General features: G+C 46.3%; 1 protein-coding gene across 1 annotated transcript; it reads left to right on the top strand.

The window, feature by feature from the left end:
• Positions 1-3,426: 3,426 nt before the first annotated feature.
• LOC143768306 (uncharacterized) lies at positions 3,427-63,997 on the top strand. Its single transcript, XM_077256997.1, has 10 exons — positions 3,427-3,496; positions 45,591-45,760; positions 45,844-45,967; positions 46,051-46,148; positions 46,484-46,633; positions 46,763-46,942; positions 47,026-47,149; positions 47,233-47,330; positions 47,529-47,619; positions 61,569-63,997. The coding sequence occupies exons 1-10, from the start codon at positions 3,427-3,429 to the stop codon at positions 63,266-63,268; spliced, it is 2,805 nt and encodes a 934-aa protein (XP_077113112.1). The 3' UTR covers positions 63,269-63,997.
• The last annotated feature ends 47,702 nt before the right edge of the window (positions 63,998-111,699 follow it).

Raw genomic sequence — 111,699 nt, forward strand, 5'->3', positions numbered from 1 at the left:
TACATTGTGTCTGCAAACTATTCTAGCTAGATCTGCATTCAAACAGCTTAATGGCGCTCCTTCCCTTCTGAACACTGCCATGTGCCCAGAGAGTAGTGTACAATCGTATGTAGGGTATTGTGAGAAGTTGGAAAATAATTTGTAAGATCCATTTGTTTGGGGCCTGATTAAGAACACAAAACTGGCTGCGGGAAGAGGATAAATCAGAGTATTCTGGACACTACTGTAATCAGAAACTGACTATAGACAATAACATCTACTGAAATACTCAAACTGAACAGTCTCCATCAGTAATAAATGAGGAGCTAGTGGTGAAACCTCTCTGGGGTAATTAGAGCACGGGGCTCAGTGACTTCACAATCTAAACTATCGGAAGCTCCAATATTTTCTGTCAGATGAGTTTCAAGAAGAAATATTACACATTTAAAGAGAACTGTGTATAATAGTGCAGAGCGGAGATGTCTTATAGGGAACCTGTCAGCAGGATTGTGCTCAGTGACTACAGACACTGTCAGGTCGGTGCCGTTATACTGATTACACCGATACCTGGTGATGAAATCCGTCTTGTGGTTGTTGTTTTATCTGTGTTTGTAGTTTTCAGCTAATGAGATTCTCGTGCTCTGGGGCGGGTCTTTACGTCGTGCGCTGATTACATATGCATCTGTATTGGCTTATGACAGGTCGATGGTGGCACCTGCACAGTCTATAAGAGATAGATGCTACTGGACAGGCGCCGCTGGTGTCATTTTGATGGATGTAATTTTTTTTTCTAAGCCTCCCAATAGCCACAATATTATAGGCATTATCAAGGCCTCAACAACCCTATCTGACTGCAAAGGTTGGCACCCTAGATCCTGCGCAATGGCGCCCCCGCTCCACGTCGACTGTCCCTTCTATCCCTTCTGATCCCACTTGGAGTGGGGTAGAAAAAAATCTTATTTAATTTCCAAATAGGGGATTTTGAAGGAGGGAGCAAGAATAATGAAAATCAAGATAAGGGGGCAATGATTGTACAAACCCTATCTCATCCCTGCCTGACAGCAGAGATTGGCACCCTAATTTGGAAGATGAACAACAATGGCGCCCCTGCTCCTCGACGGCTGTCCCAAACAAGAACCCTAATATGGTGATTGATGGCAGGGATGTTGAAAAACCTAAAGTGCTAAAATGCTCTGATGTAGCCTATTAAATAGTATAAACTATGGGCCAGCATGTACACTGCATGCAGAATTATTAGGCAAGTTGTATTTTGATCACATGATACCTTTTATACATGTTGTCCTACTCCAAGCTGTTCAGGCTTGAGAGCCAACTACCAATTCAGTAAATCAGGTGATGAGCATCTCTGTAATGAGGAGGGTGTTGTCTAATGACATCAGAACCCTATATAAGGTGTGCTTAATTATTAGGCAACCTCCTTTCCTTTGGCAAAATGGGCCAGAAGAGAGATTTGACGGGCTCTGAAAAGTCCAAAATTGTGAGATGTCTTGCAGAGGGATGCAGCAGTATTGAAATTGCCAAACTTTTTGAAGCGTGATCACCGAATAATCAAGCGTTTCATGGCAAATAGCCAACAGGGTCGCAAGAAGCGTGTTAGGCAAAAAGACGCAAAATAAATGCGCATGAATTGAGGAAAATCAAGCGTGAAGCTGCCAAGATGCCATTTGCCACCAGTTTTGCCATATTTCAGAGCTGTAACGTTACTGGAGTAACAAAAAGCACAAGGTGTGCGATACTCAGGGACATGGCCAAGGTAAGGAAGGCTGAAAAACAACCACCTTTGAACACGAAACATAAAATAAAATGTCAAGACTGAGATAAGAAATATCTTAAGACTGACTTTTCAAAGGTTTTATGGACTGATGAAATGAGAGTGACTCTTGATGGGCCAGATGGATGGGCCAGAGGCTGGATCAGTAAAGGGCAGAGAGCTCCACTCCGACTCAGACGCCAGCAAGGTGGAGGTGGGGGACTGGTATGGGCTGGAATCATCAAAGATGAACCTGTGGGACCTTTTCGGGTTGAGGATGGAGTGAAGCTCAACTCCCAGACCTACTGCCAGTTTCTGGAAGACCACTTCTTCGAGCAGTGGTACAGGAAGAAGTCGGTATCGTTCAAGAAAAACATGAATGTCATGCAGGACAATGCTCCATCACATGCCTCCAACTACTCCATAGCGTGACTGGCCAGTAAAGGTCTCAAAGAAGAAAAAATAATGACATGGCCTCCTTGTTCACCTGATCTGAACCCCATAGAGAACATGTGGTCCCTCATAAAATGTGAGATCTACAGGGAGGGAAAACAGTGCACCTCTCGGAGTGTCTGGAGGCTGTGGTGGCTGCTGCACGCAATGTTGATCGTAAACAGATCAAGCAACTGACAGAATCTATGGATGGAGGCTGCTGAGTGTCCTCATAAAGAAAGGGGGCTATATTGGGCACTAATTTTTGGGGGGTTTGTTTTTGCATGTCAGAAATGTTTATTTCTAATTTTTGTGCAGTGATATTGGTTTACCTGGTGAAAATAAACAAGTGAGATGGGAATATATTTGGTTTTTATTAAGTTGCCTAATAATTCTGCACAGTAATAGTTACCTGCACAAACAGATATCCTCCTAAGATAGCCAAATCTAAAAAATCCACTCCAACTTCCAAAAATATTAAGCTTTGATACTTATGAGTCTTTTGGGTTGATTGAGAACATAGTTGTTGATCAATAATAAAAATAATCCTCTAAAATACAACTTGCCTAATAATTCTGCACGCAGTGCATATAATGAAGGGGGATTCGGGGAGCTTAATTAGTGGCATCACATCAAAGTCATGCCAATACTTAGATATATAAGTTAATAACAGGGTATAAAGTTTCATCCTGAGTAGAGCCCACCCCCATAGGCTCCTCACAGTATCGCTCACCCAAATAGAACCTCTAAAGTTAGATATAGCAAATCATCTCCATCGTCCGCAAAATGGCATTGACCCATTACAGCATGTACATACAAGAACTCGACACGTTTTCCCTCTCAACATTAGGTTCATCAGGAGTATACATGTCAAAGAAAACAACTCAGCTTAGTTATCATCATGTGTCCATGGCGATACAGTCATCAGATCACAGGGCGAGTCCCCTCTCGACAAGGTGCCAAGTATGCCCCAAATATATATTCCATTGTTTAGTGGACCGAGAACATCTGTGTGGTCCGGCGTGCGTGTCACATACCGTAAGTTCTGGCGTCCCTGCCTGTGTTTGCACTCCATTCGATTGTGCTGATGCGGAACTATCTAATCTCCAACATTATGTGTTCTAAGGGGATCTATCCAGCAGACACGCAGAATATGCGGCATGTTTCACCGTGCGCAGGCGCAGACTCCCCCGAGCGTCAGAACGGAAGTGCGTAACAACACTTCTGGTTAACATGCGTCTCAAATGCGTTCCACCAACGAGTCCCTGTATTTCTGGTTCACATGCATCTTAGCTAATTCATCCGAGTATGCAGGTACGGGAGCATCTCGTTGGAACTATGTACATACAATCCCCACTTTATGTTACTAACTACAGACCTTTCTTAATGGCATCCAATAGATATATATGCGCCAGCACAAGATATTTAGTCTATATGAACTGAGTCACCACTCAGATTATGAACTTTCATATATTATTTGATCACTTGACATCATTAAACCATATATAACGTCAGGGTTTACCACCATGGCAAACAGCAGAGCCAAGAATTAAACCATTAAAGCCTTCGGACCCAGCAACAAGTCACATATTTAGGGCAGAAAGATTATATCAGGTATATATCCTGAAAAATAAATCAATACAAGTTCCCTCATAATTGGGGAATGTGATCATAAGCAAATGACCCTTTATGATCGATAGAGGCAGGCTTAAATGGGGTTCCAACATCCAGATTCGGCAGGGAGATCATAGAAGGCAACCAAAGTTCACTTGTTCATTCAGACCCACAGGAGACACAGTGTTCAACCTGTGGATCCACCTGAGTTCCTTTTGAAGAATCCTTTTATCCAAATTCCCACCCCTAATAGATGGAGAAATAACTTCAATAACTTTGAACAAAAAGGATTTGAGATCACCCCGATGCACCTCACGCACATTCCTAGAGATGAGGTCTCCCTGGCATGCCTGATGTACCCGATGTGATCCCCGATCCTCCTCCTTAGCTCCATAATTAAATGGACATGTGCAGGTGAAGAGATAAATCAGACCACTTATTAGGAAAACATACTCAGAAGGGAGGTAAGGACATTTCTAAAACAATTTCACAGCGAGGAAATTGGAACAAAACAAAATCCTCTAAACTCCATGCTCGCAAACGCCAGAAGCCTGACAAACAAGATGGAAGAACTAGAAGCAGAAATATCTACAGGTAACTATGACATAGTGGGAATAACCGAGACATGGTTAGATGAAAGCTATGACTGGGCAGTTACCTTACAGGGTTACAGTCTTAGAAAGGATCGTAAAAATCGGAGAGGAGGAGGGGTTTGTCTCTATGTAAAGTCTTGTCTAAAGTCCACTTTAAGGGAGGATATTAGCGAAGGGAATGAGGATGTCGAGTCCATATGGGTCGAAATTCATGGAGGGAAAAATGGTAACGAAATTCTCATTGGGGTCTGTTACAAACCCCCAAATATAACAGAAATCATGGAAAGTCTACTTCTAAAGCAGATAGATGAAGCTGCAACCCACTAGAGACTTATACAGGGGTGTAATGAGACCTCAGTGTACAGGGGAACACCGGGAACCAGGACTGAGGAGAACGGATTACTGTATATAAAAGAGCCGGACTGCCCATCACTGGATCACGTGACCCCTGACTCCTCCCCCCTGTGACCTCATCACAGGTCCTGTGCGCACAGAGCAGCCATATCTGTGGAGTCAGTGCGGCTCTGCAGGTGGAGGTATGTGGAGATTCCCCAGTACTGAGCGCAGCCGGGGACATTAACCCCTTCTGCACGGAGGAGACTCTTTATAAGAACCATAACGTTGTTGTTCTGTTTCCTGTAATAGATACATACGAGCCAACTATGGAGGACAGGAAGTGAGGAGCGGAGTGTTCTCCTAGTACAGGGCCCCTTTCTTGGCCCCACACAGTGTAATGCCCCCATTATGCCCTGTAAGCAGGTTCTGCCCCACACCCAGCTGCCTCGGGCACTTTACCAGGAGCTGGTACCTCAGATTCTTCCCCGCACCCCTTTCCTTTGTTTGGCGCCAAATCTGTTCTGCCTTTGGGGCTCCGGCCTTTATAATCTCAGTAACTGCGCCATCAAGGTCTCCTGACCAGGTGCACCCTCTAGACTCTTCTAGAGTCTTTTTTATGACTCTCCTTATTACACCCCTTATGTAATATATATGATGGCGCTCACACAGTATAATGTTCCCACAGTACTGGCATCTCTCGTAGAAAAGGTATTTTCACACTACCGCCATACCCCCACACACAGTATAATGTTCTCATAGTACCGCCATACCCCCACACACAGTATAATGTTCTCATAGTACCGCCATACCCCCACACAGTATAATATTCTCATAGTACCGCCATACCCCCACACAGTATAATGTTCTCATAGTACCGCCATACCCCCACACACAGTATAATGTTCTCATAGTACCGCCATACCCCCACACACAGTATAATGTTCTCATAGTATCACCATACTCCCACACACAGTATAATGTTCTCATAACACCGCTATACCCCCACACACAGTATAATGTTCTCATAGTACCGCCATACCCCCACACACAGTATAATGTTCTCATAGTATCACCATACTCCCCACACAGTATAATGTTCTCATAACACCGCTATACCCCCACACACAGTATAATGTTCTCATAGTACTGCCATCCCCCCACTTTCTAATGTTCCCACAGTACTGCCCCCTACATGCACAATATGGTACCATCCACCTCACTGACTACCTCCGACCACCGACAATTAATAAATACTCACTTATCCTCATTCTTGGTGCAAATACTAATGAACCCAGGATCTATGAGATATTTACCATACGATAGTTGGATAGGCAGGAGTGTATCATCCATAAAGGTAGCCCACTCGGTTGCTGTGATGCCTATGAAGTGACAGGGCTCGGTGGGGTGTGGTATTGGTCACCCTCTCCTTCCCATCATCACACTTTCAGCGATATCCACACTCCCATGACGGTGATACCGCTGAATAGATTAGTGAATCAGGGAGTGGAAAGCTCCTGATCCACCATTCAGCCTTCACTTCTGAGTCTGAGACTCCGTGCACTGCAGGCACAATGACGTCACTACATCACACCTGTAGTACGGAGCCTCAGTACTCACACCGCACAGACCAGAGCAGCGCTCCTCAGGAACCGGGCTGGCTGAGTAGTGTGTGGTTTTATATCAGGAATTGTGGGGGCATCATATTAAGAGAAGAGCTGTTGGGACTCTCATACTGAATGTGTGGCTGGTAGGGGCCATTATACTGCGGTTGTGGTGGACTGTAAATGTCTCCATACTGAGTGGGGGTTTTATTTTGTGTAGCAGGTTGTGGTGGCCATAATTAGAGATGAGCAAATATGTTTAGAAAACGATCGCCAAACATAAATTCGGCACAAATATGGTACATTCGGATTCATGATCGGTAACACGAGCATTTTTCTTAAGATCAGAAAAAGTCGGTAACATTCGGTAAAAGACATAATAGAAGCCGGCAATACATGTGCCGCGTTTAGTAAAATCACAGCCGCCAATGTGGGAGACTGGGGTTCAAATCCTGGCTCTGCCCTGTTGGACATAATATACCAGTAGTGGTCCATAACACTATTGTGCCTACCTCAATAACCATGAGAATGTCAGGAACAAAGAGAGTCATGCCGGCTCAGACGTCGCTTGGATTAACAAGGTTCACGTTAGATGTCGAGGAATCAGGACAATCTGATGATAAATGGGCTACTGGACCAAACCATACATGGACAAGATAAGAGAACCTGGATCTGATGAAATGCTACTATAACAGCAGACCAAATGAGAGAGGATATATGAAGCGTATGAGGAAACTCTGGATGGATACAAGACCTGCATGTCCACTAACTGAGAAACCACTAGTCACCCAACGTTTCAATATTATAAAGAGAAAGCTATTATCACAACTTGAGATCAAAGATCCTGATCCAACCCTGCAACTATAGAGCACTACAGCTGGTGTGAATAAGAAGATCTTAGATAAACTAAGTACCATCAATTCCAGAGATCGACTGCCAAGGCTCAGCAAAGAAAGACCACCAGACAGTATGCTAGTGGATGCCAATAGAGCACTTACATCAATACCTACTACCACCATAACTCAAACTAATAACCTGATCTATGCCACTGCCTTAGCAATCATGGAAATTCTTGGCTATACAACCAGCAAGTACAACAGAAGTACGTGCCCCCCTTGGAAAAGAAAACTGTAGACAAAGATCAAAGTGCCACGAAGGGAAGTCAGCCAACTATCAGAAATACAGAAGTGTGTAAAGATCAAGAATAAGACCAAGCTAGACAAATACAAAGGCCTGACCCCAACAGGAGAGACTGCAAACAAACAAAGGATCATAGCACTCACTGCAAAATAAGGGAGATACATTAGAGAAGCTGAGGCCAAGAAGATAAATGTCCTGTTTTCCAAAGAACCATCCAAAGTGGAAAAAACACAACACCAGTGCAATGTGGCTGCAATATTTGTGAATGAAACACAGCAACCACTTAGAGCAAGAACCAGTCACCATTACAGAAGCAGACATCCAACAGCGGTTCAAGAACATGAAGTTCTGGAAAGCAACTGGCCCAGACATGATCCTCACCTACTGGCTTAAGAAATTCACAGCGGTACATGAACGCATTATTATTATTATTATTATTTATTGTTATAGTGCCATTTATTCCATGGCGTATTGTCATGATTCCCAATGGCAAGGTAACAGGGAAAAAACGGACTAGCTCTAGGAAGATGGTAACTAAGGTAACCGCGATGCTGAACCTACCACGCAACTAATAGTAGCCAGGGGGTGTTCCTACGTTGGTTCTAGACACCTCGCGCCAGCCGGAGATCTAACTACCCCTATCAGAGGAATACACAGACCTGGCTTGCCTCCAGAGAAACCCCAAAAGTCATAGTAGCCCCCCACATATAATGACGGTTAGGTAAGAGGAAAACACAAACGCAGTATGAAATATACATTCAGCACAGTGAGGCCCTCTAACTAGATAGCAGAAAAATACAAAAGAGGACTTCACGGTTACCTAAAAACCCTAAGTAGCCATCCTGAAATTACCTTAACTCCGTTATCAACTCATGACACCGGAGTGGCAATTTCAGCTCACTAGAGCTTCCAGCAGCACAAGAAACATAAATGCATACTGGACAAAAAACAAACGTTCAAATGCCAAAGATTCAACTTAGCTGAATTGCAGACTTGGAGCAGGTAGCAAGCAACAGGGGAGCTCTGGTAACATTGACTACCGGCACTAGAATGACTCAGGGTGGATTGATTTAAATCACGCAGATTTAAATCATGATTTAAATCACGATTTAAATCAAAAGATTTTTTTCTATTTAAATCGGATCGATTTAAATCATGATTTTAATCATGATTTAAATCACTGATTTAAATCAAAAGGTTTTTTTTAATATAAATCACGATTAAAATGAGAAGTGAGAGCAGTGCGCATGTGCGCCCATAGTTACACGGACGAAACTAGGGGCAACGATCTAACGCCAGGGTGAGGGGGGGACCCCAAAGTAAGTAAAAATCTTTTTTGTTTTACTATATGGCAATAGGTAGGTGTTTAAAAGCAGCATGTCTTAATTGTATAAACTATTAATAGCCTCCACATTTTGTTCATACTGCCCCTTTAATTCCACACTTCTAGCTTGGTTTCACTTTTGGTTTAGTTTCTTTTTCCATTCAGTTGACATGCCCAAACTTGTTGGATAGTCAGCATCCTACAGAAACCTCTGGAAGAGCATGGCATTGTGAATGTTACACATATACAGCCTTTATTCTACTGAGTTAAACAACTCAGCTTTATCTCATGATGGAAGAACCTTTGGATGGTAAAATATTTTCCTCAAAAAGCAGTTTATTGAAAAAAATCCGATTTAAATCAAAAAAATCCGATTTAAATCAAAAAAATCCGATTTTTTTTATTTTTTTAAAAAAACATTGATTTTTATCCACCCTGGAATGACTGAGAAGCCAGCCTAAGTAGGAAACTCCCAATTGCCTGATGAAAACAGGTGCACTAGGAACCCAAGCCACAAGTCAGCAGTACCACAAGTAGCCACCAGAGGGAGCCCAAAAACAGAATTCACAACAGCGTATTACATGTGAGGAGGGGTATACATAATAAAAACAAGTACAATAATCTTGAACAATACAAGTCACAACTGGTACAGGAGGAGTGAGGACCCTGCCCGCGAAGGCTCACAATCTACAAGGGATGGGTGAGCATACAGTAGGTGAGGATAGAGCTGATCGTGCAGCGGTTGGTTGATCGGTGGTTACTGCAGGTTGTAGGCTTGTCGGAAGAGGTGGGTCTTCAGGCTCTTTTTGAAGGTTTCGATGGTAGGCGAGAGTCTGATGTGTTGTGGTAGAGGGTTCCAGAGTAGGGGTGATACGCGGGAGAAATCTTGTATACGATTGTGGGAAGAGGAGATAAGAGGGGAGTAGAGAAGGATGTCTTGTGAGGATCGGAGATTGCTTGTAGGTAAGTACCGGGAGACGAGGTCACAGATGTATGGAGGAGCCAGGTCGTGGATGGCTTTTTACGTCATGGTTAGGGTTTTGTACTGGAGTCTCTGGGCAATGGGGAGCCAGTGAAACGATTGACAGAGGGGAGAGGCCGGGGAATAGCGGGGGGATAGGTGGATTAGTCGGGCAGCAGAGTTTAGAATAGATTGGAGGGGTGCAAGAGTGTTCAAGGGGAGGCCACAGAGCAGGAGGTTGCAGTAGTCAAGGCGAAAGATGATGAGGGCATGGACTAGGGTTTTTGCAGATTCTTGGTTGAGGAATGAACGGATTCCTGAAATATTTTTGAGTTGAAGTCGGCAGGAAGTGGAAAGGGCTTGGATATGTGGTTTGTAGGAGAGATCAGTGTCAAGGATTACCGCGAGGCAGCGAGCATGTGGGACTGGGGAGAGTGGGCAGCCATTTACTATAATGGATAGGTTCGTTGGGGGGGGTCGCGTGAGATGGGGGAAAGATGATGAATTCTGTTTTGTCCATGTTAAGTTTGAGAAATCTAGTGGAGAAGAAGGATGAAATAGTGGACAAGATTGAGGGATTCTGGTTAGTAGGGAGGTGATATCTGGTCCAGAGATGTAGATCTGTGTGTCATCAGCATAGAGGTGATACTGAAAGCCATGAGATTCTATAAGCTGTCCCAGGCCAAAGGTGTAAATGGAGAAGAGCAGGGGTCCAAGGACTGAACCTTGTGGGACTCCGACAGATAGGGGGCGAGGTGAGGAGGTGGTGTGTGAGTGCGAGACGCTGAATGTCCGGTCTGTTAGGTATGATGAGATCCAGGATAGGGCCAAGTCTGTGATGCCAAGGGATGAGAGGGTCTGTAATAATAGGGAATGGTCCACTGTGTCAAAGGCAGCCAACAGGTCGAGGAGGCATTGCAAAGTAGATGAACCAACTGCTAGAAGCAGGCCACCACCCAGCTTGGCTAACACATGGAAGAACAGTGCTGATCATGAAGGATCCTCACAAAGGAACAGCCCCATCCAACTACCCCCCAATAACCTGCCTTACAGCAACATGGAAACTTCTGTCAGGCATCATATCCACCATGCTACCGAACCATATGAACCAGTGCATGAATCCAGCTCAGAAAGGCATTGGGACTGACACCAGAGGCTCTAAGCTCCAGCTCCTAGTAGATAGATCAGTCACCAAAGACTCACGATCCAGACAGACCAATCTCAGCACAGCCTGGATTGACTACAGGAAACTCTATGACTCAATGCGAGGACACATGGATCTGTGAATGCTTGGCTCTGCACAATGTCAACAGGAAATTAAGAACCTTCCTCAGAAACTCACTGGGGCTATGGAGAACAACATTGGAAGTCAACTCAAGACAACTAGCACAAGTCACCATCAAATGCGGCATATACCAAGGTGATACACTGTCCCCATTGCTGTTCTGCATAGGCTTGAACCCCTTAGGTCAAATAATTACAGAGTCTGACTATGGATGGAAGTTTAAGAGTGGAAGCTCCATCAGCCATCTCTTCTACATGGATGACATCAAGCTGTATGTGAAAAACGAGACATCAATTACTGATCCACTTGGCAAGGATATACAGTGAAGGGTCGGGATGTCCTTCAGACTGGAGAAGTGCGGCCGGTTGGTAATAAAGAGAGGCAAGGTAGTCAAGACTGATGGAGTGGAATTACCAGCAGTGCACATAGCAGATGTACAGACATGCTACAAGTACCTCAGCATCCCACAGGGATACGGTAACCATGATGAGGAGGCAAGGAAAGCAGCAACATCCTAATACCATCAAAAGGTAAGACAGGTCCTGAAGAGCCAGCTCAGTGGGAAGAATAAAATCCATGCCATCAATACATATGCCCTGCCAGTTATCAGATACCCTGCTGGCATAGTATGCTGGCCAAAAGAAGAGATGGAAGCTGCAGATGTGAAAACACGAAAGAACCTCACAATGCATGGAGGTCTCCACCCTAAGTCTAACACCCAAAGATTGTATACCAACAGAAAGGTCAAGGCTTGATAAGTATCCAAGCATCCAAGCCACCATCACGGATGAAACAAGGAGTATCCAGGAATACATCAGAAAAATGGCACCAAAAGATGAGATGCTGAGAGAAAGCCTAAGGCAGCAACAACAGATCTGGAAGGAAGAGCAGGAACATGAACCGCCATGGCAAGACAAGCCGCTGCATGGGATGTACCATCGACAGATAATGGAGGTGACTGACATGGAGAAATCCTACCAATGGCTGGAGAAAGCTGGACTCTGAGACAGCACAGAGGCACTAATCATAGCGGCACAAGAGCAAGTACTAAGTACCAGATCCATAGAAGCAGGAATCTACCACACAAGACAAGACCCAAGTTGCAGACTATGCAAAGATACCTCAGAAACCGTCCAACAGATAGTGGCAGAATGCCAAATGCAAGAACAGCGTATACCGAACGCGACAACCAAGTAACGGGAATTGTATACAGGAACATCTGCACAGCAAATGGGCTAAGTTCCCCTAAGTCCAGGTGGGAGACCCCAGAAAAAGTGGTGGAAAATGAAAGGGCTAAAATCCTGTGAGACTTCAAGATCCAGACGAATAAGCAGGTGTTGGCTAACCAACCAGACATTGTGATAGTAGACAAGGATCAGAAGACAGCAACGATAATAGATGAGGCAGTGCCAAGTGACAGCAACATCAGAAAGAAAGAATATGAGAAGCTGGAGAAATACCAGGGCCTCAAAGGAGAACTGGAGAAGATGTGGAAGGTGAAGGCAACAGTGATTCCAGTGGTGATAGGAGCACTTGGACAGTGACCCCTAAGTGGGAAGAATGGCTACAACAGATCCCAGGAGCAACATCTGAGCTCTCTGTCCAGAAAAGCACAATGCTGGGAACAACTAAGATCCTGCGCAAGAACCCTCAAACTCCCAGGTCTCTGGTAGAGGACCCCAGAATGAGAAAGGACAACAAAGACCACCCCCATCGGGGGTGAGAAGGAAGATTTTTTTTTTTTTAGATGTCAGTGACACAGTGTATATGTATGTATGTATGTGTGTGTGTATATGTGTATGTGTGTATATATATATATATATATATATATATTATATATATTATATATATATATATATATATATATATATATATATATATATATAATGCTACGTGGCTGGGCAATATACTACGTGGCTGGGCAATATACTATGTGGGCTGTGCATGGGCAATATACTACATGACTGGGCAATATACTATGTGGGCATACATATTCTAGAATACCCGATGCGTTAGAATCGGGCCACCATCTAATATATATATATATATATATATATATATATATATATATATATATATATATACACATATATACAGTACAGCCCAAAAGTTTGGACACACCTTCTCATATAAAGATTTTTCTGTATTTTCATGACTATGAAAATTGTACATTCACACTGAAGGCATCAACACTATGAATTACCACACGTGGAATTATATACTTAACAAAAAAGTGTGAAACAACTGAAATTATGTCTTATATTCTAGGTTCTTCAAAGTAGCCACCTTTTGCTTTGATGACTGTTTTGCACACTCTTGGCATTCTCTTGATGAGCTTCAAGAGGTAGTCACCGGGAATTTTTTTCAATTCACAGGTGTACCCTGTCAGGTTTAATAAGTGGGATTTCCTGCCTTATAAATGGGGTTGGGACCATCAGTTGTGTTGTGCAGAAGTCTGGTGGATACACAGCTGATAGTCCTATTGAATAGACTGCTAGAATTTGTATTATGGCAAGAAAAAAGCAGCTAAGTAAAGAAAAACGAGTGGCCACCATTACATTAAGAAATGAAGGTCAGTCAGTCCGAAAAATTGGGAAAACTTTGATAGTCTCCCCAAGTGCAGTGGCAAAAACCATCAAGAGCAACAAGGAAACTGGCTCACGAGGACCGCCCCAGGAAAGAAAGACCAAGAGTCACCTCTGCTTCTGAGGATAAGTTTATCCGAGTCACCAGCCTCAGAAATCGCAGGTTAACAGCAGCTCAGATTAGAGACCGTCAATGCCACACAGAATTCTAGCAGCAGACACATCTCTACAACAACTGTTAAGAGGAGACTTTGTGCAGCAGGCCTTCATGGTAAAATAGCTGCTAGGAACAGGCAACAAGCAGAAGAGACTTGTTTGGGCTAAATAAGACAAGGAATGGACATTAGACCAGTGGAAATCTGTGCTTTGGTCTGATGAGACCAAATTTGAGATCTTTGGTTCCAACCACCGTGTCTTTGTGCGACACAGAAAAGGTGAACAGATGGACTCTACATGCCTGGTTCCCACCATGAAGCATGGAGGAGGAGGTGTGATGGTGTGGGGGTGCTTTACTGGTGACACTGTTGGGGATTTATTCAAAATTGAAGACATACTGAACCAGCATGGCTACCACAGCATCTTGCAGCGACATGCTATTCCATCCAGTTTGCGTTTAGTTGGACCATTATTTATTTTTCAACAGGACAATGACCCCAAACACACCTCCAGGCTGTGTAAGGGCTATTTGACCAAGAAGGAGAGTGATGGGGCGCTGTTATGATCCTTAGTGGCTGAGGATCACAAATAGACCAGCAAGTGAATAAACTTAGGACTAGCTCTAGGGAGATGGTAACTGGACTGATCGCAAATCTGAACCTATCCAACACAACTAGAGGTAGCCGGTGAACGTGCCTAAAAAATTCCTAGACGTCTCGAGCCAGCCTGAGGAACTAGCTACCCCTAAAGAGAAAGACCTCGCTTGCCTCCAGAGAAATAATCCCCAAAGATATAGAAGCCCCCAACAAATATTAACGGTGAAGTAAGAGGAAGGCACATACATAGGGATGAAATCAGATTCAGCAAAAGAGGCCCACTAGTACTAGAAAGCAGAAAATAGAGCAGGGGTCTATGCGATCAATAAAAAACCCTTACAAAATATCCATCCTGAGATTTCAAGAACCCACGCACCGACTAACGGTGTGTGGGGAGAAACTCAGTCCACTAGAGCAACCAGCAAGCAAGGGAATCACATTTTAGCAAGCTGTACAAGAAAACATGATAAACACTGCTGATCAAAAATGAGTGCAGCGCCCCAGAGTCCTGGTCGTTGCAGTACTGTGGCCCTGCCACTAAGGGGAGCTATGGTACGTCTGATGGCACTGAAGGAGTTCATGTGATCAGGTATCACAGACACCAATACATTTCACCGCCGGGCCTCCAGGGGGAGCTAAGGGTTCTATTTACTAGGCCACTCTCCACACACAGGTAAAACTGGGGGTCAGGCAGGAAGTTAGACAGAAAGCTGACTGGAAGGGAACCAGGCAACACCTTGTGGCAGAGGGTGTTGCGGGAGAAGATTCAGTAGGGTCCCTGTCAGGGGTGGGATCCTGACAGGGGCTTGGCAACTTGAGCGAACGTAACGGGACCGTGCCTGCACAGTATAGCGGCGGTGCCCAAGAAGGGACTGGAAGCGAGATAGATTGTGCTGAGTGAGAAACGAGATCAAAGCAAGGAGGAGAATACCAGTAGGGGTCGTGCTGTAAGACCGAGGCAACATCCTACTGAGGCGCAAACAACCGGTGGCCGGAACGCCGAAGGAAGTATTTCTACAGACAGCTTCAGGCAATACTTCGAACCTACGGCAGGACAGTCAGTCTCAGGCGGGCTGTCTCACCTTAATCACCTATGCAGTCTTGGGGGGCAACTTGTGGAGAGGGGCGACTCTAGGGTCCCGGAAGAGCTCCGAGCCTACCCGTCAAACGGGTGCCGTCCTGACCGCAACATCAGGGAGGGACGGAGATTAGTAGAAGATCATCTAATCAAGTTGCGGAAGGACCCGGAGTTCTTGGGACCGGCAGTGGAGCTGAGCCTACCCATCCCGACCTCAGAGTCAGCGGAGGAGGAACCATGGTGGGCGGAGCCGCATCCGGGGATCGGATTGGAGGAGCCGCAGTCCGAGCTGCAGCCGACTCCAGTGTCCTCGTCAGTGGACCAGGTCGACATCGGTGGAATCACAGCAGGCGCAGGTACGGAAGACATCCCTGCCTCACCGCTCGATCCCGCTCCCGCGACCGACCCTCAACCCAATAGGAGCCGACTCCTCTCGGCGGAACTAGTGGTGTTACCTCCCGACGCCATGGAGAAGATGGTACCGCCGCTGCCGACTAGGATGGGAGAACCCATAGACGTGGGCCCAGATGGGGTGATCCTCCAATGGGACACCCCCCGGATTGGGCCAGACGGGGCTCGGGAGGAAGGGTTCACCCTTGCTTTGCTTACCTGGGAGCAATACAAACAATGCTTGATTCTACATTGGAAGAGACAAAAAGAGGTAGAACTGACTGGTCCGCCGAGAATACAACCACCTACGTGTGGTAAGGAGGACATGGTAAAGCGGGGAACTGTGTTGGCCTTCCTCCCGAAGAGGGGATGGGGTTCCATACAGGAGCCGGGGCTACCTACTGATGTCTTCGTTACCAGTTGCAATACCAGTTGCAACGTGAAAACTCCCTGCTGCGGCCAAGATGGTGACCCCTTGCAAAAGGGGGATCAGGTGACTTACACCCGTCATCGGAATGCGTACGGATGGTACGCCCGGAATGTTCGCCGCTGTGAACTTGGTGGAGTGGCATCTGTTGCTTCAACCATGATGGAACCGGGTGTGGCAGAGCTTACCAACATTGCCACCGTACGTCTTATTGCAGCAACTGTTGTGATTTTGGTTTTTGGGCTCCCCCGGTGGTCACTGGTGGTACTGGACTTGTGTGCTTTTCTTTCTCTGTTCACCTGTTTCCATCTGGATATGGGTGTATCCTATTTAGCCTTGCTGCTCAGTCATTCTGGCGCCGGCCATCAATGTAACCAGAGCCTTTCTGTTGCATGTACCTGCTCCAGTCTTCTGATCAGCTAAGTTGGACTATTTAGTCCTTGGTCTATTTTTGTATGTTTTGTCCAGCGTGCAGTTATGTGACTCTCTGCAGCTGGAAGCTCTTGTGGACTGAAATTACCACTCCGGTGTCATGAGTTGACACATGAGTTTAAGGTAATTTCAGGATGGTATTTTCTAGGGTTTTGTAGCTGACCGTTAAGTCCCCTTTTTGTATTTTTCTGCTATCTAGTTAAGTGGGCCTCGCTGTGCTAAATCTGCTTTCATACTACGTGTGTCTTTTCATCTGATTTCACCGTCATTATATGTGGGGGGCTGCTATCAACTTTTGGGGTATTCTCTGGAGGCAAGCCAGGTCTGTGTTTCTTCTTCCAGGGGTAGTTAGATCTCCGGCTGGCGCGAGGCGTCTAGAGAAAACGCAGGCACGCTCCCCGGCTACTTTTAGTTGCGTGAATAGGTTTAGTATCGCAGTCAGCTCCAGTTTCCATCACTCGAGAGCTTGTCCGTTTTTCTTATGCTCCTAAACGTTCCCCTGCCATTGGGAACCTGTTGTGAATTTGCTTTTTGCTCCCTCTAGTGGTTACTAGTTTTTTGACTCTGGTTTTTCTGTCATTCCTTTTATCCGCACCTGGGTCGTTAGTTAGGGGTGTTGCTATATAAGCTCCCTGGACCTTCAGTTCAATGCCTGGCAACGTAGTTATCAGAGCTAGTCTGCTGTGCTCTTGTCTACTGATCCTGGTTCCAGTTATATCAGCTAAGTCTGCCTTTTGCTTTTTGCTATTTGTTTTGGTTTTGTATTTGTGTCCAGCTTGTTCCAAATCTATATCCTGACCTTTGCTGGAAGCTCTAGGGGGCCTGGTGTTCTCCCCCCGGACCGTTAGACGGTTCGGGGGTTCTTGAATTTCCAGTGTGGATTTTGATAGGGTTTTTGTTGACCATATAAGTTACCTTTCTTTATTCTGCTATCAGTAAGCGGGCCTCTCTGTGCTAAACCTGGTTCATTTCTGTGTTTGTCATTTCCTCTTACCTAACCGTCATTATTTGTGGGGGGCTTCTATCCAGCTTTGGGGTCCCCTTCTCTGGAGGCAAGAAAGGTCTTTGTTTTCCTCTACTAGGGGTAGCTAGATTCTCCGGCTGGCGCGTGTCATCTAGAATCAACGTAGGAATGATCCCCGGCTACTTCTAGTGTTGGCGTTAGGAGTAGATATATGGTCAACCCAGTTACCACTGCCCTATGAGCTGGATTTTTGTACTCTGCAGACTTCCACGTTCCTCTGAGACCCTCGCCATTGGGGTCATAACAGTTTGCCAGGCCAGTATTAAATGTTTAATGCATTGCAGAAGAGGGATTATAAGAAAGAAGATTCTGAGTTTTTTTTTTTTTTTTTTTCTTTTTTTCTTCTTCCCCTTTACCTCAGAGTGGCTATGCTTGCTGCAGACATGAATGTCCAGACCTTGATTACAAGTGTGGACCAGCTGGCTACTCGTGTGCAGGGCATACAAGACTATGTTATCAGAAATCCTAGGTCTGAACCTAAAATACCGATTCCTGAACTGTTTTCCGGAGACAGGTTTAAGTTTAGGAATTTCGTGAATAATTGTAAATTGTTTTTGTCCCTGAGACCCTGTTCATCTGGAGATTCTGCTCAGCAAGTAAAAATTGTTATTTCGTTCTTACGGGGCGACCCTCAGGATTGGGCTTTTTCGCTGGCGCCAGGAGATCCGGCATTGGCTGATCTTGATGCGTTTTTTCTGGCGCTCGGTTTACTTTATGAGGAACCCAATCTTGAGATTCAGGCAGAAAAGGCCTTGCTGGCTATGTCTCAGGGGCAGGACGAGGCTGAAGTGTATTGCCAAAAATTCCGGAAATGGTCCGTGCTGACACATTGGAACGAGTGTGCACTGGCCGCTAATTTTAGAAATGGCCTTTCTGAAGCCATTAAGAATGTTATGGTGGGTTTTCCCATTCCCACAGGTCTGAATGATACTATGGCACTGGCTATTCAAATTGACCGGCGGTTGCGGGAGCGCAAAACCGCAAATTCCCTCATGGTGTTGTCTGAACAGACACCTAATTCGGTGCAATGTGATAGAAAAACCACAAATTCCCTCATGGTGTTGTCTGAACAGACACCTGATTTAATGCAATGTGATAGAATCCTGACTAGAAATGAGCGGAAAATTCATAGACGCCGGAATGGCTTGTGCTACTACTGTGGTGATTCTACACATGTTATCTCAGCATGCTCTAAACGTATAGCTAAGGTTGTTAGTCCTGTCACCGTTGGTAATTTGCAACCTAAATTTATTCTGTCTGTAACTTTGATTTGCTCACTGTCATCTTATCCTGTCATGGCGTTTGTAGATTCAGGTGCTGCCCTGAGTCTCATGGATCTCTCATTTGCTAAGCGCTGTGGTTTTACTCTTGAACCATTAGAAAATCCTATTCCTCTTAGGGGTATTGATGCTACACCATTGGCAGCAAATAAACCGCAGTATTGGACACAGGTTACCATGTGCATGACTCCTGAACACCGCGAGGTGATACGTTTCCTGGTTTTACATAAAATGCATGATTTGGTTGTTTTAGGGCTGCCATGGTTACAGACCCATAATCCAGTCCTGGACTGGAAGGCTATGTCAGTCTCAAGTTGGGGCTGTCGTGGTATTCATGGGGATTCCCTGCCTGTGTCTATTGCTTCTTCTACGCCTTCGGAAGTTCCGGAGTATTTGTCTGATTATCAGGATGTCTTCAGTGAGTCTGAGTCCAGTGCACTGCCTCCTCATAGGGACTGTGACTGTGCTATAGATTTGATCCCAGGCAGTAAATTTCCTAAGGGAAGACTGTTTAATCTGTCGGTACCTGAACATACCGCTATGCGTTCATATATCAAGGAGTCTCTGGAGAAAGGACATATTCGTCCGTCTTCTTCCCCTCTTGGTGCGGGATTCTTTTTTGTGGCAAAAAAGGACGGATCTTTGAGACCTTGTATTGATTATCGGCTTTTAAATAAGATCACTGTCAAATTTCAGTATCCTTTGCCGCTGTTGTCTGACTTGTTTGCCCGGATTAAGGGTGCCAAGTGGTTCACCAAGATAGACCTTCGTGGTGCGTACAACCTTGTGCGCATTAAGCAAGGTGATGAATGGAAAACCGCATTCAATACGCCCGAAGGTCATTTTGAGTACTTGGTGATGCCTTTTGGGCTCTCCAATGCGCCTTCAGTTTTTCAGTCCTTTATGCATGACATTTTCCGGAAGTATCTGGATAAATTTTTGATTGTTTATCTGGATGATATTTTGTTTTTTTCTGATAATTGGGATTCGCATGTGGAGCAGGTCAGGTTGGTCTTTAAAATTTTGCGTGAAAATTCTTTGTTTGTCAAGGGCTCAAAGTGTCTCTTTGGTGTACAGAAGGTTCCCTTTTTGGGGTTCATTTTTTCCCCTTCTGCTGTGGAGATGGACCCAGTCAAGGTCCGAGCTATTCTTGATTGGACTCAGCCCTCGTCATTTAAGAGTCTTCAGAAGTTCTTGGGCTTCGCTAACTTCTACCGTCGTTTTATCGCTAATTTTTCTAGCATTGTGAAACCTTTGACGGATATGACCAAGAAGGGCTCCGATGTAGCTAACTGGGCTCCTGCTGCCGTGGAGGCTTTCCAGGAGTTGAAACGCCGGTTTACTTCGGCGCCTGTTTTGTGCCAGCCTGACGTCTCACTTCCCTTTCAGGTTGAGGTGGATGCTTCGGAGATTGGGGCAGGGGCCGTTTTGTCGCAGAGAGGCCCTGGTTGCTCTGTTATGAAACCTTGTGCCTTTTTCTCTAGGAAGTTTTCGCCTGCCGAGCGAAATTATGATGTGGGCAATCGGGAGTTGTTGGCCATGAAATGGGCATTTGAGGAGTGGCGTCATTGGCTCGAGGGTGCTAAGCATCGTGTGGTGGTCTTGACTGATCACAAAAATCTGATGTATCTCGAGTCTGCTAAACGCCTTAATCCGAGACAGGCCCGCTGGTCATTGTTTTTCTCCCGCTTTGATTTTGTTGTCTCGTATTTACCAGGTTCAAAGAATGTGAAGGCCGATGCTCTTTCTAGGAGCTTTGTGCCTGATGCTCCTGGAGTCGCTGATCCTGTTGGTATTCTTAAAGATGGAGTTATCTTGTCAGCTATTTCTCCGGATCTGCGACGTGTGTTGCAGAGATTTCAGGCTGATAGGCCTGAGTCTTGTCCACCTGACAGACTGTTTGTCCCGGATAAGTGGACCAGCAGAGTCATTTCCGAGGTTCATTCCTCGGTGTTGGCAGGTCACCCGGGAATTTTTGGCACCAGAGATCTGGTGGCCAGGTCCTTTTGGTGGCCTTCCTTGTCAAGGGATGTGCGGTCATTTGTGCAGTCCTGTGGGACTTGTGCTCGAGCTAAGCCTTGCTGTTCTCGTGCCAGCGGTTTGCTCTTGCCCTTGCCTGTCCCGAAGAGACCTTGGACTCATATCTCCATGGATTTCATTTCTGATCTTCCGCTATCTCAGGGCATGTCCGTTATCTGGGTGATATGTGATCGCTTCTCCAAGATGGTCCATTTGGTTCCTTTGCCTAAGCTGCCTTCCTCTTCCGATCTGGTTCCTGTGTTTTTCCAGAACGTGGTTCGTTTGCACGGCATCCCTGAGAATATTGTGTCAGACAGAGGATCCCAGTTCGTTTCCAGGTTCTGGCGATCCTTTTGTAGTAGGATGGGCATTGATTTGTCGTTTTCGTCTGCTTTCCATCCTCAGACTAATGGACAGACAGAGCGAACCAATCAGACTTTGGAGGCTTATTTGAGGTGTTTTGTCTCTGCTGATCAGGACGATTGGGTGACATTCTTGCCGTTGGCTGAGTTTGCCCTTAATAATCGGGCTAGTTCCGCCACCTTGGTTTCGCCTTTTTTCTGCAACTCTGGTTTCCATCCTCGCTTTTCTTCGGGTCATGTGGAGCCTTCTGACTGTCCTGGGGTGGATTCTGTGGTGGATAGGTTGCAGCAGATCTGGAATCATGTGGTGGACAACTTGAAGTTGTCACAGGAGAAGGCTCAGCGCTTTGCCAACCGCCGCCGCGGTGTGGGTCCCCGACTACGCGTTGGGGATTTGGTATGGCTTTCTTCCCGCTTTGTTCCTATGAAGGTCTCCTCTCCCAAATTTAAACCTCGTTTTATTGGGCCTTACAAGATATTGGAAATCCTTAATCCTGTATCTTTTCGTCTGGATCTTCCTGTGTCGTTTGCTATTCACAATGTATTTCATAGGTCCTTGTTGCGGCGGTACATTGTGCCTGTAGTTCCTTCTGCTGAGCCTCCTGCTCCGGTGTTGGTTGAGGGCGAGTTGGAGTACGTGGTGGAGAAGATCTTGGATTCTCGCCTCTCCAGGCGGAGGCTTCAGTACCTGGTCAAGTGGAAGGGCTATGGTCAGGAGGATAATTCCTGGGTGGTCGCCTCTGATGTTCATGCGGCCGATTTAGTTCGTGCCTTTCATGCCGCTCATCCTGATCGCCCTGGTGGTCGTGGTGAGGGTTCAGTGACCCCTCACTAAGGGGGGGGTACTGTTGTGAATTTGCTTTTTGCTCCCTCTAGTGGTTACTAGTTTTTTGACTCTGGTTTTTCTGTCATTCCTTTTATCCGCACCTGGGTCGTTAGTTAGGGGTGTTGCTATATAAGCTCCCTGGACCTTCAGTTCAATGCCTGGCAACGTAGTTATCAGAGCTAGTCTGCTGTGCTCTTGTCTACTGATCCTGGTTCCAGTTATATCAGCTAAGTCTGCCTTTTGCTTTTTGCTATTTGTTTTGGTTTTGTATTTGTGTCCAGCTTGTTCCAAATCTATATCCTGACCTTTGCTGGAAGCTCTAGGGGGCCTGGTGTTCTCCCCCCGGACCGTTAGACGGTTCGGGGGTTCTTGAATTTCCAGTGTGGATTTTGATAGGGTTTTTGTTGACCATATAAGTTACCTTTCTTTATTCTGCTATCAGTAAGCGGGCCTCTCTGTGCTAAACCTGGTTCATTTCTGTGTTTGTCATTTCCTCTTACCTAACCGTCATTATTTGTGGGGGGCTTCTATCCAGCTTTGGGGTCCCCTTCTCTGGAGGCAAGAAAGGTCTTTGTTTTCCTCTACTAGGGGTAGCTAGATTCTCCGGCTGGCGCGTGTCATCTAGAATCAACGTAGGAATGATCCCCGGCTACTTCTAGTGTTGGCGTTAGGAGTAGATATATGGTCAACCCAGTTACCACTGCCCTATGAGCTGGATTTTTGTACTCTGCAGACTTCCACGTTCCTCTGAGACCCTCGCCATTGGGGTCATAACAGGAACCATGACAAGCAACTGAGCTGGCAGCTAGAATCCGCCTTCAGGTTCAGGCATCAGGTGGTCTGACTGCATCGGGAAGATCCACCAGTGACACTGGCGCGACATCAGCCATGGATCAAGGATTGAAGCCTGCACAGTCGGAAGGTGTCCACTTTCGGCTGATGTCTTGCAACCTACTATGAAGGATAAACCTCGAAACCCTGAAAATGTAAATAGTTCTTTGTTCGACTGTTTGTTTTCCTGATTCCTGCTGCTGAACCCGTTTAGGGTTAACTCTTTAACGGATCCCTTGTTGACCCGGGATCCCTACTGTTTTTGGTTGTTTTGCTATTTTTCCACTGTTATCAAGAACTGTCGCGATCATGAACAATGCACGATACAAACTTATTGTAAATAGTTTGCACCTTCTTAAAGGCGCTTCCTACTGGTTTTACTTAAAGAGAGACTCTTTGCGAAGATACCGCACCGGAGCCTTTGCTGAGTATGGACTGGTAGCCTGAGAAGATATACTACCTCATAAAGACTTGATCCCCTCTTAAAGGGGATGTTCATCTGTGTACTTATGAGAAATACTGCCTTAGAACAGTAAAGTGATAACGATGCTTTGAAAGAGAATGATAATGTTTACATGTAGAAGTTATGTGTATTGAACTGGTTAATTGTAAAAAGAAATGCTGATAATGTTCCTTAGAAGAAAGTGTGAAAACTAGAAGAAAGGTGCAGTAGGCCCGTTGGGGTAGGCAGAGTGTCCTGCACAGTTGTAAACAAGAAAGTACAGATAGAAGTTAATGTTCTAAGAAAATGTTTGATAGTGTTGATAGAAAATGGGGATAGAAGGTAAACCCTGAGTCCTCCTTAGAAAGCTAGTTTATTGTAAAGAAAGAGTTAATAATGTGTTACAGAGGACAGAAAAGTGAGCCCGTAGGGGTTAGTCAGTGAGTCCTCCTAGGAGCCATACGAAGATGTCTCAGTGGTCCTAAACTGAAAGTATGTTATGTTCTATACTATGTATAGTAGTTGAAAAGACAGAAGGCTCGGGCTGAAAGGAGCGGTCCTGTGAGAAAGGAGAGGCAGTAGGTCTGGCGCCGTTGCAGATTTAAAGAAGGAGAATGTAAAAGTTAAATTGCCTTATAATGTGATTATAAGAAGGTCTTTAGTGGATTTAGAGTGTACGTCCTTTAAAGGCAATGTTAAATTATTGTTCCAGAAATTGTACTAAGTAGAATACCCGGTTGGGTAAGAAAAGTTATTTATAGCATGTTGCTATGTCATTTAACCATGTTTGTAACGTTCAAGTGTCCTCACCTCCCATAAAGGGAAGCTCTGTTCAAGTATACTTGTTGTTATTTGCACTCAACTAAATGTATGTCTTTTTGCTAACTTGTATTGTTGTTTTCTTCCCAGTCCCGGAGTACTGGATTTAACCGGGGGGGAGTGCAGCGCCCCAGAGTCCTGGTCGTTGCAGTACTGTGGCCCCGCCACTAAGGGGAGCTATGGTACGTCTGATGGCACTGAAGGAGTTCATCTGATCAGGTATCACAGACACCAATACATTTCACCGCCGGGCCTCCAGGGGGAGCTAAGGGTTCTATTTACTAGGCCACTCTCCACACACAGGTAAAACTGTGGGGTCAGGCAGGAAGTTAGACAGAAAGCTGACTGGAAGGGAACCAGGCAACACCTTGTGGCAGAGGGTGTTGCGGGAGAAGATTCAGTAGGGTCCCTGTCAGGGGTGGGATCCTGACAGGGGCTTGGCAACTTGAGCGAACGTAACGGGACCGTGCCTGCACAGTATAGCGGCGGTGCCCAAGAAGGGACTGGAAGCGAGATAGATTGTGCTGAGTGAGAAACAAGATCAAAGCAAGAAGGAGAATACAAGTAGGGGTTGTGCTGTAAGACCGAGGCAACATCCTACTGAGGCGCAAACAACCGGTGGCCGGAACGCCGAAGGAAGTATTTCTACAGACAGCTTCAGGCAATACTTCGAACCTACGGCAGGACAGTCAGTCTCAGGCGGGCTGTCTCACCTTAATCACCTATGCAGTCTTGGGGGGCAACTTGTGGAGAGGGGCGACTCTAGGGTCCCGGAAGAGCTCCGAGCCTACCCGTCAAACGGGTGCCGTCCTGACCGCAACATCAGGGAGGGACGGAGATTAGTAGAAGATCATCTAATCAAGTTGTGAGGGAACTTAAGAAACAGACACAACAGTTGTGGGGACTTTCCGTAAGCACAGCAGGGAAGGACTACAACACATAGCGCTAGAAGGAAGGCACAGATTTCCACCTGTTAAGAGAACTCTGGAGGTGCCATTGGACCGGCCGGACTTGCGCAGCCTGGTGATCTGGATTCCGGACTGAGGACCCAGAGATCATCAGTAAAGAGGTAAAGAGACTGCAACATGGTGTCCTTGTTATTTACTGCACCGCACCACTACACCGTATCACTACAGCCTCACCACCGCTACCCCTAACTACTTCTATCATCTCTGACTGTGTGCCCCTCGGCAGGGTCACGGACCGGGTCTAGCCACCGTGACAACCTCAAAGCAGAAGCTCAGAGACCCGGTACCGGGTACCCCTCGGCCCTGCGGCAGAGTGGGGGCGCTACATGAGCAAACAAAACTTAGCTTGTCCTGGATGGACTGGGAGCAAGGTAGTCAGAAGGAATCTGAGTAGCACTGATTACATCGACAGCCGGCAACAAGTGGAAGTAAAACAGAGCTATATAGGAACCTCCCAGAGGATAACGAACCAGCTGATAGCCAGAGACCAGCAGGATAACAAACAAAGCCACCAGGGGGAGCCCAAAGCAAAAGTCACACCATACCACCAGTGACCACAAGAGGGAGCCTGAAAACAGAGTTCACAACAGTACCCCCCCCTTGAGGAGGGGTCACCGAACCCTCATGAAAACCCCCAGGGCGATCAGGATGAGCCACATGGAAGGCACGAACCAAATCGGCCGCATGAACATCAGAGGCGACAACCCAAGAATTATCCTCCTGACCATAGCCCTTCCACTTAACCAAATACTGGAGCCTCCGTCTAGAAATACGAGAATCCAAGATCTTCTCCACCACGTATTCCAATTCTCCCTCAACCAGCACCGGGGCAGGAGGCTCAACCGGAGGAACCACAGGCACCACATACCTCCGCAACAACGAGCGATGGAACACATTATAAATAGCAAATGATGCCGGGAGGTCCAGACGAAAAGACACAGGGCCAAGGACTTCCAGAATCTTATAAGGACCGATAAACCGAGGCTTGAACTTAGGAGAGGAGACCTTCATAGGAACAAAGCGAGAAGACAACCACACCAAGTCCCCAACGCGAAGTCGGGGACCCACACAGCGACGGCGGTTGGCAAAGAGCTGAGCCTTCTCTTGTGACAGCTTCAAATTGTCCACCACATGATTCCAAATCTGATACAACCTATCAACCACAACATCCACTCCAGGACAGTAAGAAGGTTCCACCTGACCCGAGGAAAAACGAGGATGAAACCCCGAATTACAAAAAAAAGGAGAAACCAAAGTAGCAGAACTAGCCCGATTATTAAGGGCAAACTCGGCCAACGGCAAAAAAGTAACCCAGTCGTCCTGATCAGCAGAAACAAAACATCTTAAATAAGTCTCCAAGGTCTGATTAGTTTGCTCAGTTTGGCCATTCGTCTGAGGATGGAAGGCCGACGAAAAAGACAAATCAATGCCCAATTTAGCACAAAAGGTCCGCCAAAATCTAGACACAAACTGGGATCCTCTGTCAGAAACAATGTTCTCAGGAATCCCGTGCAAACGAACCACATTTTGAAAAAACAGTGGAACCAACTCGGAGGAGGAAGGCAACTTAGGCAAGGGCACCAAATGGACCATCTTAGAAAAACGATCACACACCACCCAGATGACAGACATTCTCTGAGAGACAGGGAGATCTGAAATAAAATCCATGGAAATGTGCGTCCAAGGCCTCTTCGGGACAGGCAAAGGTAACAACAAGCCACTGGCACGAGAACAGCAAGGCTTAGCCCGAGCACAAATTCCACAAGACTGCACAAAGGAACGCACATCCCGCGACAAGGAAGGCCACCAGAAAGACCTGGCCACCAAGTCTCTGGTACCAAATATTCCAGGATGGCCTGCCAACACCGAAGAATGAACCTCGGAGATGACTCTGTTGGTCCATCTATCCGGGACAAACAGTCTCTCCGGTGGACAGCGGTCAGGTCTATCCGCCTGAAACTCTTGCAGCACACGTCGCAAATCTGGGGAGATGGCAGACAAAATCACCCCTTCTCTAAGGATACCAGCCGGCTCTGAATCTCCAGGAGAGTCAGGCACAAAACTCCTAGAAAGAGCATCAGCCTTCACATTCTTCGAACCAGGCAGGTACGAGACCACGAAATCAAAACGAGAGAAAAACAACGACCAACGAGCCTGTCTGGGATTCAGCCGTTTGGCCGACTCGAGATAAATCAAATTCTTGTGATCAGTCAAGACCACCATACGATGCTTAGCTCCCTCGAGCTAATGTCGCCACTCCTCAAATGCCCACTTCATAGCCAACAGCTCCCGATTACCGACATCATAATTCTGCTCGGCAGGCGAAAACTTTCTTGAAAAGAAAGCACATGGCTTCATCACAGAGCCATCGGAACTTCTCTGCGACAAAACAGCCCCCGCTCCAATCTCGGAAGCATCAACCTCCACCTGGAAGGGAAGTGAGACATCTGGCTGACATAAGACCGGAGCCGAAGAAAACCGACGCTTCAGCTCTCGAAAGGCCTCCACAGCCGCAGAGGACCAATTAGTCACATCAGAACCTTTCTTGGTCAAATCCGTCAAAGGCTTAACAACACCAGAAAAATTAGCTATGAAGCGACGGTAAAAATTAGCAAAACCCAAGAACTTCTGAAGGCTCTTAACAGATGTAGGCTGCGTCCAGTCATGAATAGCCTGAACCTTGACTGGGTCCATCTCAATAGTAGAAGGAGAAAAAATGAAACCCAAAAAAGAAATCTTCTGGACTCCAAAAAGACATTTTGAGCCCTTCACAAATAAAGCATTGTCACGCAGGACCTGAAAGACCGTCCTGACCTGCTTAACATGAGACTCCCAATCATCCGAAAAAAACAGAATATCATCCAGATACACAATCATAAACTTATCCAGATATTCACGGAAGATGTCATGCATAAAGGACTGAAAGACTGAAGGAGCATTAGAAAGTCCAAAAGGCATCACCAAGTACTCAAAATGGCCTTCAGGCGTATTAAATGCAGTTTTCCATTCATCACCCTGTTTTATACGCACAAGGTTATACGCACCACGAAGATCTATCTTGGTGAACCAACTGGACCCCTAATGCGAGCAAACAAATCAGTTAACAATGGCAAAGGATACTGAAATTTGACTGTGATCTTATTCAAAAGGGGATAATCAATACAAGGTCTCAGGGAACCATCCTTCTTAGCCACAAAAAAGAATCCTGCACCAAGAGGGGATGAGGACGGGCGAATATGTCCCTTCTCCAAAGACTCCTTTATATAACTCCGCATGGCAGCATGCTCCGGCACAGATAAATTGAAAAGTCGTCCCTTAGGAAACTTACTACCAGGAATCAAATCTATAGCACAATCACAGTCCCTATGAGGAGGTAGAGAATTGAGTTTGGGCTCCTCAAATACATCCTGGTAGTCTGATAAAAACGTAGGGACTTCAGAAGGAGTGGACGAAGCAATTGACACCACAGGAGCGTCACCATGAATTCCCTGACAACCCCAACTTGACACAGACATAGCTTTCCAATCCAGGACTGGATTATGAGTCTGCAACCATGGTAGACCCAACACGACAACATCATGCAAATTATGCAATACAAGAAAGCGAATCACCTCCTGATGAACAGGAGTCATGCACATGGTCACTTGTGTCCAGTACTGAGGTCTATTCGTAGCCAATGGTGTAGAATCAATTCCCCTTAGTGGAATAGGGAATTTTAAAGGCTCCAAATCAAAACCACAGCGCCTGGCAAATGACCAATCCATCAGACTCAGGGCAGCACCTGAATCTACAAAAGCATTAACCGGGTAAGATGACAGGGAACAAATCAGGGTAACAGACAAAATGAACTTAGGCTGTAAAGTACCATTGGTGACAGATTTATCAACCTTTTTTTTGCGCTTAGAGCATGCTGAGATAACATGAGCTGAGTCACCACAGTAAAAGCACAACCCATTTTGCCGTCTATAATTTTGCCGTTCACTTCTGGTCAGAATTCTGTCACATTGCATAGATTCAGGTGTCTGTTCAGAAGACACCGCCAAATGGTGCACAGGTTTGCGCTCCCGCAAACGCCGATCAATCTGAATGGCCAGAGTCATTGACTCATTCAGACCTGCAGGCGTAGGGAACCCCACCATGACATTCTTAATGGCTTCAGAAAGACCTTCTCTGAAATTTGCAGCCAGGACACACTCATTCCACTGAGTAAGCACCGACCATTTCCGAAATTTCTGGCAGTACACCTCTGCTTCATCTTGCCCCTGCGAGAGGGCCAATAACGCTTTTTCAGCCTGGTTCTCAAGATTAGGTTCCTCATAGAGCAATCCAAGGGCCAGAAAAAACACATCTACACTAAGCAATGCAGGATCCCCTGGTGCCAATGCGAAGGCCCAATCTTGAGGGTCACCACGCAAAAAGGAAATGATAATCTTAACTTGCTGAACGGCATCACCAGAGGAACGAGGTTTCAAAGAAAGAAACAACTTACAATTGTTCTTAAAATTCAGGAACCTAGATCTATCTCCATAAAACAACTCCGGAATAGGTATTCTAGGCTCAGACATAGGACTGTGAACAACAAAATCCTGAATACTTTGAACCCTAGCAGCAAGATGATCCAGACTGGAAGCCAAGCTCTGGACATCCATGTCAGCAGCTGAACTCAGAGCCACACCAAGATTAAGAGGAGGAGAGAAGCTAGCCAAGCAGCTAGACACACGGCAAAAAAAAATAAAAAATTTCAAGGCTTCTTTTCTCCTGCTTCTGCCATGCAATTAACACTTTGTGGGCCGGCTGTACTGTTATGATCCTTAGTGGCTGAGGATCACAAATAGACCAGCAAGTGAATAAACTTAGGACTAGCTCTAGGGAGATGGTAACTGGACTGATCGCAAATCTGAACCTATCCAACACAACTAGAGGTAGCCGGTGAACGTGCCTAAAAAATTCCTAGACGTCTCGAGCCAGCCTGAGGAACTAGCTACCCCTAAAGAGAAAGAAAGACCTCGCTTGCCTCCAGAGAAATAATCCCCAAAGATATAGAAGCCCCCAACAAATATTAACGGTGAAGTAAGAGGAAGGCACATACATAGGGATGAAATCAGATTCAGCAAAAGAGGCCCACTAGTACTAGAAAGCAGAAAATAGAGCAGGGGTCTATGCGATCAATAAAAAACCCTTACAAAATATCCATCCTGAGATTTCAAGAACCCACGCACCGACTAACGGTGTGTGGGGAGAAACTCAGTCCACTAGAGCAACCAGCAAGCGAGGGAATCACATTTTAGCAAGCTGGACAAGAAAACATGATAAACACTGCTGATCAAAAAATGAGCAAACAAAACTTAGCTTGTCCTGGATGGACTGGGAGCAAGGTAGTCAGAAGGAATCTGAGTAGCACTGATTACATCGACAGCCGGCAACAAGTGGAAGTAAAACAGAGCTATATAGGAACCTCCCAGAGGATAACGAACCAGCTGATAGCCAGAGACCAGCAGGATAACAAACAAAGCCACCAGGGGGAGCCCAAAGCAAAAGTCACACCATACCACCAGTGACCACAAGAGGGAGCCTGAAAACAGAGTTCACAACAGGGCGCTACGCCAGATGACCTGGCCTCCACAGTCACCAGACCTGAACCCAATTGAGATGGTTACACCAACCCCCCAACCATTACCCCACTTGCCACCGCTAAAGGGCAAGTGGGAAGAGACTGGCTATGTGCCAGAATTGGTGCATCTTAGAGCTGTGCCTTTTCTGTGGCGGCTGAGAGCTGATGGTTTTTAGCCTGGGGGGCAGTATCCATGGCCCCTTCCTAGGCTATTAATATCAATATGCAGCTGTCTGCATAGCCAATGCTGTCTATTAAATATAGGGGGACCATACGTCACTTTTTGGGGGGTCCCCCATTTTAATAGCCACTAAAAGCTAAATATACAGTTGTGAGCTGATATTAACAGCCTGGGAAGCTCCATGGGTATTACCCCCTTCCCAGGCTATAAACATCAGCCCCCAGCCATCGTTTTCCCTCTTCTGGTTGCAAAAATTGCACGGGAGCCAACGCCATTTTTTTCAGAAAAATAATCTTTAATTAAATACATGCACCATGTACAGTAAGCTGCAAACACTGTAATAATTGCATTTCTCACTGGCATCTATATATCTACCCATTCAATTTATATTTACTGTTGGCTCCTGCGGTGATTTTAATTTAATATATATATATATATAATATATATGTCCGTGACACTCACACACATCTATATATCTATGTATTCTATGTATATATACCTGTTCTATCTATTCTAACCTGTCACGCTGTGTTTTTACTGAACGCGGCACATGAATTGCCGGCTTTTGGGGAGACCACTCTATTCTTGATAACCAGCCTTGCTGAAGCTGACAGCTGAGGGTTGCAGCCTCCAGCTGTGAGTTTTGACTGGCTGGTTATCAAAAATACAGGGGAACCCACACAGTTTCTTTTTTTATTATTTATTTACAGCGCAGTAGCGTATGATGAATACACCCATCAGCTGCTCCGGCTCTCACTGTTATTAGTGGCTGTAGGTGTCGGATGATGGGAGCTGTAGTCTCATCAGCTGACACCAGTGACCGGAGGTAAACTTTATACCTCTGATCACAGATGAGCGGTCACACTATCTTCTGACAGAGTGGGAACCTCGGCTCTCTGACCGGTGGGGATGATTTTACCGCCGATCAGAAGCGCCACGCCGGTGTTTACAACACTGTCACACAGCTTGAGAAACATCGGCTTTTGTGCTGTGCATATTTGGCGATTTAATCAATGATTGTGAGCCGAAGAGAACATTGAAATATTAGCTCATCTCTAGCCATAATACTGTGTGAGGTGCTGTGGGGCCATCATACTGTGTGGGAGACCTCATACTGAGCTACATGGGCTCACATGAGAACAGTTTCCTTGTGATGCTGGAGATCATCACATATCCTGCCTTAAGAGTCCCAACTATAGGGGTCAAGTTTTTATGCACATAGTCTTCGATCGGTAATGATATCCAAATCCCCAGATACTTAAATTGTTCCACTACTTTAAGTCTGCCCTCTTCTACCTCACTATTCATTCCATCAACAGTTCCATCTATATTAAGCAAGTTTAACTTACTCTAGTTAATCGTCAACCCTGACAAAGAGCCAAAACCCTCAATAAACTGTATATAATTTCTCAAAGAGGTCTGTGGATCACTGAAGAATAACAAGATATCGTCTGCGTAAAGCGCTATTTTTTTCTTCTACCATCCCGTATTTAATCCCGAGATCTCCGCAGACTGTCATATGTTTGCGGCCAACGGTTCCACAGCCAAAGCAAACAAAAGAAGGGAGAGCGGGCACCCCTGCCTTGTTCCTCTATGCAATTCCATTGTTTGAGACAAAACCCAATTCACCCTAATTCTAGCCAACGGTTGTGCATATAGTAGTTGGACCCATGATATGAATTGCGGTCCAAATCCCACATAACGCAAAACCTGCCATAAATATCCCCATTCTACACTATCAAATGCCTTATGGGCACTAGACCTCCGGCCAGAGTTGTCAGCAAGTAACTGCATATTTATGAAAAGCCTTTTCAAATTGACAGCCGTTGATCTATCAGTCCTAAAGCCAGACTGATCCAGGTGTATTAATTTAGAAATGAAACCCGTCATGCGACCTGCCAACACCCTGGCCAGGAGTTTGACATCCGTTGTAAGCAAGTGAAATTGGTCTATATGACTCGGGCATTCGTAGATCTTTATCTTCCTTTGGTAATACCACTATTATGGCCTCTCTCATAGACGCTGGTAATCTCCCTCTATTCCTTGCCTCCTCCAGCACCATTCTGAGTTTGGGAATTAGCGCCTCCTCCATACCTTTAAAAGTTTCCACTGGTAGCCCATCCCCACCTGGCACCTTCCTCTTCGCCATAGACCCTAATACTCTACTTAACTCCTCATCCGTAATAGGTGCCTCCCAACTTTCCCTGTCATCATCCTCCAATCTGGGAAGTCTCACCCTCTCTAGAAATGCCACAATGTCCTCAACCGATGTTCCCGCCCAAGAGGTGTATAGATCATTATAGAATTCAGTAAAAATATTCAAGATGTCTGAATTATCCGACATCTTAGTGCCATCCCCAGAATTCAAAGAATGCACGTGAGAGTTACCCCTCTGGACCGTAGCCACCAGCGACCACATATGGTCCTGATAATAATCCAACTGCTGAAATTCCCTCTTCCTCTCTGCCTGTTCCAAAAGGATCTTATTCACATTCTGCTTGGCTTCTCTTTGTTTTCATTTTGCCTCTTGGGTGTTAAGTGTAACCATCTCTTCCTCAGCTTCCTTAACTTCTCCGCAGTTTCATTCTCTATCTTTTTCGTTCTCGACTTACATCTATTAATATCTCTAAATAGCAATCTTCTCAAGTATGCTTTCATAGAATCCCAAATTATAGATATGTCAGCACAAACTTCATTAATAACAAAGTATTCCTCCACTTCCTTTATTATATTCTCTAGATCCAAACTGTGTAGCCAAGCAGGGTGAAAATTCCATTCTCTCCTGTGCCCGGCTCGTGTCCCCGCTGACCTCCATTCTACCTCATTCAGACTATGGTCTGAAATAGCCCGAGACAGATATTTCACCTCCCTTACCATCGAGTCCAGCATCCCATTTCCAAGGGCCTTATCTATCCTGGACAAGGTGTCATGTGCTGGAGAATAGCACGAAAATCCCCTTTCCTCAACATGTCTTACCCTCCACATATCCACCAGCCCTATTTATTGAATGTATATACCAAAAGCACTGATATGGCTCTGAATCCTATTCTGAGCATTTTTGTTTTTATCCCAGAATTTGTCACAAATATTATTAAAATCTCCAATGATTAAAAGTGGAATACCCCCCTATGTCCGGACAGTTCCATCACTTCCCGTATCTTCCCACTAGAGTAAGGTGGCGGGATATACATGGCCACCACACACACGTCTCTTAGTACCGGTAAAACTCATCCGCTGCTTCTGGACTGCAGCAGAATAGTCCGGGTATATGGCAATCCTCTGACCATTAATTGTGAAGTCTTCTAGGTCCCTGGCTTTCCTCAGGATAATGTCCCGATCCCTATAATTAAGAATCTTTGCCATCATGGTAAGCGGATTAGTCCCAGTGGCAGGAGGCTGTGGTGGGACCCTATGAGCTCTTTCTACTGCAAAGACTTTTGTCAGCGGCGCATTTCCAAACTTCTCCCAGAGCCAGTTTTCAATAAACTCGGTGGGGTTCCTCCCCTCTGTTTTTTTCGGGTTTCAGGCTCCATCTCTTCCTGACCCCCGGCTGCAGCCTCCATGTTACCTGCTTCTGCTGTGTCTCCCCATCTGACATCACCTCCTCTTCTTCCTATGAATCGGAATCGGCATGGGAATCAGCAGCAGCTTGTCCCGTGCCCTCCTCACATGCATACTTCCTCACCTCGGCGGCTACCTCCAAGCAACGCTGGTACTCGGCGTTAGCTTTTGCCGCCTCTTCCCTAGCGGCCGTGCCTTCTTGGATGCTGCCTCCTTTGCCCGTGCCCACATTTCTGTGTCTCCTCCGCGGCATCTCTGCTCACTGTGAGCACAGGTCGGTGTCCACCGATGCCTGGACCCTACAGTCGTCCTCTGGAGCTTACCAGGGACAATTCCTGTGTGGCTGTGCAGGATTAATACAGATTGTCCCAGCAGGAGATGTCTCCTGTGTGTATACTCACATGGCCAGCTAGGACACTCCCCAGTTGTGTTGTTATGTAACCTGGCAGTGCGGCTCTGTGTGTGGCCGCTGATGATGCGATTTTCTACGCCGGTAACAATAGAGCGCGGCAGTAATAGAGGAGGGGGATTCATTTCTGTCATGTGCTCTCTGCTCCTTTCTGGGGGGCAGACAATGGCTGGAGCTTATGTTCCCAGGGATGCGAGATGTCTCCCACCTGGTCAGTGTCTGCTGAGGTGTTGTGGAGCGGGAAAACTGCTGCTCATAGCAACCAATCACAGCTCAGCTTCTTTTATACAGCTCTGGTGAAATGAAAGATGTTCAGTGATTGGTTGCTATGTGGAACGGGCGTGGCTTGACACACACACATGCATACATGCATACTGTACATACATCCATACACTCAGCTTTATCTATATATATAATTGTCTAAGGGTCACTTCTGTCTTTCTGTCTGTCTGTCTGTCCTTCTCTCACGGATATTCATTGGTCGCGGCCCCTGTCTGTCATGGAAATCCAAGTCGCTGAGGTGAGTATGTAACTATTTTTTATTTTAATTCTTTTTTTTAACAGGGATATGGTGCCCACACTGCTAAATACTGCGTGGGCTGCATTATATACTACATGGCTGCTATATACTACGTGGGCAGTACTATATATTATATGGCTGCTATATACTACATGGCTGCTATATACTACGTGGACAGTACTATATACTACATGGCTGCTATATACTACATGGACAGTACTATATACTACATGGCTGCTATATACTACATGGACAGTACTATATACTACATGGCTGCTATATACTACGTGGACAGTACTATATACTACATGGCTGCTATATACTACGTGGACAGTACTATATACTACATGGCTGCTATATACTATGTGGACAGTACTATATACTACATGGCTGCTATATACTACGTGGACAGTACTATATACTACATGGCTGCTATATACTACATGGTTGTTATATACTACATGAGCAGTACTATATACTACATGGCTGCTATATACTACGTGGACAGTACTATATACTACGTGGCTGCTATATACTACGTGGACAGTACTATATACTACACGGCTGCTATATACTACGTGGACAGTACTATATACTACATGGCTGCAATATACTACATGGCTGCTATATACTACGTGGGCAGTACTATATACTACATGGCTGCTATATACTACGTGGACAGTACTATATACTACATGGCTGCTATATACTACGTGGACAGTACTATATACTACATGGCTGCTATATACTACGTGGGCAGTACTATATACTACATGGCTGCTATATACTACGTGGACAGTACTATATACTACATGGCTGCTATATACTACATGGTTGTTATATACTACATGGGCAGTACTATATACTACATGGCTGCTATATACTACGTGGACAGTACTATATACTACGTGGCTGCTATATACTACGTGGACAGTACTATATACTACACGGCTGCTATATACTACGTGGACAGTACTATATACTACATGGCTGCAATATACTACATGGCTGCAATATACTACGTGGACAGTACTATATACTACATGGCTGCTATATACTACGTGGACAGTACTATATACTACATGGCTGCTATATACTACGTGGACAGTACTATATACTACATGGTTGCTATATACTATGTGGACAGTACTATATACTACATGGCTGCTTTATGCTACATGGCTGCTATATACTACGTGGGCAGTACTATATACTACATGGCTGCTATATACTACGTGGGCAGTACTATATACTACATGGCTGCTATATACTACGTGGGCAGTACTATATACTACATGGCTGTTATATACTACGTGGACAGTACTATATACTACATGGCTGCTATATACTACATGGCTGCTATATACTACATGGCTGATATATTCTACATGGGCAGTATTATATACTACATGGCTGCTATATACTACGTGGACAGTACTATATACTACATGGCTGCTATATACTACATGGCTGCTATATACTACATGGCTGCTATATACTACATGGACAGTACTATATACTACATGGCTGCTATATACTACGTGGACAGTACTATATACTACATGGCTGCTATATACTACATGGCTGTTATATACTACATGGACAGTACTATATACTACATGGCTGCTATATACTACGTGGCCTGTGTTAGATACTGTGTGGGATGCGTTATCTACTACATGGCTGCTATATACTACGTGGGCAGTGCTATATACTACATGGCTGCTATATACTACGTGGCCTGTGTTAGATACTGTGTGGGATGCGTTATCTACTACATGGCTGCTATATACTACGTGGGCAGTACTATATACTACATGGCTGCTATATACTACGTGGACAGTACTATATACTACATGGCTGCTATATACTACATGGTTGTTATATACTACATGGGCAGTACTATATACTACATGGCTGCTATATACTACGTGGACAGTACTATATACTACATGGCTGCAATATACTACATGGCTGCTATATACTACGTGGACAGTACTATATACTACATGGATGCTATATACTACATGGAGAGTACTATATACTACATGGCTGCTATATACTACGTGGACAGTACTATATACTACATGGTTGCTATATACTATGTGGACAGTACTATATACTACATGGCTGCTTTATGCTACATGGCTGCTATATACTACGTGGGCAGTACTATATACTACATGGCTGGTATATACTACGTGGGCAGTACTATATACTACATGGTTGCTATATACTATGTGGACAGTACTATATACTACATGGCTGCTTTATGCTACATGGCTGCTATATACTACGTGGGCAGTACTATATACTACATGGCTGGTATATACTACGTGGGCAGTACTATATACTACATGGCTGCTATATACTACGTGGGCAGTACTATATACTACATGGCTGCTATATACGTGGGCAGTACTATATACTACATGGCTGCTATATACTACATGGCTGTTATATACTACGTGGACAGTACTATATACTACATGGCTGCTATATACTACGTGGACAGTACTATATACTACATGGCTGCTATATACTACATGGCTGCTATATACTACATGGCTGCTATATACTACGTGGGCAGTGTTATATACTACATAGCTGCTATATACTACGTGGCCTGTGTTAGATACTGTGTGGGATGCGTTATCTACTACATGGCTGCTATATACTACGTGGGCAGTGCTATATACTACATGGCTGCTATATACTACGTGGCCAGTGTTACATACTTTGTGGCCTGTATTTTGTACTGCGTGGGCTGTGCTATATATTGCGTGGCCTGTGTTATATACTATGTCACCTGTGTTATATACTACGTGGCTGCTATATACTGCGTGGGCTGTGTTATATAGTACGTGGGCTGTTATATACTGTTTGGGCTGTGTTATATATTGCGTGGCCTGTATTAACGCATCAGGTATTCTACAATATGTACAGTATGTATGTATGTATGTAGCAGCCACATAGTATATAGCACAGGCAGGGCCGTATTTAGAGTTTCTGCTGCCCTAGGCACTTTTCGTGCTGCCTCCCCCACTGGTGAGTATGACTAATGCAGACACTGTCGGCAGTGACTTGGGCTACTTACAAATCAGCGATTTTTACCATTTGTGGCAGATCCGGCAGTTTTTCTGCATCTGCCACGTAACGCATCACTTACTGCAACACTGCGTTCAGTCTCATGCATTCCCTGTGGGACTTGCAGACATGTGCTGCACTTGCAGTTTTGCCGCGATCTGGTAAATGCGGTACTTGCAGCAACAGAAAAAAAACGCTGCTAGCAGTGTTTTTTTGTCTCATCGTAATTGTAAAACCACAAGTGCTGCACATGTTCGCAAGTCCCATAGGGAATCAGTAAGGGGTCCAAATCTATGTATATGCCCATGTAGCTCTTTCAAAGACAATTCCATCAATATTTTTACATGCTCAGTCCACTCATCTGAAATCGGTTTGCATACATATGCAAATGAGGGAGTAGATCTGTTACTCCAGCTCTATACCCCCTCAGTGCTGTATTATATAGTATATAACACAGCCACGTAGTATATAGCAGCCACGTAGTATATAGCACAGCCCACGCAGTATATAGCACAGCCCATGCAGTATATAACACAGCCCATGTAATATATAGCACAGCCCACGCAGTATATAACACAGCCCACGCAGTATATAACACAGCCCAGGCAGTATATAACACAGCCCAGGCAGTATATAACACAGCCCACGCAGTATATAACACAGCCCACGCAGTATATAACACAGCCCACGCAGTATATAACACAGCCCACGCAGTATATAACACAGCCCACGCAGTATATAACACAGCCCACGCAGTATATAACACAGCCCACGCAGTATATAACACAGCCCACGCAGTATATAACACAGCCCACGCAGTATATAACACAGCCCACGCAGTATATAACACAGCCCACGCAGTATATAACACAGCCCACGCAGTATATAACACAGCCCACGCAGTATATAACAGCCCACGCAGTATATAACACTGCCCACGTAGTATATAACACTGCCCACGTAGTATATAACACTGCCCACGTAATATAACACAGCCCACACAGTATATAACACAGCCCACGCAGTGTATAACACAGCCCACGCAGTGTATAACACAGCCCACGCAGTGTATAACAGCCCACGCAGTGTATAACAGCCCACGCAGTGTATAACAGCCCACGCAGTGTATAACAGCCCACGTAGTGTATAACACAGCCCACGTAGTGTATAACACAGCCCACGTAGTGTATAACACAGCCCACGTAGTGTATAACACAGCCCACGTAGTATATAACACAGCCAGGCAGTATATAACACAGCCCACACAGTATATAACACAGCCCACATAGTATATAACACAGCCCACGTAGAATATAACACAGCCCACGTAGAATATAACACAGCCCACGTAGAATATAACACAGCCCACGTAGAATATAACACAGCCCACGTAGAATATAACACAGCCCACGTAGAATATAACACAACCCACGTAATATATAGCAGTATGGGCACCATTTCCCTGTTAAAAAAAAGAATTAAAATAAAAAATAGTTATATACTCACCATCCGGCATCCACCGAAGCTGTCCCAATGCGCGCGATGCTGCCGCCAGCTTCCGTGCATCACTGGGAACGGAAGCTGGCGGCAGCATCGTGCGTATCAGTGGACGGCGGAAGGTGAGAATAGCACAATTTTTAATTTTTTTAACATTATATCTTTTTACTATTGATGCTGCATAGGCAGCATCAATAGTAAAAAGTTGGTCCGGGATGGGGCGACACACTGGCACTGACAGCTCCGCACACACATACAGCTCCACACACACACATACATACAGCTCCACACACATACAGCGCCGCACACACACATACAGCGCCACACACACAGCTCTGCACAAACACACATACAGCTCTGCACACACATACAGCACCGCAGACACACACATGCATACAGCTCCACGCACACAGACACACACACACATTAAGCTCCGCACACAAACACACACAGCTCCGCACACAAACACACACAGCTCCACACACAGCTCCACACACAGCTCCGCACAGACACACACATACAGCTCCGCTGCCCACGCACACACATACAGATCCGCCGCCCGCACACACACAGCCCCACACACATACAGCACCGCACAGACAACAAAAAACAGCTCCGCACAGACACACACATACATACAGCTCCGCTTCCCACACACACACATACAGCACCGCTGCCCGCACACACACATACAGCCCCACACACATACAGCTCCGCACACACACATACAGCACCGCACAGACACACACATACATACAGCTCCACACACAGAGCTCCGCACACACACACAGACACACGTACGAGCTGCACACACACACAGCTCCGCTGCCCGCACACACACACATACAGCCCCACACAGATATAGCTCCGCACACACAAACACATACAGCACCACAGAGACACACATTCATTCAGCTCCGCACACACACATACAGCACCACACAGACACACACATACATACAGCTCCGCACACAGAGGTCCGCACACACACAGACACACACATACAGCTCCGCACACACACACATACAGCTCTGCTGCCCGTGCACACATGCCCATACAGCTCCGCTACCCGCACACATGCACATACAGCACCACACAGACACACACATACATAAAGCTCCGCTCCGCAAAAACAGAGGTCCGCACACACACACACATACATACAGCTCCGCGCACACACACATACAGCTCCGCTGCCCGTGCACACATGCCCATACAGCTCCGCTGCCCGCACATACAGCACCACACAGACACACACCTACATACAGCTCCGCTCTGCATACAGAGGTCCGCACACACACAGACACACACATACAGCTCTGCACACACACACATACAGCTCTGCTGCCCGCACACATGCCCATACAGCTCCGCTGCCCGCACACACGCACATACAGCACCACACAGACATACAGCTCCGCTCCGCACACAGAGGTCCGCACACACACAGACACACACATACATACATACAGCTCCGCGCACACACACATACAGCTCCGCTGCCCGTGCACATATGCCCATACAGCTCCGCTGCCCGCACACACGCACATACAGCACCACACAGACACACACATACATACAGCTCCGCTCCGCACACACAGAGGTCCTCACACACAGACACACACATACAGCTCCGTACACACACACACAGTTCCGCTGCGCTGCCTGTGCACACATACATACAGCTCCGCTCTGCACACACAGAGGTCCTCACACACACACACACATACAGCTCCGCACACACACACATACAGCTCCGCTGCCTGTGCACACATGCCCATACAGCTCCGCTGCCCGCACACACATGCCCATACAGCCCCACACACATACAGCCAGCACCACACAGACACACACACACACAGCCAGCACCACACAGACACACACACACACACACACACAGATAGAGTGAGTGGGGGTGTATTATACCCCACCCCCACCACTCACTCTCTGGGTCCGTCTGCCGGGAGGAAAGATCGAACAGATATCATACATTCAAGGGCTTCTGTGTTTGCATGGCTCCTCCAGCCTCAGGCACTACAGGAAGAAACGAGGCTGAGGAATGTGAGGGAAGGGGTGAGGACCGTGAGGTGAGTCACAGACTGCCGTGCAGCAGGCAGCGCGCGGGCAGGAGCAAGGAGGCTGATCATTACAGACAGAGACAGTACACTACTCACCGTGTATGTACTGCTCTACTGCGATTCCTCCAGGCAGGCAATGTGAGTCCAGGACAGGACCCAGGGTCGGGACACAGGGCGCCGCCCCTCCACCTCAGCAGTCACTCACATTCCGGCCGGGCACCAGACTGTGAGCACTGAGCAGGGGGTCACTGTGTCTCAGCAGGGGGAGTAGGGAGAGTCGGCACCAGCACCACGTGTTCTGGCTGCCGCTCTGCCGCCCCCTGTCTTCAGGAAGGGACGCACAGAACTAGTATTTAAAAAAAAAAAAAAAAGAGAAAAAAAAAAACTTGCTCAGGTGCCGCCCCCCCGCATGTCCCCGCCCTAGGCACGTGCCCTCAAGTGCCTAGTGGCAAATACGGCCCTGAGCACAGGCCACGTACTGTTTGTATGCTATATACTACATGGCTTCTATATACTACGTGGCCTGTTCTACATACTATGTGGCTGCTATATACATACATATTCTAGAATACCCGATGCATTAGAATCGGGCCACCATCTAGAATATATATAGATTTTTTCTTTACGTTGGAGGGCCCAATTCCAGCTGTTGCTGTCGGACCTGTGATTTCTGTCTCCTCCACTGTGTACAGGATAATAGAGTATAATAAAGCAGTTATGGACGAGACGTAACTAACATTGTGCAGTGACTCTGCTTTCCATATAGTGATGGATATTTTTTGTTGGTGAAACTATGATGTTTTTTTCACTTTAACCCTTTGTTAAACCCCTCTGATCAGTGCGATCACACAACATACAAGCCTCTGATGGCTCCGGTGATGCCCTGTACTACTGTAGTGCCGTGTATCATCACCGCTGTCAGTGTAATACTAAAGCCCCCGTCTCACTAAGCGAGATCGCTAGCGAGATTGCTGCTGAGTCACAAGTTTCGTGACGCAACAGCGACCTCAGTAGCGATCTCGCTTTGTGTGACACGTAGCAGCAACCAGGCCCCTGCTGTGAGATCGCTGGTCGTGTCGGAATGGCCTGGACCTTTTTTTGATCGTTGAGGTCCCGCTGGGTAGCACACATCGCTGTGTTTGACACCTTACCAACGACCTCGTTGACGACTCAGACACTGAATCGTCATAATAGCTCCCATGTGAGATCGTTCTACAGGTCGCTACAGGTCGCTGGTGAGATGTCAAACAGTGAGATCGCAGCTGCGAACGGCCCCATACACATGAGATAAGAGTTGGCTGAACGGTCATTTGGCAGACGGCCGTCTCTCCCGACTCCCCCATACACACAAATATTCCAGCTTTCCTGGGGTCTGTATGAGAGAGTCGCCTCCAGACTCCTCTAGCGGAGGATTATCTACAGGAGGAACAAACGTATTATCCTCTGAAATTCAGGATGTCCGATCCTTCTCTGCCCTGACATCATCTGTCGGGAGGCCCCAAATACATTATATAGTCGCCCAAACCCCCGAAATCAGTGATTTCATGGAACTTTAGTCTAATGTGTATGGGGGCGGTATAAGGTAACTTATTGGACGCTGCCTCTGGCCTAATAGACCTTCATACATTGCAGCCCAGACCCCATTATTAGGCATGTAAGTACCGTAATAACTAGGCCGCCCCATACTATCCAGTACTTGGGGGCGGGGGGCATTCAGCCAAACTCTGTCACCTTCTTAGATGTCATGTTTGCTTTTCACAGCAGCAAGTGGTTAAACTGCCAGGGTTTTTGTTGAAGCCTCATCTGTGCCGTCCCTGCGGTGTATATCTATGTTCTGTGCACAAAAAGATTAATTTCTTTATAATAAATGTTTAACATGTTAAAAATTATAAAATGTGTCTTCTGCTTTTTCCATGTTTTTTTTCTTTTTACAAGAATTGTTGGAGCCAATTTTCTTTAGAAACATTTCAATATCTGCTTTTATTCTGCTGTTTTTCCTGTAATATCGGAAAGCCTAAGGGTACCGTCACACATTGAAATTTCCATCGCTACGACGTTACGATTCGTGCCGTTCTAGCGATATCGTTACAATATCGCTGTGTCTGACACGCTACTGCGATCAGACACCCTGCTGAGAATCGTACGTCGTAGCAGATCGTTTGGAACTTTGGTGCTGCGCTCTGCTCTCACTGTACGGCTGCACTCAGAGCAGGAAGCAGACGGCAAGGGACCTGAAGGACACCGACGGGTGAGTATGTACTGTTTGTTTTTTTACATTTACGCTGGTAACCAGGGTAAACATCGGGTTACTAAGCGCGGCCCTGCGCTTAGTTACCCGATGTTTACCCTGGTTACCCGGGGACTTCGGCATCGCTCCAGCGCCGTGATTGCAACGTGTGACCGCAGTCTACGACGCTGGAGCGATGATCATACGACGCTGCGACGTCACGAATCGTGCCGTCGCAGCGATGAAGATTTCAATGTGTGACGGTACCCTAAGGCCAGAAATAAACCCCATAAATCACTGTACATGGAGACTTTGGGATCAGATCATTTCTGTCCGCATTGATTGTGGAAACAAAAAATCTTTTCTAAAAGCCTCAAACTTCTGTGTGTGAATCAGAGCTGAGATCTAACGTGATAGAAGGTTACAGTGCGGGGAAGACGGGAAACCTTCATATAGACGGCCGGTGGTGATGGAGTCAGTGACCGACTCTGGCCACATATGTCTCTAGAGCCGTAGTAGAAGATGAAGATGTCGTCCTCATCATGAAGTAGTTATTTCTCATGTCGCGTGTAATGAATATCTCCTGCAGTATTGCTAATGCCGATTCCAGGGTCGGTAAATGAGACGAGAATTAGCGTTATGGAAGATGAGTCTATGAGGAACGTATTCAGCTGCCGACTCCGAGGAGGAAACTGCTTGTTGTCTGTGGCCTAAATATATAGGATTTATTAGTAGATGTAAAGAAGGAAACTAAATACTGTAAAATAATAAATCTCCTCATATGTTTCCCTTATTATCTCCAGTAACTGTATTATTACAGGATTCTTATGATGTTACATCGGCTCATCTTCTCATTCAGGTCTCTACAATATCGGATCCTCTCAGTGAAGATCTTCTACAAAAGAGAATTTTCCTGATTTACCCATCACAGATGGATCTGGACAGAGACAAGATGGCGGAGAGGATATTACACCTCACCCTAGAGATCCTCTTCCAGCTTACTGGAGAGGTGAGAGATTCTGATGACGTCACATTACATCATTCTTATCTATGGGAATAACAGATGGACAGAACTGGAGAGGTGAGGACTCTGGAAATGTCCGGAGTGAGATTTATTAATGTGTCTCTCCATTACCAGGATTACACAGTGGTGAAGAAGACCTCTAGTGATCGCTGTCAGGTCCCTGTGTCTGAGGGATGGGGAAGGCCCCTGAGCCCAATCACGGGGCCTCCACCTCACCTCCTGATCCATGAGGACATCAATGACCAGAAGATCCTAGAACTCATCTACAAGATGATTGAGCTGCTGACTGGAGAGGTGACCCTGCTGGGAATGCTGGGACATTATACAGTAACACTATGAAGGGATCGGGGGGATGACGGTATCATTGTATATGTCAGGTTCCTATAAGGTGTCAGGATGTCGCTGTCTATGTCTCCATGGAGGAGTGGGAGTATTTAGAAGGACACAGAGATCTGTACAATAACGTCATAATGGAGGTTCCCCAGCCCCTCACATCTCCAGGTAATAGACAGGACTAAATACACACGGCCTATAATTATCTGTATGTAAAGAATGAATTCAGTCCCTGTATGTGTTTCCTCCAGATCTATCCAGTAAGAGGACAACACCAGAGAGATGTCCCCGTCCTCTTCTTCCACAGGACTGTAACCAAGAAGATCCCAGTGCTCCTCAGGATCATCAGGTAGGTGGAGAGGTGTCAGGAGATCTCCCCTGTGTGCCCCCATATACTACTACTGGCTCCTGTGTGCCCACATATACTACTACTGGCCCCTGTATGCCCTAATATATTACTACTGGCCCCTGTGTGCCCGCATTTATCACTTTTTTCCCGTGTGCCCCCATATATTACTACTGGCCCCTGTGTGCCCCCATATATTAGTACTATCCTCCATGTGCCCCCATATATTAGTACTATCCCCCATGTGCCCCCATATACTGTATTAGTACTGGCTCCGTGTGCCCCCATATATTACACAGGATTCTTATGATGTTACATCGGCTCATCTTCTCATTCAGGTCTCTACAATATTGGATCCTCTCAGTGAAGATCTTCTACAGAAGAGAATTTTCCTGATTTACCCATCAAAGCTGGATATGGACAGAGACGAGATGGCGGAGAGGATATTACACCTCACCCTAGAGATCCTCTTCCGGCTCACTGGAGAGGTGAGAGATTCTGATGACGTCACATTACATCATTCTTATCTATGGGAATAACAGATGGACAGAACTGGAGAGGTGAGGACTCTGGAAATGTCTGTAGTGAGATTTATTAATGTGTCTCTCCATAACCAGGATTACACAGTGGTGAAGAAGACCTCTAGTGATCGCTGTCAGGACCCTGTGTCTGAGGGATGGGGAAGACCCCTGAGCCCAATCACGGGGCCTCCACCTCACCCCCTGATCCATGAGGACATCAATGACCAGAAGATCCTAGAACTCACCTACAAGATGATTGAGCTGCTGACTGGAGAGGTGACACTGCTGGGAATGCTGGGACATTATACAGTAACACTATGAAGGGATCGGGGGGATGACGGTATCATTGTATGTGTCAGGTTCCTATAAGGTGTCAGGATGTCGCTGTCTATTTCTCCATGGAGGAGTGGGAGTATTTAGAAGGACACAGAGATCTGTACAAGAACGTCATAATGGAGGTTCCCCAGCCCCTCACATCTCCAGGTAATAGACAGGACTAAATACACACGGCCTATAATTATCTGTATGTAAAGAATGAATTCACTCCCTGTATGTGTTTCCTCCAGATCTATCCAGTAGGAGGACAACACCAGAGAGATGTCCCCATCCTCTTCTTCCACAGGACTGTAACCAAGAAGATCCCAATGCTCCTCAGGATCATCAGGTAGATGGAGAGAAGGTGTCAGGAGATCTCCCCTATGATGTGTAGATGCCGGTGAAGGTCTTGTGCTCAGTCTTGTTTTATCCACCAGTATTATATGTTTTATATTTGTGTGATGAGAACGGTGGAGATGGCAGGATTAGAGCTGATCATTGATGTGACTTCTCCATCTGTCGGTGACTTTTATAATATTTGTTTCAGGGTGAAGATCTGACCCATATTAATACTCCAGAGACATATGTGAAGGGGGATGAGTGGTGTAACGAGGAGATTCCCACATATGACTACCCAGGTGAGTAGTAACCACTAAATGCAGAGAAGTCAGATTCTTCTCATCACCGGCTGTGGCTGCTTTATCGGTGGTGTAGTCCGGCCGTATTACCATGATTAGCATGGATTCTGGCTGGTGAATTGGGATGCATATATATTTGTTTGTAGGACAATATGCTCTAGCAAGCTATTTGTCAGAAACAAATTTAAAAAACTGGTCCAAAATTTTCCACCTCCACATTTATACCAGGAATGGCATTAAAATTAGGGATGAATGGAGTAGCCGAATCCGAAGCCTCCCATCTGGGAAATGCTACATCAAGAGGCAAAGCCCCTTGGACATTGGTGTGCCCAATTCACGAGCACTAGGGACAGCGCTAGTACTGAGCATTGTTCCCTGAGTTGGAGACATTTCTCCAGAGGCGCTATTTGTCCTTCTTGTTGTACTGGCCCTTGTGTGTGAGGATGGACCAGAATCACTGCTCATATCTGAACTATCATTGTCACTGCTACTAAAGGCCTCGAAATCCACATCGCCATCTGACACTGCACTTTCTTCACTGTCAGAACATAAAAGTGCATAAGCCTCCTCTGCACAATATTACTGATGGGCCATTTTATTGTTTTTTTTTCCGGAAATAGAAAATGTGACGTGATTGATGTGACCAAATTATTGGGGAGACAATTGAGAAAAGCCTAATTCTTTAGCCTAACCCTAACTTTAGAATAAATTCTAACCCTAACTTTAGCCTAACAGTAACCCAGCTTTAGCCCCAACACTAACCCTAACTATAACACTAACCCTAACCTGCCAGCACTTGTAACACTGTTTCTCCTCTAATCTGTCACTGGTAAGAGATCAGAGGAGAAATAGCGTTTCTATGAGGCAGATCGCCCAGGAAAGTTCGTTGCTACAACAAACTTTCCTAGTGATTTGTCTCATTGGCTGGTGTGACGCTGACATCATCAGGACCTGAACCAATCAGGTCTCAATGAGGTCGGGGTCACAGGAAGCGTTGTGCGCCAGAATCCCATCGTTATAAGGTATGTGGAGGTCCCAGTGAGCACAAAACTGCCGACCGTAGACAGATAGTAGATAAACCGTTATCTACTGTTGATGGTCACGAAGATGTTAAGTTAAGGGTACCATCATTTCTGTCCAGGCCTATTTCTTGAGTTTTATTTTATTTTTTTATTCTATGGAAGCATGGTTGAAAAGCAATGTTTGACTTTCATTTGTTCATTTTCATAGATTTTTGATTTATTACTTTTGTCAGATTCAAGTTAATTCTGTGACCATTGTGGGTTTTTCTGTCATTAAACGAGGGGTACCAACAATTTTGACCATGTGTGTAGGAGGAGTGAATATGTTGACTCCACAGCCACTTTCTGGAAATTAGCACGAAGTGGATGTGAAAATTACACATTTCCTATTTTATTACCCAGCACATAGTGCGCAGATTGTGCTCCAGGAGACACACACCGCAAATTAAGTGGATTCTTCTCACTATAATATTGCTAAATACAGGGATCCTAAATGTTGTTTGAGCACACTGCAAGACTCAGAAGTGAGAGCGGATTTTGCTGGATTGGTTTATAGAAATGCTGTTACTTTTCAACAGCCTTTGAGCCACTAGTAGTGTGGGAACCTCTGTTTTTCCACTGACAGATGATGGACCTGAGTGGGGACTTGTTTTTTTGTGAGATGAGAATTGATATTATTTGTGCCTACATAACATTGATTGGTTTCTTTTTATTCGATATTTGGGAGGCAGAATGAACAAACTGTTGAACACCACACACTACTGGTTCATCAAACATGGTTTTCTATTAGACTGTGAACTGTCATTGTCTTGGTAAATAAATTAAAGTTTTTTACTTACAACCCCTGGCAAAAATTATGGAATCACCGGCCTTGGAGGATGTTCATTCAGTTGTTTAATTTTGTAGAAAAAAAAGGAGATCACAGACATAGCACAAAACTACAGTCATTTCAAATGGCAACTTTCTGGCTTTAAGAAACACTAAAAGAAATCAAGAACAAAAAATGTGGTACTCAGTAATGGTTACTTTTTTAACCAAGCATAGGGGAAAAATTATGGAATCACTCAATTCTGAGGAAAAAATTATGGAATCATAAAAAACAAGCAAAAAAACACTCCAAAACATCACCAGTGTTACAGAACTGCACCACAGAACTAGGATAGAAGGGTGAAAACGGACCCTGCACTGAGACTAGGCTGATACCCTAAGACTGAGTGGGCGACATATTCCTTGCGAATAGACCCACCGACGATCCTAGGTTAATCTCAGCAAAGACCTATAGATAGGGGAAGGAGGTCCCTGAAAGATCTAAGGGCTGGATATAAAAACAGGTCACCTCCTAATAGAAAACACAGAGACAGCTGCAGAAACCAACTGAAAACAGAAACTAAAGATAGCAGAACCGGGAGTCCCAGAACTGCACAATATCAAACACAGAAAGCTATCAAAGCACCTGGCCAGAACTCTAGCGGATTAACACTGTTGTCCAGCAAGGAATGGGAGGCAGGTACTGGGTAAAAAAGGGTGATACAAGGGTGATACAATCACCTGACCTAAGGCAACCCAGCACCAGGGGAAAAAACAGGAGCCAGAAAACCACAACAAGATGGCGGATGGTCAAAAGCAAAACAGATGCTAACAACTAGTATTTTATTGCACCACCTCTGGCTTTTCTAACAGCTTGTAGTCTCTGAGGTCTGGACTTAATGAGTGTCACTCAGGACTCTTCATCAATGTGGCTCCAACTTTCTCTGATTGCTGTTGCCAGATCAGCTTTGCAGCTTGGAGCCTTGTCATGGACCATTTTCTTCAAATTCCACCAAAGATTTTCAATTGGATTGAGATCCGGACTATTTGCAGGCCATGACATTGACCTTGTGTGTCTATTTTCAAGGAATGTTTGCACAGTTTTTGCTCTATGGCAGGATGCATTATCATCTTGAAAAATGATTTCATCATCCCCAAACATCCTTTCAATTGATGGGATAAGAAAAGTGTCCAAAATATCAACATAAACTTGTGCATTTATTGAAGATGTAATGATGGCTGTCTCCCCAGTGCCTTTACCTGACATGCAGCCCCATATCATCAATGACTGTGGAAATTTGCATGTTCTCTTCAGGCAGTCATCTTTATAAATCTCATCGGAACGGCACCAAACAAAAGTTCCAGCATCATCACCTTCCCAATGCAGATTCGCGATTCATCACTGAATATGACTTTCATCCAGTCATCCACAGTGCACGATTGCTTTTCCTTAGCCCATTGTAACCTTGTTTTTTCTGTTTAGGTGTTAATGATGGCTTTTGTTTAGCTTTTCTGTATGTAAATCCTATTTCCTTTAGGCGGTTTCTTACAGTTCGGTCACAGACGTTGACTCCAGTTTCCTCCCATTCGTTCCTCATTTGTTTTGTTTTTTGTTGTGCATTTCCTGTTTTGGAGACATATTGCTTGAAGTTTCTGGTCTTGACTCTTTGATGTTTTCCTTGGTCTACCAGTATGTTTGCCTTGAACAACCGTCCCATTTGTTTGCATTTGATCCAGATTTTAGACACAGCTGACTGTGAACAACCAACATCTTTTGCAACATTGTGTGATGATTTACCCCCTTTTAAGAGTTTGATAATCCTCTCCTTTGTTTCAATTGACATCTCTCGTGTTGGAGCCATGATTCATGTCAGTCCACTTGGTGCAACAGCTCTCCAAGGTGTGATCACTCCTTTTTAGAGGCAGACTAACGAGCAGATCTAATTTGATGTAGGTGTTGTTTTTGGGTATGAAAATTTTACAGGGTGATTCCATAATTTTTTCCTGAGAATTGAGTGATTCCATAATTTTTTCCCCTATGCTAATGTAGGGGACAGGGACCTGGTGAGCTGTGCAGACGGGTGGAACCATTGTTGCCGGGAGTCGGGGTTCCGGGGGACGGATTTGAGGGGTGCATGGGAAGCCAGGCTCATGTGACAGGAGGCAGAGTGACGCAGGGAGAGGAGAGGATAAAAAGCAAAACGCGCGAAAGCAGGGGCAGAGAAGCGCGGGAAATCTCTGAGGAGAGGAAACTGCAGCGCAGTTGCTGTGAGTGTGCAGGCCGCAGTGAGACTTGCAGGAAGCAGGGGGAAAACGTGCAACAGACACTGCGGGCAATTACTGGAGCCCCCAAAAAGAGACGCATTCGTCGTCAGCGACCCCCCAGGCAGAGGGGTAGTGCTGACCAGCTCAGGGACAGTATTACCGCGCTCCCTGAGAACACCTTGCCAGAGAGTGCTACAGACTCGCATGGTTTCGTCTCAGCTGTGACTGATACTGATTATTCTCCTAATCCTCCTCAAAAAGACTCTTCTCTGGACTGGGAGGCTGTTACCTCGGATCAACGTCCGCCTGCAGGAGGGAACGCAGCACCGCAAAAGACATTCTGGACTCGACTCTACGCCTGGGCCCGTCGCCAGAAGACACCTCCTTCCTCCGCCATCAGGACTACGGCGTTGTCGGAGCCTCCCCGTCAGGACTACATCGCTGAACCAGCACTGATAAGTGACCGTTGTTGACTTTATCTTAGTAGGGAGTCACTAGTGAGGCGCTGCCGCGTTCTACGGGTGTAGTTCAGGGCGGCCATATAATAATTGGGATTTACTGCGAGATTGTGTTCTTGTATATAAGTTCCCTGCGTGGAAAACGTTTGTTATCTTTTTGGTTGGAAGTTAAAAAAAAAGTTAAAAACGCTATTTGCTTTCTGGCTCCTATTTGTCCCTGCATCCTTCTTTACCTGCGGTCTCTACATTTGGCGTAGTCGGCAGGATGCAGGATCCAAAGAAGGAGCCAGAAGATACGGAGGATGGGGCTGGGCCTAGAGCTTCTCTCTCATTGGGGGCCATGTTAAACAATTTGCCCAAGTTTAATGGGAGCAACATGTTGTTGTGGAGCTGGACTGAGAGGATGAGGGGGCTGTTGAGAATGCATCCTATGACCCCGGCCCTGGAAGCTGAGGTAGCCATTATGGCATTAGACGGAGAGGCCCGAGATTCAGTGATGTTGAGACCCCCCACAGAGCGGAATACTTTTACCGGGGTGTTACATGTGTTAGAGGGGACGCACGGGGATCCCACCGACGTGGGAGAGCTGCGGGCCCGGTTGTTTGGACGGCGACAAAAAGAGGGCGAGACTGTCACTCAGTACATGAATGCTCTGCAAGAGCTAAACATTGCAATCGTGCGGAAAGATGGTATGGGGATGGGACATGTCGACGTGACCCTGCGCGACCAACTGGTGACGGGACTGCGGGATGAGTTGACCAAACAGGCTCTACGTGAACGAGTGCGGGTCGACCCGCGCCTGACTTTCTCCGACATAGGCAATGAGGCCCGCACCCGGGAGCAAGAGAGGGGGGTGACAGTCCTGACAGGAGAGGCTCGGGTTATCCAGACCGCTGCACCAGGAGGGGGTGAGCCGTCGTGGGTTCAGGAGATGCGGCAGGAGCTCAAACAAATCCGAGACGAACTGGCCGAAGTAAAAAAAAATGCGCGAAGCCCAAGGGAGCTACCCCGGGGGCAAGGGTCTGGGAGTCCAGCTCGTGGCGCTCGTTCAGGATATTATCCGGTCTCCGGTGCTTGCTATGGTTGCGGGGAGGCAGGACATTTCGCACGAGAGTGCCCCCGGAGAGGGAGGGCCTCGTCACGGCGGGCGTTAAACTAGAGGACTCCGAGCTAAGGGGACGACGCTCGGAGTCAGAATCCCCGCGGATGGGTGGTGAAAGTCCCGAAAATTTGGTTGCCAGCTGCCCCCTGGTTTGGGCAGAGTTTGAAGGGCGGGCTGTACGTTGTCTGGTGGACACCGGATCTCAAGTCACGACTATGCCCGAGGCCTATTTTAGAAAACACTTCCCTGTGTCAGTCAGACCCCAATGGGGCCCCGTAATCCGGTTGCAGGCCGCCAATCAGCTGCCCATCCCAGTGGAAGGGGTCACCTGGATGCAAATATCTTTATGTGGGAAAGACCTGGGCCGCCGGGGGGTTGTGTTGACACGGGGGGATCCCAGCCCACAACATATCGTGACTTTGGGGATGAATGTATTGAAGGACTTTGGCAGTTTGCTGTTAGGGGAGACCACACAAGAGACACTCAATCAGTGGGGGACCAGTACACCTCAAGGCTCCGTGTTCAGACAGTTAGTGAGGGAAGTCCGTGTGCAAGAGACCTTTCAGGAGGGAGACATACTAGGGAAAGTAATCACCTCCCCGACAGCAGAAGTGACGTTTCCCCCAGGACAGACTGTTATATCCCTGCCCATCCGAGCTCGCATCCCTCTGGAAGGAGTGCAAGTGCAGGTTGAGCCCACCTTTACGTCCCCTTTGCCCACAGGACTGCTGGTGGCCCGATCTCTGGCTACTGTTAAAAATGGGGCCGTACCAGTGCGATGTGTGAATGTGGACGAACACGATGTCGTGCTACGGGTCCGAAGTGAGATGGCCAAAGTGTTACGACCGTTAGAAGTGATGCCTCCTCCAGATACTTTACAGTTAAAGGTGGATTCCCCTGATCCCTGGATGGTCAGTGTCCGGTCTACACAGGATCCTGAGCTGATAGCGTTACGAAAAGGTCAAACTATTCTGGAACATATGCGAGCAGAATTACCGGGTCTGGATCCATCACAAGTCTCGCGAGTGCAGCGGCTCCTTGGACACTATGCTGAAGTGTTTGCGCAACATGAAGATGATTTTGGCTGTACCACGGCCATCGAACATGGAATTCCGACCGGAGATACAGTGCCCATCAGGGAGCGGTACAGACAGATTCCCCCGCAGATGTACCAGGAAGTAAAGACGTTGTTAGGCCAGATGCTACAAAAGGGAGTGATCCGCGAGAGTCAGAGCCCGTGGGCTGCCCCGATCGTGCTGGTGCGGAAAAAGGACGGCACGCTCCGGTTCTGTGTGGACTATCGTAAGCTAAATGCATGCACCGTCCGAGACTCTTATCCACTTCCCCGTATCGAGGAGTCTCTCTCCGTGCTGGGTCGGGCCAAATATTTTTCCACCTTAGACCTAGCCAGCGGATACTGGCAGGTCCCGATGACAGAAGCAGATCGTCCTAAGACAGCGTTCATCCTTCCCATGGGACTATTTGAGTTCAATCGAATGCCGTTTGGGCTGGCCAACGCTCCAGGCACCTTCCAACGATTAATGGAGCGGTGTCTGGGGGATTTGAACTTCGAGGCCACTCTCATTTATCTGGATGACATCATCATCTATGCCCCAACATTCGAGGAACATCTGTGCCGACTGGAACAGGTACTAGACCGGTTGCTGAAATACGGGCTTAAGGTGAAGCCCCAGAAGTGTCACTTGTTCCGGGAACAGATCGAGTACCTGGGGCATGTGGTGTCCGCCGAAGGAGTCCGGCCATCGCAGGAGAAGATTGCTGCAATCTAGGAGTGGCCCACACCGGAGACCGCTAAAGATGTACGGGCGTTCTTGGGCCTCGCTGGGTACTACCGGCGCTTCGTGAAGAATTTTGCTCGCCGTTCTCACAATCTACAAGTCCTGCTGAAAGGAAGCTCCCCCAAGGAACGGGGAAAGAAGATACAATGGCAGGAGCCACAAGAAGCAGCGTTCCGGGACTTGAAGACAGCTCTCATGGAGCCGCCGGTGTTGGCTTATGCGGACTTTTCGCAACCGTTCATCCTACACACCGACGGCAGCTCTCAGGGATTGGGGGCTGTGTTGTCTCAGGTTCAGGATGGGCGGGAGAGAGTGATCGCCTATGCGAGTCGGTCTCTTCATGACTCTGAGTTGAACCCATACAATTACAGTTCTTTCAAGGTGGAGCTGCTGGCCGTGGTGTGGGCTATGACGGAGCGGTTCGCTGAGTACCTGGCCGGTTCCGAGGTGCTGATACGCACGGATAACAACCCATTGGCACATCTGGAAAATGCGAAATTGGGTGCCCTAGAACAGCGCTGGGTAGCCCGGATGGCCAAGTACAGATACCGTATCCTTTACAAGCGAGGAGCGGAGAATGTTCATGCTGACGCATTATCTCGTCTGCGGAAAAATCCCCCAAGAACTAACCGAGATGAGGAGCTGGAGGGAGAAGAAATCCCCTACGCCATCGGGGGCGCTGCTCAGACGGCTGTGAGCCGGGAACAGACCGGGAACGGAACGGCTGCAGGACTGTTGGTTCAGAGTCGGGACGAATGGATACGGCTACAACAGGAAGACCAGGAACTAGCTCCATTGCGACAGTGGATAACGAATGGTCTATTGCCCGTGAGAACCCCTGGACAAATTCTCCCGTCAGATCTGAACCTTCTTCTGCGGCAGTGGGAGCGCCTAACTCTTCAGGACGGGCTCTTATGCCACTTAACCATGGCTCTGGCAGATTCTGAGCCGACCTGGCAGATGGTCTTACCAGGGCCTGTGGTGGCCGCAGTTGCTAAAGAAGCTCATGAGTCCGGGGCACACTTCGGAGTGAAGAGGACGTTTAAGTGGCTGCAAACTCGGTTCTATCATCCTCGGCTGCTTGCGGAAGTACAAACTGCCTGTAGACAATGTCGACAATGTGAGCTAACCAAGTCACCGGAGGAAAGGGCGCCTGTGCAGAGCATCACGACGTCTGCCCCTTTTGAAGTATTAATGATAGACTACATTACCATTGGAGCAGCGCATCAAGGCTACGAACACTGCCTCGTTATGGTAGATCATTTTTCAAAATTCGCGGTAGTCATCCCTACCCGTGATCAGACAGCTGAGTCGGCGGCGAGCGCTATCTGTAAGAACTTTATTCAAGTTTACGGCTGTCCGAGGCGAATACATTCGGATCAAGGCGCCTGTTTCTTGGGCAAGGTCATGGAAGAGCTGCATCGCCTCTACGGCATTGATAAGTCACGCACCACACCGTATCATCCCCAGGGAAATGGGGCTTGTGAGCGGTTTAACCGGACTTTGCTTCAAATGCTGCGTGCGCTAGAACAAGATCAGAAGGCCCGCTGGCCGGAGTACGTGTCTGACCTAGTGTGGGTCTACAACAATAGAGTTCATCAAGTCACCGGACGCACCCCGTATGAAGTGGTCTTTGGGCGCCCAGGAAAAGGCATGACAGATCTGGAACTGTCTTCGGAGGAAGAAGGCCCCCGAACAGGGATGGCTTCGTGGGTGCGTGATCATCGGCATCGGCTGCAGACCTTACACCGACTGGTACACACTCGAATTCGGGAAGTGGAGCATCGGAGCACCCCTACAGCAAAACCCCCAGAGTTCCGGCCAGGTGATCGAGTACTCGTTCGAGAGCAAAGACCGCAAAACAAGTTAGACCATCGTTGGGAAAAAACACCCTATCGGGTGCTTCGCCGTATAGACCCGCATGGACCTGTATATGAAGTGCAGTCTGAGGCCCTCGGAAGTACAGGTACTCGCATTCTTCATCGCAACATGCTCCGGTTGTGTCGCTCTGTTGACTCGGACACCCCGGAATCCGCAATCAGGGAAGAGCCACCTACGACTGAGTCCCCCAACAACCATTGGTGGGATGAAGAAGATGATGAAGAAGAAGAACGGCGTCAAAATACTCCCCCTATCTCGACTACTACACTACCCCTGACCAGTCACCCTTCCGCTGACGACATTCCCCCAACACCCCCTACACAAGGACCCGAGCCACGACGTTCTGAACGTTCTACTGCCGGTAGACCCCCAACTCGCTACAGTCCTGACTTACACACTAGACAGACCCAAGTGTGGAACAATCCGTCAGGTGGGCGACCTGTCAGTGCGAAGGCCTCGCCCAGGGACTGGCGAGCATACAGGGTGGGGGAATGTAGGGGACAGGGACCTGGTGAGCTGTGCAGACGGGTGGAACCATTGTTGCCGGGAGTCGGGGTTCCGGGGGACGGATTTGAGGGGTGCATGGGAAGCCAGGCTCATGTGACAGGAGGCAGAGTGACGCAGGGAGAGGAGAGGATAAAAAGCAAAACGCGCGAAAGCAGGGGCAGAGAAGCGCGGGAAATCTCTGAGGAGAGGAAACTGCAGCGCAGTTGCTGTGAGTGTGCAGGCCGCAGTGAGACTTGCAGGAAGCAGGGGGAAAACGTGCAACAGACACTGCGGGCAATTACTGGAGCCCCCAAAAAGAGACGCATTCGTCGTCAGCGACCCCCCAGGCAGAGGGGTAGTGCTGACCAGCTCAGGGACAGTATTACCGCGCTCCCTGAGAACACCTTGCCAGAGAGTGCTACAGACTCGCATGGTTTCGTCTCAGCTGTGACTGATACTGATTATTCTCCTAATCCTCCTCAAAAAGACTCTTCTCTGGACTGGGAGGCTGTTACCTCGGATCAACGTCCGCCTGCAGGAGGGAACGCAGCACCGCAAAAGACATTCTGGACTCGACTCTACGCCTGGGCCCGTCGCCAGAAGACACCTCCTTCCTCCGCCATCAGGACTACGGCGTTGTCGGAGCCTCCCCGTCAGGACTACATCGCTGAACCAGCACTGATAAGTGACCGTTGTTGACTTTATCTTAGTAGGGAGTCACTAGTGAGGCGCTGCCGCGTTCTACGGGTGTAGTTCAGGGCGGCCATATAATAATTGGGATTTACTGCGAGATTGTGTTCTTGTATATAAGTTCCCTGCGTGGAAAACGTTTGTTATCTTTTTGGTTGGAAGTTAAAAAAAAAGTTAAAAACGCTATTTGCTTTCTGGCTCCTATTTGTCCCTGCATCCTTCTTTACCTGCGGTCTCTACATTTGGCGTAGTCGGCAGGATGCAGGATCCAAAGAAGGAGCCAGAAGATACGGAGGATGGGGCTGGGCCTAGAGCTTCTCTCTCATTGGGGGCCATGTTAAACAATTTGCCCAAGTTTAATGGGAGCAACATGTTGTTGTGGAGCTGGACTGAGAGGATGAGGGGGCTGTTGAGAATGCATCCTATGACCCCGGCCCTGGAAGCTGAGGTAGCCATTATGGCATTAGACGGAGAGGCCCGAGATTCAGTGATGTTGAGACCCCCCACAGAGCGGAATACTTTTACCGGGGTGTTACATGTGTTAGAGGGGACGCACGGGGATCCCACCGACGTGGGAGAGCTGCGGGCCCGGTTGTTTGGACGGCGACAAAAAGAGGGCGAGACTGTCACTCAGTACATGAATGCTCTGCAAGAGCTAAACATTGCAATCGTGCGGAAAGATGGTATGGGGATGGGACATGTCGACGTGACCCTGCGCGACCAACTGGTGACGGGACTGCGGGATGAGTTGACCAAACAGGCTCTACGTGAACGAGTGCGGGTCGACCCGCGCCTGACTTTCTCCGACATAGGCAATGAGGCCCGCACCCGGGAGCAAGAGAGGGGGGTGACGGTCCTGACAGGAGAGGCTCGGGTTATCCAGACCGCTGCACCAGGAGGGGGTGAGCCGTCGTGGGTTCAGGAGATGCGGCAGGAGCTCAAACAAATCCGAGACGAACTGGCCGAAGTAAAAAAAAATGCGCGAAGCCCAAGGGAGCTACCCCGGGGGCAAGGGTCTGGGAGTCCAGCTCGTGGCGCTCGTTCAGGATATTATCCGGTCTCCGGTGCTTGCTATGGTTGCGGGGAGGCAGGACATTTCGCACGAGAGTGCCCCCGGAGAGGGAGGGCCTCGTCACGGCGGGCGTTAAACTAGAGGACTCCGAGCTAAGGGGACGACGCTCGGAGTCAGAATCCCCGCGGATGGGTGGTGAAAGTCCCGAAAATTTGGTTGCCAGCTGCCCCCTGGTTTGGGCAGAGTTTGAAGGGCGGGCTGTACGTTGTCTGGTGGACACCGGATCTCAAGTCACGACTATGCCCGAGGCCTATTTTAGAAAACACTTCCCTGTGTCAGTCAGACCCCAATGGGGCCCCGTAATCCGGTTGCAGGCCGCCAATCAGCTGCCCATCCCAGTGGAAGGGGTCACCTGGATGCAAATATCTTTATGTGGGAAAGACCTGGGCCGCCGGGGGGTTGTGTTGACACGGGGGGATCCCAGCCCACAACATATCGTGACTTTGGGGATGAATGTATTGAAGGACTTTGGCAGTTTGCTGTTAGGGGAGACCACACAAGAGACACTCAATCAGTGGGGGACCAGTACACCTCAAGGCTCCGTGTTCAGACAGTTAGTGAGGGAAGTCCGTGTGCAAGAGACCTTTCAGGAGGGAGACATACTAGGGAAAGTAATCACCTCCCCGACAGCAGAAGTGACGTTTCCCCCAGGACAGACTGTTATATCCCTGCCCATCCGAGCTCGCATCCCTCTGGAAGGAGTGCAAGTGCAGGTTGAGCCCACCTTTACGTCCCCTTTGCCCACAGGACTGCTGGTGGCCCGATTTCTGGCTACTGTTAAAAATGGGGCCGTACCAGTGCGATGTGTGAATGTGGACGAACACGATGTCGTGCTACGGGTCCGAAGTGAGATGGCCAAAAAACGTAACCAATACTGACTACCACATTTTCTGTTCTTGATTTCTTTTATTGTTTCTTAAAGCCAGAATGTTGAGTTTTTTCTACAAAATTAACCCCTTCATGACGTGGGATTTTCCGTTTTTCCGTGTTCGTATTTCACTCCCCTCCTCCCCAGAGCCATACCTTTTTTATTTTTCCGTCAATTTGGCCATGTGAGGGCTTATTTTTTGTGAATCGAGTTGTATTTTTGAACGACATCATTGGTTTTACCATGTTGTGTACTAGAAAACAAGAAAAAAATTCCAAGTGCAGTGAAATTGCAAAAAAAGTGCAGTCCCACACTTGTTTTTTGTTTGGCTTTTTTGCTAGGTTCACTAAATGCTAAGACTGACCAGCCATTATGATTCTCCAGGTCAGTACGAGTTCATAGACATCTAACATGACTGGAATTTTTTTTCACCACTTAGATAAAAAATAACCTAAACTTTGCTAAAAAAAAAAAAAAGAATTGCGCCATTTTCTGATACTCATAGCGTCTCCATTTTTCATGATCTGGGGTCGGTTGAGGGCTTATTTTTTGCGTGCCGAGCTGGCGTTTTTAATGATACCATTTCGGTGCAGTTACGTTCTTTTGATTGCCCGTCATTGCATTTTAATGCAATGTCGCGGTGACCAAAAAAACGTAATTCTGGCATTTCGATTTTTTTTCTCGCTACACCGTTGAGCAGTCAGGTTAATGCTTTTTTTTATTGATAGATCGGGCGATTCTGAATGCGGCGATGCCAAATATGTGTAGATTTGAATTTTTTTTTCTTGATTTATTTTTATTTTGATTGGGGCGAAAGGGGGGTGATTTAAACTTTTATATATTTTTTTTATTTTTTTACTTTTGCCATGCTTCTATAGCCTCCATGGGAGGCTAGAAGCTGGCACAACGCGATCGGCTCTGCTACATAGCAGCGATCTGATGTTCGCTGCTATGTAGCAGAAATGCAGGTGTGCTGTGAGCGCTGACCACAGGGTGGCGCTCACAGCTACCGTGGATCAGTAACCATAGAGGCCTCAATGACCTCTATGGTTACAATGTAGAAGCATCACCGACCTCCGATCATGTGATGGGGGTCGGCAATGCGCTCATTTCCGGCCGCCCGGAAGCGCCGGTTAAATGCCGCTGTCTGCGTTTGACAGCGGCATTTAACTAGTTAATAGGCGCGGGCAGATTGCGATTCTGCCCGCGCCTATTACGGGCACATGTCAGCTGTTCAAAACAGCTGACATGTCCCGGCTTTGATGCGGGCTCACCGCCTGAGCCCTCATCAAAGCGGGCTTCTGACCTCGGACGTACTATCCCGTCCGAGGTCAGAAAGGGGTTAAACAACTGAATGAATATCCTCCAAGGCCGGTGATTCCATAATTTTTGCCAGGGGTTGTAGCTTGCCATTTTTATTGACAATTTAAGTAGAAATGTTCAACAATATAAAATTCAAGGATATTGTATTAAACAAAATTTGTTTTTTCTCTTAGCAGATGGCTGTACCAGGAGATCAGAGGGACAGATGGCATCTTCAGTTTTTAAATCTGATGATCTTGAGATCCTACAAGATACAACTGAAGTGAATGCTGTTACTCCAGATATATCATCATCCATTCACAGCAAAGATCTGTCATCTGATCCTATGAAACAGGTCCCATCTTCTGATTCATTACTGACTACTAAGGAAAATGAAAGTCACAAAAGAGGCATTAAAAAACAAACTGCTCCTAAAGCAAAGAAGTCATTTTCCTGTTCAGAATGTGAGGAATCTTTTAACCAGAAATATCATCTTGTTAGGCATCAGAGCAGTCACAAAGAGGAGATGCCTTTTTCCTGTTCAGAATGTGGTAAATGTTTTATCCAGCAATCAGATTTGGTTAGGCACCTCAGAACTCACACAGGGGAGAAGCCTTTTTCCTGTTCAGAATGTGAGAAATCTTTTAACCAGAAATATCATCTTGTTAGGCATCAGAGCAGTCACAAAGAGGAGAAGCCTTTTTCCTGTTCAGAATGTGGTAAATGTTTTATCCAGCAATCAGATTTGGTTAGGCACCTCAGAACTCACACAGGAGTGAAGCCTTTTTCCTGTTCAGAATGTGGGAAATGTTTTAACCAGAAATGTCATCTTGTTAGTCACCAGAGAACTCACACAGGGCAGAAGCCTTTTTCCTGTTCAGAATGTGGGAAATGTTTTAAATGTAAAATAGATTTGGTTAATCACCATAGAAGTCACACGGGGGAGAAGCCTTTTTCCTGTTCAGAATGTGGGAAATGTTTTTACAAGAAACGGCTTCTTGTTAGACATCAGAGCAGTCACAAAGAGGAGAACCCTTTTTCCTGTTCAGAATGTGGTAAATGTTTTAACCAGAAATATCATCTTGTTAGGCATCAGAGCAGTCACAAAGAGGAGAAGCCTTTTTCCTGTTCAGAATGTGGGAAATGTTTTAACCAGAAATATCATCTTGTTAGGCATCAGAGCAGTCACAAAGAGGAGAAGCCTTTTTCCTGTTCAGAATGTGGGAAATGTTTTAACCAGAAATGTCATCTTGTTAGTCACCATAGAACTCACACAGGGGAGAAGCCTTTTTCCTGTTCAGAATGTGGGAAATCTTTTAACCAGAAATATCATCTTGTTAGTCACCATAGAACTCACACAGGGGAGAAGCCTTTTTCCTGTTCAGAATGTGGGAAATCTTTTAACCAGAAATATCATCTTGTTAGGCATCAGAGCCGTCACAAAGAGGAGAAGCCTTTTTCCTGTTCAGAATGTGGGAACTGTTTTAACCTGAAATGTCATCTTGTTAGTCACCAGAGAAACCACACAGGAGAGAAGCCCTTTTCATGTTCAGAATGTGGGAAATGTTTTAAATGGAAAGTAGATTTGGTTAATCACCATAGAATTCACACGGGGGAGAAGCCTTTTTCCTGTTCAGAATGTGGGAAATGTTTTAACAAGAAACGGCTTCTTGTTAGACATCAGAGCAGTCACAAACAGGAGAAGCCTTTTTCCTGTTCAGAATGTGGTAAATGTTTTATCCACAAATCAGATTTGGTCAGGCACCATAGAACTCACACAGGGGAGAATCCTTTTTCCTGTTCAGAATCTCCCAATACATCAAAATATCCAAGATGTTCAAATACAGCGACTGAAATCAAGACATCCACCCATCCGAACCACAATTACCCTGTATGAACATGATTTCAATTTAGGAGAGTAATGGTGTGAACTTTGTGTCAGTGCAGTAGACGGTGAGCCGCAAACGTTTCCTCACTTTCAAAATCCACCACCAGGCTTCAATCTGCCAAGGAAAACCTGGGTCACTTTGAATCGTATCAGAACAAACTTTGGTGTCTGTGCAGATCTTATGCATAAGTGGGGAAAATCTGACTCTCCTGCCTGTGACTGTGGAGCTGACCATCAAACAGTTCAGCACATTGTCGAGGAATGTCCCCTCAGATCTTATACTGGTGACAAGAATGATTTCTATTCTGGAAATGACAATGTTATTGCATACATAGAAAATCTCGATATCCGACTCTGATTTCTGCTCCTTTGTTCTTTTCAATCACTGTTTATCATTTATGTATTCTTATATGATGTTTAAATATATGTTCATTTGATTAAATAAATGTTCAGAATGTGGGAAATGTTTTATCCAGAAATCAGACTTGGTTAGTCACCAGAGAACTCACACAGGGGAGAAGCCTTGTTCCTGTTCATAATGTGGGAAATGTTTAAATGGAAAGCACTTCTTGTTAGACATCAGAGCAGTCACACAGAGGAGAAGCCTTTTTCATTTTCTTAATGTGGGAAATATTTTACTTGGAAATCAACTGTTAATAAACATCAGAGACGTCACATAGCGGAGAAGCCTTTTTTATGTTCATAATATGGAATAGTTTTAACCAAAATTGAATCTTCTTAAATGGGTTGTGTCTTGTCATTCCTCATTTCTGCTGACGAAAGGATAAAACTAAACTTATTAATTTCAAATATAAAGCTATACCCATAATTCACCCCCTGAAGGTTATCAGAAGGTGACTAATAGAAAAGAACATGTACCCCACAGTTCAGTATATAGGGTGAGGTGACGTATACACACTCACTCTCCAAGCCTCTCATTTCTACGGGTTTCATCGTCCTCCATAAAGGCGACTCATCAGGAGACTATTTAATATTGACCTATATTCAAGTGAGACTAGACAAAAAAAACTAAAATCATGTATCATGTTTTCAGAAACAGTCAGAAAACCAGCCACATATTGGCAGATCCCAGACCTCAAACTATATACTTTGTAAGTTTATACACCACTCCAGTGTCAGGAATATATAGTATGTGACAATACAGTATAATTCTTGTGTTTTCCTCCTATAGGGACTGCCCTAGTTTGGTAATGTAACAGCTGTTAATTAGTAGTGCAGACAAATTGTCCTGGACTAAACTCCGTTTTCAGACGGCCCAATATGTACCACTCAGGGAAAACTTACCTGCTCCAAAGATCAATAGCAGCTTCTAACTAATGGCCATGCTGCGGTCTGTCAAGGAATGAGTGCAATATCGTTATAAAGACTAGGGATGTGTGCAATCATAATGTCTGGAAGATCTGTGCCATTATTTAGTATGAATATGGAGATTATCTCTGGAAATTAAGTGTTCCCTGAGCGGTATATACTGTATTGTCACATACTATCTATTCCTGACACTGGAGTGGTGTATAAACTTATGAAGTATATAGTTTGAGGTCTGGGATCTGCCAATATGTGGCTGGTTTTCTGACTGTTTCCGATAACATGATACATGATTTTAGAGTTTTCTTTGTCTATTACCTCTTGAATATAGTTTAATAGTAAATCGTCTCCTGATGAATGAATCCAATGAATATTCATTTCTCTTAAGTAGCGGCACACGTGACCGCCGGCAGCAGCAGGAAGCCGGTGTCTGACACTGCGCTACTGAAGAGCAATGAGTACACACCGCTCTCTGCGCACAGTCCTGGCGAGTACTCCGGCAGCTGTGCTCTGCTTGTGACTTCCCTGCCATGTGCTGCTTACAAGCATAAAGCAGCTGCTGGCATCAGAGCAGGACACTGCGAGGGAGCACCAGGTAGGTAAGTGTAATTTTTTTTTTTAATGTTTTCTGATGGGGCCATGCATACCAGAATAGGGATGGGGCATGCATACTAGTAAAGGGATGAGGGTGATCATTCCTGCTAGGATAGGGATGAGGGGGCCATGTGTATCAGGAATACCAGGATAGGGGATATTAAGAACAGAGTTGACAGCATCTCTTGCTTCATTTTTTTCCCTAATTTCCTCCTCTAAAACCTAGGTGCGTCTTGTAGTCCAAAATACGGTATATATAATTTTTTTTTTTTTTTCTCAGTGAACTCATTCCTCATGTTTGGCCTCATTAAAATAAAAACACTCATACTCCTCTGGCGGCCGGCTCCACTTCAGCGGTGTCGAGATTCACTGTCCCGGGGCTTATGTGAGGTTGTTACATCACACGAGCCCTGCACCCGATCAGCGGCAGCTTCACTGTTCCTTCCTTCGTACGTATTGACCATGAACAGGAAGCCAGGGCCGCGGCTGCTCTCTGACTGCTTCATGATGATTGATTTGTCCAAAGGTGGAGACAGTGACATCAGGGCTGATTGGGCACAGGGATCACATGACGTAAAAAGCTCAAAAGATCCAAGAACACAAGCGCCAACATCAGTGAAACGGCGCCACCATGGGAGGTTTGTATGAGGATTTTTATTTTAACAGGACCGAACATGAGGAATGAGAAGGGCTTGTCCAACTAGTTGTCAACCTTTATAAACAGCAAAATCCCACACAGGGAAAAGCCATTATTATACCTAGAGGGTGAGAAATGAATTACAGGAAAATCGTATTTTGTTGACCTTCAAAAATAACTCAGACGGGAAGAACCTGTATATATTATTGACAAATTGTAGAAAAACATGATGCGTGCAGCGTGCGTTCAAGGTGAGAATATTATATGGGAGTTTTATAGGATAAACCAAAAACCAACAGAAAATAAACGACCCAAAGCAAACATTTATCAGTAAAAATAACTCATCTTTATTAGGTATAAAAGAATTGCGCCATTTTCCAATACCTGTCGCATCTCCATTTTTCATGATCTCAGGTTGAGAGGTTTATTTTTTGTGTGCCGAGCTGAGGTTTTCAATGATACCATTTATGATCGCCCGTTATTACATTTTAATGCAATGTTACGGCGACCAAAAAAATGTAATTCCAGCATTTTGACTTTTTTTTTCGTTACACTATTTGTTTTCTTTTTTTACTTCTTTTTTTATATTGATCAATCAATCGATTCTGAACGCGGCAATATCAAATATGTGTATATTTGAATTTTTTTATTGGTTTATTTTGAATGGGGCAAAAGGGGGTGATTTGAACTTTTATTTTTTTATATTTTTACAAACATTTTTTTTTACTTTTGGCATTGTGGAGACTTACAGTATTGTATCTTAATTAACCAGGCGACTATTTTTAGCAAGCCAAGAATAATAGAATGTTATCAATATGTTGCCTTTCAAATTTAAGTGTTGATTTCTGGTTGGTGAAGAAAACAGACTTTTTGTTTACGTAAACTGGTAATATTGACTTTTATTGTGGCTTATCCTTGATCACTAGTGATGTTATCTGATATGCTAATTATGCATTGTGTTATTGAGCCAGTTTGTTGACTTCTAAAGCAGAGAGGGAAAAAATATAGAAATAGTTTAAATCAAGTAATGCTACTTGATCTAATCTCTATTCTTACCCTTTATGTAAAAAGTGAATGAGGGACACTTGTTAATTCTAAACATAGGTTACATGCCTCTGTATAAAGAGACAGAGAGAGAAACAGCCAGAGAGATTCTGCCAAGACATCCATAGATCTCAAAAGGACCAGAGACAGGACAGCAGCCATTTTACTTCATGGCTCCATTACGAGGAACACGGAGGTATTATTCTACAGGAAACAACCTAGGGGTTTTCAGCCTCGGTTGGAAGAATACATATCTGCTCCATTCGCCATCGCTGATCCATGGATACATTTGAAGAACCCAGGTTGTGATCCTCAGATCAACTGGCCTTGTATTGTCTGGCATCTTCCTACGCTAGTCATTGCCTCCATTTTGTATGCGTGCCACAAGTGGGGTAGCAACCCTGGAAGATCTGAAGTCACAGCTGCCATTATCCAGGCGAGTCAGCGAAAGGGCAAGACTCTGTAATGTGCACCATCTTGGGTATTTTGCTGGGACTGTTCTATGTGTTATCTGCCTGTTTTGGTTCAATAAATCATTGCTGCGCCGTTTTACCCTCACCCTGTGTTGTCTGAGTAGCGTTTTGCCCACATTAAAAGGATAGCAGGCATGTGGCGGGACGATCCCTGGTCCATGCAGTTTCAGCTAGGCTAGCGGATCGGGACACCCCCGACCCTCCCCCCCATGTCTCCACAGACATACTTCAATAGTCTCCATGGAAGACTATAAGCTGTCATAACCCGATCGGCTCTGCTACATACAGGCAATGATCAGAGTGCCTGTATGTAGGCACAAAAACCCCAATAGCAAAATATGCATGTGCAAAGGACAGCAAGACACAAAAAGACCCGCTCAAAAAATAGCTATGATTGTCAGGAGGAAAGTGAGCAAACAGGTATACTAAAAATATAAAAGTTTATTATTGTAAATCACCAAAATGCACTAAACAATTAATCACAAACAATTTTTGCAGGAAAAACGACACCAAAGGCGCCACGGTATCTCAGTATTTGATTACTTATTGCTGAAAACAGATATATTTCTCAAATAAGGTGCAAAGTGCAATATCAGCATTATATGTATACGGCTGTTATGACCCCAATGGCAGAGGGTCTCAGGAATAATTGCTAAGTCTGCAAACACAGAAAAGCAGCTCATAGGGCAGTGGTAACTGGGCTGACCATATATCTAATCCTAGCACCACAAATAACAGCAGCCGGGGAACGTGCCTACGTTGATTCTAGACGTCTCACGCCAGCCGGGGAACTAACTAACCCTAGAAGGGAAAAGAAAGACCTTTCTTGCCTCCAGAGAAAAGACCCCAAAAAGTTGGATACAAGCCCCCAACAAATAATAACGGTGAGGTAAGAGGAAAAGACAAACATAAGAATGAGCTAGGTATTTAGCAAAGATAGGCCCACTAGCTAATAGCAGAATATAGAAAGATAACTTATATGGTCAGCAAAAACCCTATCAAAAATATCCACACTGGAAATTCAAGAACCCCCGAACCGTCTAACGGCCCGGGGGGAAAACACCAGCCCCCTAGAGCTTCCAGCAAGGTCAGGAATCACATTTAGTACAAGCTGGACAAAAATGAAAGCAAGCAAATAACCCAAAAAACAAAGAAGCAGGACTTAGCTTAATTTTGCACGAACCAGGACCAGCAGTTAGGAGCAAACAGAATGTGTCTGATAACAACGATGCCAGGCACTGGACTAAGGATCCAGGAGGTTTATATAGCAACACCCCTGAACAAACAATTCTCTGATACCAAAAATTCCAGGATGGCCAGCCAACACAGAACAATGAACCTCAGAGATCACTTTACTAGTCCATCTATCAGGAACAAACAGTTTCCCCACAGGACAGCGGTCAGGTTTATCAGCCTGAAATTCCTGAAGAACCCGTCGCAAATCAAGGGAGATGGCAGAAAGAATCACCCCCTCCTTCAGAATGCCGACCGGTCAATGACCCCAGGAGAATCAGGCAAAAAGCTTCTAGAGAGGGCATCAGCCTTAACATTCTTAGAACCCGGAAGATACGAGACCACAAAATCAAAACGGGAGAAAAATAGGGACCATCGAGCCTGTCTAGGGTTCAGCCGCTTGGCAGACTCGAGATAAATCAAATTCTTCTGATTGGTCAATATCACAATACGGTGCTTGGCCCCCTCAAGCCAATGTCGTCACTCTTCAAATGCCCACTTCATAGCCAGCAACTCCCGATTGCCGACATCATAATTGCATTCCGCAGGCGAAAACTTTCGAGAAAGAAGGCACACGGTTTCATCAAGGAACCATCAGAATTCCTCTGCGACAAAACGGCCCCTGCCCCAATCTCAGAAGCGTCAACCTCAACCTGAAATGGAAGAGAAACATCCGGCTGACGCAACACAGGGGCAGAAGTAAATCGGCGCTTAAGCTCCTGAAAGGCTGAAACAGCCGCAGGGGTCCAATTCTCCACATCCGCGCCTTTCTTCGTCAAATCGGTCAGGGATTTCACCACACTGGAGAAATTGGCAATGAAACGGCGATAAAAATTAGCAAAGCCAAAAAATTTCTGAAGGCTCTTCACGGATGTGGGCTGAGTCCAGTCATGAATGGCCTGAACCTTAACCGGATGCATTTCTATAGATGAGGGAGAAAAAATGAAGCCCAAAAAAGAAACCTTCTGCACTCCAAAGAGGCACTTAGACCCCTTCACAAACAAAGCATTATCACGAAGGATTTGAAACACCATCCTGACCTGTTTCACATGAGACTCCCAATCATCGGAAAAAATCAAAATATCATCCAAATATACAATCATGAATTTATCAAGATAATTCCGAAAGATATCATGCATGAAGGACTGAAACACAGATGGAGCATTAGAGAGCCCGAAAGGCATCACAAGGTACTCAAAATGGCCTTCGGGCGTATTAAACGCAGTTTTCCATTCGTCACCCTGCTTAATACGAACAAGATTATATGCTCCTCGAAAGTCTATCTTAGTAAACCAACTAGCCCCCTTAATCCTAGCAAACAAATCAGAAAGCAAAGGCAAAGGGTATTGAAATTTGACAGTGATCTTGTTCAAGAGGCGATAATCAATACAGGGTCTCAAGGAGCGATCCTTCTTGGCAACAAAAAAAAAACCTGCTCCCAATGGTGAAGAAGATGGCCGAATATGCCCCTTCTCCAAAGACTCCTTAACATAACTCCGCATGGCGGCATGTTCTGGCACAGACAGATTAAAAAGTCGTCCCTTAGGGAACTTACAGCCTGGAATCAAATCAATAGCACAATCACAGTCCCTATGCGGTGGAAGGGAACTGGACTTGGGCTCATCGAATACATCCTGGAATAGGGTTCTGCAAAGGCTGCAAGGGGAAACCACAACGTCTGGCAAATTCTAAGTCCATGAGGTTCAAAGCGGCGCCTGAATCCACAAATGCCATGACAAAAAATGACAATAATGAGCAGATCAGGGTCACAGATAACAGAAATTTAGGTTGTACAGTACTGATGGTAACGGAACTAGCGATTCTCTTTGTACGCTTAGAGCAATCAGAAATAACATGAGCAGAATTGCCGCAGTAAAAACACCACCTATTCTGACGTCTGAATCCTTGTCGTTCGGCTCTAGACAAAATCCTATCACACTGCATAGGCTCAGTACTCCGCTCGGAAGACAACGCCATATTGCGCACAACTCTGCGCTCACGCAAGCGCCGATCAATCTGAATGGCCAGAGACATAGAATCATTCAGACCAGCAGGCGTGGGGAACCCCACCATAACATCTTTAACGGATTCAGAAAGACCCTTTCTGAAAATAGCCACCAAGGCATCCTCATTCCATTTAGTCAGCACAGACCATTTTCTAAATTGCTGGCAATATAATTCTGCCGCTTCTTGACCCTGACACAGGGCCAACAAGGTCTTCTCTGCATGACCACAGAGTTAGGTTCATCATACAATAACCCCAGAGCCTGAAAAAACTTTGACCAAGTTTCATGTGCCTTTGCAGCTCACACATCTGTTATGACCTGGTGGTTAAGGAGCAACACTGATATGACCTGGTGGTTAAAATGAAACATGGGACAAGCTCTGAGGAGGTGGTAACTTTACTGACCGCAATCCCTAATCCTAACACCAACACTAGAAATAGCCGTGGGACGTTCCTGTCACTCCCTAGACGCCTCGTCACAGCCTGAGAACTAACTACCCCTAAAGATGGAAACAGAAAACTCTCGCCTCAGAGAAATTCCCAAAAAGGAAAGATAGCCCCCCACAAATATTGACTATGAGGAGAGAGGGAAATGACATACACAGAAATGAAAACAGATTTTAGCAAAGGAGGCCAATTCTAATCTAGATAGACAAAAATAGGAAAGGTCACTGTGCGGTCAGTTTTAAAACTAAAAATCCACGCAGAGTTTACAAAAATGATCTCCACACCGACTCACGGTGTGGAGGGGCAAATCTGCTTTCCCAGAGCTTCCAGCTAGCCTGAATATGTCATAATGACAAGCTGGACAAAAAGAAACATAACATGAGCTGAGCAATAAAGTCCAAAGCAAATGGACAACAAGAACCAGCAAGAACTTATCTTTTGCTGAAATGAGCAGGCCACCAGAGAAATTCAAGGAGAGATCTGAATCCAACCCAGAAAACATTGACAGCTGGCATGAACTGAAGACCAGAGCCAAGTTAAATAGCAAGGCCAGGAGAGATGATAAGTGAACGCAGCTGCTACAGCAGAACTCAAAGAGCAGCAGTTCCACTCAAAACCACCAGAGGGTTCCCAAGGGAAGAACTCTCAAAAGTACCATTCACAACCACAGGAGGGAGCCCAAGAACGGAATTCACAACAGTACCCCCACTTGAGGAGGGGTCACCGAACCCTCACCAGAGCCCCCAGGCCGATCAGGACGAGCCAAGTGAAAAGCACGAACCAAATCGGCAGCATGGACATCGGAGGCAACAACCCAAGAATTATCCTCCTGGCCATAACCCTTCCACTTAACCAGATACTGAAGCTTCCGCCTTGAAAAACGATAAAACGAGAATCCAAAATCTTCTTCACCACATACTCCAACTCCCCCTCAACCAACACCGGAGCAGGAGGATCAACGGAGGGAACCATGGGCGCCACATATCTCCGCAACAAAGATCTATGGAACACATTATGAATGGAAAAAGAAGCTGGAAGGGCTAAACGAAAAGACACCGGATTGATAATTTCAGAAATCTTATAAGGACCAATAAAGCGAGGCTTGAACTTAGGGGAAGAAACCTTCATAGGCACATGACGAGAAGACAACCAGACCAAATCCCCAACACGAAGACGGGGACCAACACACCGACGACGGTTAGCAAAACGTTGAGCCTTTTCTTGAGACAACATTAAATTGTCCACCACATGAGTCCAAATCTGCTGTAACCTGTCCACCACAGAATCCACACCAGGACAGTCAGAAGGCTCAACCTGCCCTGACGAAAAACGAGGATGAAAACCAAAGTTACAAAAGAAAGGCGAAACCAAGGTAGCCGAACTAGCCCGATTATTAAGGGCAAACTCGGCCAACGGCAAGAAGGTCACCCAATCATCCTGATCAGCAGACACGAAGCATCTCAAATAGGTTTCCAAGGTCTGATTGGTTCGCTCCGTTTGGCCATTTGTCTGAGGATGAAATGCTGAAGAAAAAGACAAATCAATGCCCATTCTAGCACAAAAGGACCGCCAAAACCTGGAAACAAACTGGGACCCTCTGTCTGACACAATGTTCTCCGGAATACCATGCAAACGAACCACATTCTGAAAAAATAGTGGAACCAAATCAGAGGAGGAAGGTAATTTAGGCAAGGGTACCAAATGGACCATCTTAGAAAAGCGATCACAAACCACCCAGATGACAGACATCCTCTGAGAGACCGGAAGATCCGAAATAAAATCCATGGAAATATGCATCCAGGGCCTCACTGGGATAGGCAAAGGCAAAAGCAATCCACTGGCACGAGAACAGCAAGGCTTGGCCCGAGCACAAATCCCACAGGACTGCACAAAAGAACGCACATCCCGCAACAAGGAAGGCCACCAAAAGGACCTAGCCACCAGATCTCTGGTACCAAAAATCCCAGGATGACCAGCCAACACTGAACAATGAACCTCGGAAATAACTCTACTGGTCCATCTATCGGGGACAAACAGTCTCTCCGGTGGACAACGGTCAGGTCTATCGGCCTGAAACTCCTGCAGCACCCGCCGCAAATCAGGGGAGATGGCAGACAGAATCACCCCCTCTCTGAGGATACCAGCCGGTTCAGGGACTCCCAGAGAGTCAGGCACAAAACTCCTAGAAAGGGCATCAGGGCATCCGGGCTCTAAGAATGTGAATTCTTAGAGCCCGGAAGGTAAGAAACCACAAAATCGAAACGGGAGAAAAACAGCGACCATCGAGCCTGTCTAGGATTTAACTGCTTGGCAGATTCGAGATAAATCAAATTCTTGTGATCCGTCAAGACCACCACGCGATGTTTGGCTCCCTCAAGCCAATGTCGCCACTCCTCAAATGCCCATTTCATTGCCAACAACTCCTGATTGCCGACATCATAATTACGCTCGGCAGGCGAAAACTTTCTAGAAAAGAAGGCACATGGCTTCATCACAGAGCCATCAGAGCTTCTTTGAGACAAAACAGCCCCTGCTCCAAACTCAGAAGCATCAACCTCAACCTGAAAAGGGAGCGAAACATCCGGCTGATGCAAGACAGGAGCCGAAGAAAACCGAAGTTTCAGCTCCTGAAAGGCCTCAACGGCCGCAGAAGACCAATTCGTCACATCAGCACCCTTTTTGGTCAGATCAGTCAAAGGCTTAACCACACTAGAAAAATTAGCGATGAAGCGATGGTAAAAATTAGCAAAGCCCAGGAATTTCTGAAGACTCTTCACAGATGTAGATTGAGTCCAATCATAAAAGGCCTGAACTTTAACAGGGTCCATCTCGATAGTAGAAGGGGAAAAAATGAAGCCCAAAAAGGAAACCTTCTGAACTCCGAAGAGACATTTAGAACCCTTCACAAAACAAGGCATTAACACGCAGGACCTGGAATACCATCCTGACCTGCTTCACATGAGATTCCCAATCATCAGAAAAGACCAAAATATCATCCAGGTATACAATCATGAATCTATCCAGATACTCTCGGAAGATGTCGTGCATAAAGGACTGAAACACAGAAGGGGCATTAGAAAGCCCAAATGGCATCACAAGGTACTCAAAATGGCCTTCGGGCGTATTAAATGCTGTTTTCCATTCATCGCCCTGTTTTATACGCACAAGATTATACGCTCCTCAAAGATCTATCTTGGTGAACCAACTAGCCCCCTTAATCCGAGCAAACAGATCAGACAGCAGAGGCAAAGGGTACTGAAATTTGACCGTGATTTTATTAAGAAGGCGGTAATCTATACAGGGTCTCAGAGAACCATCCTTCTTGGCCACAAAAAAGAACCCTGCTCCCAACGGTGACTAGGACGGGCGAATATGCCCTTTCTCCAAGGACTCCTTTATATAACTCCGCATAGCGGCATGTTCTGGCACAGATAAGTTGAAAAGTCGACCCTTAGGGAACTTACTACCAGGGATCAAATTTATAGCACAATCACAATCCCTATGAGGAGGTAGGGCACTGGATTTGGGCTCATCAAATACATCCTGGTAATCCGACAAAAATTCAGGGACTTCAGAAGGAGTGGAAGAAGCAATTGACATCAAAGGAACATCGCCATGTACCCCTTGACAACCCCAACTAGACACAGACATTGATTTCCAATCCAATACTGGATTATGAACTTGCAGCCATGGCAAACCCAATACGACAACATCATGCAAATTATGTAACACCAGAAAGCGAATATCCTCCCGATGAGCAGGAGTCATGCACATGGTCAATTGAGTCCAGTACTGAGGCTTATTCTTGGCCAATGGCGTAGCATCAATTCCCCTTAGTGGAATAGGGAACTGCAAAGGCTCCAAGAAAAAACCACAGCGCCTGGCAAATTCCAAATCCATCAAATTCAGGGCAGCGCCCGAATCCACAAAAGCCATAACAGAGTAGGACGACAGAGAGCAAATCAAAGTAACAGACAAGAGAAATTTAGGCTGTACAGTACCAATGGTGACAGACTTAGCGAACCTCTTAGTACGTTTAGGACAATCAGAGATAGCATGAGTGGAGTCACCACAGTAAAAACACAGCCCATTCTGACGTCTGTAATTTTGCCGTTCAATTCTGGTCAGAATCCTATCACATTGCATAGACTCCGGCTTCTGCTCAGAGGACACCGCCAGATGGTGCACAGGTTTGCGCTCCCGCAAACGCCGATCAATCTGAATGGCCAAAGACATTGATTCATTCAGACCAACAGGCGTGGGGAACCCCATCATAACATCTTTAAGGGCTTCAGAAAGACCCTTTCTGAAAATCGCTGCCACGGCACACTCATTCCATTGAGTGAGCACAGACCACTTTCTAAACCTCTGGCAGTAAACCTCAGCTTCATCCTGACCCTGAGACAGAGCCAGCAAGATTTTTTCTGCCTGGTCCACTGAATTAGGTATAAAGCAATCCAAGCGCCAGAAAAAACGCATCTACATTTAGCAATGCAGGATCTCCTGGTGCCAGGGAGAATGCCCAATCTTGAGGGTCGCCATGTAAGAAAGAAATAATAATTTTAACTTGCTGAATAGGGTCACCAGAGGAGCGGGGTTTCAGAGCAAGAAACAATTTGCAATTATTTTTGAAATTCAGAAACTTAGATCTATCTCCAGAAAACAAATCAGGAACTGGAATTCTAGGCTCTAACATAGGATTCTGAACTACATAATCTTGAATGCCTTGTACCCTTGCAGTGAGCTGATCCAGACAAGAGGACAGACCTTGAATATCCATATCTGCAGCTGAGTCCTGAACCACCCAGAGATTAAGGGGAGGAGAAAGACAAAACACACTGCAGAGAAAAAAAAATGAGCTCAGAACTTCTCTTATCCCTCTTTTGAGATGCATTAACACTTTAGGGCCAGCTGTACTGTTATGGACCTGGTGGTTAGGATCACCCGGAATGACTTGATAGGTAAACCTGAAATATAGGACAAGCTCTGGGGAAGTGGGAACTTTACTGACCGCAACCCTGATCCTATCACACACTATAGGCAGCCGTGGAGCGTACCTAACTCTCCCTAGACGCCTCTTCACAGCCTAAGAGCTAGCTACCCCTAAAGAGAAACAAAGCCTCACCTTGCCTCAGAGAAATTCCCCAAAGTAAAGGCAGCCCCCCACAAATAATGACGGTGAGTTAAGAGGAAAATACAAACATAGGAATGAAACAGGTTTTAGCAAAGGAGGCTGTTGTGAACTATAGTTATTGGCTCCCTCTTGTGGTCATTAGCGGTATGGCACTTGGAGTGTCTTTCCCCAGGTTGGCACTCACCTGCTTCGTTTGGGCCTGGGTGTGCCTATATAAACTTCCTGGAGACTCTGTATTGTGCCTGGATTCGTTGTTATCAGACCTTGTCTGTTTTCTCCTGTCTCCTGGTCTCCTGATTTTGCAAGATAAGCTAAGTCCTGCTTTCTTATTTTTGTGCATTTGAATTTCCCTTATTTTGTTCCAGCTTTGTTTATAATGTGATTCCTGATTTTGCTGGAAGCTCAAGGGGGGCTGTTATCCTCCCCCACACCGTTAGTCGGTGCGGGGGTTCTTGGATATTCAGCGTGGATATTTTGTAGGGTTTTTTGCTGACCGTATAAGTCATCTTTCTATTTTCTGCTATTAGTCAGTGGGCCTCTCTTTGCTAAATCTAGTTCATTCTTACGTTTGTCATTTCTTCTTACCTCACTGTTATTATTTGTTGGGGGCTTGTATTATAACTTTGGGGTCCTTTCTCTTGAGGCAAGAGAGGTCTTATTTTCTCTGAAAGGGTTAGTTAGTTCTCCGGCTGGCGCGAGACGTCTAGAACCAACGTAGGTACGTTCCCCGGCTGCTGCTAGTTGTTTGTGCTAGGATCAGGTATACGGTCAGTCAAGTTACCACTTCCCTATGAGCTGATTTTTTGTGTTTGCAGACTTAGCTGGTACTCCTGAGATCCTCTGCCATTAGGATCATAACAGTAATCCAGGCCAAGAAGTGCATTGCTGAAGAGGGACTATAAGAAAAGAAGTCTGAGTTTTTTTGGTTTTTTTTTCTTCCTCCCCTTTATCTCTGAGTGGCTTGAAGCTCTGCTGCAGACATGAATGTTCAGACTCTGATTACTAGTGTGGATCAGCTTGCTGCACGTGTGCAGGGCATTCAGGATTTTGTTATTAGCAGTCCTATGTCAGAACCTAAGATACCTATTCCTGAGCTGTTCTCTGGAGATCGATTTAAATTTGGGAATTTTAGGAATAATTGTAAATTGTTTCTATCTTTGAGACCTCGTTCGTCTGGAGACTCAGCTCAACAAGTTAAAATTGTTATCTCCTTCTTGCGTGGCGACCCTCAGGATTGGGCTTTCTCATTGGCGCCAGGAGATCCGGCATTGGCAAATATTGATGCGTTTTTTCTGGCGCTCGGATTGCTTTATGAGGAGCCCAATCTTGAAATACAGGCAGAAAAAGCATTGCTGGCTATCTCTCAGGGCCAGGATGAAACTGAGGTGTACTGCCAAAAATTTCGGAAATGGTCCGTGCTTACTCAATGGAATGAGTGTGCTCTGGCCGCAAATTTCAGAAATGGCCTTTCTGAAGCCATTAAGAATGTGATGGTGGGTTTTCCCATTCCTACAAGTCTGAATGATTCTATGGCTCTGGCCATCCAGGTTGATCGGCGTTTGCGGGAGCGCAAAACTGCTAATCCTTTGGTAGTGTTGTCTGAACGGACACCTGACCCAATGCAATGTGATAGAATCCTGACTAGAACCGAACGGCAAAATCATAGGCGTCAGAATGGGTTGTGTTTTTACTGTGGTGATTCTATACATGTTATCTCGGCATGCTCTAAACGGCCATCAAAGGTTGTTAGTCCTGTCGCCATTGGTAATTTGCAGCCTAAGTTCATTTTGTCTGTGACTTTGATTTGCTCATTGTCTTCCTACCCTGTTATGGCATTTGTGGATTCAGGTGCTGCCCTGAGTCTTATGGATTTATCATTTGCCAAGCGCTGTGGTTTTGTCCTAGAGCCTTTAGAAAATCCTATTCCTCTTAGAGGAATTGATGCTTCCCCTCTTGGTGCGGGATTCTTTTTTGTGGCCAAGAAAGACGGCTCTTTGAGACCGTGTATAGACTATCGGCTTTTGAATAAAATCACTGTCAAATTTCAGTATCCTTTGCCACTATTGTCGGACTTGTTTGCCCGGATTAAGTATGCCAAGTGGTTCACCAAGATAGATCTTCATGGTGCGTACAACCTTGTGTGCATTAAGCAGGGAGATGAATGGAAAACTGCGTTCAATACGCCCGAAGGTCATTTTGAGTACTTGGTGATGCCTTTTGGGCTTTCTAATGCCCCCTCAGTGTTTCAGTCCTTTATGCATGACATTTTCCGGAAGTATCTGGATAAATTTATGATTGTTTATCTGGATGATATTCTGGTTTTCTCTGATGATTGGGATTCTCATGTAAAGCAGGTCAGGATGGTGTTTCAGGTTTTGCGTGATAATGCTTTGTTTGTGAAGGGCTCAAAGTGTCTCTTTGGAGTGCAGAAGGTTTCCTTTTTGGGTTTTATTTTCGCCCCTTCTACTGTGGAGATGGACCCAGTCAAGGTCCGAGCTATTCATGATTGGACTCAACCCACGTCCGTTAAGAGTCTTCAGAAGTTCTTAGGTTTTGCTAATTTCTACCGTCGTTTTATTGCTAATTTTTCTAGCATTGTAAAACCTTTGATGGATATGACCAAGAAAGGTTCTGATGTTGCTAATTGGGCTCCTGCGGCCGTGGAGGCTTTCCGGGAGCTGAAGCGCCGGTTTACTTCGGCGCCTGTTTTGTGCCAGCCTGATGTCTCACTTCCCTTTCAGGTTGAAGTAGACGCTTCTGAGATCGGTGCAGGGGCTGTTTTGTCGCAGAAAGGCTCTGGTTGCTCTGTGATGAGACCATGTGCTTTTTTTTCTAGGAAGTTTTCGCCTGCTGAGCGGAACTATGATGTTGGTAATCGGGAGTTGTTGGCTATGAAGTGGGCATTTGAGGAGTGGCGTCATTGGCTCGAGGGAGCTAAGCATCGTGTGGTGGTCTTGACTGATCATAAAAATCTGATGTACCTCGAGTCCGCTAAACGCCTGAATCCTAATCAGGCTCGTTGGTCATTGTTTTTCTCCCGTTTTGACTTTGTGGTCTCGTACCTGCCTGGTTCAAAGAATGTGAAGGCTGATGCTCTTTCTAGGAGTTTTGTGCCTGACTCTCCTGGAGTCGCAGAGCCAGTGAGTATTCTTAAAGAGGCAGTAATCTTGTCGGCCATTTCTCCTGATTTGCGACGTGTGTTGCAGAGATTTCAGGCTGGTAGACCTGACTCTTGCCCACCTGACAGACTGTTTGTTCCTGATAAATGGACCAGTAGAGTTATTTCCGAGGTTCATTCCTCAGTGTTGGCAGGGCATCCTGGGATTTTTGGTACCAGAGATTTGGTGGCTAGGTCCTTTTGGTGGCCGTTCCTGTCGCGGGATGTGCGATCTTTTGTGCAGTCCTGTGGGATTTGTGCTCGGGCTAAGCCTTGCTGTTCTCGTGCCAGCGGGTTACTTTTGCCCTTGCCCGTCCCGAAGAGGCCTTGGACGCACATTTCCATGGATTTCATTTCAGATCTTCCGGTGTCTCAAGGAATGTCTGTCATCTGGGTGGTCTGTGATCGTTTTTCCAAGATGGTCCATTTGGTGCCCTTGCCTAAGTTGCCTTCCTCTTCCGATTTGGTTCCTTTGTTCTTTCAGAATGTGGTTCGTTTGCACGGCATTCCTGAGAATATCGTGTCTGACAGAGGATCCCAGTTTGTGTCCAGATTCTGGCGATCCTTTTGTGCTAGGATGGGCATCGATTTGTCATTTTCATCTGCCTTTCATCCTCAGACTAATGGCCAAACGGAGCGAACTAATCAGACGCTGGAGGCTTATTTGAGATGTTTTGTTTCTGCGGATCAGGATGATTGGGTGACTTTCTTGCCTCTGGCTGAGTTTGCCCTTAATAATCGGGCAAGTTCCGCTACTTTGGTTTCGCCATTTTTCTGCAACTCTGGTTTTCATCCGCGGTTTTCCTCGGGTCATGTTGAACCTTCTGACTGTCCTGGGGTGGATTCCGTGGTGGATAGGTTGCAGCGGATTTGGAATCTTGTGGTGGACAACTTGAAGTTGTCACAGGAGAAGGCTCAGCGCTTTGCCAACCGCCGCCGCGGTGTGGGTCCCCGACTTCGTGTTGGGGATTTGGTTTGGTTGTCTTCTCGGTATGTCCCTCTGAAGGTTTCCTCTCCTAAGTTTAAGCCTCGCTTTATTGGTCCTTATAAAATTTTGGAAGTCCTTAATCCGGTGTCGTTTCGTTTGGATTTTCCGGTGTCGTTTGCCATTCACAATGTGTTCCATAGGTCTTTGTTACGGCAGTACGTGGTGCCAATGGTTTCTGCTGTTGAGCCTCCTGCTCCGGTGTTGGTTGAGGGCGAGTTGAAGTATGTGGTGGAGAAGATCTTGGACTCTCGTCTCTCTAGACGGAGGCTTCAGTATCTGGTCAAATGGAAGGGCTATGGTCAGGAGGACAATTCCTGGGTGGTCACCTCTGATGTTCATGCGGCCGATTTGGTTCGTGCCTTTCACGCTGCTCATCCTGATCGCCCTGGTGGTCTTAGTGAGGGTTCGGTGACCCTCCTTAAAGGGGGGGTACTGTTGTGAACTATAGTTCTTGGCTCCCTCTTGTGGTCATTAGCGGTATGGCACTTGGAGTGTCTTTCCCCAGGTTGGCACTCACCTGCTTCGTTTGGGCCTGGGTGTGCCTATATAAACTTCCTGGAGACTCTGTATTGTGCCTGGATTCGTTGTTATCAGACCTTGTCTGTTTTCTCCTGTCTCCTGGTCTCCTGATTTTGCAAGATAAGCTAAGTCCTGCTTTCTTATTTTTGTGTATTTGAATTTCCCTTATTTTGTTCAAGCTTTGTTTATAATGTGATTCCTGATTTTGCTGGAAGCTCAAGGGGGGCTGTTATCCTCCCCCCACACCATTAGTTGGTGCGGGGGTTCTTGGATATTCAGCGTGGATATTTTGTAGGGTTTTTTGCTGACCGTATAAGTCATCTTTCTATTTTCTGCTATTAGTCAGTGGGCCTCTCTTTGCTAAATCTAGTTCATTCTTACGTTTGTCATTTCTTCTTACCTCACCGTTATTATTTGTTGGGGGCTTGTATTATAACTTTGGGGTCCTTTCTCTTGAGGCAAGAGAGGTCTTATTTTCTCTGAAAGGGTTAGTTAGTTCTCCGGCTGGCGCGAGACGTCTAGAACCAACGTAGGTACGTTCCCCGGCTGCTGCTAGTTGTTTGTGCTAGGATCAGGTATACGGTCAGTCAAGTTACCACTTCCCTATGAGCTGGTTTTTTGTGTTTGCAGACTTAGCTGGTACTCCTGAGATCCTCTGCCATTAGGATCATAACAGGAGGCCAACTAATACTAAATAGTGAGAGGATAGCAAGGGAACTGTGCGGTCAGTATAAAAATACTACAAAAATTCCACGCAGAGTATGCAAAAAGACCCTCACACCGACTCACGGTGTGAGGGTGCAACTCTGCACCCCAGAGCTTCCAGCTAGCAAGAAAATAGCATATAAGCAAGCTGGACTGAACTTATCAAATACTGAGAAACATTTTCCAAAAAGCAATGAGCAAAAATGAACTAGCATGGACTTAGCTTCTGCTGGAGGAGACAAGTAACAAGAGAAGTCCCAGAGAGATCTGAACCAATACTGAATACATTGACAGCTGGCAACAAGTAAAGATCTGAGTGGAGTTAAATAGGGTAGCCAGCATAGCAGTAAACGAGGCAGCTGAGGAGCCCAGCTAAAGACCAGCAGTTTTACTCAAAGCCACCAGAGGGAGTTCACGGACAGAATTCACCAAAGTACCATTCATGACCACAGGAGGGAGCCCGAGAACGGAATTCACAACACCGCAGCCGCCAGATGTTACAGTATAGAAGAGGGGATTTCAAGAAATTCCATCTCTACTATGCATGCACTGACACCGGCACCTCACCTGCGGAGACCGACATGGGGCGCGTCTCTCCAGACTGCAGCATGTCAATTTATATGGCGTAGACGCGAGTCTCCACAAGAGAAATCTCACCCCTGCAATGTATAGGACGCAGGGATTCCGCACAGATCAATGAACACACGCGGGATCACCTGTGTTCAAAAGATGGCAGCACTTTAGACACCGCACATGTCCACTGCATCCAAAGGGCTGCCATTTACGGATCTTCTGCACATACCCTAAAAAATGGGTGTTTTGAAAGCAGTGTTTTTACTGCCAAGTGAGCAATATTGCCTTGTGCAGGCGTGTACTATGGAGGACAGAGAATGAACTTCAATCCAATATTGCGGCCAGCATGCAGCCAGTGGGTAAGGAAAGGGTGAATCAAACACCCGAAAACCCCACCCATATGACCCAAAACTGGTCCCGCCAAATTCAGGTGACAGGTTCCCTTTAAAGGCTATCGATTTTTTTCTGAGATCCAGGGGTGTTCAGTTTATGGAACATAATCGGTTCCTAAATCAACTCATTCATTTCATATTGACCCACAATTATTTTTTATTTGCCAGGAGATTCTACCACCAGCTCCGGGGCACAGCCATGGGCAGTCTTTGTGCCCCTACCTACGCTAATTTGCTCCATTAGTATTCCTTTACTGTGAATTTTTTATAGTCACTATCAACATTAGTATCAATGCTATTATATGCATTATGTAAAAATGGGGAACAGGTCAGTGAGGGATCAGTGACCTGTCATTAGCCAATAGCGATGAATATGTAATCAGAGCAGCACATAAAGCCCTGCCCACAGCCACCCACAGATCTTGTGAGGATCGGAGGTTGCGTGTAGGTAAGTACCGGGAGACGAGGTCACAGATGTATGGAGGAGACAGGTTGTGGATGGCTTTGTACGTCATGATTAGGGTTTTGTACTGGAGTCTCTGGGTAATGGGGAGCCAGTGAAGGGATTGACAGAGGGGAGAGGCCGGGGACAGGTGGATTAGTCGGGCAGCAGAGTTTAGAATAGATTGGAGGGGTGCGAGAGTGTTCGAGGGGAGGCCACAAAGCAGGAGGTTGCAGTAGTCAAGGCGAGAGATGATGAGGGCATGGACTAGGGTTTTTGCAGATTCTTGGTTGAGGAATGAACGGATTCGTGAAATATTTTTAAGCTGAAGTCGGCAGGAAGTGGAAAGGGCTTGGATATGTGGTTTGAAGGAGAGATCAGCGTCAAGGATTACCCCGAGGCAGCAAGCTTGTGGGACTGGGGAGAGTGGGCAGCCATTTACTGTAATGGATAGGTTTGTTGGAGGGTCGCGTGAGATGCGGGAAAGATGATGAATTCTGTTTTGTCCATGTTAAGTTTCAGAAATCTAGCGGAGAAGAAGGATGAAATAGTGGACAACATTGAGGGATTCTGGTTAGTAGGGTGGTGATATCTGGTCGAGATATGTAGATCTGTGTGTCATCAGCATAGAGGTGATACTAGAAGCCATGAGATTCTATGAGCTGTCCCAGGCCAAAGGTGTAAATGGAGAAGAGCAGGGGCCCAAGGACTGAACCTTGCGGGACTACGACAGATAGGGGGCGAGGTGAGGAGGTGGTGTGTGAGTGGGAGACACTGAATGTCTGGTCTGTCAGGTATGATGAGATCCAGGATAGGGCCAAGTCTGTGATGCCAAGGGATGAGAGTATCTGTAATAATAGGGAATGGTCCACTGTGTCAAAGGCAGCCGACAGGTCGAGGAGGACAGAGTAGTGTCGCTTGCTCTTGGCGGTTAAGAGGTCATTGGTGACCTTAGTTAGGGCAGTTTCAGTGGAATGGTGTGACTGGAAGCCAGATTGTAAGCGGTCAAAGAGGGAGCAAGAAGAGAGATGGGAGGACAGTTCAAGGTAGACGTGTTGTTTCAGTAGTTTGGAGGCATAAGGGAGAAGTGATATAGGGCGATAGCTAGATACAGAGTATGGGTCAAAGAGAGGGCTTTTTGAGGATAGGTGTGATGGAGGCATGTTTAAAGCTTGAGGGGCAAACACCAGTTGTTAGTGATAGATTGAAGAGATGGGTTAGGGTTGGAATGAAGACTGTGGTGAGGTTTGGGATGAAGTGGGATGGGAGCAGGTCAAGTGCACAGGTGGTGAGATGCGATCTTGAGAGTAGAGTGGAGAGTTGATCTTCAATGGTGGAGAAGTTGGTTTTGGAGGTGGAGGGCTGGGAAGTCGGGAGGAAGGGCTCTGGGGGTTGTTGACCAAAACTGTATCTGATGTTATCAATCTTCTGCTTGAAAAATGAGGCAAAGTCTTCAGCTGAGATAAGTGGGGAGGGAGGAGGTGCTGGAGTGCTGGAGGTGTATATGCCACACACAACCTCCATATACCAGCTCACCCGGTATATGCCACGCACAAACTCCATATTCCAGCTCACCCTGTATATGCCAATCACAACCTCCATATGCCAGCTCCCCATGTATATGCCACGCACAACCTCCATATGCCAGCTCACCCTGTATATGCCATGCACAACCTCCATATGCCATTTCCCCCTGTATATGCCACGCACAACCTCCATATGTCAGCTACCCCTGTTTATGCCATGCACAACCTCTATATGACATTTCCCCCTGTATATGCCACGCACAACCTCCATATGCCAGCTCACCCTGTATATGCCATGCACAACCTCCATATGTCATTTCCCCTGTATATGCCATGCACAACCTCCATATACCAGCTCCCCCTGTATATGCCACGCACAACCTCCATATGTCAGCTCCCCCTGTATATGCCACGCACAACGTTCATATACCAGCTCCCACTGTATATGCCATGCACAACCTCCATATGCCAGCTCACCCCTGTATATGCCACGCACAACCTCCATGCCAGCTCACCTGTATATGCCATGCACAACCTCCATATGCCAGCTCCCCCTGTATATGCCACGCACAACCTCCATATGTCAGCTCCCCCTGTATATGCCACGCACAACCTCCATATGTCAGCTCACTGTCATGATTCTCAATGGCGAGAGAACATAGCCCAGCATATATGAGAACTAGCTCTTGGAAGATGGAAACTATACTGACCATGAACTAAACCTGCCGCACAACTAGAAGTGGCCGGGTAGCATGCCTACGTTTTTTAACCCTAGATGCCCAGCGCCAGCCGGAGAACTACCTAATCCTAGCAGAGGAAAAGACAGTCCTGGCTCACCTCTAGAGAAATTTTCCCAAAAGGCAGACAGAGGCCCCCACATATATTGGCGGTGATTTTAGATGAAATGACAAACGTAGTATGAAAATAGGTTTAGCAAAATCGAGGTCCGCTTTCTAGATAGCAGGAAGACAGAAAGGACACTTTCATGGTCAGCAGAAAACCCTATCAAAACACCATCCAGAAATTCCTTTAAGACTCTAGCATTAACTCATAACACCAGAGTGGCAATTTCCGATCACAAGAGCTTTCCAGACACAGTAACGAAACAGCAGCTGTGAACAGGAACAAAATGCAAAAACACACAAGGACAAAAGTCCAACTTAGCTGGGAGTTGTCTAGTAGCAGGAACAAGCACAGAAGGCTTCTGATTACATTGTTGACCGGCAAGAAACTGACAGAGGAGCAAGGTTATATAGCGACTCCCACATCCTGATAGGAGCAGGTGAACAGAGGGGATGATGCACACAAGTTCAATTCCACAAGTGGCCACCGGGGGAGCCCAGAATCCAATTTCACAACAGTACCCCCCCCTCAAGGAGGGGGCACCGAACCCTCACCAGAACCACCAGGGCGATCAGGATGAGCCCTATGAAAGGCACGGACAAGATCGGAGGCATGAACATCAGAGGCAGTGACCCAAGAATTATCCTCCTGACCGTATCCCTTCCATTTGACCAGATACTGGAGTCTCAGTCTGGAAACACGAGAGTCTAAGATCTTTTCCACAACGTACTCCAACTCACCCTCAACCAACACCGGAGCAGGAGGCTCAACGGAAGGCACAACCGGTACCTCATACCTGCGCAACAATGACCGATGAAAAACATTATGAATCGAAAAGGATGCAGGGAGGTCCAAACGGAAGGACACAGGGTTAAGAATCTCCAATATCTTGTACGGGCCGATGAACCGAGGCTTAAACTTAGGAGAAGAAACCCTCATAGGGACAAAACGAGAAGACAACCACACCAAGTCCCCAACACAAAGCCGAGGACCAACACGACGACGGCGGTTGGCAAAAAGCTGAGTCTTCTCCTGGGACAACTTCAAATTGTCCACCACCTGCCCCCAAATCTGATGCAACCTCTCCACCACAGCATCCACTCCAGGACAATCCGAAGATTCCACTTGACCGGAGGAAAATCGAGGATGAAACCCCAAATTACAGAAAAACGGGGACACCAAGGTGGCAGAGCTGGCCCGATTATTGAGGGCGAACTCCGCCAAAGGCAAAAAAGCAACCCAATCATCCTGATCCGCAGACACAAAACACCTCAAATATGTCTCCAAGGTCTGATTAGTCCGCTCGGTCTGGCCATTAGTCTGAGGATGGAAAGCAGACGAAAAAGACAAATCTATGCCCATCCTAGCACAGAATGCCCGCCAAAATCTAGACACGAATTGGGTCCCTCTGTCAGAAACGATATTCTCAGGAATACCATGCAAACGAACAACATTTTGAAAAAACAGAGGAACCAACTCGGAAGAAGAAGGCAACTTAGGCAAGGGAACCAGATGGACCATCTTAGAGAAACGGTCACACACCACCCAGATGACAGACATCTTCTGAGAAACAGGCAGATCCGAAATAAAATCCATCGAGATGTGCGTCCAAGGCCTCTTCGGGATAGGCAAGGGCAACAACAATCCACTAGCCCGAGAACAACAAGGCTTGGCCCGAGCACAAACGTCACAAGACTGCACAAAGCCTCGCACATCTCGTGACAGGGAAGGCCACCAGAAGGACCTTGCCACCAAATCCCTGGTACCAAAGATTCCAGGATGACCTGCCAACGCAGAAGAATGAACCTCAGAGATGACTCTACTGGTCCAATCATCAGGAACAAACAGTCTACCAGGTGGGCAACGATCAGGTCTATCCGCCTGAAACTCCTGCAAGGCCCGCCGCAGGTCTGGAGAAACGGCAGACAATATCACTCCATCTTTAAGGATACCTGTGGGCTCAGAATTACCAGGGGAGTCAGGCTCAAAACTCCTAGAAAGGGCATCCGCCTTAACATTCTTAGAACCCGGTAGGTACGACACCACAAAATTAAACCGAGAGAAAAACAACGACCAGCGCGCCTGTCTAGGATTCAGGCGCCTGGCAGACTCAAGGTAAATTAAATTTTTGTGGTCAGTCAATACCACCACCTGATGTCTGGCCCCCTCAAGCCAGTGACGCCACTCCTCAAAAGCCCACTTCATGGCCAAAAGCTCCCGATTCCCAATATCATAATTCCGCTCGGCGGGCGAAAATTTACGGGAAAAAAAAGCACAAGGTCTCATCACGGAGCAGTCGGAACTTCTCTGCGACAACACCGCCCCAGCTCCGATTTCAGAAGCGTCGACCTCAACCTGAAAAGGAAGAGCAACATCAGGCTGACGCAACACTGGGGCGGAAGAAAAGCGGCGCTTGAGCTCCCGAAAGGCCTCCACAGCATCAGGGGACCAATCAGCAACATCAGCACCCTTCTTAGTCAAATCAGTCAATGGTCTCACAACATCAGAAAAACCAGCAATAAATCGACGATAAAAGTTAGCAAAGCCCAAAAATTTCTGAAGACTCTTAAGAGAAGAGGGTTGCGTCCAATCACCAATAGCCTGAACCTTGACAGGATCCATCTCGATGGAAGAGGGGGAAAAAATGTATCCCAAGAAAGAAATCTTTTGAACCCCAAAAACACACTTAGAACCCTTCACACACAAGGAATTAGACCGCAAAACCTGAAAAACCCTCCTGACCTGCTGGACATGAGAGTCCCAGTCATCCGAAAAAATCAGAATATCATCCAGATACACAATCATAAATTTATCCAAATAATCGCGGAAAATGTCATGCATAAAGGACTGGAAGACTGAAGGGGCATTTGAAAGACCAAAAGGCATCACCAAATACTCAAAATGGCCCTCGGGCGTATTAAATGCGGTTTTCCACTCATCCCCCTGCTTGATTCGCACCAAATTATACGCCCCACGGAGATCAATCTTAGAGAACCACTTGGCCCCCTTTATACGAGCAAACAAATCAGTAAGCAGTGGTAACGGATATTGATATTTAACCGTGATTTTATTCAAAAGTCGATAATCAATACACGGCCTCAAAGAGCCGTCTTTCTTAGACACAAAGAAAAAACCGGCTCCTAAGGGAGATGACGAAGGACGAATATGTCCCTTTTCCAAGGACTCCTTTATATATTCTCGCATAGCAGCGTGTTCAGGCACAGACAGATTAAATAAACGACCCTTAGGGTATTTACTACCCGGAATCAAGTCTATGGCACAATCGCACTCCCGGTGCGGAGGTAGTGAACCAACCTTGGGTTCTTCAAAAACGTCACGAAAGTCAGACAAGAATTCAGGAATCTCAGAGGGAATAGATGATGAAATGGAAACCAAAGGTACGTCCCCATGAGTTCCTTTACATCCCCAGCTTAACACAGACATAGCTCTCCAGTCGAGGACTGGGTTATGAGATTGCAGCCATGGCAATCCCAGCACCAAAACATCATGTAGATTATACAGCACCAGAAAGCGAATAACCTCCTGGTGATCCGGATTAACACGCATAGTCACTTGTGTCCAGTATTGTGGTTTATTACTAGCCAATGGGGTGGAGTCAATCCCTTTCAGAGGTATCGGAGCCTCCAGTGGCTCCAAATCATACCCACAGCGTTTGGCAAAGGACCAATCCATAAGACTCAAAGCAGCGCCAGAGTCGACATAGGCGTCCGCGGTAATAGATGACAAAGAACAAATCAGGGTCACAGATAGAATAAACTTAGACTGTAAAGTGCTAATTGAAACAGACTTGTCAGGCTTCTTAGTACGCTTAAAGCATGCTGATATAACATGAGTTGAATCACCACAATAGAAGCACAACCCATTTTTTCGTCTAAAATTCTGCCGCTCGCTTCTGGACAGAATTCTATCACATTGCATATTTTCTGGCGTTTTCTCAGTAGACACCGCCAAATGGTGCACAGGTTTGCGCTCCCGCAGACGCCTATCGATCTGAATAGCCATCGTCATGGACTCATTCAGACTCGCAGGCACAGGGAACCCCACCATAACATCCTTAATGGCATCAGAGAGACCTTCTCTGAAAATCGCGGGCCAGGGCGCACTCATTCCACTGAGTAAGCACAGACCATTTGCGGAATTTTTGGCAGTATATTTCAGCTTCATCTTGCCCCTGAGACAAGGACATCAAGGCCTTTTCCGCCTGAAGCTCTAAATGAGGTTCCTCATAAAGCAACCCCAAGGCCAGAAAAAACGCATCCACATTGAGCAACGCAGGATCCCCTGGTGCCAATGCAAAAGCCCAGTCTTGAGGGTCGCCCCGGAGCAAGGAAATTACAATCCTGACCTGCTGTGCAGGGTCTCCGGCAGAGCGAGACTTCAGGGACAAAAACAATTTGCAATTATTTTTAAAATTTTGAAAGTGAGATCTATTCCCCGAGAAGAATTCAGGCAAAGGAATTCTAGGCTCAGACATAGGTGCATGAACAACAAAATCTTGCAAATTTTGTACCTTTGTGGCGAGATTATTCAAACCTGTAGCTACACTCTGAAGATCCATTTGAAACAGGTGAACACAGAGCCATTCAAGGATTAGAAGGAGAGAAAGAGAGGAAGGCTGCAGTATAGGCAGACTAGCAAGTGATTCAATTAAGAGCACACTCAGAACTAGAGGAGAAAAAAAAAAAAAATTGTAGCAGACTTCTTTTTTCTCTCCTTTCTCAGCCAGTAATTTAACCCTTTTTTGGGCCGGTCAAACTGTCATGATTCTCAATGGCGAGAGAACATAGCCCAGCATATATGAGAACTAGCTCTTGGAAGATGGAAACTATACTGACCATGAACTAAACCTGCCGCACAACTAGAAGTGGCCGGGTAGCATGCCTACGTTTTTTAACCCTAGATGCCCAGCGCCAGCCGGAGAACTACCTAATCCTAGCAGAGGAAAAGACAGTCCTGGCTCACCTCTAGGGAAATTTTCCCAAAAGGCAGACAGAGGCCCCCACATATATTGGCGGTGATTTTAGATGAAATGACAAACGTAGTATGAAAATAGGTTTAGCAAAATCGAGGTCCGCTTTCTAGATAGCAGGAAGACAGAAAGGACACTTTCATGGTCAGCAGAAAACCCTATCAAAACACCATCCAGAAATTCCTTTAAGACTCTAGCATTAACTCATAACACCAGAGTGGCAATTTCCGATCACAAGAGCTTTCCAGACACAGTAACGAAACAGCAGCTGTGAACAGGAACAAAATGCAAAAACACACAAGGACAAAAGTCCAACTTAGCTGGGAGTTGTCTAGTAGCAGGAACAAGCACAGAAGGCTTCTGATTACATTGTTGACCGGCAAGAAACTGACAGAGGAGCAAGGTTATATAGCGACTCCCACATCCTGATAGGAGCAGGTGAACAGAGGGGATGATGCACACAAGTTCAATTCCACAAGTGGCCACCGGGGGAGCCCAGAATCCAATTTCACAACAGCTCACCCTGTATATGCCACACACAACCTCCATATGCCAGCTCACCCCTGTATATGCCACGCACAACCTCCATATGCCAGCTCATTCCTGTATATGCCACGCACAACCTCCATGTGCCAGCGCCCCCTGTATATGCCACGCACAACCTCCATGTCAGCTCATTCCTGTATATGCCACGCACAACCTCCATGTGCCAGCTCACCCCTGTATATGCCACGCACAACCTCCATATGCCAGCTCACCCCTGTATATGCCACGCACAACCTCCATATCTCAGCTCCCCCTGTATATGCCACGCACAACGTCCATATATCAGCTCACTCTGTATATGCCACACACAATCTCCATATACCAGCTCCCCCTGTATATGCCACACACAACCTCCATATGCCAGCTCATTCCTGTATATGCCACGCACAACCTCCATGTGCCAGCTCCCCCTGTATATGCCACACACAACCTCCATATGCCAGCTCCACCTGTATATGCCACACACAACCTCCATATGTCAGCTCCACCTGTATATGCCACGCACAACCTCCATATGTCAGCTTCCCCTGTATATGCCACGCACAACTTCCATATGTCATCTCACCCTGTATATGCCACGCACAACCTCCATATGCCAGCTCACCCCTGTATAGGTCATGCACAACCTCCATGTCAGCTCCACCTGTATATGCCACGCACAACCTCCATATGCCAGCTCACCCCTGTATATGCCACACACAACCTCCATATGCCAGCTCACCCTGTATATGCCACGCACAACCTCCATGTCAGCTCCCCCTGTATATGCCACGCACAACCTCCATATGCCAGCTCCCCCTGTATATGCCACGCACAACCTCCGTATGTCAGCTCCCCCTGTATATGCCACACACAACCTCCATATACCAGCTCACCCCTGTATATGCCACGCACAACCTCCATATGCCAGCTCCCCCTGTATATGCCACGCACAACCTCCATGTCAGCTCCCCCTGTATATGCCACGCACAACCTCCATATGTCAGCTCTCCCTGTATATGCCATGCACAACCTCCATATGCCAGCTCCCCCTGTATATGCCATGCACAACCTCCATATGCCAGCTCTCCCTGTATATGCCACGCGCAACCTCCATATGCCAGCTCCCCCTGTATATGCCACGCACAACCTCCATATGCCAGCTCCCCCTGTATATGCCACACACAACCTCCATATGCCAGCTCACCCCTGTATATGCCACGCACAACCTCCATATGCCAGCTCATTCCTGTATATGCCACGCACAACCTCCATGTGCCAGCGCCCCCTGTATATGCCACGCACAACCTCCATATGTCAGCTCCCCCTGTATATGCCACGCACAACCTCCATATGTCAGCTCCCCCTGTATATGCCATGCAAAACCTCCATGTCAGCTACCCATGTATATGCCATGCACAACCTCCATATGTCAGCTCCCCCTGTATATGCCACGCACAACCTCCATATGTCAGCTCCCCCTGTATATGCCACGCACAACCTCCATATGTCAGCTCCACCTGTATATGCCACGCACAACCTCCATATGTCAGCTTCCCCTGTATATGCCACGCACAACTTCCATATGTCATCTCACCCTGTATATGCCACGCACAACCTCCATATGCCAGCTCACCCCTGTATAGGTCATGCACAACCTCCATGTCAGCTCCACCTGTATATGCCACGCACAACCTCCATATGCCAGCTCACCCCTGTATATGCCACACACAACCTCCATATGCCAGCTCACCCTGTATATGCCACGCACAACCTCCATGTCAGCTCCCCCTGCATATGCCACGCACAACCTCCATATGCCAGCTCCCCCTGTATATGCCACGCACAACCTCCGTATGTCAGCTCCCCCTGTATATGCCACACACAACCTCCATATACCAGCTCACCCCTGTATATGCCACGCACAACCTCCATATGCCAGCTCCCCCTGTATATGCCACGCACAACCTCCATGTCAGCTCCCCCTGTATATGCCACGCACAACCTCCATATGTCAGCTCTCCCTGTATATGCCATGCACAACCTCCATATGCCAGCTCCCCCTGTATATGCCATGCACAACCTCCATATGCCAGCTCTCCCTGTATATGCCACGCGCAACCTCCATATGCCAGCTCCCCCTGTATATGCCACGCACAACCTCCATATGCCAGCTCCCCCTGTATATGCCACACACAACCTCCATATGCCAGCTCACCCCTGTATATGCCACGCACAACCTCCATATGCCAGCTCATTCCTGTATATGCCACGCACAACCTCCATGTGCCAGCGCCCCCTGTATATGCCACGCACAACCTCCATATGTCAGCTCCCCCTGTATATGCCACGCACAACCTCCATATGTCAGCTCCCCCTGTATATGCCATGCAAAACCTCCATGTCAGCTACCCATGTATATGCCATGCACAACCTCCATATGTCAGCTCCCCCTGTATATGCCACGCACAACCTCCATATGTCAGCTCCCCCTGTATATGCCACGCACAACCTCCATATGCCAGCTCCCCCTGTATATGCCACGCACAACCTCCATATGTCAGCTCCCCCTGTATATGCCACGCACAACCTCCATATGTCAGCTCCCCCTGTATATGCCACGCACAACCTCCATATGCCAGCTCCCCCTGTATATGCCATGCAAAACCTCCATATGTCAGCTCCCCCTGTATATGCCACGCACAACCTCCATATGCCAGCTCCCCCTGTATATGCCACGCACAACCTTCATATACCAGCTCCCACTATATATGCCATGCACAACCTCCATATGCCAGCTCACCCCTGTATATGCCACGCACAACCTCCATGCCAGCTCACCTGTACATGCCATGCACAACCTCCATATGCCAGCTCCCCCTGTATATGCCACGCACAACCTCCATATGTCAGCTCCCCCTGTATATGCCACGCACAACCTACATATGTCAGCTCCCCCTGTATATGCCACGCACAACCTCCATGTCAGCTCCCCCTGTATATGCCACGCACAACCTCCATATGTCAGCTCCCCCTGTATATGCCACGCACAACCTCCATATGTCAGCTCACCCTGTATATATTGGGCACCAGTGCTCAGGAAGGATATAATGGAACTAGAGAGATTACAAATGAGGGCAACAAAATTAATAAAGGGGATGGGGGAACTACTATAGCCAGAGAGTAGGATATTTAGTCTAGAAAAAAGACGACTGAGGGGCGATCTAATAACCATGTATAAGTATATAAGGGGACAATACAAATATCTCGCTGAGGATCTGTTTATACCAAGGAAGGTGACGGGCACAAGGGGGCATTCTTTGTGTCTGGAGGAGAGAAGGTTTTTCCACCAACATAGAAGAGGATTCTTTACTGTTAGGGCAGTGAGAATCTGGAATTGCTTGCCTGAGGAGGTGGTGATGGCAAACTCAGTCGAGGGGTTCAAGAGAGGCCTGGATGTCTTCCGGGAGCAGAACAATATTGTATCATACAGTTATTAGGTTCTTTAGAAGGACGTAGATCTGGGGATTTACTTTGAAGGAATATAGGCCAGAAGTGAACAGTACGGCATCCGACATAACAGGGCTTGCTATAAGAGTGTAAATGGAGCTCAGCGGATAGCGCTGGCCTCTAATAAAATGGCACCTGGCCACACCTACAGCTGTGAATTGAGCAGTCCACAGAGGCATGCCCAGTTCACAGATGATGCGGCTGCAATGTTAGAGATAGGGTCGGCATCCGACCGCTGTCTTCAATGCCCAGGGACCGTGGTATTTGAGGACGGAATGTGTCGTCCAGCAGCCGTTACAGACCTGTAAGGTAAAATGGCAGCCCCCAGTGGCTGCATTAACCCTCCGTCACATACAACTGATCTGACAGGCGCTTCTCTTTTACTTTCATTTCTCCTTCCTCACCAGATTGTGAGGAAAGCCCCTCCCTCCAGGTAGTCTCCTGTCTCTTGAAGGTCTGTGAAACCTGATATCACAGTTGGATTTCAGAGCTTCAGGGGAGAGGATATAGCTGCACAGATCACTCAGGCTCATTGTATGTGAATACGTCACATTCAGTAAAGTTGGTATTTTATGTTTTTATTCATCACAATAGTTTATTTAGCTTGTTTTATGAATGTATAGCACAAAATGTGAGGATATTTCATAGAAATAAGGGAGATTTTATAAAAGAAAGTGTGCTGCTCAGGCATATACAGTAGTTCCCTAACATATTCCTTCTCTTGATTCAGATTATATGCTGAAATGGAGAGGAAAATGTACAATTTATCCAAACAACTTGATGTTGAGGAAGTAACAAACATGCTGTTAGATGATAGAGACCTCACACTGAATGAGGATTTAGGAGAGGAAAGTGAGATTGATTCTCATGATGAGGTGGAAGAATGTGTCCTGGATTCTGAAACAGAGCAAGATGGTGACAGTGGTGAGGATGAAGAAGTTGGATCATATTATATTGGAAAAGATAAAAATACTAAATGGAACAAGAAGCCATTCCAGAAAAAACGTAGGGAACCTTTAAACATTATTACTCACCTTCCTGCAGTAATAGGAACTGCACGTAATGCAAAAACTGCAGTTGAATGCTGGAACAGTATATTTACAGATGACATTCTGGACTCTATTGTCACATATACCAACCAATATATAGACATTATAAAGGACAAGTACATCTGCAACAGAACCATCAAGCCCACAGATGAAATAGAACTGCGTGCTTTTTTTTGATTACTGTACCTTGCAGGAGCTTATAGGGCAAATAGACAAAGTTTGGAGGAACTTTGGGGTAAAGATGGGGATGGAGTTGAAAAATTTAGCCTTGTTATGTCCATAAACAGATTCAAGATTCTAATTCGTTGCCTTCGGTTTGACGACAGAACTACCCGAACCGAACGCAAAACACATGACCGACTTGCTCCAATTCGTGATATATTTCAAAGATTTGTTGTAAACTGTAAACAAAGTTATTACCCTGGAGAGAATCTCACTATTGACGAAATGCTCCCTGGTTTTCGTGGTAGATGTGCCTTTCGTCAATATATTCCATCAAAGCCAAACAAATATGGAATAAAAATGTATGCCCTTGTTGATGCCAGTAAGACCTACACTTACAACCTGGAAGTTTATGCAGGAAAACAACCAGAAGGTCCTTACTGTGTGAGCAACAAACCCATTGATGTTGTAAAAAGACTGGCTGAACCCTTATTTGGATCGGGTCGCAATATTACAGCTGACAATTGGTTTACAAGTTGTGATCTGATTGATTATCTGAAAATTCAGAAGCTGTCATATGTGGGAACTGTAAGAAAAAACAAAAGGGAATTGCCGCCACAGTTTGTAAGTGTGAAAGAGAGACAACAGTACAGCAGTTATGTTTGCATTCCATAATGGAAAGGCTTTAGTTTCCTATGTACCACATGCCAAAAAAATCGTACTTCTTCTATCAACACTTCATGATGATGCTGCCATCGATCCTGGGACTGGGGCAGAAAAAAACCCGGAGATAATTATGGTGCTTGAACCTCCTAGGTTCAAGCAACATATTGTAATCCGATTTCTTATATTTATAGTGCTTTGGAACAAAGCACTATACTGTTATTCCACCGTGGATAACTTCTTCTTATTATAGTGCTTTGGAACAAAGCACTATACGGTTATTCCACCGTGGTAAACTTCTTATTATTATAGTGCTTTGGAACAAAGCACTATACTGTTATTCCACCGTGGATAACTTCTTCTTATTATAGTGCTTTGGAACAAAGCACTATACTGTTATTCCACCGTGGTAAACTTCTTATTATAGTGCTTTGGAACAAAGCACTATACTGTTATTCCATCGTGGATAACTTCTTCTTATTATTATAGTGCTTTGGAACAAAGCACTATACTGTTATTCCACCGTGGTAAACTTCTTATTATAGTGCTTTGGAACAAAGCACTATACTGTTATTCCACCGTGGTAAACTTCTTCTTATTCTTATTATTCAGTCCGCACGTAATGCGGCCCGAACCGCTAAACTCACAGACTCCAGTGAGGTGTCATTTCGAAGCCAGCGTCCCCAAGAGGTGTGCTAAGTATTTTTCGTGCCGATCGGATTTGTAGTTTTTGCGCAATTTGTGTTTGAAAAAAGTCTTTCAATGCGTTTCAATGGAGAAATTTTCCTATACGTTTATAATGGGCCTGATTTCTGAGGCAATTTCTAAAAATAACTGCCACCTGGCTGATTAGCTCATTGATATGCGCAGTCAGACACAGTTACTATGCCAACGCCTATGAAATCTACATCAGCTCACCAGGTCACAAGTTTTGTCAGATAATATCAGCTCTTAAAGTGACAGTACAGCACAATTCCAAACCACTATCTGTAGTCTTATGATTATTAGACTGTGGCCCGATTCTAACTCATCGGGTATTCTAGAATATGCATGTCCACGTAGTATATTGCACAGCCCCGCAGTATACAGCGCAGAGCCGTGCAGTACACAGTGCAGAGCCGCGCAGTACACAGCGCAGAGCCGCGCAGTATACAGCGCAGAGCCGCGCAGTATACAGCGCAGACACGCGCAGTACACAGCACGGACACGCGCAGTACACAGCGCAGAGCCGCGCAGTACACAGTGCAGAGCCGCGTAGTATACAGCGAAGAGCCACGCAGTATATAGCGCAGAGCCACGCAGTATATAGCGCAGAGCTGCACAGTACAAAGCGCAGAGCCGTGCAGTATACAGCGCAGAGCCGCGCAGTATACAGCGCAGAACGCGCAGTACACAGCGCAGAGCCGCGCAGTACACAGCGCAGAGCCGCGCAGTACACAGCGCAGAGCCGCGCAGTACACAGCGCAGAGCCGCGCAGTACACAGCGCAGAGCCACGCAGTACACAGCGCAGAGCTGCGCAGTATACAGCGCAGAGCCACGTAGTATACAGCGCAGAGCCGCGTAGTATACAGCGCAGAGCCACGCAGTATACAGCGCAGAGTCACGCAGTATACAGCGCAGAGCCACGTAGTTATACTGCCCAGTCACGTAGTATATTGTCCAGTCACATAGTATTCTGCATATCCCTGTTAAAAAAAAAAAAAAAGAATTAAAATAAAAAAGTTACATACTCACCTCCTGGAGCGGCCGGTATCTGATGGTTGTTGCACCTCCTAGAGCGGCCGGTACACGATGCTTGTTGCACCTGGAGTGGCCGGTACCCGATGCTTGTTGCGCGCTCCGGTCCCAAGAGTGCATTGCGGTCTCACGAGATGATGACGTAGCGGTGTTGTGAGACAGAAAGACGGAAGTGCCCTTAGACAATTAGATAGTAGATTACCCCGCTCACCAATTCGGAACCCGAGAGGCCCGGCCCACCAAATCGGACCCCGAGGGGCCCGGCCCACCAAATCGGACCCAGAGTGACCCCGCCCCCTAAATCAGACCCAGAGTGACCCCGCCCACCAAATCGGACCCAGAGTGGCTCCGCCCACCAAATCGGACCCAGAGTGACCCCTTCCACCAAATCAGACCCAGAGTGACCCCTTCCACCAAATCGGACCCAGAGTGACCCCTTCCACCAAATCGGGCCCAGAGTGACCCCGCCCACCAAATCGGACCCAGAGTGACCCCACCCACCAAATCGGACCCTGAGGTGCCCAGCCCACCAAATCAGACCCTGAGGTGCCCAGCCCACCAAATCGGACCGAGTGACCCCACCCACCAAATTGGTCCCTAAGGTGCCCCGCCCACCAAATCGGACCCAGAGTGGCTCCGCCCACCGAATCGGACCCAGAGTGGCCGCGCCCACAGAATCGGACCAAAAGTGACCCCGCCCACCGAATCGGATTTAGATTTACCCCGCCCACAAAATCAGACCCAGATTGACCCAACCCACCAAATCGGACCGCCTGAGGGGCACCCAAGTGTCAAAGTCTTGCAGGGGCAGCCCGGGCACCATTCCAAAGCACTATCTGTAGTTCCTTCAGGAAATACCCATCTAGTTATGGTGCTTGAACCTCCTAGGTTCAAGCAACATATTGTAATCCGATTTCTTATATTTTATTATTCTTCTTCTTCTCCGCGTTTTCTGCAATTAATGCGGCCCGAACCGCTCGGCGCAGAGACCCCGTTCAGGCGGCGTTTCGAAGGCCTCGGTGGGGACAGGTGTGCTATGACTTTTATAGTCGATCCGATATGTAGATTTTATTTAAATCGCATTTAAAAAAAAAAAATTCCCATAGGAAATAATGGCGAACTTTCCATTACCCGAACTTGACCTTCCAAAGATGGCAGCTATGCAAATGTACGGTGTCCATTTTAGGACATGATCATTTATCAAAGTCAAACATCAGAATAAAGTGACTATGACACCCTCCCGTCCCGTGTGTGAAAAGTAAGTGCCCCCCGGCCCCGTGTGTGAAAAGTAAGTGCCCCCCCCGGCCCCGTGTGTGAAAAGTAAGTGCCCCCCCCGGCCCCGTGTGCAAAAGTAAGTGCGCCCCCGGCCCCGTGTGCAAAAGTAAGTGCGCCCCCGGCCCCGTGTGCAAAAGTAAGTGCGCCCCCGGCCCCGTGTGCAAAAGTAAGTGCGCCCCCGGCCCCGTGTGCAAAAGTAAGTGCGCCCCCGGCCCCGTGTGCAAAAGTAAGTGCGCCCCCGGCCCCGTGTGCAAAAGTAAGTGCGCCCCCGGCCCCGTGTGCGAAAAGTAAGTGCGCCCCCGGCCCCGTGTGTGAAAAGTAAGTGCCCCCCCCGGCCCCGTGTGTGAAAAGTAAGTGCCCCCCGGCCCCGTGTGTGAAAAGTAAGTGACCCACAACTCTGACCTGTATATAGGAGTCTGTATATAGGTGGATGTCTGTATATAGGAGTGGTGTCTGTATTTAGAGGGATGTCTGTATATAGGAGTGGTGTCTGTATATAGGGGGATGTCTGTGTATTGGAGTGGTGTCTGTATATAGGGGGATGTCTGTATATAGGAGTGGTGTCTGTATATAGAGGGATTTCTGTATATAGGAGTGGTGTCTGTATATAGGGGGATGTCTGTATATAGGAGTGATGTCTCTATATTGGGGGATGTCTGAATATAGGAGAGATGTCTGTATATAGAGGGATGTCTGTATATAGGAGTGGTGTCTGTATATAAGGGGATGTCTGAATATAGGAAAGATGTCTGTATATAGAGGGATGTCTGTATATAGGAGTGGTGTCTGTATATAGGGGGATGTCTGTATATAGGAGTGGTGTCTGTATATAGAGGGAAGTCTGTATATAGGAGTGGTGTCTGTATACAGATGGATGTCTGTATATAGGAGTGGTGTCTGTATATAGGGGGATGTCTGTATATAGGGGGATGTCTGTATATAGGAGTGGTGTCTGTATATAGGGGGATGTCTGTATATAGGAGTGGTGTCTGTATAAAGGGGATGTCTGTATATAGGAGTGGTGTCTGTATATAGAGGGATGTCTGTATATAGGAGTGGTGTCTGTATATAGAGGGATGTCTGTATATAGGAGTGGTGTCTGTATATAGGGGGATGTCTGTATATAGGAGTGGTGTCTGTATATAGGGGAATGTCTGTATATAGGAGAGGTGTCTCTATATAGGGGGATGTCTGAATATAGGAGAGATGTTTGTATATAGAGGGATGTCTGTATATAGGAGTGGTGTCTGTATATAGGGGGATGTCTGTATATAGGAGTGGTGTCTGTATATAGGGGGATGTCTGTATATGAGTGGTGTCTCTATATAGGGGGATGTCTGAATATATGAGATATGTCTATATACAGAGGGATGTCTCTATATAGGAGTGGTGTCTGTATATAGAGGGATGTCTGTATATAGGAGAGATGTCTGTATATAGAGGGATGTCTGTATATAGGAGTGGTGTCTATATAGGGGGATGTCTGTATATAGGAGTGGTGTCTGTATATAGGGGGATGTCTGTATATAGGAGTGGTGTCTGTATATAGAGGGATGTCTGTATATAGGAGTGGTGTCTGTATATAGAGGGATGTCTGTATATAGGAGTGGTGTCTGTATATAGAGGGATGTCTGTATATAGGAGTGGTGTCTGTATATAGGGGGATGTCTGTATATAGGAGTGGTGTCTGTATATAGAGGGATGTCTGTATATAGGAGTGGTGTCTGTATATAGAGGGATGTCTGTATATAGGAGTGATGTCTGTATATAGGGGGATGTCTGTATATAGGAGTGGTGTCTGTATATAGGAGTGGTGTCTCTATATAGGGGGATGTCTGAATATAGGAGAGATGTCTGTATATAGAGGGATGTCTGTATATAGGAGTGGTGTCTGTATATAGGGGGATGTCTGTATATAGGAGTGGTGTCTGTATATAGAGGGATTTCTGTAGATAGCAGTTGTGTCTGTATATAGGGGGATGTCTGTATATAGGAGTGGTGTCTGTATATAGGGGGATTTCTGTATATAGGAGTGGTGTCTCTATATAGGGGGATGTCTGAATATAGGAGTGGTGTCTGTATATAGAGGGATGTCTGTATATAGGAGTGGTGTCTGTATATAGAGGGATGTCTGTATATAGGAGTGATGTCTGTATATAGGGGGATGTCTGTATATAGGAGTGGTGTCTGTATATAGAGGGATGTCTGTATATAGGAGTGGTGTCTGTATACAGAGGGATGTCTGTATATAGGAGTGGTGTCTTTATATAGGGGGATGTCTGTATATAGGAGTGGTGTCTGTATATAGAGGGATGTCTGTATATAGGAGTGGTGTCTGTATATAGAGGGATGTCTGTATATAGGAGTGGTGTCTGTATATAGAGGGATGTCTGTATATAGGAGTGGTGTCTGTATATAGAGGGATGTCTGTATATAGGAGTGGTGTCTGTATATAGGGGATGTCTGTATATAGGAGTGGTGTCTGTATATAGGAGTGGTGTCTGTATATAGAGGGATGTCTGTATATAGGAGTGGTGTCTGTATATAGAGGGATGTCTGTATATAGGAGTGGTGTCTGTATATAGGGGATGTCTGTATATAGGAGTGGTGTCTGTATATAGAGGGATGTCTGTATATAGGAGTGGTGTCTCTATATCGGGGGATGTCTGAATATAGGAGATATGTTTGTATATAGAGGGATGTCTGTATATAGGAGTGGTGTCTGTATATAGAGGGATGTCTGTATATGGTAGTGGTGTCTGTATATAGAGGTATGTCTGTATGTAGGAGTGGTGTCTGTATATAGGAGTGGTGTCTGTATATAGGAGTGATGTCTGTATATAAGAGGATGTGGCCAAAGTGGCTACCAAGGATTCCTGCATACCAAAATGGCTACCAAGGGGCCAAAGTTGCTAACAAGGGGCCCCGCACATCAAAGTGGCTACCAAGGGGCCAAATTGGATACCCAGGGTCAGGGCCCTGCATGCCAGACTTGCTCCTGAGGTTCATTGGCATCTGGCAGCGCTGTTCAAGCACCATGTATTTCCTTCAGGAAATGCCCATCTAGTTTATTATTATTATTCTTCTCCGCATTTTCCGCAATTAATGCGGCCCGAACCGCTCGGCGCAGAGACCCCGTTCAGGCGGCGTTTCGAAGGCGTCGGTGGGGACAGGTGTGCTATGACTTTTATAGTCGATCCGATATGTAGATTTTATTTAAATCGCATTTGAAAAAAAAAATTTCCCATAGGAAATAATGGCGAACTTTCCATTACCCCCAACTTGACCTTCCAAAGATGGCAGCTATGCAAATGTACGGTGTCCATTTTAGGACATGATCATTTATCAAAGTCAAACATCAGAATAAAGTGACTATGACACCCTCTCGTCCCGTGTGTGAAAAGTAAGTGCACCCCCAGACCCGTGTGTGAAAAGTAAGTGCACCCCCGGTCCCCTGTGTGAAAAGTAAGTGCCCCCCCCCGGCCCCGTGTGTGAAAAGTAAGTGCCCCCCGGCCCCGTGTGTGAAAAGTAAGTGCCCCCCGGCACCGTGTGTGAAAAGTAAGTGCCCCCCGGCCCCGTGTGTGAAAAGTAAGTGCCCCCCGGCCCCGTGTGTGAAAAGTAAGTGCACCCCCGGCCCCGTGTGTGAAAAGTAAGTGCACCCCCGGCCCCGTGTGTGAAAAGTAAGTGCACCCCCGGCCCCGTGTGAAAAGTGCACCCCCGGTCCCCTGTGTGAAAAGTAAGTGCACCTTCGGTCCCCTGTGTGAAAAGCAAGTGCCCCCCGGCCCCGTGTGTGAAAAGTAAGTGCACCCCCGGCCCCATGTGAAAAGTAAGTGCACCCCCGGTCCCCTGTGTGAAAAGTAAGTGCCCCCCCGGTCCCCTGTGTGAAAAGTAAGTGCCCCCCCGGCCCCGTGTGTGAAAAGTAAGTGCCCCCCGGCCCCGTGTGTGAAAAGTAAGTGCCCCCCCGGCCCCGTGTGTGAAAAGTAAGTGCACCCCCGATCCCCTGTGTGAAAAGTAAGTGCCCCTCGGCCCCGTGTGTGAAAAGTAAGTGCACCCCCGGTCCCGTGGGTGAAAAGTAAGTGCACCCCCGATCCCCTGTGTGAAAAGTAAGTGCCCCCCGGCCCCGTGTGTGAAAAGTAAGTGCACCCCCTGTCCCGTGGGTGAAAAGTAAGTGCACCCCCGGTCCCCTGTGTGAAAAGTAAGTGCCCCCCCGGCCCCGTATGTGAAAAGTAAGTGCCCCCCCGGCCCCGTGTGTGAAAAGTAAGTGCCCCCCCGGCCCCATGTGTGAAAAGTAAGTGCCCCCCGGCCCCGTGTGTGAAAAGTAAGTGCCCCCCCGTCCCCGTGTGTGAAAAGTAAGTGCACCCCCGGTCCCATGTGTGAAAAGTAAGTGCCCCCTGGCCCCGTGTGTGAAAAGTAAGTGCCCCCCGGTCCCATGTGTGAAAAGTAAGTGCCCCCCGGTCCCCTGTGTGAAAAGTAAGTGCCCCCCGGTCCCCTGTGTGAAAAGTAAGTGCACCCTCGGTCCCCTGTGTGAAAAGTAAGTGCACCCCCGGCCCCGTGTGTGCAAAAGTAAGTGCACCCCCATCCTGTGTGTGATAAGTAATGGGGGGATGTCTGTATATAGGGGGATGTCTGTATATAAGAAGGATATCTGTATATAGGGGGGATGTCTGTATATAAGGAAGATGTCTGTATATAAGGGGGATGTCTGTATATAAAGTGATGTCTGTGTATAAGGGGGATGTCTGTATATAGGGGGATGTCTGTATATAAGGGGGTGTCTGTTTATAGGGGGATGTCTGTATATAGGGGGATGTCTGTATACAAGGGGGATGTCTGTATATAGAGGGATGTCTGTATATAAGGGGGTGTCTGTTTATAGGGGGATGTCTGTAAATAGGGGGATGTCTGTATATAAGGGGGATATCTGTAAATAGGAGGATGTCTGTATATAGGGGGATGTCTGTATATAAGGGGGATGTCTGTATATAAGGGGGATGTCTGTATATAAGAGGGATGTCTGTATATAAGAGGGATGTCTGTATATAGAGGGATGTTTGTATATAAGGGGGATGCCTGTATATAAGGGGATGTCTGTATATAGGGGGATGTCTGTATATAGGGGGATGTCTGTATATAGGGGGATGTCTGTATATAGGGGGATGTCTGTATATAGGGGGATGTCTGTATATAAGGGGATGTCTGTATATAGGGGGATGTCTGTATATAGGGGGATGTCTGTATATAGGGGGATGTCTGTATATAGGGGGATGTCTATAAATATGGGGGATGTCTGTATATGAGGGGGATGTCTGTATATAGGGAATGTCTGTAAATAAGGGGGTGTCTGTATATGAGGGGGATGTCTGTATATAGGAGATGTCTGTATATAGGGGGATATATGTATATAGGGGGATGTCTGTATATAAGGGGATGTCTGTATATAAGGGGATGTCTGTATATAAGGGAGATGTCTGTATATAAGGGGGATGTCTGTATATAGAGGGATGTCTGTATATAAGGGGGACGTCTGTATATAAGGGGGATGTCTGTATATAGGGGGATGTCTATAAATATGGGGGATGTCTGTATATGAGGGGGATGTCTGTATATGAGGGGGATGTCTGTATATGAGGGGGATGTCTGTATATGAGGGGGATGTCTGTAAATAAGGGGGATGTCTGTAAATAAGGGGGATGTCTGTATATAGGGGGATGTCTGTATATAGGGGGATGTCTGTATATAGGGGGATGTCTGTATATAAGGGGGATGTATGTATATAAGGGGGATGTCTGTATATAAGGGAGATGATTGTATATAAGGGGATGTCTATATATAAGGGAGATGTCTGTATATAGGGGGATGTCTGTATATAAGGGGGAGGTCTGTATATAGGGGGAGGTCTGTATATAGGGGGATGTCTGTATATAAGGGGGATGTCTATATATGAGGGAGATGACTGTATATAAGGGGATGTCTATATATAAGGGAGATGTCTGTATATAGGGGGATGTCTGTATATAAGGGGAATGTCTGTATATAAGGGGGATGTCTGAATATAAGGGGGATGTCTGAATATAAGGGGATATCTGTATATATGAGTGGTGTTTGTATATGGGGGGATGTGGCCAAAGTGGCTACCGAGAAGCTGTGTGCGCCAAAGTGGCTACCAAGGATTCCTGCATGCCAAAATGGCTACCCTGGGGCAGGACCCTGCATGCCAGAAATGCTCCTGAGGTTCATTGGTAGCTGGCAGCGCTGTTCAAGCACCATGTATTTCCTTCAGGAAATGCCCATCTAGTTACATTTTACAATGCCACCAAAGGGGGTGTGGATACAGCAGATCAGATGTGCTCCACTTTCAACGTCAGCAGAAACATCAAACGCTGGCCAATGGTCATATTTTTTGCTATGTTGAATTTGGGTGGTATAAATTCACAAGTGATTTATCTTGAAAACAAGCTTGAACCACTCCGTAGACGATTGTATCTGAAAAAATTGGCCCATGAACTAGTACTTGGAGAGCTACGCAGGAGAAGCGTGAAAACAATCGGTATCCCCTCTCGCCTTCAAGTTCAGCTCAAAAGGTTCCGCCCAGAAGATGATGGTGAAAAGTCACCATCTGCACCACCTCATAAAAGAAGGAGATGCACCACCTGCCAAATGGAAAGCGGAACCAGAAGGCTTTCAAATTATGAATGTCTCAAATGTCATAAAGCAATTTGCCTGACACATGCAAAAATGGTGTGTAATTCTTGCTATTTGCTCTGCAAGTGTGACTTTTCTGGGGAAACCTCAGCATCTACTTCTGATTGAATATGTTTTTAATAGTACTTAAGGTACCTTAAAATTAAGTTTGTGTTCAAAAATTTTCTTTGTACATTTTTTTGAGAGAGTCGAACTGGGGACTATTTGGCGGGAGTTTTGAAAAGTTTGTATTTCATAGTTATTAGTTTTATGTTAAGTAAATGTTTTTTTTTTGCAACTGATTATGTGTAGTCTCTTTTATTACATCCCTATGAAGGTCACTGATCACTTTTAGAGCACTGAAATTGCAAACATTAGATATTATAGGTATTTTTCCAGCAGGCGCCTGACAGGCACATTGTATGTGAACTCGTTAGTCCGAATATTGTATGTGACGGAGGGTTAAAACAGTAAAAAATAAAACATAAACATTACAGAGTCAAGCTTAGGTGCAAACATCTTTTTAGATAATTTTGATTTTTACAATAAGTTATCAAAAATCACGCACCTTCCCTTAAATCTCACTTCAACCTTGATAGTGACGCTCTCTTAGGCTACTTTCACACTAGCGTCGTATGACGAATTGCGTCATTGCGACGTACCGACGCAAGCAATGAAAGCGCCGCGCCAACGGGTGCAGCAGATGCTGTTTTTCAATGCATCCGCTGCCCCATTGTGAGGTGCAGGGAGGAGGGGGCGGAGTTCCAGCCGCACATGCGCAGTCAGAAATGGCGGACACAACACACCAAAAAACGTTCCATGCAACGGTTTTTGGTGGCGACGGTCCGACGCAACCGTCGCACCACGGTTGCGACGTGTGGCAATGCGTCGCTAATGCAAGTCTATGGAGAAAAACGCATCCTGCAAGCACTTTTGCAGGATGCGTTTTTTCTACAAAACGACGCATAGCGACGTGCAGTGCACGACCCTAGTGTGAAAGTAGCCTTAGGATACATTTTACTGTATGATGGCACTTTTACACACAGCCACTAGATGGAGCTGCATTTCACATTTCCCTGAATTTTTACAGTTATATGAAAAAGTTTGGGCACCCCTATTAATCTTAAGCTTAATGTTTTATAAAAATTGTTTTTTTTGCAGCAGCTATTTCAGTTTCATATATCTAATAACTGTTGGACACAGTAATGTTTCTGCCTTGAAATTAGGTTTATTGCACTAACAGAAAATGTGCAATCTGCATTCAAACTAAATTTGACAGGTGCATAAGTATGGGCACTCGTATCATTTTCTTGTTTTAAATACTCGTACCTACTTTTTACTGACTTACTAAAGCACTTTTTTTGGTTTTGTAACCTCATTGAGCTTTGAACTTCATAGCCAGGTGTATGCAATCATGAGAAAAGCTACTTAAAGTGGCCACTTGCAAGTTGTTCTCCTGTTTGAATCTCCTCTGAAGAGTGGCATCATGGGCTCCTCAAAACAACTGTCAAATGATCTGAAAACAAAGATTATTCAACATAGTTGTTCAGGGGAAGGATACAAAAAGCTGTCTCAGAGATTTAACTGTCAATTTCCACTGTGAGGAACATAGTAAGGAAATGGAACACAGGTACAGTTCTTGTTAAGGCCAGAAGTGGCAGGCCAAGAAAAACATCAGAAAGGCAGAGAAGAAGAATGGTGAGATCAGTCAAGGACAATCCTCAGACCACCTCCAGAGAGCTGCAGCATCAACTTGCTGCAGATGGTGTCACTGTGCATCGGTCAACTATACAACGCACTTTGCACAAGGAGAAGCTGTATGGGAGAGTGATGCGAAAGAAGCCGTTTCTGCAAGCACGCCACAAACAGAGTCGGCTGAGGTATGCAAAAGCACATTTCGAGAAGCCAATTTCTTTTTGGAAGAAGGTCCTGTGGACTGATGAAACCAAGATTGAGTTGTTTGGTCATACAAAAAGGCGTTATGCATGGTGGCAAAAAAACACAGCATTCCAAGAAAAACACTTGCTACCCACAGTAAAATTTGGTGGAGGTTCCATCATGCTTTGGGGTTGTGTGGCCAATGCCGGCACCGGGAATCTTGTTAAAGTTGAGGGACGCATGGATTCCTCTCAGTATCAGCAGATTCTTGACAATAATGTTCATGAATCAGTGACAAAGTTGAAGTTACGCAGGGGATGGATCTTTCAGCAAGACAATGATCCAAAACATCGCTCCAAAGCTACTCAGGCATTCATGCAGAGGAACAATTACACTGTTCTGGAATGGCCATCCCAGTCCCCAGACCTGAATATCATTGAACATCTGTGGGATCATTTGAAGAGGGCTGTCCATGCTCGGCGACCATCAAACTTAACTGAACTGGAATTGTTTTGTAAAGAGGAATGGTCAAAAATACCTTCATCCAGGAACTCATTAAAAGCTACAGGAAGCGACTAGAGGCTGTTATTTTTTGCAAAAGGAGGATCTACTAAATATTAATGTCACTTTTCTGGTGAGGTGCCCATACTTATGCACCTGTCAAATTTTGTTTGAATGCAGATTGCACATTTTCTGTTACTACAATAAACCTAATTTCAAGGCAGAAACATTACTGTGTCCAACAGTTATTAGATATACAGTCATGGCCAAAAGTATTGACACCCCTGCAATTCTGTCAGAAAATACTCAGTTTCTTCCTGAAAATGATTGCAAACACAAATTCTTTGGTATTATTATCTTCATTTAATTTGTCTTAAATGAAAAACAGAAAAGAGAATGAAGCAAAAAGTAAAACATTGATCATTTCACACAAAACTCCAAAAATGAGCCAGACAAAAGTATTGGCACCCTCAGCCTGATACTTGGTTGCACAACCTTTAGCCAAAATAACTGCGACCAACCGCTTCCGGTAACCATCACTGAGTTTCTTACAATGCTCTGCTGGAATTTTAGACCATTCTTCTTTGGCAAACTGCTCCAGGACCCTCATATTTGAAGGGTGCCTTCTCCAAACTGCCATTTTTAGATCTCTCCACAGGTGTTCTATGGGATTCAGGTCTGGACTCATTGCTGGCCACCTTAGAAGTCTCCAGTGCTGCCTCTCAAACCATTTTCTAGTGCTTTTTGAAGTGTTTTGGGTCATTGTCCTGCTGGAAGACCCATGACCTCTGAGGGAGACCCAGCTTTCTCACACTGGGCCCTACATTATGCTGCAAAATTTGTTGGTAGTCTTCAGACTTCATAATGCCATGCACACGGTCAAGCTGTCCAGTGCCAGAGGCAGCAAAGCAACCCCAAAACATCAGGGAACCTCTGCCATGTTTGACTGTAGGGACCGTGTTCTTTTCTTTCAATGCCTCTTTTTTTCTCATGTAAACTCTCTGTTGATGCCTTTGCCCAAAAAGCTCTAATTTTGTCTCATCTGACCAGAGAACATTCTTCCAAAACGTTTTAGGCTTTTTCAGGTCAGTTTTGGCAAACTCCAGCCTGGCTTTTTTATGTCTCAGGGTAAGAAGTGGGGTCTTCCTGGGTCTCCTACCATACAGTCCCTTTTCATTCAGACGCTGATGGATAGTACGGGTTGACACTGTTATACCCTCTGACTGCAGGGGCAGCTTGAACTTGTTTGGATGTTAGTGGAGGTTCTTTATCCAACATCCGTACAATCTTGCGTTGAAATCTCTTGTCAATTTTTCTTTTCCGTCCACATCTAGGGAGGTTAGCCACAGTGCCATGGGCTTTAAACTTCTTGGTGACACTGCGCACGGTAGACACAGGAACATTCAGGTCTTTGGAGATGGACTTGTAGCCATGAGATTGCTCATGCTTCCTCACAATTTGGTTTCTTAAGTCCTCAGACAGTTCTTTGGTCTTCTTTCTTTTCTCCATGCTCAATGTGGTGCACACAAGGACACAGGACAGAGGTTGAGTCAACTTTAATCAATGTCAACTGGCTGCAAGTGTGAGTTAGTTATTGCCAACACCTGTTAGGTGCCACAGGTAAGTTACAGGGGCTGTTAATTACACTAATTAGAGAAGCATCACAGGATTTTACCAACAGTGCCAATACTTTTGTCCACCCCCTTTTTTATGTTTGGTGTGTAATTATATCCAGTTTGGCTTTAGGACAATTCTTTTTGTGTTTTTTCATTTAAGACAAATTAAATGAAGATAATAATACCAAAGAATTTGTGTTTGCAATCATTTTCAGGAAGAAACTGAGTATTATCTGACAGAATTGCAGGGGTGTTAATACTTTTGGCCATGACTGTATGAAACTGAAATAGCTGTTGCAAAAATAACAATTTTTATAAAACATTAAGCTTAAGATTAATAGGGGTGCCCAAACTTTTTCATATAACTGTATATCTACATATGGTTTACACAAATAATATTTTCTTCTCTTAACTACATACTATTTATCATTAGAAGCTGTGCGTTTTTATAATTATTTGTATGTATACATGATTGATTACCTCTTCTGTCTCTGTAAAAACAATCCCCTTTAACCCCTATCCGACATCAGCCGTAAATGTACACTGATGTCGGACTCCCTCCCTTTGATGTGAGCTCCAGCGCTGAGCCCACATCTTTTCTGGCACATGTCAGCGAGCGTGCCGGAAATCCCGTCCATCAGTGACCCCATCACATGATTGCGGCTCACCAATGAGTTGGCATGACAACCAGAGTTCTCCAGCAGAAGTCCATGGTTGTCACTGCCGGATTGCTATGAGTTCCGCCGGCTAGCCGAAAATGCATGGATCAGGAATTGACCTGCCGAACTCCCACTCTCCTTTTAATATGGGCAAAATGCTACTCAGGCAAAACAGAATGAGCGTAAAACAGTGTGGCAAAGCTTTATTGAGCCACAAAACAGGCAGATAACACATAGAATAGTCCCAGCACAGTACCCAAGATGGTGCACATTACAGAGTCTCACCCTTCCGCTGACTCGCCGGGATAATAGCAGCCATGACTACAGATCTTCCAGGGTCGCTACCCCTGGCACGCACAGAGAGGAGGTAATGACAAGCATAGAAAGGTGCCAGTCCATACAAGGCCAGTTGATCTGAGGATCACAACCTGGCTTCATATTCCAGGGTCAGTTACTCTACCTGTGGCACACACACAGAGATGAGGTAACAACAAGCGTAGAAAGATGACAGTCCATACAAGGTATAAGGTCAAGTGATCTGAGGATCACAACCTGGCTTCTCCAATTGTATCCATGGTATAGCGATTGTCAATGGAGCAGACCTGTATTCCAGCCGAGGCCGAAAACCCATAGGTTGTTTCCTATAGAATGATAGATCCGTGTCCCTCATAATGGAGCCAAGATGTAAAATGGCTGCTGTCCTGTCTCTCGTCCTTTTGAGATGTATGGATGTCTTGGCAGAATCTCTCTGGCTGTTTCTCTCTCTCAGTCTCTTTACACAGAGGCATGTAACCTATCTTTAGACTTAACAAGTATCCCTCATTCAGTATTTACATAAAGGGTAAAAATGGAGACGAGATCAAGTAGCATTACTTGGTTATTTAAACTATTTGCATAGTTTTATCCTCTCTGCTCGAGAGACCGCTACGTCATCACAGGTCATTTTTGCAAGGCATTACTGGAAACGAGAGCATCGTGAGGAGCGAGAAGACTGCGGGGGACGCCGGAAGGTGAGAATATCACGATTTTTTATTTTAATTCTTTTCTTTAACAATGATATGGTTCCCAGGGCCTGGAGAAGAATCTCCTCTCCTCCACCCTTGGAACCAACTGCACATGATCAGCTTATTTCCCACATGGTGGGCATAGCCCCAT

This window comes from Ranitomeya variabilis, chromosome 4 (assembly GCF_051348905.1).
Source record: "Ranitomeya variabilis isolate aRanVar5 chromosome 4, aRanVar5.hap1, whole genome shotgun sequence".
Classification (NCBI taxonomy): Eukaryota; Metazoa; Chordata; class Amphibia; order Anura; family Dendrobatidae; genus Ranitomeya; species Ranitomeya variabilis.

Bases quoted from the DNA above. Each gene is read 5' to 3' on its own strand.
- LOC143768306 (XM_077256997.1), top strand. From the start codon at position 3,427: ATGCGTTCCACCAACGAGTCCCTGTATTTCTGGTTCACATGCATCTTA. The intron at 45,761-45,843 runs GTGACCCTGCTG...TGTATATGTCAG, and splicing joins TTGAGCTGCTGACTGGAGAG to GTTCCTATAAGGTGTCAGGA. The intron at 47,620-61,568 runs GTGAGTAGTAAC...TTCTCTTAGCAG, and splicing joins TCCCACATATGACTACCCAG to ATGGCTGTACCAGGAGATCA.